At 43.5% G+C, this 144,179-nt stretch overlaps 3 protein-coding genes and 6 pseudogenes across 3 annotated transcripts; 4 read left to right on the top strand and 5 right to left on the bottom strand.

Annotated features, from left to right (window-relative positions):
- Positions 1-5,038: 5,038 nt before the first annotated feature.
- On the bottom strand, positions 5,039-8,660 carry LOC127040932 (olfactory receptor 14C36-like). Its single transcript, XM_050935468.1, has 2 exons — positions 8,646-8,660; positions 5,039-6,001 (listed from the first exon to the last, which is right to left on the bottom strand). The coding sequence occupies exon 2, from the start codon at positions 5,972-5,974 to the stop codon at positions 5,039-5,041; it is 936 nt and encodes a 311-aa protein (XP_050791425.1). The 5' UTR covers positions 5,975-6,001; positions 8,646-8,660.
- Positions 8,661-12,955: 4,295 nt separating this feature from the next.
- On the bottom strand, positions 12,956-14,047 carry LOC127040897 (olfactory receptor 4D5-like; annotated as a pseudogene).
- A 20,640-nt stretch (positions 14,048-34,687) lies between these two features.
- Positions 34,688-41,524, bottom strand: LOC127040905 (olfactory receptor 14A16-like; annotated as a pseudogene).
- A 20,291-nt stretch (positions 41,525-61,815) lies between these two features.
- LOC127040896 (olfactory receptor 11H12-like) lies at positions 61,816-71,762 on the top strand (annotated as a pseudogene).
- On the bottom strand, positions 64,493-65,288 carry LOC127040900 (olfactory receptor 4D5-like; annotated as a pseudogene).
- Positions 71,763-91,410: 19,648 nt separating the features above from the next.
- On the bottom strand, positions 91,411-92,490 carry LOC127040912 (olfactory receptor 10A4-like). Its single transcript, XM_050935454.1, is given in 1 exon segment — positions 91,411-92,490. A coding segment is annotated over 1 exon segment (957 nt). The 3' UTR covers positions 91,411-91,533.
- Positions 92,491-98,084: 5,594 nt separating this feature from the next.
- Positions 98,085-129,494, top strand: LOC127040895 (olfactory receptor 6N2-like; annotated as a pseudogene).
- Positions 129,495-132,189: 2,695 nt separating this feature from the next.
- On the top strand, positions 132,190-134,030 carry LOC127040894 (olfactory receptor 11L1-like; annotated as a pseudogene).
- Positions 134,031-142,016: 7,986 nt separating this feature from the next.
- LOC127040924 (olfactory receptor 13A1-like) lies at positions 142,017-142,949 on the top strand. The gene has a single exon (XM_050935462.1). It carries the CDS (start codon positions 142,017-142,019, stop codon positions 142,947-142,949), a length of 933 nt encoding a protein of 310 aa, XP_050791419.1.
- The last annotated feature ends 1,230 nt before the right edge of the window (positions 142,950-144,179 follow it).

The following is a 144,179-nucleotide window of genomic DNA, read 5'->3' as shown; positions in this document are numbered from 1 at the left end:
CTCATGAACACCAGGGTGATTTCTTATTATGGATGTATCACCCAAGTCTTTCTTCTCTTATTCTTTGCTTCAGCAGATTTAGCCTTACTGACCATCATGGCGTATGACCGATACATCGCTATCTGCCAACCTCTGCACTATAAGACCATGATGAACAGAAGAGCATGAGTCCAAATGGTGGCCATTGCCTGGATTTGCAGTATTCTGTATTCTGCTCTGAACACTGGGAACACGTTTGCGTTAACTTTCTATGGAGGCAACGTGGTGAACCAATTCTTCTGTGAAATTCTCCAGCTACTCAAGCTCACCTGCTCTGATTCGTACCTCAATGAAAATGGAGTTATTGTCTTTAGTGTGTGCTTAGTCTTAAGCTGCTTTTTTTTAATAATTGTGTCTTATGTTCAGATCTTCAAAACTGTGCTGAGAATCCCCTCTGAACAGGGCCGGCTTAAAGCCTTCTCCACCTGCCTCTCTCATCTCATTGTGATCTCCTTGTTCCTTTTCCCTGGCACCTTTGCATACCTAAAACCCATCTCCAGCTCCACATCAGGCATAGATCTTGTGGCACCGATTCTCTATTCTGTGGTGCTTCCCATGATGAATCCAATCATCTACAGTATAAGGAACAAGGAGATTAAAGCTGCCCTGTGGAAAATGATTGGATTGAGGCTATTCACCAAGAATAAAATATCTGTCTTTTCCCCATAACCACAATGTCATTCTGTGTTTCTTTGTAAATATAATCTACTGTTGACATTATTTTATCCATAAGAATGTAGCATGCAATCTATGTATGAACATTGGGGTATTTACTCTGGCAAAATCTAGTCAATGAAGTTAATCTATGTTTACACCAGCGTAAATAGGTTAAAAAAATCTATCTATCTATCTATCTATATATCTAATGATTTTATAAAGCAACCCATCACTACATTTTCTGATCAGTAGCCATAGCAAAGTTTCTAGTGTACACCTTGGAGCCTCTGTCTCTTGATTTTTGGGGATAAAAACTCTATTTGAGGTAACAGTGCAGCTGTTTGTATTTTTCCTTTTCTCTGTTTCTTAGTTTAGATAGTTTTTTGTAATTGATCTGTTATGGGTGGAGTTGTTTCTTTCTTAAAGGTATTTCTGTGCAGGTGATGAGTGTTTGGTTCGATGAGGTTGTCAATGTTTGTCATCTACGATGTGTGCCCATGTGTCATTAACAGCATTTTGGGCTGTATAAGGAGTGGCATTGCCAACAGATCAAGGGATGTGATCACTCCCCTCTATTTGACATTGGTGAGACCTCATCTGGAGTACAGTGTCCTGTTTTGGACCCCAAACCACAAGAAGGATGTAGAAAAATTGGAAAGAGTCCAGTGGAGGGCAACAAAAATCATTAGTTGACTGGGGCACATGACTTAGGATGAGAGGCTAGGGAACTGGGATTGTTTAGTCTGCAGAAGAGAAGAATGAGGGGGGTTTGATAGCTGCTTTCAACTACCTGAAAGGAGATTCCAAAGATAATGAATCTAGACTGTTCTCAGAACAAGGAGTAATGGTCTCAAGTTACAGTGGGGGAGGTTTAGTCTGGATATTAGGAAACACTATTTCACTAGAAGGGTGGTGAAGCACTAGAATGGGTTACCTAGGGAGGTGGTGGAATCTCCTTCCTTAGATGTTTTTAGATCAGGCTTGACAAAGCCCTAGCTGAGATCATTTATATGGGGACTGGTCCTGCTTGGAGCAGGGAGTTGGACTAGATGACCTCCTGAGGTCCCTTCCAACCCTGATATTCTATGATTACTGTGATGAGATTTTCTGAGTGAGCCATAGGCTTGATTTCCACAACGACAAAGGGGAGGAAAAGAGGTTTCTGTGTAGCTGAGTTCTCATTGAAATAATGTCAGAATGCTGGAATATTATAGTATTATTGTTTATATGCTGAAGTGCCTAGAGTCTTAGCTATTATTATTATTATTTAAAAGTTTTAAAAATAACTAAAAGTTGTATCATTCTTGCTAGGTTCGAAGAGGCTATTTTGTTGTTTCCCAAAGAATATCTGACTTGCAATAATGAGGCCAATCTGGATCTCACTGAAGGGTTTAGACTATCATGTCAAAAAGATCATGATTTGGCCAATGGCTTGGAAATAAAAAGACACATTTTTTTCAAATGTCACCCTAGAGAAAGTCAGTGTGACAAAGATGTAAGGGTAAAATTTCCCATGTTAGCTATACTAGCGCCAAAGCAGAGGAGTTCCATTGACATCACCGATTTAATGCCAATGAAGTTGTGGCCAAAGATTCTGGGTTAAACTCAGTATTGCTATACACATTGATGTATGTGACTTTGATAGCTAGGCTTAGAAGGATCAGATTTTTATTGATCAATGTTGATAAGTTAGTAAGAGGACCAAAACAAATTCAGCGTGGCTAAACAGCAAAGTAATATAAGTATGGTAGTTAGAGGCAAAAAGTCACCCTTTAAACACTGGAAGTTAAATCCTACTGTGGAAAATCGTAAGGAGAATAAAGCTCAGCAAGTCAAGTGTAGAAGTCTAATTAGGTAGGCCAAACAAGAGAACAAGAGCACTTCACAGTTTGAACCCATGGCACAGAGACGGGGGCCTATTGAACAGAGGGGTTTTGTTCTGTGCAAGGAGGGGCCAACCGTGGCCAGAAGTAAGAAGGACTTGCTGAGAGTAAGGAGGACTCTGCCCAGCGGGAAACACTGATGGATTTCAGACTCCCATAAGGCGTAAACCAGAGCAAAGGAGGGGACATCTCAGGACACTGTTGTTTTCAAATAATGTCTAAAACACAAGAGCTTTAAAAGTAAAGTTACTGTATTTAAGAAATCTTTTAGGTCATCCTGTTTTGCTGCTACATTGTTCCTGAAAGAGTTATACTAGATGCCCAAAGTCACCACAATCTAGGTGGAGCTTGGAGAGAGGGGAGGATGTGTGTGTAAGCAACTGGGGGGATTGGAAGAACTCAAAAACTTTTTTTGAGGTCCAGGGTAGATGGATGGTGAAAAGTCCACACCCCGAACGAAGCAACTATACCAACCTAACGCCACTTGTGGACAGCGCTATGTTGATGGGAACTGCTTCTTCTGTGAACATAGCTACTGCCATGTGGGAAAGTGGATTAAGTACAGTAATGGAAGAAGTCCTCCTGTCGAAGTAGAAGCATTTTCACTTAAACACTACAGGGGTGCAGCTGCATCTGGGCACCTATGCTGATGAAGAGTTTGAAGCGTTGACTTGTAATTAGGTACCTTTTAGAGGGTTTGGCTTAGCACACACCTGTCTGGTGAGCATCTCCTGTAGTTTAGTTAGGTGCCACCCAACAAAGCATACTGGCTTTGCTGGATCCCATTCTTCAGTGTCTGTCTCTTCCTGTTCATTATACAGGGAACCAGAGCACATAAGTCAGGGTTTGCAAATCCTGATGATTTTTTAGGGGGTTTCTGTGATCCAGCCTGTCACAACTATGATTTAGACCAACTGAGTAGCTTTTTTTTAAAGAAAACTCATTGTATCCAATCAGGCAAAGAAATAGAACACGTTATAATGTATTAATTTAAAATGGCTCAAAATGCACACTGGAAGTGAATGCAATGAAGTTCTTATGAAAGAGTAATGGAGTAAGAAATATTCAAAGAAATAACAACAAATAATGAATAGTCACTGGAAAATCATGAGTTGGACATCAAGAGTCAAAGACAGAGTAAGAGACACGATAAATTGTCACTGATTTTTCATGATCTGTCTAGCTATCTACATGATCTTATTTTATCTATTGTATATGTAGTACACACAACCATGCACAAACCTGATTTAATAAATATGAATTAATAATAATAACAGCAACCAGCTTTGGAGATTTAGAAACATTTGGATACTTGTGTGGATGAGAAAGGAATGGCTCCATACAAAGCTACACGTTGATGTGAATGACTACTTCTCAATTGTTATGATTAAAAGGCTAGCTCAATCTCTTCTCCCCACTTTGGTTTCTTACTTCAAACCCTCTGGTCTAAGCTTTGTGCCTATCCCTGTCTTAGGGTGGAATCATGTGATTCCCCATCTCTCAAACTGGGTCCCAACCGTTATTTCTCCAACTGTGTTTGGTGCCTGCATTTCTTCCCACAGGACTGTGACCAGCACTAAGATAAGTGACTAAATGTCTTCACCATGCAAAGTGTGATTTATTTACCACAATAGGAACAAAGCATAACATAAGAGAAAATATGAGCACTTCCAGAGGGATCACTGCAGTAGTTTGGTGGAATCAAATTTTAGCCTTATTATTCAGACTTCGTTTCTCTTTAGGAACCATTTTAATACATTTCTCTTTCAAATACCTTTGCACCATAGGAAAAACAATACAGTATATATTTATTTTAATAAATTTAAATAAATAACAATAATACATTCAGTTATAGAAGGCTCTACGTGCCCTAACACATCATACATGACATAATAAAATCCCTTCAGCATTAAAATCATTTGAACAGACACCTGCAGAAACTTTTTTTCAATTATTCATCAATGGGGAAAGCAAAACATCATGTCTCTCAGAAAATCTCATCAAGGTGATTCTGACATTGACACCTTGAACAGATGACAAAATAAATGGATACCACCATTTGGTCACACATATTCCACACTCTCAAGCTCCTCCCTCCCCCAAGAAAGCCACCTGAAACAAAGAAACAAGTCAACAAATGAATCAACAAAATCAAACAAAAGAAACAAGCAAACACACAAGCCAAACCTCTCATACCCCAGGCTATAGGTGACGTAACCCAATATATCCCTATGATAGATAGATAGATAGATAGATGCATACGTCGATAGATTCTGATCTTATGTACACTGGTGTAATCTTATTCTAACTCATTTGACTTCAATGAAGCTAGTCCAGATTTCATGATTTCATCAACAGATTACACCCTAAGTTCTGGAAGAGACAATTTTGTCATCAGTTGATTATATCTACAAAGAAACTCAGAATGAAATCACAGTCAAGTTGCAGTGAATGATATTTTAACTCTTGGTGAATAACCTCCACACAACCAGTTTCTGCAATGTAGCTTTGATCTCCTTGTTCCTCATGCTGTAGATGATGGGATTCATCACTGGAGGCACCAGGGAATAGAGAACACCCACAACAAGGTCCAGACCTGATGCTGAGCTAGAGGTGGGTTTCAGGTAGGCAAAGATACCAGTGATAAGCAACAAAGAGACCACAGTGAGGTGAGGCAGGCAGGTGGAGAAGGCTTTATGCCGACCCTGCTCAGAGGGGATTCTCAGCACAGTCTTGAAGATGTGAACATAAGACACAATAATGAAAACAAAGCAGTTTAAACTTAAAAACACACCTAAGGCAATACCCCCAACTTCACTGAGGTACGAATCAGAGCAGGTGAGCTTGAGTAGTTGGGGGATTTCACAGAAGAACTGGTTGATGTCATTGGACTGGCAGAATGGTAACCTGAAGGTGTTCCCAGTGTACAGGGCAGAGAAGACAATACCAGTAATCCAGGCACTGGCTGCCATTTGGCTGCAAGCTCTCCTGTTCATCACTCTCTCATAGTGCAGTGGTTGGCAGATGGCGACATATCGGTCATATGCCATGATGGTGAGTAAGGCAAGATCAGTTGCAGTGAAGAGGAAAAACAGAAAGACTTGGGCGACACATCCAGGATAAGAAATCACCCTGGTGTTCATGAGGGAGTTCACCATGGATTTGGGGATAGTAACGGAGATGGAGCCAAAGTCTAGGATTGACAGATTTACCAGGAAGAAGAACATGGGGGATTGAAGATGGGGGTTGAGGGCTACGGCTGTGATGATGAGAAGATTCCCCATCAGGGCTGCCAGGTAAATCACCAGGAACGTAACAAAGTGCAAAATCTGCAGCTCCCGAATGTCAGAAAATCCCAGGAGAAGGAACTCGGTCAGGGTGGTTTCGTTGGACATTTTCTTTCTCAGTTCATTGTTTGATGGCTGTGGAGGGAAGAGCAAAGACAGTGGGGGAATTACAGTGACAGAGAGAGTGGCCCTGACTTCTCCCAACAATATGACGTGAGTGTCAACAATGCACAGCACTCGTTACTGCTATTAACTTGGATTAGTGAGTTATATCACATGAATGTAAATTGACACAGCTCCCTTAAAGTCAAGGAAGCTGCATCAGTTTGCACCATCTGAAGATCTGGCTCATGATGTGGCTTAATAAAATGCTGTGTGAAGGATGGAACAAAGTACCGTCTCAATGCAACAATTCTAGCCAAGATGGATCCCCTATTGCTACGAAGAGCAGGTTCTGGACTTAGACAAGAAACTAAAGTGCTAAAATTCCAACACTACCTGATATCCTTTTTTCGTGGTAGTAGGAGATGGACTTGGCATTCTGTATGACAGCTGACCTGTAACGATTTCACTGCAACACCACATAGATGGCCAGCTGCCTAAAAACATATTGATTTATGACACCAAATCCTGACTGCATTTCCATCTCTGTGTACTGATGGGCTAGCAGCATTGCTCTGCTACCTCTCTGCTTTGTCATTTGCCTCTGTCACTTTATGGCTGTGCGGGTCAGTGGCCATCAGGAGACTTTGGTTCTGTTCTTGGCTCTGCCACTGACCTGCTATGTAATCTTGAGCCAGTCACTTTGCCTCCTTGTGCCTCTGTTTTCCCTTCATCCATTCTCTGCCTTGTCTTCTTGGACTGTGACTTCTGTGGGGAATGAGCTGTGTCTTATTATATGTATATTCACTGCCTCCATTTACAGCATTTGTGTTTAGCGGGTAGCACTATGGGACAGTGCATATGGCGCTAGAGGAGAATATCTCAGTTCTAATCCCATTGACATCCTCTATGTCCTTGGGCAGTGATAAGAGAAACAGGCTTTGGCTGGGGACGTCAATTCACTGTTCTCTATCTAAGGCACTAGTATGTTTAATACCCATGCTCTTGGCTGCCAACTTCGCTGCTTACTCAGTTTTACCATTCAACAAGTGTCCCTTTGAAACAGAAATAAACACAGTTACAATAGAGTGACTGGATTAAAACTGTACAATTATTGGACTATATCAGTGTTCCTACCCCGGTTGAAATCTACAAGTCCAATCTGGGGTATTCAGACATTTTCAGTTTAAATTATCTCAAAGGAAAACTGGATTTTAACTGAGACATGTTCCAGGGAAGTCTCTGCTATTCTTGAAAAAACAACCTATGTACTGGTAAAGCCTAAATATTTTTTTTCTTAAATTCAGTGACAATGTTTCAGTTTTAAACAGTTTACCAGAAATTGTCCTGTTCTCAATGAACAAAAAGAAAAAAGTTTTGGTTTTCACAATTTCTATGAAAAGTCAACTGTTGTCTGCTAGGTAAACAACAACAACAACAACAACAACTCTGAGGAGCTCTAAATGTTTGCTTAAATTATATTAAAGGTTTTGAAGAGTTCCAATTGTAACTCATAGTTCTATTATGAAATTTGCCTGTTATGTTAATACACAAAGATATTTATTTGCAAATAGCAAACTTACTGTTTTGTCTCTGTGGAATATTTTCCAATTTGTGATGGATTTGTGGGATCTGCGATCGGCCAGACCTGTGGACGAGGCAGGTAAACAAACCATCCCGGCCCACCAGGGGCTTTCCTTACACAAGCAGCAACCCCAGTTTGCGAAACCCTGCATTTGAAATCCACCACAAGGATTCTTCAATTATTGCCTGTTTATTTACCTGTCAATAATGCCCCATTACTGATTTATCCAGCTGCTGTTTCTCTGCCTCTTCACCATGTTTCCTGTGATGCTGGGTCTTTCTGCAGTTACCAGAAGTCAGGGACCCACTCCACAGATAGGAGTTCCCTCCTCTCCTCCTCAGACAGGCTTGGCTGAGGAGTGAAGCCTCTCCAAGCTGTATAACAAATGATAACTTCTGCACTCTTCAAATATGGACACAACTCAATATGTGGTTGTTGGGTGCCGAACTCCCATTGGAAGTCTCTAGGAGTTTTATGTCAAACATGATCACAGCTCAGTATATGCTTGTTCTGCAGTTAAATAACTGAACCCAGAATCCAGGGTTGTGAGCCCAGCTCTGATCTAACCTCAGGAGCAAATGACCCTGACATCCTGCCCTAGTAGACCCTAACCCCACAGAAGGGGATCAGCACCTGCCCTGGATCTCACATGACTGCAGCGTGCCTGGAAGGACCCTGGGCTAAAAAGAAGACAAGGTTGATGCCCCACACTAGTCCCAAGGAGATTGAAGAATAGAATATATATTTGTAACACAGATATGTTACCCACAATAGCTCAGAGCCCAGTGGCATCAGCTCCCCAGCCAATCTGGAAAAGCCTGTTCTTTCATGAACTTCACATAATCAGCTCTGATAGAGAAGAGATGTTTTTCCCCCTATGTTGCATCAGGAGCTCTTGAGATGCAGCTATCAGAGAAACCCGCTGCCCTGGCTGTTTGATGTTGGTCACTAAGAAGCAGCCAGAGGCAAACACGAAGAGTTCAGTGCAAAATCCTCAACCCATGTAAACTGATACAGTTTCAAAAAGTTCTATTATTACATTTCCTCCAGTGTATTATACCCCAAACATATTAACTGAAATAGCAAACTTACAGTGTTGGTCTTTGTGGAATGTTTTCACACCTGAGAAGCATTTGATAGTCCAGTCCCAAGATTCTCAGGCATTATCTGTCTCTATTTCTCTCAATAATGCTCCCACCACAGTATTATCCAGCAGCTGTTTCCCTGCCCCATCACCATATTCCCTCAGTGGCTGGGTCTGTGCGTTTCCCTATAGACAGGAACTCACTCCACAGACGACCACTCCCTACTCCCACTTGGATCATGCTTGGTTGAGAGGTGAAGGACTAAATTAAATGGGGTATTGAAAGCCTCTCCCAACTCTTGAGCTAATCCTGGGTTGTGTGGGATAAATATATGATCACAGCACAAGATGTACCGGACTTGGGGTTAAATAGCTGAATCTGGTCTCCAGGGCTGTTAGCCCAGCTCTGATCTCACCTCGGGAAGAAACCACCCTGATAACCAGCCCTAACCAAACCTAACCCCTCAGAGGACGAAATGAATCTCATTTGATGGCAACATCCCTGGAAGGACTCTTGGCCAGAAACAAGGCAGGGCTGAATGGCAAGTGGCATCCCAAGGAGACTTCAGAATAAAATATGTATTTGAAGCACAGACATGTGACCTACACTAGCTTAGAGCCCACAGCACTGAAGCCCCAGCTGGCCTGGAATAGCCTGTTCCTTCATTAACACCACATAAACAGCTCTTGGAGAGCAGAGATGTTTTTCTCCTGCATTTCATCATCAGCTCTTGGGATGCAGCTACCAGAGGAAGACAGATCATGCTGCATTGTCTGTTTAATGTTGGTCACTAAGAAGCAGCCAGAGGCAAACACTAAAAGCTCCTAGCTACATCCTAAACTGGTGTAAATTGATACAGGTCCATTGAGTTCTGAGTAGTTAGGGCTGTTTATGCCAAGTGGAACTGTGACCCTTTGATTTCCACAGAGTGTCCTTGATTTACACTATTTGGGGATAGGATGCTGATGGATTATATAGTTTTAATGAGGTGGGGAATTAAGCCTCATTAACTACACTGGAGCTACTGAGGATTTACACCACCTGGGGATCTAGCCCATTCTTTGCCTGTGAATCTGAAGAGGAGACAAAAGTTCCTAATCAGTCTTCATGTTCTTAATATTTTGCCCCATGATATTGATTTCAAGAATAGCACTTTTAATTGCTAAGGAGCATTTCTTTCCTACTGAAGAGAGAACTTTGGAGGAATTCAGTTTGCTTTGATTTTCTGTATCTGATTTGCAATTTTTATTTGGATGAATGGACCCACTTTCTTTCTTTCTTTCTTTCTCAGCAATTATATGTTTTCTTCCTGCAGACATCTCCAAAATAACAGACTCATTAGTCTGAAGGTGCAATGCTATATGACATCTTAAAAATGTTTATTTCACACTGATTGTAGGTATGACAGAGAGACTGAACAATGATGAAGGGTCAGATCCTCATCTGGTGTAAATCAATTGTAGCTCCATTGGCGTTAAGGGGTCAAATCCGCCCACCACCCTCACACAAACCTTGCGTAAATCTGCCATAATGCAGGTAGAGTCAATGAGAACAGATCTCCGGATGCTGTAAATTTGCATAGTGATATGTAGCTATTCCAGTTGATGTAACCTCAGTATCTGTACCATGATGCCTGGTTTTATGTTTGTTCCAGTATATGAGATTCTCATTGCTTAGAACCTCTATCCCATTTTAATAAACATAAAATATTCTAAAATCTTGAGATTATAGTTCATAGACAGAAATCTGTGAGATATACTCCTTGCTGGTTAACTGCCTGCTAAATATATAAACATTAGCTCTGGGGTCCCTAGGTAAAATGACAGTGATGGTGAGAGATCAGAGACCGGAAAAATGCCCAGTTTGAGAAACCCAGACAGAGGAAGGGCCTACTCTGGCTGGAGGAGGGCCACCTTAGAGACACCCTCGGAGAGAGTGGGGAGAAGTGATGCCATGTTTGTAAAAAACTGGGCTCTATTTCCCTGAATTGTCCCATCTGTCCACCAATGGCAAGAGCAATCCTGGAACAGCAGCCTGTCCCTCAACCTTATGTAGTTATCTTTGTGACTGGTTCAGCGTCTCTGCACATTCAGGCAGATGTAGCTGCATCAGTCAAACTCAAAGCAGTTTCCCTTCTTAGAGCTATTGTCTGAAGCTCTCTCTAGCTCCTGGGAGGTGGGGTAAACAGAGAGGTCATTGGGTGGTACTTAATGACCTGTGATAAACAGAAGATCTGTTTTTCTAATTGTCTGGTTAGGAACCCTGATATGTAGAATGATGATGCACTGAGGGCGAATTGAAACATTAACAATTTCATTGGAACATTTAGTAAATATACAAAGACTCCAAATTACATAAAAAGACAGCAGTAATGTGATATTAAGATGATTGTTTGCATCATCTCTTACATAGAAACACACCCTTTCTTGGAGTTCTGGTGGTCATAGAGAAAAAGGATGTGAAAGGTGAGAAAGAATCAGTTTAGGGAACTCTTAGAGGACTTATTCCTTAACTCTCCCACTTTCCTGGTCCTTCTTGTGAGAACAGAGAACAACAATACCAAAAGTCTGAATGTGCAAACAATGTGATGTCTATTGGGGTGAACTTCCAGCAAGCTTAAATCCAGGTTCCTTTTTCCTTATTTTATAATCCCAATTTACTTCCTATTTGTGCCTAATTTATATTGTAATATTCTCAGCTACACCTTAACCAATCATTTTACTGAAATCTGTCTAACTAACCGTAACATATTATAACATAACTATCTAACCAATTATATGCCACTACCCAAATTAGAAATGAGGATTTCACAACCACTGAGAAGTATCAGAGGGGTGACTGTGTTATTCTGGATCTAATGAAGTAGGTATTCACCCATGAAAGCTTATGCTCCAATATGTCTGTTAGTCTATAAGGTGCTAGAGGACTCTTTGTAGCTCTTGAGAAGTGAATTCTTCCCAGACATGATGCTATCAAACTAATTGTAAGGATAGAAGGGACCTCAGCAGGTCATCTAGTCCAACCCCCTGCTCAAAGCAGGACCAATCCCTAGACAGATTTTTACCACAGTTCCCGCTCAAGGATTGAACTTGCAATTGTGAGTTTAGCAGGACAATGTTCAAACCACTGAACTATTCCTCCCCCTCATCTTTAGCTCTCTTTATCTGGTGGTGATTATCAGGAAAGGACTGTATTCCTAACAGCCCAATAATACCTTATTTCAATGTGACTAGTTTGGACTGTGAGGATGTGACTGTACCTTTCAAACATAAGGCTGCCTCTGCTGCTTAGACAAAGGCCTTAGTCTAAGAACTGGGCGTCAGACTATCTTAGTGAGAGAAGGCCCATACACAGATGAACTGTGATTTTGATTCATTGTTTTATAGCCCTGTAACTAGCTAAGTGATAAAAATATACCTAAGTTCTTAAAGTATATGCCTTTACCGACAGTCTTGAATATCTATATCCTAACAGGAACTAACTTGGCACTGTCAAGAACTGCGTTGGTTCCCTTCATCCTCCAAGGACTTCTTCTGTAACTATGGGCAAATCATTTAATCTCTTTCTCCCTCAGTTCCCCTTCTGTATAACAGGGACAATGGCATTTGTCTACTACACAAAGGTGTTGTGAGGACTAAGGGTTGTAAAGCCCTCAGATACTCTGTTATGGAGGCCATATAAGTACATACCATTGAATGAATATAAATCTTGGCCAACAATTCTATCTCATAGAGCAGAGGTGGGCAAACTATGGCCTGCGGGCCACATCTGGCACGTGGGACTGTCCTGCCTGGCCCTTGAGCTCCCAGCTGGAGAGGCTAGCCACCAGTCCCTACTCTGCTGTGCCCCTTCCCTGCAGTCAGGGGACAAGGAGCAGGGGGGGTTGGATGGGGAGGTTGCGAGGGGGGCAGTCAGGGGGCGAGAAGTGTGAGGGGGAGGGGGCTAGGCTTCTTGGGGAGGCATAGATTGCCCTGCCCAGCCCTCCATACCTTTTCACAAACCCAATGTCACCCTTGGGCCAAAAAATTTGCCCACCCCTGTCATAAGGGCTATAATCAGGTTCCTTCATGTGGGTCTTCTGAAATTAAAAAAATATATACAATTTCAGATTGCAGATTTAGAATCTCAAAGCTGCCTAAGGGATTAAACATGTCTAAATCCCATGAAAACTGATGAGATTTGAACATCCAGATACCTGGGAAATCTTGGAAGTATTTAGAAAGGCAAAACACGCAACTGTCCTGCACCACAAATCCGGTAGAAGTTCGCTTTCCTCCCTGAGCACAGGAAACTTCCCATTATCCTCTTGATGGCACTTTACATCTCAGTGTTCCTCAGGGTGTAGATCATTGCGTTTAGCATTGGAGTAACCACTGTGTACAGTACAGACACTGTCTTGTCCATGGTGAATTTCTGGAAAGGCCGGTCATAGATGAAAACATAAGGCCCAAAATGCAAATTCACCACTGTGATCTGAGCTGCGCAGGTGGACAGGGCTTTGTGCTTACCTTCCATGACATGTGTCCTTATCTTGACAAGGATGATGGTGTAGGATATGAGCAATTTGATGAAGGCTCCTGTGGTGACCAGCCCATTGTTGGAGACCATCAGAACCTCCATTATATACGTGTCTGTGCAGGCCAGTTTGATGACTTGGGGGACATTGCATTACAAACTGTCTAGTGTGTTGGGTCCATAGAAGGGCAGTTGGATGATCAGTGCAAGCTGGACAATGGAATGAACAAAGCCACCCAGCCATGCCCCTGCCACCCGCCCCTGCACATACTTCTGTTCGTGATACACAGGTAGTGCAATGGCTTATAGATGGCCATATACCCATCAGCTGCTATCACTACTAGGAAGAAGACCACAGTGCCCCCGATGAAGTGGAAGATGAATGTGTGGGTCAGAAACCCACTCACAACCTTAACAAAGTTTTTGTTTTGTGCATTATTTTGCTTAGGTATTCCCTTTCTGATTGGGAAAGCACACAAAAAATAACAGTGTAGTTGCAGGGGAAAAGGGTAGATGGTTAAATAAGTACCTAGGACCCACTATTTGCAGTGGCACACATGCTAGGTGAGTTTATGAACTACTGGGAGGTAACATCCCGGGTCCATTGTCTTTCATAATGGCAATTCATAGCGATTCTTAGTATTTGTGACAGAAAGCTGGTAAGAATGATTCTATAGCCTGGTGGTTAAGGTAGTCATGAGGATACTCAGAATCAAATCCTTGCTCCAGTCATTCTTTAATTATTTACACAAAATAGCAGAGATTCAAGAGTAGAGATTGAGTAAACCCCAGACCCCAATATCCCATAACCCAGGGCATGCTCCTCTCTTACGGAAGACCTAAATTCAAATCCTTTCTCTGTATTAGGCAAAAAGGGAAACCAAACCCTGTCATCCCACTCCGCAGGTACCTCTGCAAACCACTAAGCTACAGTTTATAACAGAGACACCACCTCCCCCGAAATGTTTTGAAATTTTTGATTGTGAAAGTAGAATGAATTATATTGTGAAAATAGAAAGGATTAAAGAAATGCTGTCTGTACCTTTAAGAAAAACTGTTGGAATGCTGCAATCCAGGTGTCAGGAATACAGACATTCACATAGAACAATTGCACCATTTAAGGGCAATTGGTGAAGTATTAGCCTCAGATCCATAAAGAGTTAGTAAGGAAGTAGGATATGCATGCTGTGCCCCAGGTGAATTTTACAGTTTTGCTTTCTTTTTGTTCCTTTGTCTGATTCCCGCTCTTTTATCTGTATAAATAAGACTGTTTTGGCCTTGCATGGCCGCTCACATATTCTGAATGTTATTGGCAGAGCGCTGTGCTAATAAAACAGAGTGGTCTGACAAATTGTGAGTCCTGATTCTAACTTTGACAATTTGGAGGTTCCACCGAGATGGCAAACGTCTTCACTGGGGCTGTGTGATTCCTGACTGTTTTTGTGGGATGACCGTGGCAGCCGGCACCTGGGCATTTGGCCCAAGCGGTCCCCCACTAGAGCGGAAAGGCGCATAGCCACAGTGAGGTCTACGCCATCGAACCTGTTGGTTCCCACTCTGTTCTGGTAGGGATCCCGGGATCTGACATCAGGAATCTGGTCAGGTAATTATTTCTGTGTTTTGTCCGGACTGAGGACTGTCCTGTCTCTGTGTCTATCTGTCCTCTTGTGGAGTGTTTGAGTCTGGGTGCCGTCTCTGTCTGGGGATCGGCCGACCAAGGGGTTCCTGTCCCCGCGGTCTGAGTGAGTGAAATCTGCACAATTGCAGGCGCACCACACCTTGGGTAAAACCCTTAGTGTGAAAGCAAGGGCAATTGAGGCAGTAGCCTGTGGGCTCCTTTTATGTGTTGCAGCAGGCATCGCTCTGACGAACCTGAATTTCCTTCTTGTGTGATTGGTGTGTGAAAGTCCTCCTGTACTGGTAACCAGACGTCTAAGTCGGGACAGTTCCCTAAATGAACGCCGGCTCATTTTATGTATTTAGGATGGGTCCAGACTCCTGTAAAAAGGGTCAAGACTCCTGTAAATTTCTGGGAAAATGGTCTAGGCTAACTCAGGGGGATCCCAAAACTCAGTGGCCACTGTTAAAATCTTGGAACAAAGACTGAGTGGACGTCTTAAAGGACAAACTCGGCCAACCTAAAACTAAATTGGCTAAAGGAGAGGTTAATTGTTTCATGCAGTGGTGGGAAGAGGCAAATCATAGGTGGACAAAATCAAAACTGGCCTCTCTCACTTATTCAAATAATAAGTTAAAAGCTTTATTAAAAGCCTCCTCTCCCACCACTAGACCGAGCGCTCCCCTTTACCCCGTTCTCCAAACCCCGGATCGATCCAAACCCCTTCATACTCCCATCTCATTGTAAAAGGACAAAAAGTCCCTTGTTCTGTTCCTCTTTGTTGTCTGCCTCAGAAACTGATTCTTTATAGTGTCCCACTACCAATTCAGCAAGGCTCGGGGCGGGAGGAGCTCCTCAACTAGCCCCCACCCTTCCTGGTCCCTTTCCTTGAACATTTCTTTCAAAATTGTGAAATGACCACAATATCATTCACAAACGGTTCATTGAAAAAAAAGCAGGATCGGGCCCAGACAAGCAGGCAAGCAACAGAAAAGAAACAGGTTGAAAGCCCTAAGGGAATAGTGTCAGGAGTAAAAAAAAGTAGTAAGTGCAGGCATGAACCCCTGGAACAATACTTAAAAGGGTGAAATCTAAGGTGATAAAGGTGTCATTTTGGAACATAAACAAGTGATTTAAGAAAAGAGAGTGAAAAGTTAACTATAGAGGCTGGAGAGAATTAAGCAGTTAAACTTTGTGGAAAATGTTAAAAAGGACCATGTTAAAGAGAGAGAATTCTTGGTTTCTTTGCAGACATTCTGAAGGGAAAATGGGCCCTTTTCCAGAAGAGTGCCTGTAAATAATCCTTATATATATACAGCTATGCAAAAACAAAGCAGTGTAAAAAAAAAATGTTAAGGAAAAGAAAATGTGTATGTATCTATTTGTCTGTGTATGTAAAGTTCTAAGAATCTAAACCAACACATCTGGTTTGTAAAACTACTGTTTTGTAGGTGTAAGATAAATTGATTTTGTTTTTGTTTTTAATGCCACTAAAAATTCATTTGACTCTTTGATTCAAAGTTGCAAAACTGACAGACCTTTTTGCAAGACACAGGTAATTAGTGTTGTTTGGCTTTGGGATTTAGCATTTAACCCTTAAGGGGTAACTTGATTCTTTACAAAAATTAAAATGTTTTTAAATAAAGACCAAGTCATGGCTGCAATAGGGCAGTCAGAATCAGGAGAATAGGTAGAGATTCTGGAGTCTTTTTGTTTGTTTGGTTTGTTTTTTTTGTAACAATAGCAGATAAGAGCTGTAATGACAGAATAAGAAGTTAACAGTGACCCTCTGAAGCAAACAGCAGAGGTGAGGTGCACAAAACAAAAAGAAGCAATGTTAAAAACACTGAGCCTTAAAATGACTATGTGTAATCAGACTGTCACTTTAATAAAAGTACATGAAAACTCTGTAAAAACAAAACAAAGTTATACCTTATGTAAAAATTAATATGGCTAATGTTTTTGAAAAGTTATAGTATAGAAAGAATGTGCATTTTCCATAGGACATGTGCAGCGTATATTGTAGAAAGGGATGTAAAAAAAAAATGCAAATGAAACATGCTGCTGAATTAAAATCCTATTAGGGCTCCAAAAAGAGCCGCAATAGGCTGTGTTTTCTTTTTCAGATCCCTGTGTGTTAAAACAGAGTCTCTGAGCTCTGCTGATGGCTTTGAATCCAAAAGCCTAGCCTGTGTTGATGCAAATTACCTAACTGATAAAGAAAGGTGAAAACTGCCAGCACAAATGAAGCTGCAAATAAAGAACATACCTGGTCAGCAAACAAACTGCCTACATAAAAGGCATGGTATAACAAGATACCTTTAATTAATTTGATGCTAATGTTACTGTTAATATTAAACATTAAAATAACTTTAATGTTAGTGAGTACCCCTGTAACAACTTGTAGTGTGTATGATTTTTGGAAAAATCCTTTAAAGTAATATGGTAATGATGCTTCTCAGCTATTACCTGTGAATAAACTTAAAGCTTAACACAGCAGGGAAAACATTACAAACTTGGTCTGCTGTATAAGAGGCAAAACTTGAGGTACACCACCTCATGAATTTAATAACTAAACAGTGAAATAATTTTTGCATAACCCTTAAAATGTAGAAGCCATTAAAACCTGGCCTGCCTATTTAAAAAAAAAAAAAAAAACACACACAGGAAAATATGGGGGTAATTCCTCTGTTTTGCCTGCAGTCAGGAAGGGTATTTGTAAAAGAATGAAATCTTTAAGCAATAATCAATGCCACCCCAAAAGGGGTAGAAAACTGTTCTTTTTGTCTTTCAGATAATCCAAAGTACTGTATAATGGACTATGTGTATGTGTTAATTCTTGGGGAAAAGTGTTTAAAAAGTGCTAGCAACCCACCAGAAGACAAATGTAAATGTAATGTAAGTACTGTGTTTACCAATAATCACATTTACTATTTGCCACAACAACAACAACAAAAGAGTCTCCGCTTACTGTAAGCACTGATTTAGCTGAGTTCTCTATCAACCTTGGCATTAAATGGCAAACAGTTACCAATCATCTGTTAAAAGGTAAAAAGGTAACATGGCTCCTAAAAAAAATAAAAACAAAAATGTGGAAAACTGAACTGTTCATATTATACACGCAAATGGGGACATGTTAAAAATTGCCACTGCATAAAAGCATAACAGCTTACCATTGGTATAACATTTTCTGGATAGTCTCCCACAACTACTGGCATACTAATATTACTACCCTAATTGTTTTTGGTTTTACATTGTATGTGTTTAATTGAAATGTTTAAAATGTGCTGGTGGATAAAACAAATGTATGTAAAGCTAAAGCCACAGGCCCAAATCACCTCCCAGTATTTTCTATTACGTGGACTAAATAAGAAGTGACACTGGCGATTAATAATCTTAGTGTCAAAAGGGGGATATGTAGGAGCAGGATTTTATAATATCCCATAAGAATTAAAGTATAATTTGATTTCATCCTGCTAGTCACTATTTTTAAATAGCAGAAAGAAATGACCCCCTGGGACTATAGGATTCTGTTTTCCCATATGCATTACAAATTGGGCCCTCTCTAACTCTTTGTTTTAAGATTTAGGTAGTAAGAGACAGGATTCTCTATTGTGTCTGTGTTAAGTAAATTAGAGAAACATTGAAGGCCTGGGTCTCAATGTAAATTGTCTTAGTTATCAATTGTAAAACTTAGCAAGGTTTAATTTGCAATGCTTTTTTTGTTCTATATAAAATACTACTGTTTGTATTCTCAAATCTATTTGTGTGAATGAGGAATGTATGCATCAGGAAAAGATAAGGTGTGAAGGCCATTGTTACAGCCAGAGTCAAGGAACAGCTGTTAAACTGTCTGGCATCTCAGAGTGGATACATGCTTCGCAGTGTAAGAATGCACAGACCCCAGTGAACCAATCACCACCTCAGGACCACGCAGAGTCAATTTTTTTGACTCCAGAAGAAGACGTAGAGGAACAGCCTGCAATACCTTACAATCTACGCTCTCGTAAGGGTTGCCAGAAGCAGATGACTACATAAAGCAAGGCCCAAGAAGAAGCAGTAGTGAGCCAAGCGCTTGCTGCCTGGTGGACATAAAACTGTGAGTGCAGTTCCCTCAGTTGAGGTTGTCAGAACCAGAAGGGCCTTGCCTCCAACATGCAGCTCTGGTAGCGCCTGTTCCTCGGCTGCTGGTATCTTAAGGTCTGGGGTGCACACAATGACAATTCTTGTATCCAGCAGCAAGTGTGGATAGCTCAGATCCTTATTATTTCTAAATGCTAGGTCTGCAGCCACATCCCAGCCCACTCTCAAACTGGTGTTCCTGTCCTGGCTATCCCACTCAATTCCTCAGACCTCACTGGAGGACCTTGTCTGTTTAACACAATATGGAACAGTAATGACACCTGGGAAGAGGCTATTGGCAGTTCCTTTACCCCACTTGGGGGAGCAATACACCAGGCAAAAAGGCTCCTAAGTAGTTAAATAATGGCAAATAAAACCAGAGAAAGTTTAAGAGCCCTGGCCAAGGAAACAGAGGCGATCGGACAGGTGGCCCTCCAGAACCGTCAGGCATTGGACATAGTGCTCACGGCCAAAGGAGGGACCTGTGCTCTCACTGGAAAACAATGTTGTATGTTTATACAATACCAATAAGGTAATAGATCGCTACAGCCACTTAGAACAAATCGCATATCTTCCTCATGAAGAGCTGAGTTCTTTATGGAAGTGGCTAAGTAACCTGTTCAATTTCTCTGGCATAGGAAACTGGTTGTTTCAGGGAGCCCTAACTATCCTGTTTGAAATCTTAGTGATTTTTGTATGCTTTCCGTTAATCTGTTGTATCCAGAATTGTGTCACCCAGATGGCTGCCCCAAAACAGAGTGCTAATATGATGATTTTGAATATCACTGATGAACAAAAAGATAAGAAACGGTTAATTTGTGGAACCCAGTAATTGTTGGTCATGGCGTGCGCTTGACCAAAAGGAGGGATTGTGAAAGTAGAATGAATTATATTGTGAAAATAGAAAGGATTAAAGAAATGCTGTCTGTACCTTTAAGAAAAACTGTTGGAATGCTGCAATCCAGGTGTCAGGAATACAGACATTCACATAGAACAATTGCACCATTTAAGGGCAATTGGTGAAGTATTAGCCTCAGATCCATAAAGAGTTAGTAAGGAAGTAGGATATGCATGCTGTGCCCCAGGTGAATTTTACAGTTTTGCTTTCTTTTTGTTCCTTTGTCTGATTCCCGCTCTTTTATCTGTATAAATAAGACTGTTTTGGCCTTGCATGGCCGCTCACATATTCTGAATGTTATTGGCAGAGCGCTGTGCTAATAAAACAGAGTGGTCTGACAAATTGTGAGTCCTGATTCTAACTTTGACATGATCCACCACCAACTTCTGTAAAATATGTTCACTTGCTTTTTGGTACTTCTATTCTTAAATTACTGGTAAGAACTGTCAATCTTAACTTCAGTTTGGCAGCATTTGTGTTTCTTGTTGTCTTTTTTCCTTTAGGAATTCCCTTCTTTCCCCCACCACTGTGAAGTCAACTGCTCCTGCAAACTCAGGAAGGAGACATAATCCTGGGCACTTTAAGAAATTACACATTACTGTATTCCTTTCACCTTTCTCTCTGATGTTGGCCATAGACAGGGAACTCTACTCAAAGTAAAATCATCAGATGATTCCTATATTCTAACCGTATGTAAATTCAACCGTGCTAGGAAGTTTGTGTGTGTAGAGATGCAAACAGTGAACCTAGAAGCATTTCTATAACTCATGGCACATGGAAGGGGCAAGGATGTTGTGAATATGGTCTGGACATCTCACTAATCAGAACTTATTGTCTTCATCTGTGCATAGTGTGTTTGCTAGGCAGAGTCAACAAAACCACTGTCCAGTAAAGAGTAAAGCACAGTGTAGTGCATGAAAACTCATAAATAAGTCCCCTATTTATGGATGAGTGAGGATGTGTCTACACTACAAGCTATGCCACTGCAGTGTAAAGGCTTACTACAGTCACAGAACGGGATTTTCCATCACTGTAGTAAATCTACCCTCTTGAGACTCTGTACCGACATTGATGGAAGAATTCTTCCATCAACCACACTGTGGCTACTGTGGGGGTTAGGTCGATCTAACTGTGTCGCACAGGGCATGACATTTTCACAGCTCTGAATGATGAAGCTAGGGTCACTTCCATTTTAGGTGCATATCAGGCCCAAGTCTCTCCCAGAATGCATATTTCATTATTTCACAATGAAGCCAGAGGGGGAGAGTTAATTTGTGTGGCTGCTTTCAACTGAGTATTTCCATTCCTTCAAATATTGGGTTTCTTTTTAAGTTCAAACTTAACATTGAATTTCCCTGAAGCTCTGTGTCCTGTTATCCTCCATAGAATCATAGAATATCAGGGTTGGAAGGGAGCTCAGAAGGTCATCTACTCCAAATCCCTGTTCAAATCTGGAACAATTCCCAACTAAATCATCCCAGCCAGGGCTTTGTCAATCCTGACCTTAAAAAACCTCTAAGGAAGGAGATTCCACCACCTCTCTGGGTAACTCATTTCAGTGTTTCACCACTCTCTGATTGAAAAAGTTTTTCCCAATATCCAACCTAAACCTCCCCCACTGCAACTTGAGACCATACTCCTTGTTCTGTCATCGGGTACCACTGAGAACAGTGTAGATCCATCCTCTTTGGAACCCCCTTTAGGCAGCTGAAAAGCAGCCATCAAATCCCCCCTCATTCTTCTCTTCTACAGACTAAACAATCCCAGTTCCCTCAGCCTCTCCTCATAAGTCATGTGTCCCAGCCCTCAAATCATTTTTGTTACTCTCCGCTGGACTCTTTCAATTGTTCCGCATCCTTCTTGTAGTGTGGGGCCCGAAACTGGACACAGTACTCCAGATGAGGCCTCACCAATGTTGAACAGAGGGGAATGATCACATCCCTCGATCTGCTGCCAAAGCCACTACTTATACAACCCAAAATGCTGTTAGCCTTCTTGGCAACAAGGGTACACTGTTGACTCATATCCAGCTTCTCGTCTACTGTAACCCCTAGGTCCTTTTCTGCAGAACTGCTTCCTAGCCATTCGGTCCCTAATCTGTAACAGTGAAGAGGATTCTTCCGTCGTAAGTGCAGAACTCTGCACTTGTCCTTTTGAACCTCATCAGTTTTCTTTTGTCCCAGCCCTCTAATTTGTCTAAGTCCCTCTGTATACTACCCCTACCCTCCAGGGTATCTACCTCTCCACCAAGGTTAGTGTCATCTGCAAACTTGCTGAGGGTGCAGTCCATGCCATCCTCTAGATTATTAATGAAGATATTGAGCAAAACCGGCCCCAGGACCAACCCTTGGGGCACTCCACTTGAAACCGGCTGCCAACAAGACATGGAACCGTTGATCACAACCCATTGAGACCGATGATCTAGCCAGCTTTCTATCCACCTTATAGTCCAATCATCCAGCCCATACTTCTTTAACTTGCTGGCAAGAATACTGTGGAAGACAGTATCAAAAGCTCTGCTAAAGTCAAGGAATAACACATCTACTGTTTTCACCTCATCCAGAGACCCAGTTATCTCTTCATAGAAGTCAATTAGGTTAGTCAGGCATGACTTGCCCTTGGTGAATCCATGCTGACTGTTCCTGATCACTTTCTTCTCCTTTAAGTGCTTCAGAATTGTTTCCTTCAGGACCTGCTCCATGATTTTTCCAAGGACTGATGTGAGGCTGGCTGGACTGTAGTTCTCCGGATTCTCCTTCTTCCCTTTTTTAAAGATGGGCAGTACATTAGCCTTTTTCCAGTAATCCAGGACCTCCCCCGTTCGCCATGAGTTTTTAAAGATAAAGGCCAATGGCTCTGCAATCAGATCCACCAACTCCTTTAGCACACTCAGATGTAGCGCATCCAGCCACATGGACTTGTGTTCGTACAGTTTTTCTAAATAGCCTCGAACCTTTTCTTTCTCCACAGTGGGCTGGTCATTTTCTCCCTATACTGTGCTGCCCAGTGCAGCAGTCTGGGAGCTGACCTTGTTCGTGAAGACAAAAGCAAAAAAAATCATTGAGTACATTAGCTTTTTCCACATCCTCTCTCACTAGGTTGCCTCCCTCATTCAGTAAGGGGCCCACACTTTCCTTGACTTTCTTCTTGTTGCTAACATACCTGAAAAAACCCTTGTTGTTACTCTTAATATCTCTTGCTAGCTGCAACTCCAAGTGTGATTTGGCCTTCCTGATTTCACTCCTGCATGCCTGAGCAATAGTTTGATATTCCTTCCTGGTCATTTGTCCAATCTTCCACTTCTTGTAAGCTTCTTTTTTGCGTTTAAGATCAGCAAGGATTTCATTGTTAAGCCAAGTTGATTGCCTGCCATATTTACTATTCTTCCGACACATGGGGATGTTTTTTTCCGGCAACCTCAGTAAGGATTCTTTAAAATACAGCCAGCTCTCCTGGACTCCTTTTTCACTCATGTTATTTTCCCAGGGGATCCTGCCCATCAGCTCCCTGAAGGAGTCAAAGTCTGCTTTTCTGAATTCCATGGTCTGTATTCTGCTGCTCTCCCTTCAGGGACGGCTCTAGCCATTTCGCTGCCCCAAGCACTGCGGCACGCCACAGGTGGTGCTCTGCCAGTTGCCGGTCCCACGGCAGCAGTGGACCTCCCACAGATGTCCCTGCAGAAGGTCTGCTGGTCCTGCGGCTCCGGTGGAACTCCCACAGGCATGCCTGCGGATGTTCCACCTCAGCTTTGGGACTAGCAGACCCTCAGCAGGGGCACCTGTGGGAGGTCCATCGGAGCCACGGGACCAGCGGTCCTTCTGCAGGCACGCCTGAGGGAGGTCCACCAGAGCCTCAGGACCAGCAGACCCTCCGCAGGGATGCCTGAGAGAGGTCCACTGGAGCCGTCTGCTGCCCTCCTGGCGATGGACAGTGTGCCTCCAGAGGCATGAAGCACGAAGCACGCTCTTGGCGTGCTGGGGCTTGGAGCCACCCCTACCTCCTTTCTTTCTTGTGTCAGTATCCTGAAGTCGACCATCTCAATGTCACTTCCTCCCGGGTTCCCATCTACTATTGCTTCCCCTACTAACGCTTCTCTGTTTGTAAGCAGCAGGTCAAGAAGAACTCTGCCCCTAGTTGGTTCCTCCACAACTTGCACAAGGAAATTGCCCTCAACATTTTCCAAAAACTTCCTGGATTTTCTGTACACTGCTGTATTGCTCTCCCCACAGATATCAGGGTGATTAAAGTCTCCCATGAGGACGAGGGCCTGCAATCTAGTAACTTCTGCAAGTTGTCTGAAAAAAGCCTCGTCCACCTCATCCCCCTGTTCTAGTGGCTTATAGCAGACTCCCACCATGACATCATCCTTGTTGCTCACACTTCTAAACTTAATCCAGAGACTCTTAAATTTTTCTACAGTTTCATACCAGAGCTCTGAGCAGTCATACTTATCTTTTACAAACAATGCAACTAGCCCATCTTTTGTGCCCTGCCTGTCCTTCCTGAACAGTTTATATCCATCTATTAAAGTGCTCCGGTCATGTCGGTTATCCCACCAAGTCTCATTTATTCCAATCATACCATAATTCCTTGACTGTGCCAGGACTTCCAGTTCTCACTGCTTGTTACCCATGCTTCTTGCATTTGTGTATAGGAACTTAAGATAACCACAACTTTCATCTGTCAATAATTTTCTTCTCCCTTTCCTGAGTAGTTAATGCTGGGACTTACAGAAGAGCCAGAATGCTAAAGGTCTTTAGGTGCCTAGAAGGATTTTCAAAAGAGCCTAGGTGTCTAATATACAATGAAATCATTCCGTTGTACGGACCTAGAGTGGAATTCACAAAGGTATTTATTTGCATTTTCAAAAGTGCCTAATGGCCAAGTTTTAAAAATACTTAGGTATCGAAAAAGGCAGATAGGTGTCTAGTGGAATTTTAAGAAAAACTTGAGCAGGTTAGGAACTTAATTCTTGTTGAAAGCAATGGAAGTTAGGCATATATGAAGTTTAGGCACTTTTGAAAATCCCACTAAGACCCTATCTGCATCTTTAGGTGCATAAATTCTTTTGAAAATCTGGCCCTTTTAAATTTTTGAAAATCCCACTTTGGGTCTGATGGAAGAGTTTGAGAGCCAGGGACTTATCCCAGACCCGACTCTGTGAAATCAGGCTAAGGTTTGGCATCGAATGTCCAGTTTTTCAAAGCAGCCTAAAGGTGTCAGACATCCATTCCTTTAAAGATCCAGGACTAAACCCAGCAGTGCTGAGAAAAAGCCATGTAGACCATGAATTTTCAATGAGAATTAGGCTCCTAAGGGTATATCTACACTGCAGCTTGGAGCAGGCTAGCACATTGACATTATCAGTGTGGATATTGCAATGCGGGGTCTCAAGCCCACCTGATTCTCCTGGGCCTGAGCTCGGGTGGATAATGTTAGAAGGTGGGACCTGGGCTCTTAAATCATGAAGATACCTTGGAACAATGTACCCTTAGGCTGAGGTATTTTGGGCTTCCAGGCTAAGATTTCCAAAGCAGTTTAGAGGAGTCAGGCACCCAATTCCCAGTACAAGCAGCTGAACATTGAACTCTACCAGGGAGCATAAATCTTAGTCAATAGGAGCCAGATTTGTAAAGGTATTTGGGTTCCAAATGATAAAGACCTGCACTTAGAGGGGTTTCAAAAGCACCTCTGCACCCAAACACTGAAACCTATGGGAGTTAGGCACTTATGAAATTTCCACTAGGTTCCTTCGTGCATCTTTGGGTGTCTAAATATTTTTAAAAACCTGGCTCTAATTCAAAAAATGCACAGAACATCTCAGTAACTGAGGATCCAGTTGCCAATTAAAGTCTTGCTGTATTTGCACAATTGTCCCATGTCAAACAAATGCTGGCAAACAAACACAGCCAGGTAGAGGCAACTGGGCTCCACTTCTCCTGCTGCAGAATATAAAGAGGGAAAGGATGTGACTCTCTATGCAGGCCGACTTTACATGGACGATTCTTATTATCAGCTTCTGTCCCCTGACTTCACTGGTCTTGGTGAGTTTATGGTCTGCAGCCATTGCACAGACCTGGGAAGCAAACTCCCATTCCCATCCCCCTGTGGGAACCATCCCTGCCCCAAAGCAGCAGATATTTCATTGCTTCAGTTAAAGTCTTCTACTTAGTGGAGAAGGTTTTCCCAATGGTTAGAGCACTAGGCTGGGACTTGGCAAACCAGCATTCAGTTCCTTGCTTCTCCATTTACATCCTGTGTTTGACTGCTCTGGTACTGAGTCACTATGCCCCACTTCCCTGTTGGACACTGTCTCTCCAAACTGCACCTGCCACTAGCCGGTGGAAGTTGTGCCTGACCCACTGGCTACTGCAAGAAGGGACATTTCCATTAGACACTCCACGCCACTGCATGGAAATTAGCTTGACCCAGAGCACTGGCTGAGACATCAGGAATGTTGCTAAGGGCCCAGCATGTAGTGGATCAATCAGCATCAGTCCTATCCTCTCAGCAGATGAGGAAGGATGATTGAGTCCTTAGGATAGCAGCCTGCCATTGCAGAGATGCAGGTTTCATTCCCTGTTCTGTCACACATGCCCTGTCCGACTTTACACGAGTCACTTACAGCACATATTTAAAGGTGTTTGGGCTTCTTAAGGCAGCTGAGCACTTCTGAAAGTCTCACTGGGCACCTCTCTACATTTTAGGGTTCTGACCACCATTAGATGCCTAGCCCTTAGGCTCTCTGTGCCTCAGTTTCCCATCCCAATGGGGATAATGCTACTTCCTCACGTCCCTGGACTGTATTAAGATAACTACTTGAAATATCTTGAGATACTCATGTATTGCAGCTATGGAACTGCTAGAAATACTTTAAATACATCATTACAAATACAAAGGCTGAAGTTTTCCTGGGTCTCTAGGGGACGGGGATGCCAAATTCCCAGTAAAATGAATGTGGGTGGGGGATTCACTTCCTAGAGCTGCCTTTGAAAATCTCAACTAAAGTGACTGGGAATCACTCTTTTCTGTCCATTTAAAGCCATTCCTGTGGCTATGCAAAGCAAATTGTTATATTCTCAGCCTGGATCCCAGTGTCTGAGAATGTTTTCTTCAATATTTTAAAATGTATGATTAAAAATTGCAAAACATAAAGTTTGAAATTTCAAGAGTTTTAATGAAACTGCTGTTAGGTTCCTCTGCCAGCTTTCTAGCTAACATATCATCTGCTAATGCCAGATCTGAATGGCCAGATTTTTTTTTCTGAACTCTTCAGTCTAAAAGCTAACGGTATATCAGTCCTCTCTCTTGAACATTGGTGAGGCCTCATCTGGGAACAAACTACATGAAGGATGTGGAAAAATTGGAAAGAGTCCAGCAGAGGGTAACAGACATGATTAGAGGGCTGGGGAACATGACTTATGAGGAGAGGCTGAAGGAACTGGGATTGTTTAGCCTGCAGAAGAGAAGAATGAGGAGGGATTTGATAGCTGCTTTCAAATTCCTTAAAGGGTGTTCCAAGGCTGGATCTAGACTGTTCTCAGTGGTAGCAGATGACAGCACAAGGAGTAATGGTCTCAAGTTGCAATGGGAGAAGTTTAGGTTGGATATTAGGAAAAACTTTTTCCCTAGGAGGGTGGTGAAGCACTGGAATGGGTTACCTAGGGAGGTGGTGGAATCTCCTTCCTTAGAAGTTTGTATGGTCAGGCTTGACAAAGCCCTGGCTGGGATGATTTAGTTGGGGATTGGGCCTGCTTTGAGCAGGGGGTTGGAGTAGCTGACCTCCTGTGGTCCCTTCCACCCCTGATATTCCATGATCACTTTGACAGAGTTCTACAAGTGAGCCATACATTTGCTTTCCACCATGGCCAAGGGGTGGAAAAGAGTTTTCTGAGTAGCTGATGTAACAAAGTTCCTCCTGTACCTTGGTGGATCCTGCGCTTATTGGCAGATTTGCTCACCTCAGTGATCTTCCCCACAGTCTGGGTCAACTCCTTCTGTGTCTGATCAGGAGTTGGGAGGTTTGGGGGGAACCCAGACCCGCCCTCTACTCCAGGTTCCAGCCTAGGGCCCAGTGGATTGCAGCTGTCTTTAGTGCCTCCTGTAACGCTGCATGACAGCTACAACTTCCTGAGCTACTTCCCCATGGCCTCCTCCAAACCCCTTTTTTGTCCTCACCACAGGACCATCTTCCTTGGTGTCTGCTTGTATGCTTGTACTCCTTATTCCTCCAGCAGCATACCCTCTCACTCTCAGCTCCTTGCCCCTCTTGCTCCCAGCTCCTCACACACACTTCCTCTCCTCTGGCTCCCCCCTCCCTGACTGGGGTGACCTCCTTTTTTAACCCAGGTGCCCTGATTTGCCTGCCTTGATTCGCTGCAAGTATTCTAATCAGCCTGTCTGCCTTAATTGGTTTTAGCAAGTTTCTGATTACTCTAGTGCAGCCCCTGCTCTTGTCACTCAGGTAACAGAAAACTACTCATCCAGTGACGAGGATATTTGCCTTCTACCAGACTCCTGTACCCCACTGGTCTGGATCTGTCACACTGAGTTCTCTCTGAATTTATTTCGGACTGCTGGGATATTACTATAATATTGATTGTATGCTTAACGACCTAGAGTCTTTTATTATTATTATTATTATTATTATTATTATTATTATTATTAAAAGTTTTTAAAATACCTATAAGTTGTTCATTCTTGCTAGGTTGGAAGAGGTTATTGTGATGAGGAACGTTTCCTGTTGTTTCCTAAAGAATATCTGTCTTGCAATAATGAAGACATTTCTGGATCCAAGTGAAGTCGCTGGGGTTTAGCCTTTCACGTCAAAGAGATCAGGATTTGGCCAATGGCTCAGAAACAAACAGACCCATTTTTTCTAATGTCACCCAAGAGAAAGTCAGTGTGACAGAGATGTAAGGGTAAAATTTCCAGTATTAGCTATACTAGCTCCAAAGCAGAGAAGTTTCATTGACATCACCAACTCAATGACAAAGAAGCTGTGGCCAAAGATTCTGGGCTAAACTCAATATTGCTATAAACATTGATGTATGTGATTTGTGATAGCTAGGCTTAGAAGGATCAGATTTTTATTGATAAATGTTGATAAGTTAGTAAGAGGACCAAAAAAAATACACCATGGCTAAAGAGTAAAGTAATTTAAGTACAGTAGATAGAGGCAAAAAGTCACCCTTTAAACACTGGAAGTTAAATCCTACTGTGGAAAATCATAAGGAGAATAAAGCTCTGCAAGTCATGTATAAAAGTATAATTAGGTAGGCCAAGCCATAGAACAAGAGAACTTCACAATTTGAACCCATGGCACAGAGACGGGGTCCTATTGAACAGCGGGATTCTATTCTGTGCAAGGAGAGGCTGACCAAGGCCAGAAGTAAGAAGTACATGTTCAGAGTAAGCAGGACTCTGCCCAGACAGAAACACTGATGGATCTCAGACTTCCAGAAGAGGTGAGACCAGAACAAGGGAGGGGACATCTCAGGACACTGTTGTTTTCAAATAATGTCTAAAACACAAGAGTTTTAAAAGTAAAGTTACTGTATTTAAGAAATCCTTTAGGTCATCCTACATTCTCTGTTTTGCTACTACATTGTCCCTGAAAGGGTTAAACTAGATGCTCAAAGTCACCACAATCTAGGTGGAGCTTGGGTTGGGGAAGGATGTGTGTGTAAGCTGCTGCGGGGAGTTGGAAGAACTCAGAAACTTTTTTGAGGTCCAGGGCAGATGGATGGTGAAAAATCCACACCCCTGAACGATACAGCTATACCCACCTAACCCCACTTGTGGACAGTGCTATGTTGATGGGAACTGCTTTTTCTGTCAACATAGCTGCTGCCGCTTGGGAAAGTGGATTAACTATGCCAATGGAAGAAGCTCTCCTGTCGGTGTAGAAGCGTCTTCACTTAAACACTACAGGGGTGCAGCTGCATCTGGGCAGCTATGCTGATGCAGAGTTTTAAGTGTAGACTTGCACTTAGGTACCTGTTAGAGGGTGTGGCTTAGCACACACTTTTCTGGTCAGCATCTCCCATAGTTAAGTTAGATGCCTCCCTACAATGCATACTGACTTTGCTGGATTGTATTCTTCAGTGTCTGTCTCTCCCTGTTCGTTGTACAGGGAGCTTGGGCACCTAACTCAGGGTTTGCAAATCCCAGTGATTTTCTAAGTGCCCAAAGGTTAAGTGCTGAGATGTTCAGGGTTGCAACACAAAATGGCCAACTTTCTAAATGTATTTGGGTGCCTTGTGGGATTTTCAAAAGCTGCTAGATGCACAAGACCTATGAAAACCATGAGTTTTAGGTACCTCAGTGCTTTTGAAAATCCTTTTTGTCATCTAAAAACTTCTGTAAACGTGGCACCCAAGTCCTTTTTTGAATCTATCCCCGAGTGTCTGAAATCCCTAAAGAAGCTTTGCACATATAAGCTTGGACAATTAGAGAGAGATCCAAAATGTTTCCAACTTTGAGGGCTTTGGAAACTTCATCTGGTTACCAATGGCTCCTTCCGTTCTTGACCTGCTACTCACAAACAGGGAAGAATTGGTAGGGAAAGCAAGAGTGCATAGGACCCTGGAAGGAAGTTACCATGAGATGGTCAAGTGCAGGATCTTGACACAAGGAAGAAAGGAGAGCAGCAGGGCATGGACCCTGAACTTCAGAAGAACAGACTTTGACTCCGGCAGGGAACTGATGGGCAGGATGCCCTGGGAGAATAACATGAGGGGGAATGGAGTCAAGGAGAGGCGGCTGTATTCTAAAGATTTCTTATTGAGGTTGCAGGAACAAACCATCCAGATGTGTCGGAAGAATAATAAATATGGCAGGCAACCAGCTTGGCTTAACAGTAAAATCCTTGCTGATCTTAAACACAAAAAAAGAATCTTTTCATGTGAATGATACAGACTGTGCAGAGTACTATGGCATGGGATAGTTCAGAAGATAAGAGATGAAAGCCATACTTTCATCTCCAAGTCATCTGTTCAAATCCAGAGGCAGTGGCTCTGTGTCCTTCCCTCTTCTGATATCTGTGAAAAGGGAAGATTTGTGTCTCAACTCCTTGGACATATCATGATAGAACCCACCAACAGCCCATCCATCCAAAATGGGTCCAGTTGACCCTCTGTGAGCAACCTCAGCAGAGACAAAGAGACCATCTCAGAAGTGGGATGGGGTAGTTCAATCTCTCAATCCCAGTAACTTCATGTTCTCTCCATGGAGACTGTGATAGCCATCAAAATGGACAATTGTTGCCAACCAAACATTGCTGGCGCATACAATAAAAGAGTGAGTTGTGTGATAACTTCAAGTCATTTTAGGTCTCCATCAATGTTTGTATGTGACGTCTTTGTTATTATTAAGACAATATTTGAAATAATTATTTGGAGTCACATTTGCAAATGTTACTTTTATTCTTCACCCCCAAATTACACCATATTGGCACATGAAAATGACATATTTAGGCTGGAATTTCTAAGGAGTCTAAGGTAGTGCACTAGAAAGAAATTTAGAAGAACTCGATTCAGTCCAGGTCCTCAAAAGTTTTTAGCATTTATCTCCCATGGGCCTTGGCTTATTGATTTGCCACTGGCATATGTAGTGATTTTGGGCAATAGCCAATAATTAATGGATCATGGGAAGACTAGAAGTCACCTGATCCATTCACAATCTATACAATTTGTGTCCGTAATCCAGCAATCAACTTCTACACTTTTCACTCACCCCAATAAGGTTATTCCTCATCTATTCACCATAACACTCTTGCACCTCAACTAATCAATCCAGTCATGCTACCTCTTCAATCCACCACTTCAAGGAAAATTTGCAAGAATGAGTATGCCTCAGGGCACATCCTGAAGGTCAAGAGATTTGGGCTGTAGCATGAGAAGGCAACTCCAGTGTCAATGAACCACCACCTATTTTCACAAGTGTCTCAGCAAATAATAATGACCTGGTGTTCAATGAGCATCACTATTGAAATATATAGCACAGCATTTCACCAAAGGAAACTTCAAAGGAGTATGAGTTTGAAATTCATAATCATTGAGTGTTTCCACAAGAAGTTACTATTGTGATGGTACCTCCCATAAAGCTTTATGGAAATATGCTTAGAATGTGTTTTATGCTACATATGCCATGTAACATATCTGAAAGGTTATCATCTACTGACCGTATTAATCCTATTTTTATGCATGTATCATTTATGTTTTCAAGTTATGAATGTTATGAATATTGGCTATGTACTGGCTTGATTTCTAAATAACCTTAGTAGAGCATTTGGTCAGTTCCTGGAGAAAGGAATGTTGAAATTAAGTACCTAATCAAGACTCACTTAAAGGACAATGGATCTTGGAATGATCCAATCCACTTAAGAAGTCTACTTGAGGACCTTCAAGGTAGCATGTAAACAATGGATGCTACCTGTAAAAAATGTGAGTCATGCATGGACATGTGACTTGCCCGGGTGACTCCTAAACTCCATCTTGCAGCTGGACTTTGCACAGGGGTGAGGAGGGGGTCTCCACCTACAAGATAAAGTCTATTTCAACCCCTGGGAGACCCCTCTCTATATTGTCTTCAGTTGGCTTAAGACAGAGCCTCCCTCATACACTCCCCCCACCAAGGATACTTGGAAGAAACTGGAACAAAGGGCAGTGACTGCAAGAGGTGTAACTGATTGCTGGAACCAGCCTAAAAGAGTAGTCTGTAAAAGGGAGCATTCTGGAACTGGTGAGGATCTTATCTGTATTCAGTTTGATTAGACATAGATTTGAGCATTTTATTTTATTTTGCTTGGTAACTTACTTTGTTCTGTCTGTTACTACTTGGAACCACTTCAATCCTACTTTCCTTATTTAATAAATTCAGAATATGTATTAATATCTGGGGGAGCAAACAACTGTGCATATCTCTCCATCATGGTTATAGAGGGAGAACAATTTAGAAGTTTACCCCGTATAAGCTTTATACAGAGTATAATGGATTTATGTGGTTTTAGACCCATTTGGGAGATGGGAGTCTGAGTGCTAAAGACAGGAACACTTCTGTTAGCTGCTTTCAGGTAATCCTGCAGCTTTAGGGCAAGTAATTCAGACCCTGGGTCTTTGTTGTAGCAGATGGGAGTGTCTGGGGCCCCGAGCTGGAAAGGAAGGCAGGGGTAGAAGTAGTCTTGGCACATCAGGTGACAGCTCCCAAGGGGGTTTCTGTGATCCATCCCATCACAACTATGATTTAGACCAACTGAGTAGCTTTGTTTTTAAGAAAACTCATTTTATCCAATAAGACAGAGAGCATGTTATAATGTATGAATTTAAAAGACTCAAAGCTGACAGGTACTGAATGTAATGAAGTTCTTGTAAAAGAGTAATGGAGTAAGAAACATTAAGAGCAATAACAACAAATGATAAATAATCACAGGAAAATCATGAGTTGGACATCAACAGTCATAGACATAAAAAGAGGCATGAAAAACTGGCATTGATTTTTCACTATCTATCTATCTATCTATCTATCTATCTATCTATCTATCTATCTATCTATCTATCTATCTAAAGGATCTTATTTTATCTATTGTATATGTAGTACACACAACGATGCACAAACATGGTTTAATAAATATAAGTAACTAGCTTTGGAGAGCTAGACACATTTGGATACTTGTGTGGATGAGAGACGAATGGCTCCATACAAAGCTACATGTTGAAGTGAATGGTTATATCCCAATTGTTATGATTAAAAGTTTAGCTCAACCTCTTCTCCCCACTTTGGTCTCTTACTTCAAACCCTTTGGTCTAAGCTTTGTGCTTATCCCTGTCTTAGGGTGGAATCATGTCATTCTCCATCTCTTAAACTGGGTCCCAACCATGATTTCTCCAACTGTGTTTGGTACCTGCAGTTCTTCCCACAGGAGTTGTGACCAGTAGTATGTTGAGTGACTAGACATCTTCACCATGCAAAGTGTGATTTATTTACCACAAGAGGAAGAAAGCATAGCATAAGAGAAAATATGAGCACTTCCAGATGGATCACTGCAGTAGTTCGATGGAATCAAAATTTGGCCTTATTATTCAGACTTAGTTTCGGAACCATTTTAATATCTTTCTCTTCCAAATACCTTTGTATCATAGGAAGAACAATACAGTATTTATTTATTTTAATAAATTTAAATAAATAGAAGCAATGCATGGAGTTATATAAGGCTATAGGTGCCCTAACACATCATACATGACACAGTAAAATCCCATCAGCATTAAAATCATCACTTGAACAAACACCTGCAGAAACTTTTTTTCAATTCTTCATCAATGGGGGAAGCAAACATCAAATCTCTCAGAAAACCTCATCAACATGATGATGACATTGACATCTTGAATAGATGAGATAATAAATGGATACCACCATTTAGTCATACATACTCCACCCTCCCAAGCTCCTTCCTCTCCAAAAAAAGCCATCTGGAACAAAGAAACAAGTCAACACATTAATCAACAAAATCAAACAAAATGACAAAGAAACTAGCAAACACACAAGCTAAAGCTCTCATACCTCAGGCACAATTTTAATCCCAAAAAAGAAGAAGAGCCACAGACTTCATGAAGTCCCTTAGTGACTTAGATATAGCTGTTGATATTCTGTGCGGTGACAGTAGACCGATAAATCCCTATGACAGATAGATAGGTGCATACGTAAGTAGATTCTGATCTTATGTATACTGGTGTAATCTTATTCTAACTCATATGACTTCATTGAAACTAGTCCAGATTTCATGATTTCATCAACAGATTGCACCTTATGCTCTCAAAGAGACAAATTTGTCATCAGTTCATTATATCTACAAAGAAATTCACAACAAAATCACAGTCAAGTTACAGGGATGGACATTTTAAGTCTTGGTGAATAACTTCCACACAATCAGTTTCTTCAATGCAGCTTTGATCTCCTTGTTCCTCATGCTGTAAATGATCGGATACATCACTGGAGGCACCAGGGAATAGAGAACACCCACCACAACTTCCAGACCTGATGCTGAGCTGGAGGTGGGTTTCAGGTAGGCAAAGATGCCAGTGAAAACCATCAAGGAGACCACAGTGAGGTGAGGCTGGCAGGTGGAGAAGGCTTTATGCCGGCCCTGCTCAGACAGGATTCTCAGCACAGTTCTGAAGATCTGAACATAAGACACAATTATAAAAACAAAGAAGTTTAAACCTATAAACACACCTAAGGCAATACCCCCAACTTCACTGAGGTACGAGTCAGAGCAGGTGAGCTTGAGTAGTTGGGGGATTTCACAGAAGAACTGGTTGATGACATTGGACTGGCAGAAGGGTAATCTGAAGGTGTTCCCAGTGTGAAGGGCAGAGTAGACAATACCAGTAATCCAGGCACTGGCTGCCATTTGGCTGCAAGCTCTCCTGTTCATCACTCTCTCATAGTGCAGTGGTTGGCAGATGGCGACATATCGGTCATATGTCATGATGGTGAGTAAGGCAAGATCAGTTGCAGTGAAGAGGAAAAAGAGAAAGACTTGAGTGACACATCCAGGATAAGAAATTACCCTGGTGTTCACGAGGGAATTGGCCATGGATTTGGGGATGGTGACGGAGATGGAGCTGAGGTATGAGATGGACAGATTCACCAGGAAGAAATACATGGGGGTTTGAAGATGGGAGTTGAAGGCTATTGCTGTGATGATGAGAAGATTCCCCATCAGGGCTGCCAGGTAAATCACCAGGAACACCACGAAGTGCAAAATCTGCAGCTCCCGAAAGTCAGAGAATCCCAGAAGAAGGAACTCGGTCAGGGTGGTTTCGTTGGACATTTTCTTTCTCAGTTCATTGTGTGATGGCTGTAGAGGGAAGAATAAAGACAGTGGGGGAATTACAGTGACAGAGGGAGTGGCCCTGATTTCCTGCAACAATATAATGTGAGTGTCAACAATGCACAGCACTCGTTACTGCAATTAACTAAGATTGGTGAGTTATCATATGAATGTAAATAGGTGCAGCTCCCTTAAAGTCAATGGAGCTTTATCAGTTTGCATCATCTGAAGACCTGGCCCTATGAAATTGCTTAACAAAATGCTGTGTGAAGGATGGAGCAAAGTACAATCTCAGTTGAACATTTCTAACCAAGATGGATCCCCTATTGCTACAAACAGCAGCCCCTGGACTTGGGCAACACTGCCTGATATCCTCTTTTCGTGGAAATAGGAGATGGACTTGGCATTGTGTATGACAGTTCGCCTGTAACCAGGGCTGGTGCAAGGATGTTTCACGCCCAAGGCAAAACTTCTACCTTGCGCCATCCCCCATCCCCGAACCCCGGCCATGAGGCACCCCCCCCAGGGGCATCTCCACCTCTCCTCCCTGAGGCTCCCTCCCTGTGGCAGATCCCCACCCTCTGCCCTGAGATTCCCTCCCCACTCTAACTCACTCCTGTTCCACCTCCACCCCGGGCACACAGTCGCTGCTTCACTTTTCCCGCCTCCCAGGCTTGGGGCGCCTAAGCTGGGAGGTGGGAGGAGTGAACCAGCCACAGCATGGTTGAGGAGGAAGCAAGTCAGGGGTGAGCTGGGATGAGGAGTTCCCCTGTGTGCCACCCCCCACCCCTTACTTGCTGCAGGCGGCCCTCTTCGCGCTTCCCAGCCCCAGCTCCCTCCGGCTGCCGCGGTCGCTGCCAAAGAAAATGCTGCCCCCCAAATTCACCTAGGTTGCCTAAATGGTTGCACCGGCCCTGCCTGTAAAAATTTTACTGCAACACCACGTAGATAGCCAGGTGCATGCAAACGTATTGATTTATGTCTCCGAATACTGACTGCATTTCCATCTCTGTGTACCGATGGGCTAGCAGCAACGCTCTGCTACTTCTCTGCTGTGTCATTTTCCTCTGTTACTTTAAGGGTGTGAGGGTCAGTGGCCATAAGGAGACTTGGGCTTTATTCTTGCTCTGCCACTGACCTGCTCTGTAACTTTGGGCCAGTATCTTCCCCTCCCTGTGCCTCCGTTTCCCCTCCTTCCACTTCTCTGCCTTGTCTTCTTGGACTGTGAATTCTTTGGCGGATGAGCTGTGTCTTATTAAATGTATGTTCACTGCCCCCATTTACAACATTTCTGTTTAGCAGGCAGCACTGTGGGACAGCGCATACAGCGCTAGAGCAGAATATCTCAGTTCTAATCCCATTGACATCTTCTATGTCCTTGGGCAGGGATAAGAGAGACAGGCTTTGGCTGGGGACTTCAATTCACTGTTCTCTATCTGAGGCACTAGTATGTTTAATACCCATGCTCTTGGCTGCCAACTTTGCTGCTTACTCAGTTTTGCCATTCTACAAGTGTCCCTTTGAAACAGAAATAAACCCAGTTACAATAGAGTGACTGGGTTAAAACTGTACAATTATTGGACTATATCAGTGTTCCTACCCCTGTTGAAATCTACAAGTCCAATCTGGGGTATGCAGACACTTTCAGTTTAAATTATTTCAAAGGAAAACTGGATTTTAAACTGAGACATGTTCCAAGGAAGTCTCTGCTATTCTTGAAAAACAACTTATGTACTGGAAAAGTCAAAACATTTCTTTTTTTTTTTAATTCTGTGACAATGTTTCAGTTTTAAGCAGTTTACCTGAAATTGTCCGGTTCTCAATGAACAAAAAGAAAAAAAAGCTTTAGTTTTTACAATTTCTATGAAAAGTCAACTGTTGTCTCCTAGGGGAAAAAAGAAAAGACTCTGAAGAGCTCTAAAAATATTTAAATGTAACCCTTCTGCCTCTCTGAGTTAGCAGCAACAGCGGCTGGGTTCAGTACCCAGGGGTTCCGTTTCAATAACACAATGCATAACTTGCTCGACCCCCCACCCAGTGACCTGGGACACTTACATACCACCCCCCTGGGCGCCTCTAGGAGGCAATAATTCCTCTCTCGCAAACACGGAGTCTGAGTGTAGCAAATTCCTTTTAATAAAGGCGGGAAACAATGCGGCATCACATTGGAGAATCATCACAAACAGGATTATAACACAAACCATAAGCAAAAAACCACCTCCAAGTACGTTTGGCAATGCCCTTTCCCCCTTAGGATCTTAAGTCCAATCACCCCAAAGTCCAACAACCTGAAAGTCTCTGGTCAGTACCACTCCAGAGTTCAAAAGTTTATCTGCAGAGTTTTACCCACCAGGCCTGCGTGGAAATGGGGCTTAGGGCACACAGGGTGTTAAGGGGCACCTTACGTGGGCCAGGGCCAACTGCTCCACTTCTCTGTGGAGTTCTGCTGCAGCCTTTCTCCATGACCAGCTCCACTACACCAGCTGTGCCACTCCTCCAGCCAACCCGTGAGCCACACCAGCCATCCCCACAAACCACTCCACTTCGCTCACTGTTCCATGGGTTGCTCCAACATGCTGCAAACTGCTCCACTCTGCCAGCCTCTTAGCGATAGGTCTTCAGGCTCCTCCACTAGTTAACACAGTACTCAGTGATCTCAGCTCAGCTCTTTTAGTGATTTCAGCTTGCAGTAGGGGAGCCCCAGTGCTGGTGCATCATTGGCCCAACATGAATTCAGCTCAGCCGCCTCTAGATGGACTCCTAATGGAATTAAAATTAGCTCTATTCTTTAAGAGTGGAGAGAGGAAGACGTGCAATTGGTGTTCCAGGCCCTCAAAAGGGGCCCACACCATCAGGTACAGACACCAGTCACCAACTTCTCTCAACTCACTGGGTTTTAGAACCCATGTCCCTTGTCTAGCAAGACCTACTTAATTGAAGTTGAGTCATCTCTGTCATAAAGTAGTCTCAGAGTTCCTCATTCACATAATCAGGGTGACAACACTTTATTCCTCTTGCCCCAATAACAAAGAAATTGGGGATCCCAGAGCTGTCAAAATAACCATCCCAGGCTGCCGTGGACTATGCTAAGTGGGGTGAGTGTGTCAATGCAAATACCTGAAATTCCTTTCCACACTCCCTGAAATTATTTCCACACTCCCCATAATTCACCACCAGATGTCAGGGTAGAGCTCATCCTGACTCTGCTTACATAAATATAATGATATTTAATTGCACATAGCAAACTAACTGTGTTGTCTCTGTGGAATATACTTTAATTTGTGATGCATTTGAGGCTCCACCATGAGGATTCTTCAATCATTCCCTGTTTGTGTACCTGTCAATAATGCCCCATTACTGATTTATCCAGCTGCTGTTTCTCTGCCTCTTCACCATATTTCCTGTGATGCTGGGTCTTTCTGCAGTTCCCAGAAGACAGGGACCCACTCCACAGATGGGAGCTCCCTCCTCTCCTCCTCAGACAGACTTGGTTGTGGGGTGAAGCCTCTCCAAGCTGTACAACAAATCACAGCTTCTGCACTCTTCAAACATGGAAACAACTCAGTATGTGGTTGTTGGATGCTGAACTCCCACTGAATGTCTGTCGGAGTTTCATGTCAAACATGATCACAGCTCAGTATGTGCTTGTTCTGCGGCTAAATAACTGAACCCAGAATTCAGGGCTGTGAGCCCAGCTCTGATCTAATTTCAGGAGCAAACCACCCAGACATTCTGCCCTAGTTGATCCTAACTCCACATAGGGGGCACAGCACCTGTCCTGGATCTCACACGATTGCAGCATGCCTGGAAGGACTCTTGGCTATAGAAAAGGCAGAACTGATGCCCCACATGAGTCTGAAGGAGATTGAAGAATAGAATATATATTTGTAACTCAGACATGCTCACAACAGCTCAGAGCCCAGTGGCCTCAGCTCCCCAGCCAGCCTGGAATAGCCTGGTCCTTCATTAATGCCATATAATTAGCTCTGAGAGAGCAGAAATATTTTCCCCCCTATGTTGTATCACGAGCTCTTGGGATGCAGCCATCAATGGAACCCACAGCTCAGGCTGCTCGGTCTGTTTGATGTTGGTCACAAAGATGCAGGCAGAGGCAAACACTAAAAGCTCAGTGCAACGTCCTCAACTCATGTAAACTGATACAATTTTGAATAATTAGGGCTCTTTAAGCAAAGTGGAGAGGTGGCCTTTTGATTTCAGTGGAGATTCTTAGATTTACATTAGCTGGGGATCTGGCTCTAAGACATCCATGGAAATATGTCCGTTTTCAGCAGCTGGGGAATCTGGCTTCATTAACTCTCCTGGTGCTACTGCAGATCTACACCAGTTGGGGATCGGGCCCATAAACAGTTTCAAATCCATATTCTTTGCCTGCGAATCTGATCTGAGGAGACCAAAGTTCCAAACCCGTCTGCACTTTCTTGGTCTTTGATGCAGGGGATTAATTGCAAGGATGGAACTTTTAATGGTTACAGAGTGGTTAATTCCTACTGGGACAGAACTGGGGAGGAATTCAGTGTTGCAGAGATCTTCTCTACCTGATTTTCAGCTTATCTGAAGATCTGGCTCAGGATGTGGCCTGATAAAATAAAGTATGAAGGATGGACAAAGCATACTCAAACTCACGAATTCTAGCCAAGATGATCCCCCTCTTAGTCAGACAGCAGGCTGCAAACTTGAATGTAGAAGTAAGATACTAAATTGCTAATGGTGCAAGATTTCCACTTTCCAAGGAAATATGATATGGACTCACAAAGCATCCCATATGACAGCTCAGTTGTAAAGATTAAACTGAAACACCACACAAACAGCCTGCTGCCTGCTTCCAAAACTGATTTGTGGCACCAGATCCCAGCTGCATTTCCATCTCTCTGTGATGAGGGGCTAACAGCATTACTCAGCTAATTCTCTCTTGTGTCATTTGCCACTGTGACCTTCTGTCTGTGCTATGTGGGTGGCCATCAGGAGATTGATTTCTATTCCTGGTTCTGCCATTGACCTGCTGTGTGACATTGGGTTGGTCACTTCTCCTGCCTAAGCCTCTGTTTTCCCTCCATCCCTTTCTCTGCTCTGTCTACTTTGGGTTTAAAATCTCTGGGGCATTGGCTGTGACTTACTATGTCGGTGTACTGTCTGTTTAGCAGGCATCAGTGTGGGACAGAGGATATGGTGGTAGAGCAGGAGAGCTGGGGTCTAGTCCTGCTGCCCTCCTCAATGTCCTTGGGTAGAGATAGGCTTTGGCTGGGGGCTCCAGCTGTCTGTGCCTAAGTCTAAAAGTGTCTGCATGTGTAACGCATACTCTGTGGGTATCAGCTTTGCTCTTTACTTTACGATTGCAATAGAGTGAATGGGTTTGCAATTTTGGTGTTATTGGAAAATATTAATGTTAGCATCCTGGTTTAATTATAGATTTACAATCTGGGCTAAATTTTCAATCTGTTTCCAATCTGTTTGTTTTCAATCTAAGTTTCCAATCCATTTAAATTATTCCAAAGGAAAACTGAATTTTCAAATGAAAATATTTTCCTGCAAAGTCTTTGTTATCCATAAAAACAACATATGTATTGGCAATATCAAAGCTTTTAAAAAACAATTGTGATTTTTTTCCAGATTTCAGCACTTTTAAACAGCAGTTGTTTGGTTATTGATGCACAAAACCAAAAAATATTTTGGTTTCCATAAATTCTATAAAAATGATTTTTATGCTAAGAAAAGATGAGCTCTAGATGTTTTATTAAATGACTGTAAAAGTCTTAGAGTTTCAATGTAATTCATAGTTCTATTATTACATTTCCTCCAGTGTATTAAACATCAAATATATTGACTGAAATAGAAAACTTACAGTGTTGGTCTTTGTGGAATGTTTCCCAGCCTGATAAGCATTTGACAGTCCACTGCCAGGATTCTCAGTCATTGTCTGTCTCTATATCTCTCAATAATGCCTCTGCCACTGTGTTATCCAGTAGCTGTTTCCCTGCCCCGTCACCATATTCCCTCAGAGGCTGGGTCTCTGCGGTTCCCGACAGATAGGGACCCACTCCACAGATGACCACTCTCTGCTCTCCTCCTGGGGCAGGCTTGGTTGAGAGGTAAAGGACTAAATAGGATGGGCGATTGAAAGACTCTCTCAACTCTAGAGCTGATCCTGGGATGTGTGGGATTCAGATATGATCTCTTCCCAGGATGTACCTGCCATGGGGTGAAATAGCTGAATCTGGTCTCCAGGGCTAATGCCTAGCTCTGATCTCACCTTGGGAAGAAAACACCCTGATAACCAGCCAAACCAAACCTAACTCCCCTGTCATAAACAGATAGCTAAGGGTTAATGTACTTTTAACTGAAACACCTGACCAGAGGACCAATCAGGAAACAAGACTTTTTCAAATCTGGGTGGAGGGAAGTTTTGGGTGTGAGTTCTTTGTTCTTTGTCTTGTGTCTGACCCTCTCGGCTCTGAGAGTGATTTTTCTACCTCCGGGTTTTCTAATCTTCTGTTTCCAAGTTGTAAGTACAAGGATAGTAAGACAATAGGTTTATATTGGTTTTTTTTGTATTTACATGTGTCTAGTTGCTGGAGTGTATTCTTTTTGGATAAGGCTGTTTATTCATTTTTCTTTTAAGCAATTGACCCTGTACATTGTCACCTGGATACAGAGACTACGTTTAATGTCTTTTTCTTTCTTTTTTATATAAAGCTTTGTTTTTAAGACCTGTTGGAGTTTTTCTTTAGTGGAGACTCCAGGGAATTGAGTCTGCAGCTCGCCAGGGAATTGGTGGGAGGAAGAAGTCAGGGGGAAAATCTCTTTGTGTTAGATTTACTAAGCCTGACTTTGCATACCCTCTGGGTGAGGGGGGGAGAGAGATTAGCTCTCTCGGTACTTGTGTTTCCAGGACTGGAAGCAGGGAATCTCCCAGGGTCGTCCAGGGAGGGGAGCCTGGGAGGAAGTAACCAGGAAACAAGGGGAGAGGGTTATTTCCCTTTGTTGTAGGACTCAAGGCATCTGAGTCTGGGGGTCCCCCAGGGAAGGTTTTGGGGAGACCACAGTGAGCTAGGCACTGTATAATTCCTGGCTGGTGGCAGCTTTACCAGGTCCAAGCTGGTAACTAAGCTTGGAGGTTTTCATGCTAACACCCATATTTTGGAGGCTAAGGTCCAGATCTGGGAAGAAATGTTATGACAAGATGTGCAGCATTGTGGGAAAGATAGAATCCAGAAGCCAGTAGGAATATATATTTTTCTTTTCTCTGCTAGGGGCTTTTAAGCAGAGAGGGTTTGGTTTTAAAAGGAACCAGAGAGAAATTTTTTTTCTGTTCTCTCCTGGCAGTAGCTTGCATATTAAGCAAGGAACCATTAAGGAACTATTAAGGGTCTTTTGTGAGACAATAGCACTCCCATTGGGAGTCAAGTACCCAGCACAATACACATGCAAATAAAGTGGTTTTTTTTCTGGTTTACTTTACATTTAAAAGATTAGCTAGAGGAAGAAAGGGAAAAAGGCACTGTTGCTAGGCAGACCCCAGGAGGCAACAGAGCCAGCAGTTCAGACAATAAACACCGGAGGGCACCCCAACACAAGAAAACAGAAACCATGACTTCTAAGGCAAAAATGGAGGCCGAAGGACAAATCAAAGATGCTGAGCACAGGCGAGATATGGAAAAAAAACTACAAGAGATGGAGCTGAGGGAAAGAGAAAAAGAGGCTACTCACAGGAGAGTGTTGGAACTCCTGAGGGAAACCCACTGGCAGGCCCTGGAATTAGAAAAGGCTAAGCAACAAAACACAGCCAATCCTAACAACCCTTCGCCAATACTTGTTCCACAGCACAGGAAATTTCCCACCTACAAGACAGGTGATGACACCGAGGCCTTCTTGGAAAATTTTGAAAGAGCCTGTCTTGGGTACAGCATCTCTGAAGACCAGTACATGGTAGAATTGAGGCCACACCTCAGTGGACCTTTAGCAGAGGTGGCAGTTGAAATGCCTAAGGAGAAAATGCATGACTATAAACTTTTTCAAAGCAAGGCCAGATACAGAATGGGGATAACCCTGGATCATGCCCGTCGGCATTTCAGAACCCAAAAGTGGAAACCAGATGTGTCATTTCCCAAACACGCCTACGACGTTGGAAAGAATTATGAGGCCTGGATATCAGGAAACAATGTTACATACTTAGACAAACTGCACCTCCTCATACAAATGGAGCAGTTCTTGGTGTTCCTGAGGACATAACACGGTACATACAAGATGGAAAACCCAAAAATCTCACCGAGGCGGGTGAAATTGGAGCCAGATGGATGGAAGTGCCAGAAAGCAAAAAAGCTACTGTCAAGAAGAACGAATACCCCCGATGGCACACTGCCAATAAACCCTACAACCGAGGGCAGCCAAAGACCCCACCTGCAACCCAAGGAAAGCCACAGACACCCTATTCTTCCACCTCAAAAGTCTCCAGTAACCCACCTCGACCCAGTGACCAGTCAGCTGGAAGATGCTTTAAGTGTAATGAACTGGGACATATAAAGGCCAACTGCCCAAAGAACGCCAACCGAGTGCAGTTCATTACACCACCATCACCCAAAAGATCCCCAGGCCCAGATGCCTCTCAAATACCCTTGGAGCGAAAGGAAATTTTGAGAGTGGGCGGAAAGAAGGTTACTGCGTGGAGAGACACGGGGGCACAAGTGTCAGCTATCCACCAATCCTTCGTAGACCCCAAATCTATCAACCCAAAGGCCCAAGTGACAATTTACCCCTTCATGTCACAAGCTGTAGACTTGCCTACAGCTAAACTGCCTGTCCAGTACAAAGGCTGGTCAGGAAGGTGGACTTTTGCAGTCTATGACAATTATTCCATCCCCATGCTACTGGGGGAAGACTTGGCCAACCAGGTGAAGCGGGCCAAGAGAGTGGGAATGGTTACATGCAGCCAAACCAGGCAAGCTTTCGAACCCATTCCTGTTCCTGAGCCGTCCACAGACGCCCCGTCTGTGTTACCAGAGACCCAGACAGAGGTAGTGGATCCGGATTCCATGCCAACTACTGAAACAGCCACAGCACCTCCAGTCCCAGGCCTGGAACTGGAACAGCAACCAGCACCAGCAATTGCAACCACATCTTCAAACTCAATGCCAGAGGGCGCCAGCGAGCCAGAACTGGTAGAATCAACAGACAGCCATACCCAAAAGGCTCAGCCAGAGCCTGAAATACCCTCAGGTGCACCAGCGGAGAGCGGTTCACCAGCAACGGAAACAACCCCATCACCTACATCGCTTCCAGAGGGACCAATCCCAAGTCCACAGTCTGAGGAAGAACTGGTGACCCCAGCCTCAAGGGAACAGTTTCAGACTGAGCAGGAAGTAGATGACAGCCTTCAGAAAGCTTGGGCGGCGGCACGGAGCACCCCACCACCTCTCAGCTCTTCTCACCGATCCCGGTTTGTTATAGACCAAGGACTTTTATACAAGGAGATTCTTTCTGGTGAACACTGGGAAGAATGGCAGCCGCAAAAAACAGTTGGTGGTTCCAACTAAGTACCGGGGGAAGCTTTTAAGCTTAGCCCATGATCATCCCAGTGGCCATGCTGGGGTGAACAGAACCAAAGACAGATTGGGGAAGTCCTTCCACTGGGAGGGGATGGGCAAGGATGTTGCCAAGTATGTCCAGTCTTGTGAGGTATGCCCAAAAGTGGGAAAACCCCAAGACCAGGTCAAGGCCTCTCTCCAGCCACTCCCCATAATTGAGGTCCCATTTCAGTGAGTAGCTGTGGATATTCTGGGTCCTTTCCCAAAAAAGACACCCAGAGGAAAGCAGTACGTACTGACTTTCGTGGACTTTGCTACCCGATGCCGGAAGCAGTAGCTCTAGGCAACACCAGGGCTAACGCTGTGTGTCAGGCCCTAACGGACATTTTTGCCAGGGTAGGTTGGCCCTCCGACATCCTTACAGATTCAGGATCTAATTTCCTGGCAGGGACCATGCAAAAACTGTGGGAAACTCATGGGGTGAACCACTTGGTTGCCACCCCGTACCACCATCAAACCAATGGCCTGGTGGAAAGGTTTAATGGAACTTTGGGGGCCATGATAGGTAAATTCATCAACGAACACTCCAATAATTGGGACCTAGTGTTGCAGCAGTTGCTGTTTGCCTACAGGGCTGTGCCACATCCCAGTTTAGGGTTCTCACCATTTGAACTTGTGTATGGCCACGAGGTTAAGGGGCCATTACAGTTGGTGAAGCAGCAATGGGAGGGGTTTACGTCTTCTCCATGAACTAACATTCTGGACTTTGTAAGCAACCTACAAAACACCCTCCGACACTCTTTAGCCCTTGCTAAAGAAAACCTAAAGGATACTCAGGAAGAGCAAAAGGCCTGGTATGACAAACATACCAGAGAACGTTCCTTCAAGGTAGGAAACCAGGTTATGGTCTTGAAGGCACAACAGGCCCATAAGATGGAAGTATCGTGGGAAGGGCCATTCACGGTCCAAGAGCGCCTGGGAGCTGTTAACTACCTCATAGCATTTCCCAATTCCTCACTGAAGCCCAGAGTGTACCATGTTAATTCTCTCAAGCCTTTCTATTCCAGAGACTTACAGGTTTGTCAGTTTACAGTCCAGGGAGATGATGCTGAGTGGCCTGACGGTGTCTACTACAACGGAAAAAAAGACGGTGGCGTGGAAGAGGTGAACCTCTCAACCACCCTGGAATGTCTGCAGCGGTGACAAATCAAGGAGCTATGCACTAGCTTCGCCCCATTGTTCTCAGCCACCCCAGGATGGACTGAACGGGCATACCACTCCATTGACACAGGTAATGCTCACCCCATTAGAATCCCACCCTACCGGGTGTCTCCTCATGCCCAAGCTGCTATAGAACGGGAGATTCAGAACATGCTACAGATGGGTAGAATCCTCTCATCTACCAGTACATGGGCATCTCCAGTGATTCTGGTACCTAAACCAGATGGGGAAATACGTTTTTGCGTGGACTACCGTAAGCTAAATGCGGTAACTCGTCCGGACAACTATCCAATGCCACGCACCGATGAGCTATTGGAGAAGTTGGGACGTGCCCAGTTCATCTCTACAATAGACTTAACCAAGGGGTACTGGCAAGTACCGCTAGATGAACCTGCCAAGGAAAGGTCAGCATTCATCACCCATGCGGGGGTGTATGAATTCAATGTCCTTCCTTTTGGGCTTCGAAATGCACCCGCCACCTTCCAGAGGCTGGTAGATGGTCTACTAGCAGGACTGGGAGAATATGCAGTTGCCTACCTCGATGATGTGGCCATTTTTTCAGACTCCTGGCCCGAACACCTACTACACCTGGAAAAGGTCTTTGAGCACATCAGGCAGGCCGGACTAACTGTTAAGGCCAAAAAGTGTCAAATAGGCCAAAACAGAGTAACTTACCTGGGACACCAGGTGGGTCGAGGAACCATAAACCACCTACAGACCAAGGTGGATGCTATCCAAAAGTGGCCTGTCCCAAAGTCAAAGAAACAGGTCCAATCCTTCTTAGGCTTGGCCGGGTATTACAGGCGATTTGTACCACACTACAGCCAAATCGCCGCCCCACTGACCGTCCTGACCAAAAAGACCCAGCCAAATGCAGTTAAATGGACTGATGAGTGTCAAAAGGCCTTTACCCAACTTAAGGCGACGCTCATGTCTGACCCTGTGCTCAGGGCCCCGGACTTTGACAAGCCATTCCTAGTAACCACGGATGCATCTGAGCGTGGTATAGGAGCAGTTCTCATGCAGGAAGCAATGGATCACAACTTCCATCCTGTCGTGTTTCTCAGCAAGAAACTGTCTGAGAGGGAAAGTCACTGGTCAGTCAGTGAAAAGGAATGCTACGCCATTTTGTACGCCCTGGAAAAGCTACGCCCATATGTTTTGGGGACGGCGGTTCCAGCTACAAACTGACCATGCTGCACTAAAGTGGCTTCATACTGCCAAGGGGAACAACAAGAAACTTCTTTGTTGGAGTTTAGCTCTCCAAGATTTTGATTTTGAAATTCAGCACATTTCAGGAGCTTCTAACAAAGTAGCTGATGCTCTCTCTCATGAAAGTTTCCCAGAATCCAGTAGTTAAAAAGTGTTCTTAAAATGAAAAATCTGTTAGGCACTGTATAATTCCTGGCTGGTGGCAGCTTTACCAGGTCCAAGCTGGTAACTAAGCTTGGAGGTTTTCATGCTAACACCCATATTTTGGACACTAAGGTCCAGATCTGGGAAGAAATGTTATGACACCCCCAGAGGAAGAAATGGCCCAGCCTGAATCTCGTATGATGTCAGCGTCCTTGGAAGGACTTTTGGCCAAGTACAAGGCAGGGCTGAATAACAGGTGGCATCCCAAGGAGACTACAGAATAAAATACATATTTGAAGCACAGACATATGACCTACAATAGCTCAGAGCCCAGAGGCACCAGAGTCCCAGCTGGCCTGAAGGAGCCTGTTCCTTCATTAACTCCACATAAACAGCTCTTGGAAAGCAAATATGTTTTTCTCCTGCATTTCATCAGAAGCTCTTGGGATGTAGCCACCACAGGAACCCTCAGCTCAGGCTGCCCTGGCTGTTTGATGTTGGTCACTAAGAAGCAGGCAGAGGAAAACACTAAAAGCTCCCAGCTACCTCCTGAACTGGTGTAAATTGACACAGTTCCATTGAGTTCTGAGTAGTTAGGGCTGTTTACGCCAAGTGGAGATGTGACCCTTTGATTTCCACAGAGCTATTTTGATTTACACTAGCTGGGGATGAGATGCGGATGGACTATGTAGTTTTCACAAGCTGGGGAATTAGGCCTCATTAAGTCCAGTGGAGCTACTGGAGATTTACACCAGCTGGTCTTCTGGCCCATTCTTCAGTTTCAAATACATATTCTTTGCCTGTGAATCTGAAGACAAGACAAAAGTTTCCGAACTAGTCTGCATGCTCTTAACTCTTTGCCCCATGGGATTAATTTCAAGAATGGAACTTTTAATGGCTAAGGAGCATTTCTTTCCCACTGAGGAGAGAACATTGGAGGACTTCAGTGTTGCTTTGATTTTCTGTATTTGATTTTCAATTTCTATCTGGATGAATGGACCAACATTCATTCTTTCTTTCTTTCTTTCTTTCTTTCTTTCTTTCTTTCTTTCTTTCTCAGCAATTATATGGTTTCTTTCTGCAGCCATCACTAAAATAAAAGTCTCATTAGGCTGAAGATGCAATGCTATATGACATCTTAAAAATGTGTGTTTCACACTGATTTTAGGGATGACAAAGAGACTGAACTATGACAAAGGGTCAGATCTTCATCTGGTGTAAATCAAGTGTAGCTCCATTGGCGTTAAGGGGTCAAATCCGCCCATCACCCCTACACAAACCTTGCGTAAATCTGCCATAATGCAGTTAGAGTCAATCTCTGGATGCTGTAAATTAACATAGTGGTATGGAGCTATTCCAGTTGACGTGACCTCAGTATCTGTACCATGGTGCCTGGTTTTATGTTTGTTCCAGTATATGAGATTCTCATTGCTTAGATCCTCTATCCCATTTTAATAAACATAAAATATTCTAAAATCTCAAGATTATACTTCACAGACAGAAATCTGTGAGATGTGCTCCCTGCTGGTTAATTGGCTGCTAAATATATAGACAGTAGGTCTGGGGCCCCAAAGTAAAATGACAGTGATGGTGAGAGATCAGAGACCGGGAAAATGCCCAGTTTGAGACACCCAGACAGAGGAAGGAGCTTCTCTGGCAGGAGGAGGGCCACCTTAGAGGCACCCCCGGAGAGAGTGGGGCGAAGTGATGCCGTTTTTGTAAGAAACTGGGCTCTATCTCCCCGAATTGTCCCATCTGTCCACCAGTGGTGAGAGCAATCCTGGAGCAGCAACCTGTCCCTCAACCTTATGTAGTTATCTTTGTGACTGGTTCAGGATCTCTGCACATTCAGGCAGCTGTGGCTGCATCAGTGAAACCCAAAGCAGTTTCCTCTCTCGGAGCTATTGTCTGAAGCTTTCTGTAGATTCTGGGAGGTGGGGTTAACATAGAGGTCATTGGGTGGTACTTAATGATCTGTGATAAACAGAAGGTTTGACTGTCTAATTGTCTGGTTAGGAACCCTCATATGTAAAATGATGATACACTGAGGGCAAATGAAAACATTAAACAATTTTATTAGAACATTTAGTAAAGATACAAAGACTTCAAATTACATAAAAAGACAGCAGTAATGTGAAATTAAGCTGATATTTTGCATCATTTCTTACATAGAATCACACCCTTTCTTGGGGTTCTGGTGGTCAGAGAGAAAAAGGATGTGAAAGGGTGTGAAAGATGTGAAAGAATCAGTTTAGGGAACTTTTAGAGGACTTATTCCTTCACTCTCCCACTTCCCTGGCTGCCTCTGCTGCTTAGCCAAAGGCCTTAGCCTAAGAACCAGGCCTCAGACTATCCTAATGACTGAAGGCCCATACACAGGCAGACTGTGATTTTGATTCTTTGGCCTAATCTACACAACTCGTTTAAACCGATTTTAGCAGTGTTAAAGCGATTTAACACTGCACCTGTCCACACGAGGCCCTTTATATCGATATAAAGGGCTCTTTAAACCGGTTTCTGTACTCCTCCCCTACTAGAGCAGTAGTCTGAAATCGGTATTACCATATCGGATTGAGGTTAGTATGGCCACAAATCGACGGTATTGGTCTCCAGGCGGTATCCCACAGTATACCATTGTGACTGCTCTGAACAGCAATCCGAACTCGGATGCACTGGTCAGGTAAACAAGAAAAGCCCCGCAAACTTTTGAATTTCATTTCCTGTTTGCCCAGCGCAGAGCTTTGATCAGCACGGGTGGCGATACAGTCCAAATCCAAAAAAAAAGCTCCAGCATAGCCCTACAGGACATACTGGATCTGATCACTGTATGGGGAGACAAATCTGTTCTATCACAGCTCCGTTACAGAAGACGAAATGAGAAAGCATTTGAAAAAATCTCCAGGCTATGATAGACAGAGGTCACAGCACAGTGCTGTGTGACAAGCGTAACGGAAAGCCAAAGAAACAAATGGATGCTCATGGAGGGAGGGAGGGGATACTGAGGACCCCAGCTATCCCACAGTCCCCACGGTCTCCAAAAAGCATTTGCATTCTTGGCTGAAATCCAAATGCCTGTAGGGTCAAACACATTGTCCGGGGTGTTTCAGGGTATATGTCGTCAAAGAAAAGGGAATGGCAATTCATAGTGATTCTTAGTATTTGTGGCAGAAAGCTGGTGAGAATGATTCTGTAGCCTGGTGGTTAAGGTAGTCATGAGGATACTCAGAATCAAATCCTTGCTCCAGTCTATCTTTAATTATTTACACAAAATAGCAGAGCTTCAAGAGTAGAGATTGTGTAAATCTCAGACCCTAATATCCCATTACCCAGGGCGTGCTCCTCTCTTATATAAGATCTAAATTCAAATCCATTCTCTGTATTAGGCAAAAAGGGAAACCAAACGCTGTCGTCCCACTCCACAGGTACGTCTGCGAACCACTAAGCTATAGCTTATAACAGAGGCACCACCTCCCCTGAAATGTTTTCAAATTTTTGATCCACCAACAACTTCTGAAAAATATTTTCACTTGCTTTTTCGTATTACTATTCTTAAACTACTGCTAACAACTGTCAATTTTAATTCCAGTTTGGCAATATTTTTGTTTCTTGTTTTCGTTTTCTCCTTTAGGAATTCCCTTCTTTCCCTCACCACTGTGAAGTCAACTGCTCCTGCAAACTCAGGAAGGAGACATAATCCTGGACACTTTAAGAAATTACATATTACTGCATTCCTTTCACCTTTCTCTCTGGTGTTGATCATAGATAGGGAACTCTACTCAAAGTAAAATCATCAGATGATTCCTACATTCTAACCGTATGTATATTCAACAGTGCTAGGAGGTTTGTGTGTGTAAAGATGCTAGAACTGAATCTACAAGCATTTGTATAATTCGTGGCACATGGAAGGAGTGAGGATCTTGTGAATACCCTCCATACATCTCACTTATCAGAAATTATTGATGCATGTCTTCATCTGTGCATAGTGTCTCTCCTAGGCAGAGTCAACAAAACCACTGTCCAATAAAGAGTAAAGCACAGTGGAGTGCAGGAACACTGATAAATACGTACCCTATTTATGGATAAGTGAGGATGTGTCTACAGTACAAGATATGACACTGCAGTGCAAATGCTTGCTACAGTCACAGAAGGGGATTTTCCATAACTGTAGTAAAACTACCCTCTTGAGACTCGGTACCGACATTGATAGAAGAATTCTTCCATCAACCACGCTGTGGCTACAGTGGCGGTTAGGTCAATCTAACTATGTCGCACAGGGCATGACATTTTCACAGCTCTGAATGATGTAGCTAGACTGACCACCATTTAAGTGAAGCCAGAGGGGGAGAGTTAAGGTTATGTGGCTGCTTACTGAGCATTTCCATTCTTTCAAATATTGGGTTTCTTCTTAAGTTCTAACATAACACTGAATTTCCGTGAAGCTCTATGTCCCGTTATCCACCATAGAATCATGGGACATCAGGGTTGGAAGGGACCTCAGGAGGCCATCTATTCCAACCACCTGCTCAAAGCAGGACCAATTATAAACTAAATCATCCCAGCCAGGGTTTTTCAAGCCTGACCTTATAAACCTCTAAGGAAGGAGATTCCACCACCTCCCTGGGTAACACATTCCAGTGCTTCACCACCCTCCTAGTGAAAAAGTTTTTTCCTAATATTCTATCTAAACCTCCCCCTCTGCAACTTGAGACCATTACTCCTTGTTCTGTCATTGGGTACCACTGAGAACAGTCTAGATCCATCCTCTTTGAAACCCCCTTTCAGGTAGTTGAAAGCAGCTATCAAATCCCTCCTCATTCTTTTCTTCTGCAGACTAAACAATCCCAGTTCCCTCAGCCTCTCCTCATAAGTCATGTGTTCCAGCCTTCTGACCACTTTTGTTGCCCTCCACAGGACTCTTTCCAATTTATCCACATACTTCTTGTAGTGTGGGGTCCAAAACTGGACACAGTACTCCAGATGAGGCCTCACCAGTGTCAAATAGAGGAGAATGGTCCCTCGATCTGCTGGCAATATCCCTAATTATACAGCCCAATATGCCGTTAGCCTTCTTGGCAACAAGGGCACACTGTAGACTCATATACAGCTTCTTGTCCACTGTAACCCTAGATCCTTTTCTGCAGAACTGCTTCCTAGCCATTCAGTCCCTAGTCTGTAACAGTGAATGGATTTTTCCATCCTAAGTGCAGGACTCTGCACTTGTCCTTGTTGAACCTCATCGGGTTTCTTTTGGCCCAATCCTCTAATTTGTCTCTGTCCCTCTCTATCCTATCCCTACCCTCCCACGTATCTACCACTCCTTCCAGTTTAGTGTCATCTGCAAACTTGCTGAGAGTGCAATGCATCCCATCAACCAGATCATTAATGAAGATATTGAACAAAACCAGGCCCAGGAACAACCCTTGGGGCTCTCTGCTTGAAACCGGCTGTCAACTAGACATGGAGCTGTTGGTCACTATCTGTTGAGCCCAACGATCTAGCCAGCTTTCTATCCACCTTGTAGTCCATTCATCCAGTCCATACTTCTTTAACTTGTTGGCAAGAATACTGTGGCAGATCGTATCAAAAGCTTTGCTTTCCCCTCATCCACAGACCCAATTATCTCCTTATAGAAGGCAATTAGGTTAGTCAGGCATGACTTGCCCTTGGTGAATCCATGCTGACTGTTCCTGATCACTTTCCTCTCCTCTAAGTGCTTCAGAATTGATTCCTTGAGGACCTGCTCCATGATTTTTCCAGGGACTGAGGTGAGGCTGACTGGTTTGTATTTCCCTGGATCCTCCTACTTCCCTTTTTTAAAGATGGGTACTACATTAGCCTCATCAAAGTCATCTGGGACATCCCCCGATTGCCAGGAGTTTTCAAAGATAATGGCCAATGGCTCTGCAATCACATCCGCCAACTCCTTTAGCACCCTCGGATGCAGCGCATCCGGCCCCATGGACTTGTGCTCATACAGTTTTTCTAAATAATCCTGAACCACTTCTTTCTCCAAAGAGGGCTGGTCACCTTCTCCCCATACTGTGCTGCCCAGTGCAGTAGTCTGGGAGCTGACCTTGTTTGTGAAGATAGAGGCAAAAAAATAATTGAGTACATTAGCTTTTTCCACATCCTCTCTCACTAGGTTGCCTCCCTCATTCAGTAAGGGGCCCACACTTTCCTTGACTTTCTTCTTGTTGCTAACATACCTGAAGAAACTCAACTTGTTACTCTTAACATCTCTTGCTAGCTGCAACTCCAAGTGTGATTTGGCCTTCCTGATTTCACTCCTGCATGCCTGAGCAATATTTTTATACTCCTCCCTGGTCATTTATCCAATCATCCACTTCTTTTTTAAGTGGTAACAGCTAATTTAGTCCCCATCATTTTGTATGTATAGTTGGGATTGTGTTTTTCCAATGTGCATTACTTTGCACATATCAACACTGAATTTTATCTACAATTTGGTTGCCCAGTCACCCAGTTTGTGAGATCCCTTTGTAACTCTTCACAGTCAGCTTCAAACTGAAGTATCTTCAGTAATTTGGTAACTTTCACAAATTTTGCCACCTGACTGTTTACAGATCATTTAAGAATATGTTGAACAATACTGGTCCTAGTGTAGTTTCTTGTGGGACCCTGCTATTTACCTCTCTCCACTGTGAAAACTAACCATTTACTCCTATATTTTGTGTCTTATCGTTTAGTCAGTTACTGACCCATGATAGCACCTTCCCATGCATCCTGTGACTGCTGAGTTTGCTGAAAAGCATTTGAGGCAGGACTAGGGTGGTCACACATGCATTCATGGAATACCAGAGATTCCTGCACTTCCAGGAACAGAGTGGGGCCCCCTGCTACCAGTGTGACCTTGTCATGCTGCATGGCGGATGCCATGTTAAAGGAAGTGCTGCCCTGCTCCCGCAGGTTGGGCAACAAACCAGCCAAAAAAGAAGACTGTCTGGTATAAAACTGGTCAAGTGGGCGCCCACTCCATCTTCCCTTGTCCGAAGCTTGGCCCCTCACTCCCATTCAGATCGGAACCCTTATTACTCCCACTCCATCGAGACCCCCCTCACTCCGAGGTCCCTCTCAACCACTTCAGCCAGTCCCACTGAGATTACTCTGTTTAGTTTGGTGAAAATTGGAAAGGCCTGATTTTAGTGGTCAGCTTTTACAGTTTTCCAATCTTCACGATCATCCATTGAGTTCTGACCAGAGTGGGCCAGGGGCTGGCCATAGAGGGGACCTGGCCCAGCTGAGTGAACAGCTTGGCCTAGAGAAGCAAAGGAGTATGTGACATTCTACATAATTAATGATAATTATTAATCAGGTACTGGCAGAGTGTGAGGCCCACACAATGTGGACCAGACAGGATTTTGCTCTTCCCTTGGCTTGGTAAAAGAGAAACACATCATCCCCCAGCAGCATGAGGTCTAAACTTGGCCCATGGAATCCATGTGCACAGCACATTTGAAATGCAGTCAGCTCTGGGGTGGAGCAGCTGGGCAATGATGCCACAGTGGCACCACATGAGGAAAGCTCACCCAGCACTGAGATTAAGCCAGCTCTGAGGCAGGAGAGCAGCCACAAAGTGACACAGCATGAGGATGGCTAACCCAGCACTGTGGTGTGGGGGGTGAGTGTCCTAGTTTCAGGGAATGGGCCCTGCTCAATGAGTGGACAAAGAAAGAGATCTCAGCACCTCTTAGAGAACGCAGCACTGCCTTAGTATTGCCAACCACTGGCTGGGATTTACCATATGCCCAAGGGGTTGCTGTGGTGGCTTTCAATGTGGCCTGATCTTGACACCTTACCTGTTGTGTTTGAGGGGGTGAGCTCTGTGTGTGTGTTTGTTGGGCGGGATAGAAGACTGGAGGGCACTGAGGGGAAGAAAGAGAGGTCTCCCTGGCCCTGTTGTGGGTGTCCACAGATCATTCAGGGATCAAATCCAGATCTCGTTACTCCCACCCGCTCCAGAGACCAAGTCCCAGAGAGCCAGTGGCTCACAGAGCAGATATCAGCCACTCTCTTGCTCACAAAGCCACAAAACAATGCCACACTGGGATGGCTAACCCGGTGCTGAGGTGTGTGTGTATGTGTGTCCCTGCTTCAGGGAATGGAGCCCAAGCAGTGGGTGGAGAGAGCAAGACAACCCAGCACCTCCTGGAAGACAAAGGACTGCCTGAGTACTGCCAACCCCTGGCTGGGATTAGCCACGTGCCTAGGGGGCTGGCACTGCAGGCTTTCAATGTGGCCTTATCTTGACACCCATCATGTTTTGTCTGAGAGGGTGAGCTGTGTGTGTGGGGTGAGAGGGCAGAAGGCTGGGGGATGGGAGGCAGGGGCATCTCCCTGGCACTGTTCTGGGTGTTCACGGATCGTTCAGGGATCAAATCCAGATCTGGCAGTTCCTACATACCCCAGAGACCAAGTCCAAGGGACCCAGTGGCTCAGAGAGCAGATATCAGGCCTCTCTCACTCAGCTCCCTTCACAGAGGAGGTGGAGAGAGGAGGATGCTGAGATCTCACATCCAGCTTCCCTCTTGCTTTGATTCTTCCCAGGCTGCTGCATTGTTCTGTCACCTGCCCCTCCCTGCTCCAACAACTAACCCAGCCAGGCACAAATTCAGCCTGGCAATTAGTAGAAGGTTTCTAACCATCAGAAGGAGGAGGTTCGGCAGCAGCCCCACAAGAGGAGTTTTGGGGGCACACAACTTTGTTCATTTTAACGGAGAGGTAGAGAAACGTATGAGTGTGATTGTATGATGGAGCTGCTTGTGATGGTGGAGACAGGGCTGAGCAACCCATGGGCTCACTTCTAGTTAATGTCCTGTGTTCCAAAAGCTCATGCTTAAGGTTTCATCCGGCCACCAGCAGGGGTCAGGAAGGGATCCCCCCCACCAATATATTCTGAGAGGGTTTATTTTGTTTTGTTTTACTCTCCTTCCTCTGTAGCTCCTGGCAATGACCGCAGTTGGAGATAAGGGCCTGGGGGGTGGGGGAGCCAGGCTTTGAATTGGCACAGATTATTGTCTGTGTCTCTCGAGTGGTTGGCTGGCTGATTCTTGCTCACATGCCCGGGGTCTCACTGATAACCATATGTGGGGTGGGGAAGGATTTTTCCCTCAGTTCAGATGAGCAGTTACCTTGTCATGGAAGTGGGGGGGTCGCCTTCCTTTGCAGCGTGTGGGTGCAAGTCACTCACCAGGACTATCTGGATGAGTCTCATTTAACCATTTCCCTGCCACAGCTGAGGCACTGTTGCACCTTAGTCCCACCTGCTCTGCCAGTGGCAAATAATATTCTAGTCTCCTGCAGGTGCTAATTCTGTGTTCTCATTCCAGATGCTCTCAGTGGCCTGTGCTATACAGGGGGAAGGAATAGGTGACTAGGTGGTCCCTTCTGGCTGCCCCCAAGGCCCAGAACTTCCTGACTTCCTGCCCTAATGTTCAGTGGCAGAGCCAGGTGGAGGGAAGAGGAGGAGCGGAAAAAAAAGGCGCCACCTGCTTCAGTGCTTTTTCTGATGGGGCAGCGCTCTGGGTCTTCAGTGGCATCTCAATAGTGTGACCTTCACTCGCTCCACGGGTCTTCGGCAGCATTTCGGCGATGAAGCTTCAGTGCCACCTCCTGCATAGCACAGACTCCGAGCACCGCCCCATCAGTAAAAGCGCCGCAGTGGGTGGCGCCTTTTTTTTTTCACTCCTAGGTGAGTAAAATTAAAAAGGTGCCACTTGTGCTTGGTGGGGGAACAGCTGCTGCCCCGTTTCCCCCCTAGCTACGCTACTGCCAATGTTTTATCCCTCTGGCCCCACTTCCGTACCAGAGCTGGGGACAGAACGCATGAGTCCTGACTCTCAGCCTCACTCACACTGACCACTACACCTGACTATCCTTCTTCCATAGAGCTCTGATGATTTACACTAGCTGGGGATCTGGGACATTGTTTTTCCACTGACACCCATTCAATTCCAATGACTAATTGACATGGTGGAGAAAGGTACTCGAATTTCAGTTCTAATCTCTTCCCCTCTTCAATGCAGGTGTTAGTGCTCCCAGGAAACATCTCAGTCCTCCCTGTAATATCCTAATAAAACCAGAGAAGACCACATCAATTTCAGCCTCACCTAGTGTAATTTACACTGTTAATATAAACTGATATAGTTAAATGAATGCCAAAAGGGATGTGGATGTTCTTAATTCCGTTAAAACCTAATTATTCTGGTTTAGTTTAAATTAATTGAGAATAGATTTAAACTACACTGAAATCAGTTTCTTTGTGACCAAAGTGTGTCTGCACAGTGGTGTAACTACACCAGTTTGAAAGCCAATTCAAGTTATACGAATTGCTAAGGCTTAAATTATTGATAGCGTCCAGTAAACATTATTGTACTGGCCAATAGTTCTTCAGCAAAGAGCAGCTTTTCATTTTAGACTAACAGGCAGGCAGCCAGATAAACAAAAAAGTAAGTGTTAGAATAGATAGGCAGTTAGATAGACTGATATGTTTCAGTTTAAAAGAAATAGAAAAGTGCTTTAAAACATTTTGGATGGATTTTTTTCCCTCTCTTTCCTAAAGTAGTAAGAAAAAAACAAAATACAATTCCTTTTTGTAAACCCCCTTTCAGTGATATTCTGATCTGTTGTATATTCTCTGTTCTGAGATAATCAGAGCAGATACTTCTCTGGGTTTGTCCGGATCCCAGAATTGACACAGGATTTTTTATATCAAATTTGGAAATACATAAAAATATATTTACTGATTTAATATTTCCAGGCTTTAATTTTACCAATCTAATCTATGAATTAATAAAATACATATTTACCACTTTAATATTTGACTTTAACCTGGGAATTAGCATAATATAGTGTTCATAACCCAATATTTCAACCAATTCTGGAAATTTGTCCTATACAGAATTATCAACTCAATATTTTAATCGGCTCTGGAGGTTAAAAAAATCAGAACTATAAATGTAATATTTTAATCAAATCTAAGAACATATGTAGTTTTCAGTTTTTGGGTTTTTTTTCATAAAAACTAGACATTTATATACATATTAGCTTAAAATTATAACCATGTCTGGGAAGTACCATTTATCATTAATACTATTTTTATAACATCTGGAAAATAGTACAAATATACTTACTAATGTAATATTTAATCTAATCTAGACAAAAGTAATGCATAATTCTTAATTTACTATTTTAATGAAAATAAGAATATATCATTATTAAATATGTTAATGATAATAGGAATTCTTATCCAATATAATTATTAATGCAACATGTTTAACAAATGTGGAAATCAACACAATATATACTTATTACTGTAAGATTTTAATCAAAAATCTAGAAATTAACATAGTATGTAAATATTAATTTAACATGTGAAATGAATCTGGAAAACAATAATATATGGACTTACTATTAATGAGTAATCATTTGTTATTTAAATAGAAAGTAGAAATTGATAACAATCTTCATCCAAGAATATTAAAGGAACTGGCGCATGAAATTGAAAGCCCGTTAGCAAGAATTTTTAATGAATCGGTAAACTCAGGGGTTGTACCGTATGATTGGAGAATTGCTAACATAGTTCCTATCTTTAAGAAAGGGAAAAAAGGTGATCCGAGTAACTATAGGCCTGTTAGTTTGACATCTGTAACATGTAAGGTCTTGGAAAAAATTTTGAAGGAGAAAGTAGTTAAGGACATTGAGGTCAGTGGTAATTGGGACAAATTACAACATGGTTTTACTAAAGGTAGATCATGCCAAACCAACCTGATCTCCTTCTTTAAGAAGGTGACAGATTATTTAGACAAAGGAAATGCAGTAGATCTAATTTACCTCGATTTCAGTAAGGCATTTCACACGGTTCCACATGGGGAAATATTAGTTAAATTGGAAAAGATGGGTATCAATATGAAAACTGAAAGGTGGATAAGGAACTGGTTAAAGGGGAGACTCCAACAGGTCGTACTGAAGGGTGAACTGTCAGCCTGGAAGGAGGTTATTAGTGGAGTTCCTCAAGGATCGGTTTTGGGACCAATCTTATTTAACCTTTTTATTACTGACCTTGACACAAAAAGCAGGAATGTGCTAATAAAGTTTGTGGATGACACAAAGCTGGGGGGTATTGCTAATAGAGAAGGACCAGGATATTATACAGGAAGATCTGGATGACCTTGTAAACTGGAGTAATAGTAATAGGATGAAATTTAATAGTGAAAAGTGCAAGGTCATGCACTTAGGGATTAATAATAAGAATTTTAGATATACATTGGGGACACATCAGTTGGAAGCAACAGAGGAGGAGAAGGACCTTGGAGTATTGGTTGATCACAGGATGACTATGAGCCGCCAATGTGATATGGCCGTTAAAAAAGCTAATGCGGTTTTAGGATGCATCAGGCGAGGTATTTCCAGCAAAGATAAAGAGGTGTTAGTACCGTTATATAAGGCACTGGTGAGACCTCATCTGGAATACTGTGTGCAGTTCTGGTCTCCCATGTTTAAGAAGGATGAATTCAAACTGGAACAGGTTCAGAGAAGGGCTACTAGGATGATCCGAGGAATGGAAAACCTGCCTTATGAAAGGAGACTCAAAGAGCTTGGCTTGTTTAGCCTAACCAAAAGAAGGCTGAGGGGCAATATGCTTGCTCTTTATAAATATATCAGAGGGATTAATATTAGGGAGGGAGAGGAATTATTTAAACCTAGTACCAATGTAGACACAAGAACAAATGGGTATAAACTGGACACTAGGAAGTTTAGACTTGAAATTAGATGAAGGTTTCTTACCATTAGAGGAGTGAAGTTCTGGAACAGTCTCCCAAGGGGAGTAGTGGGGGCAAAAGACATATCCGGCTTTAAGACTAAGCTTGGTAAGTTTATGGAAGGGATGGTATTATGGGATAGCTTAATTTTGGCAATTGATCTTTGATTATCAGCAGATAAGTATGCCCAGTGGTCTGTGATGGGAAGTTGGATGGGATGAGATCTGAGTTACTGCACAGAATTTTTTCTTGAGTGCTGGCTGGTGAGTCTTGCCCACATGCTCAGGGTTTAGCTGATCACCATATTTGGGGTCGGGAAGGAATTTTCCTCCGGGGCAGATTGGCAGAGGCCCTGGAGGTTTTTCGCCTTCTCTGCAGTGTGGGGCATGGGTCACTTGCTGGTGGATTCTCTGCAGCTTGAGGTCTTCAAACCACAATTTGAAGACTTCAATAACTCGGACATAGGTCAGGGGTTTGTTATAGAAGTGGATGGGTAGAGTTCTGTGGCTTGCTTTGTGCAGGAGGTCAGACTAGATGATCATATTGGTCCCTTCTGACCCTAAAGTCTATGAGTCTATGAGTAACATATATTTGTATAAAATTAATATAGGAATTGAAATCTTAGGTAGTTATTTATTTTAATCAAAATTCTGAATACTTTTCATTTTAATCAAATTTTTTAATTAATATAGCATGCTGTTTTTTATTTGACAGTCTAAGTCACAAAATTAATATAAACTGTAACTCTTAATTTACCAGTTTAATTTATTTTGGAAAATATAATGTGTAAAATGCTTGGGGCAGGGACTTTCTTTTAAATAAACACTAATATAAACCATAAATAATATAATTCTCATTTGGCTCTATACATTCATTTCAAGCGCAACAATAATTTGTAGAGTTTAATCATATGGATACATTCATACAGATTTTTATATATTTGATCTAGATTTTCCTTCAGCAGAGCCTTTTGGGCCAATCCATGATTAATGTCATCCTTGGAGCTGTCCAAACTCAAGGTAAGGAATTTTTAAATGTCCTCTCTCTTCAGTTCTGTGCCACTCATTAGCTTGACAGGGGGAAGGTTTGAGGTACATTTGCCCAAGGTGCTTTACTGGTTTAGGATTCCAGTCCCATTTACCAAAGAGATTTAGGGCCAGACACTCAAGTGGATTTAGGTGCCCAAATGTGCAGCCCCAGCCCAGTCAATTCCATGTTAGTCTTGAAGAATAGGGAGGAGGGGACATTAAATCAGCTCATTCTGCTTCTGTGACATCATCCACTGGTTTGACCAGCACAGATGGGGTTTGTGATCCTAGCCAGGTCCATAGGAGCAGATCAAGCTACGGAAGCAGGAGCAAGAGTTCATTGGCCAGGTAGGACAGCTGGCTCAATACCTCAGTGCAGGATCTTTATCTAGTGCGTAGGGTTTCCAAAGGCAGAAAAACCCAGCATCAGTGTCAGATCCCAGGCAAAATCTGAAATATGATATGCAGGAGAGAGAGAGAGACAGAGAAAGTGATTGTGATTGTGTGTGTGCTAGTTCCTACTACTGTAACCACTAGACCCCTCTCCCCTCCCAGCGCTCTGGGTAGAACCTGTGAATCCTCTTGATTGTGTCCTTTCATCTCCAGGGCCCCCGATACATCCGGCTAACGACACCATCCCAGTGACCAAGTTCATCGTGCTGGGTTTCACCTCCATGGACTGGGAGATCTGCACTTTCCTCTGTCCCCTTCTCTCCTCCGCCTACACTGGGGCATTGGCAGGCAACCTGTGCATTGTGTGGACCGTGCTGCGGGACTCCCACCTCCAATGCTTGCCCATGTACATCCTGCTAGGGAACTTCTCCTGGCTGGAGATCTCCTAAGTCACAACCACGGTGCCAAAGATGCTCTCTGACCTGGTGTCCCTCGGCCTCCCCATCTCCTTTTCTGCCTGCTTTATGCAGTGCTATTTCTTCTTGGCCATGGGGGCTACCAAGTGCCTCTTCCTCGCTGCCATGGCCTTGGATAGATACCTGGCCATCTGCCACCCACTGTGCTACCCCGTCCTCATGTCCCCACACAGCTGCTGGGTGCTGGCCTCCTCCTGCTGGCTTATTGGCTTCCTGTGGTTCATAGTGCCTGTCACCCTAATCTCCCAACTCTCCTTCTGTTGCACCAACACCCTGGATCATTTTGTCTGTGACCCAGCCCCATTGCTGACTGCCTCCTGCACCCCAGCTCCCCAGGCTGAACATTCCTGCTATGCCCTGAGCTCCCTTGTAATCTTCGCCACCATCCTCTTCATCCTGGCATCCTATGGGCTAGTCATCAGGGCTGTGCTGAGGCTGCCAGCTAGGGCTGGGCGGCACAAGGCCTTCTCCACCTGCTTCTCACACCTGGCTGTCGTGGGCCTGTTCTACGGCTCTGGCATGGTCAACTATGTCAACCCGGCAGTCTCGGGGGCCAGTGGGAAGGTGGTGACTCTCTTCTACACAGTGGGGACCCCCCTGCTCAACCCGCTGATCTACAGCCTGAGGAACAAGGAGATGAAGCAGGCTCTGAAGAGGACCTTGCTGAGGGAGCAGTAGGGGGTTCTGCTCTATCCGCACTCTGCAGGGACTGGCTGGTCAGGGGGATGGGCAATGGGATATGAGGACTTTTCCTTCTGGGGGCTCAGACTCCAATGAAGCAGGGGGAGCACACACAGCATTTTGCATTACCTCTAGGTCATACTATAAAAATTCCCATTTGACAATGTACTCAGAACACAATTGAGAACTGGAGGAGAGGGCGGAATGTCTGTCTGTGTGTGTGTGTGTGTGTGTGTGTGTGTGTGTGTGTGTGTGTGTGTGTGTGTGTGTGTGTGTGCGTGTGTGTGTGTGTCTTTGCTGGAGGAAATATGCCCTCCTCAGTGTGTGTGCGTAGAAGATAGGAAACTGAAATGAGTGTGTGTGCAGGGATGCTGGCTTGTATATCTGCCCTTTTTGTCTGGTGATATTTGAATACAGTTATCTGGATAAATGTGTCACCACACTTAGATCCCAAATGTTTTTAATATTATTTCCAACTTTTGGTAAAAAGCTACTGTTAAATAAGTTTCTATTAAAAAAAAAAGATTGACCAGTTCTGTTTATAAATATATTTTTATGTTTTTGATGTCAGGATTAATGGAAAAGATAACCAAAGAGAATTCTAGTTTAAACTTTATGTACAAAAATAGAACTAGAAATGTTGTATAAAAGAATTAACTCTAATTATCTGTGAAAGTAAAGAATGGATTTTATTCAATCACACTGCTTACTAATCAGATGAGAAACTAATATTCAACAACTGTGTATAAGGAGAAAAGAATAACCATATAATATAATATCCATATTGCTAATTTGGAACATTCTATAATAATATTATGGTATTTAGAAAATTACTTATGATACATAAAATATTCTTCCTTTAAAAGATTTTCCTGAAAAAACTTTTGTTTCTCTGATTTTTTTTTCCTATTTCTAAAATTATTCATAGAATTTTAGCAAAAATTATCAGACTCAGATCCTCAGCTGATGGAAGACTTTCAGGGAGTGATGTCAAATTTCATTAGCTATGGATCTGGCCTACATAGCCTATGGTACTTTGCTGATTTACACCACCTGGGATTCTGGTCCATTGACTCCAATGGAGTTGCATTTATTTAAAACAGCTGGGGATTTTGCTTATTGACTGCAATAGACCTATGAATATTTACACTGGCTAGGGATCTTGCTTTCTAAGCTCAGGCAGCTAGGCTGATTTACACCAGCTGGCCCCAGCGACCTCATTGATGATTCAGGCCCTTGGCTCTGACATAATTGTTCATGACTGAGCAGCATTTGATCTCTTTTCACATGACAGGTATATATATCCCCTGCATGACATATTGAGATCTGGTTTCTAGCAGCAATGACCCTTCAAAAATAAATCAAGTCTTTTTTTTTTCTGGCATTAGCATTCTATTCATCAGTCTCCGATAATGGTCTTTTTTATCTCAGTGTTTCTCAGCATGTAGATCATCAGGTTTAGCATGGGGATGACTAGAGTGTACAGGACTGAGACCATCTTGCCTATGGGGAGTTTCTTGAAGGGCTGAGCATAGACAACGATGCCTGGAATGAAAATTAAGCTCACAACGATGATCTGGGCTCCACAGGTGGTCAAAGCCTTAGGATTTCCTTCTGTGATATGTGTCTTTATCTTGACTAAGATGACAGTGTACGAAGTGAGTAGAATGATGAAGACTATGATGGGGAGCAGCCCACCATTGGAGACCATCAGTATTTCGATCAAGTAAGTATTGGTGCAGGCCAGTTTGATGACTTGAGGGACATCACAATAGAAATTGTCTAGGAGATTAGGACCACAGAATGGTAACTGGAGTATCAGTTCAATCTATACAATAGAGTGAGCAAATCTACCTAGCCATGCCCTTGTCACCAGCCCACCCCCCACACACCCTGGTTCATGATAGCCAAGTAGCGCAGTGGTTTATAGATGGCCACATACCTATCCACTGCCATAATCACAAGACAAAACATTGTTGCAGCACCGATTAAGTGAAAGAAGAACATCTGGAGCAGGCACTCATTGAATGAGATGATATTGCATTGAGAGAGGAGACCTGACAGCAGTTTTGGGGAATTAACTGAGGAGTCATTGACATCTAGATAATACTTAGTCCTGCCATGAGTGAAGGGGACTAGATTAGGTGACCTCTCAAGATGCCTTCTAATCCTATGATTCTATGATTTTACCCCATTTTTTCAACTGTAGAATTGGGCGTTGAGAATGTGAAAAAGTGTGAAAAAAATACAGCACTGTCAAGGTTTTTTCCCCACTTTGAACTTTAGGGTTCAAGAAGTGGGGACCTGCATGATCACTTTTAAGCTTAATTACTAGCTTAAATCTGGTATGCTGCCATCAGCCAGAAGTCTGTGTCTGGCACACCCTCTGTTCCCCCAAAACCTTCCCTGGGGAACCCAAGACCCAAACCCCTTGGGTCTTAAAACAAGGAGAAATAAACCATCCCCCCTCCTTTCCCCCGCAGACTTTCCCCTCCCTGAGTTGCCTTGGGAAGCTTCACACTGATCCAAACTCCTTGGATCTTAAAACAAAGAGGAATTAACCTTCCCCTCTCCTTTTTCCCCCACCAATCCCTGGTGATTTTAGACTCAATGCCTTGGATTCTAAAACAAGGAAAAATCATTCAGGTTCTTAAAAAGAAAGCTTTTAATTAAAGAAAGAAAAGGTGAAAATTATCTCTGTAAAATCAGGATGGAAAATGCTTTACAGGGTACTCAGATTCATATAGACTAGAGGGACTTCCCCCCTGCCCCAGCCTGAGATTCAAAGTTACAGCAAACAGAGGTAAAAATCCTTCCAGCAAAAAGACACATTTACAAGTTAAGAAAACAAACATAAGACTAATCCACATTTCCTGGCTAGTACTTACTATTTTGAAACATGAGAGACTGATTTAGAAAGATTGGAGAAAACCTGGGTCTACGTCTGGTCCCTCTTAGCCCCAAGAGCGAACAACAAACAAAACAAAAAGCACAAACAAAGACTTCCCTCCACCAAGATTTGAAAGTATCTTGTCTCCCCATTGGTCCTCTGGTCAGGTGTCAGCCACGTTCACTGAGCTTCCTAACCCTTTACAGGTAAAAGAGACAGCAACCCTTAACCATCTGTTTATGACACACTCTCTCACATTTGAAATGGAAGAAATAAAAATACTGAATCCAAATGAAATTAAAACTTTAGTTTATTTTGACATTTTCTAAGGAAAAATTAAGATTGTCCATCCAGAAAAAGTGATTTTTCCAATCAAAAATGTTGATTCCAACAAAACCCCTTTTATGAGACAGATTTTTTTTTTTTTGCAGATGAATGTCAACCACTGCTAATAATCTCTTGTACAGAGGACAGTAGCATGTCACTGCAAGTGTGTGCAGTGGTGCAGGAATGGTTTGGGGAAATCAGGGAGGGAGAGCATAGCTGTGTCACTATTCAGGTTATTCAAGGCATCCAGATTTAATCACTACTACCTTCTTACAACATGGGACAGGCTTGTACCCAGCAGGGTAAACCCTCCCCAAACACCAGCTTTAGACAACACAAGCTCTCCACTTTGAGTTCCACACGTGCCACTCTGTCCCAGTGCAAACTAGCAATTTATACATCCCACTTTGTCACACTTGAGTGTCCAGTCCCCTCTCTTCTGGACACCTGCATTGCAAACCAATTCCCTGCCTCTGCAGAAGTCATGCACGCCAGCTCAACGGTTTCATTGCAATTCCATGCTCTTCTTGCCACAAAGCACTTAGCCCTGTCTGTGATGAAGTGAAAATTTTCTTAATTTTTTTTATGAACTCAATGTGTGCCTCAGTTTCCTCTGTGCATTGTACAAATATCTAGGTGGTAGGACAAGATTGTGTGATGGTTGCAGAGATCTTTAGAGAGTAGGTGTGACTGTCATCTATTTCCCTGGACCCAGGCAATGGCCGGAAACTCTGTATCCTGGCAACTGATGGCCTGGGCCCACCCTGCAAGAGCCAGCCAGAGGAGTTGGAGAACGAAGAGAGATGTGGAAGTCAGGTGACCGTTTTGCCCAGGAAACAGCACAAAGGATGCAGGAGGGGCAACTAGGAGTAACTGAAGGGGGCTTCCGTGACCTCATTATGTTTGTATTTGGGCATGGTAGGCTGTCCTCTTCACATCCTGCTCTCAGTGACCTCTGTGCAGACCAATCTGTCACATCCTGGAGTGCAATCCGGACTAGTGAGAAGCTGTTTCACTACCTGCCCTGTTAACATGGGTGCCTTAATTGCTCTGCTGCTGTGATTCTCTTCTCTGGGCACCAGCAGCCAGTTTAGAACTTACTGGAGGTCAAGGCATGGCTATTATATGAAACGAAGTAGGTGGTGAACCAGAGAATGCCTTGCTAGAAAAGGAACCACTAACATTCCTAGAAGGATTGTACAGGAAAACACAGACCTCCTGTAAGATAAGGAGGAATGACAAGATAATGGAAGAGGATATTTTGTTCACCTATCGGGTACAAGGTACAAGTATGGTAACTAATAACGTCTGGAGTGTAATACTTAACTTGTTTGTCTCAATGCATAAAAGGAAAGTTCTAAATGAATTGACAATAGCTTATCAATATTACTTAACTTCAGGGTACATGACCTTACTGTATCAGACACAAAGTGTGCACAGAGGTGATAGAACACAGTTTCCATCCTGCATCCCTTGTGTATGCAGAAAAACCGCATGGTCCCCAGATTGCATCCTTTCCTCAGTGCAAGTAGAGTTATAGGAAGGGCAACTTTGTGTTGATCATGGGGAGAACACTATGTGATGGGCAAACATGTGCTAGTGAACCTGTAGCTTGGTATGCAGGTTACTGATATTGTGCTTTGTTGACAATAAACCTGGTTGACCTTTCATCACCAAATTGAGCCTGTGGTCTTTATGATTAATGTTGAGGTCTGCTGAATCAGCCAGCTACACTGGTGCAGTTAACACTGGCTCTTGGGAACAACAGAAGAATAACCCAGGGAAAGCAGTGCACAGAACAGCAGGCTGCAGACAAGTATTCAGGTCACACCCCTCATATCTGTGCATCCCAGCAACTGTGACTCCAGAAGCCTGCTAGCAACACCCTAGTCACATTCTCTAGTCTCCACCAGCCTTGGTGGCTACTCACAAGGTGACCCCAACACACTCTGAGTCCTGACTTTTCCCCAAACTATGTTCCCTGAAGTATCCAGCCCTCTCCTGCAACATTCAAAGAAATAATAAAGTTTGTTTCCTCCTTTAAAGAGAAAACGAACACTATGGGGGGAGGAATAGCTCAGTGGTTTGAGCAGTGGCCTGCAAAACCCAGGGTTGTGAGTTCAATCCTTGAGTGAGCCACTTAAGGATCTGGAACACAAATCAGTACTTGGTCCTGCTAGTGAAGGCAGGGGGCTGGACTCAATGACCTTTCAAAGTCACTTCCAGTTCTACAAGATAAAATAATAAAAATAAATTAACTTAGCTGGGGTAAATACATGCTTTCCTGCAAACATAGCACTGAAACTAACACAGCCGCTACTCTGAAACCTGAACACTAAGACAGTTTATTGTAAAAATAAAACAAATTTATTAACAAAAGGACATAGGTTAAGTGATGCCCAGTAAAGCCTATTAAAAGTAGAGATGATTCAAAGCAAATAAAAGTGAAAACACACACCGAAAAGCCTAAAACTTAATCTAGCAAGGTACAAGCTTTGTTCAAGAAGCTGTTTTCCTCATTTGGTTATTTCTCTGGCTGTCCAACACACAAACACCCCTCTTTCCCCCTCTATTGTTAAGATCATCAAAATTACAAGGAGGGAAAATTTAACAAAATAAACTAAAGTACCATTTGTGGGATAAAAATATGTAATGTGTATGAACATATCTGTGTGTAGGGCTTAAAAGTGTGGGAGAGAGAGGGTTAGTTTTTTGGGATAGATGTTCATTTGTCAGTGAGGATGTGTGTGCAAAGTTTGTTTGGAGGTGTTATGGAGAATGAGATGTGGGGTATGTACAATGGATATCTGTGGAGAAGGTTCAGTGTGTTGAGAAGTGTAAGATGGAGTATTGCTGAAGAGTGTGTGTGTATGCGTGGACGTGTTTGTGTGTGTGTGAGAGAGAAAGAGAATGCGGTGAGATATATGTGGGGTTGGAATATGTTGGGAGATGAACTTCTTAGTGTGGGGTGTGAATTTCAAAGTGGAGTGGGACATCTTTGTGTGTGAGGTTAGGGTCTTTGTTGGGCTAGTGTGTAGCATCTGAAGATGTGAGTGTCCAGTGTGTGGGTGTAGCTGCAAGGGATGGGGTTACAAATGGGGTATGGGGTGCTTTTGATAGGGGATGGCGTGATTATATATATGAGGTGACTATATGTGTGTGCATATGGGGTACAGGTATGTATTGGCTCAAGTTATCTCGGGGTGCTGGGGCTGTGAGGGGAGAGTTGAGGTGGGTGGAAGCTTCTCAATGTTAATATGTGGGAATGTAGCTGTCAGGTATGTGTTTACTCATATTCAGGTTTGGATGTGTGTAGGGGTGTTGGCTGGAGGTGTGTGTTGGGTATCTGTGGAGTGTTAGGGATGCTGGGATATCTGACACAGAGTTATGTGGGTGTTTAGGTACTTGAGATGTGTGTGGATGTATGTGTGTTTGTTTGTATGCTTGGGTGTGGAGTACAGAGAGGGAGTTGGTGTGATCTGAATGAGAGTTAGGAACCTCACCCGCTTAGGAATGTTTGAAAATCCGACTAGGCACCTATCTGCATCTGTAGGAATTTAAATAGCTGTGAAAATTTGGCCCTGTTAACCAAATGTCAGGGAAACTCTGTATCCCCAATTCCCTCCTCTGGTTTCCCCAAAATCACTAGGGTTCTGCCCACTGGTGCCTAGAACAATCCATGAAAATGCTGATCTGGGCATTCAAACATTACCATTTTGCAGAAAAACAGAGGAATACCATCAGGTTGAGTTTAGGGCCTCACTTTGCTCAGCCAATAAACCACTTAACAGACTTATTTTCTTCCAAAAAAGTGTGTTTCACAATGGTGAGTAAGGCCTGTTACCTTGCTTCATATCACACAGGGGGTCAGGAGCACAGCAAGTAATAGACTCCATGAATCCTGAATCTGAGACTCTGCTAATATGACACACTCCTCTCCCATAGTCAGCCCAGGAGTCCTAAATCCTATCCCTCACCTGCTTTAACCCACTAGATCACTAGACCACACTCCTCTGAAAGAGCCAAGAATAAAACCCAGAGTCCTGACTCCCCGCCCCCCCGCCTTCCAGTCTAACCATTAAACCTCACAATTCTCCAAGATCTGAGAATAGAACTGTCATAAACAGATGGTTAAAGGCTAATGCCTCTTTTACCTGTAAAGGGTTAAAAAGTTCACCTAGCCTAGCTAACACCTGACCAGAGGAACCAACAGGGGAACAAGATGTTTCAAAAGGAAGGAGGGAAGTCTTTCCTTTGTTTAGAGTTCAGTTTTCAGCCAGAGTGAAAAAGATCAAGGAACCAGACTCTTTTATCAGAGTAGTAAGTTTTAGAAAGGGATAAAAAGGTTTATGTTTATTTTCTTTGTAACTTGTCTTGGTACCATTAAGGAAATTATCAAAAATTAGGTATTTGGGTATTTTTTCTTTGTGTAACTAAATTTGTGCTCAGGGGAACATCCTCTGTGTTTTGAATCTGTTGTCTGTGAGAGTAACTGGTATGCTAATCTCTCCCAGAGGGTTTTCTTTTACCTTTCTTTTCTTTAATTAAAAGCCTTTTTCTTAATACCTGATTGATTTTTCCTTGTTTTTAGATCCAAGGGGGTTGGATCTGGATCCACCAGGAGTTGGTGGGAGAAAGGAGGGGGGATGGTCAATTTCTTCTTGTTTTAAGATCCAAGGGATTGGATCTGGACTCACCAGGGAATTGGTGAAGGAGTCTCTCAAGGCTACCCAGGGAGGGGAAGGTTTTGAGGGGAAAGGGGGTGATCCAGACACTGAAAATTCTGGATGGTGGCCGAGATACCAGATCTAAGCTAGTAATTAAGCTTAGAAGTGTCCATGCAGGTCTCCACATCTGTATCCTAAAGTTCAGAGTGGGGAAGGAACCTTGATAAGAACACAGAAGTCCTGACCTCCCCCACACAAGTATTTCTTTCTCTAACTGCAGTGCAGAAATGGGAATAGCACCCTAGTATCAATTGCTGACCAATAGCTTTCATCATCATTTATACCATTGGCCTTGGTGGATAGGAGAGGCTAACATTGAAGTCTTCCACAATCCCCCTCCTTTTCACTTAACTATCCCAGTCAATGAGTCCAATGTTCTTCCAATTCAGCCTTCTTCTGCTGCACAGCACTCTCCTCAGCGCCTCCTTCACTTTCTTGTTCCTCAGGTTGTAGATTACAAGGTTGAGGAGCGAGGTGACTACACAGTAGAAGACAGAGACTACCTTGTCTACCTGGAAAGTGTAGCGCATCGTGGGCCAGACATACATGAAGGTGACAGTACTGTAGAAAATGGTGATCACGATGAGGTGGGAGGCGCAGGTGGAAAAGGCCCGCTGTCTGCCAATGGTCTAGGGCATCCTGCAGATGGTGGAGATGATGTAGCAATAGGACACCATAGTGAGCAGGAAGGAGCAGAGGATGATGACCCAAGCGAAGGTGAATAATATCATCTCGCTGACTGAGGTGTCTGTGCATGAGAGGTTCAGCACTGGTGCCAGGTAGCAGAAGAAGTGGTTGATCTTGTTGGGGCCTCAGAAGAAGAACTGAGTGGTAGAGATGGTGAGGGGCAAATGGCCAATGAAACCACTCACCCAAGAGCCAACAGCCAGCTGGGTGCAGACCTCTTTGTTCATCAGAGTCCTTTAGTGCAGCAGGTAGCAGATGGCAATGTAGCGATCATAAGTCATCACACCCAGGAACAAGCACTCGGTAGTTCCCAAGCAGAAGAAGACATAGAATTGGAAGATGCAGCACGACACAGATATGATGCTCCTCTCCACTATGAAGCTGGACAGCATCTTGGGCACAATGACTGTGGTGTACCAGATCTCCATGAATGAGAAGTTGCTCAGGAAGAAGTACATGGGTGTGTGAAGGCGGTTATCCTTCCACACTGTGGCGACGATGGTGGCATTGGCCGTTATAGTCAAAGCATAAGCAAGGAGGAAGAAGGTAAAGAAAAGAAAGTCCTGCCATCTTCATAGGCTATTGAACCCTAAGAGGATGAATTCAGCAACAGCACTCTGGTTTCTGGCATCCATCCTTCACTGTGTTTAGAAGTGGAGAAGGAGTAAGGAGAATAATAAATAATAAATAATAATAATAATGGTGAAATATAATGTAAATGTTACTGATCTGAAAGATTTTAAATGAAGTTACCGTTGTGGAAAGAGGACAAACTGAGGTTCTCTTGGTCGCTCTCTCTTTTTGTATTATGCCCATCATAGATTCCAAGACTCTAAGGCCACAAATAATTATTCTGATCTTTTAGTTTGACCTCTTTTACAGCACAGGACATAGAACTTCCCCAAAATCATTCCTAGAACATATTTTTTTTAGAAAAAAAATCTAATCTTAATTTTAAAATTGTCAGTAGCGGAGAATCCACCCCAGCACTTAGAAAATTGTTCCAATGATTGATTACTCTCATTGTTAAAAAACATATATATCCCTTATTTACAGTCTGAATTTCTCTAGCTTCAACTTCTGGCCATTGAATCATGCTATACTTTTCCCTCCTAGATTGAATAGCCCGTTAAATATCTTTTTCTGTGTACATGCTTATAGACTGTATTCAAGTCACCCCTTAACCTTCTCTTTCTTAAGCTAAACAGATTGAGTTCCTTGAGTCTATCACTATAAGGCAGGTTTTCTTACCATTTAATTGTTGTGTCTCTTCTCTGAAACCTCTCCAATTTATCATCATCCTTCTTAAACTGTGAGCATCAGAAATTAACACAGCAATGTTTGCATCAGTGCCAAATACAGAAGGAAAATTGTTTCTCTATTCCTACTCAATATTCCCATTTATGCAGGGAATAATTCTCAGAATCCCATTAGCTCGTTTTCAGAGGATTATTCACCCTGATCCCCAAATCTTTTTCACAGTCACTGCTTCCCATGATAGAGTCTCTCATCTTGTAACTATGGCTGACATTCTTTGTTCCTAGATGTATATGTTAATATTTAGCCATATTGTTTGATTGTCCCCAGTTTACCAAGTTATCCAGATCATTCTGTATCAGTGACCTGTCCTCTTCATTATTAACCACTCCCCCAACTTTTGTGTCATCTGCAAACTTGATCAGTGATAATTTATGTTTTATTCACAAGATTATTGATAAAGATGTTAAAGAGTGTAGGGCCAAGAACTAATCCCTGCGAGAACCCACAAGAAACACACTATCACTGGAGAATGAAATTCTCCATGTGTCATTTCAACATGGTCCAAAATGGTTTGAGTTTCCATACATATAGGCATATATAAACAAATAAAGTATGCATCACCCTCTAACGAGTCCCGCCTCTGGGTGCCACCTGGAATTGGGGTTCCACTGAGCCCTCTGACCCACCAGTCTGGGCTCCCTCTCACACTGAGCTGCTGTAACAAGCTGAAAAGCCCTCCAAGCTTGTACTTTCACCAGCATTCACACAGGTAGGGATACACCCAGCTGCAGTTACACACAGCCTCTCTAACTACCAGCCTAGGACACCAGAGCAGTACTGTCCTGCCTTGGTCAAAATCTGGCCAGTATATGGTTTTAACACCCGATCCGCCTCTCCCTCAATAAGTACCATACACACTTGTGGCAACCAAGTTGAGATTTTTCCCAGACACCTTAGACAAACTCACACCTCATACAGTCTTCCAGGTGCTATAACCAAGAGTGGGAGCACGTAGGGGTCACCAGCGTCATCAGATGTTTGGCTCTGCATGTGTGTTCTTTTTGTGCTGTCCCAGCTCTACACAGATAGCTGGCACAGCAGACCTCAATCAAACTCCCCAATGACCACAAGACTTGGGTAAGTAGAGAAGGCACCTGGCCAGGTTTATTGTTGACAAAGCAGAGTAATAGTACCTGGCAGACTCTACGAGGATACTAAGACATGTATGCATGTAACAATGGATGCAGCTCAGTCAGTGGCAGGACTTTCCACAGCCCCCTAGGATGGACAAAGGGTTAAGGAGAGGTATTCCAATATCTATAGACTGAAGCAAACAACCTAGGATAAACTTCTTACATACTGTGAAAGTAGAATAAATTATATCGTGAAAATAGAAAGGATTAAAGAAATGCTGTCTGTACCTTTAAGCAAAACTGTTGGAATGCTGCAATCCAGGTGTCAGGAATACAGACGTTAACATAGAACAATTGCACCGTTTAAGGGCAATTGGTGAAGTATTAGCCTTAGATGGATAAGAGTTAGTCAAAAAGTAGGATATGCATGCTGTGCCCCAGGGAAATTTTACTGTTTTGCTTTCTTTGTCCCTTTGTCTAATTCCCGCTCTTTTATCTGTATAAATAAAACTGTTTGGGTCTTGCATGGCCACTCACATTATCTGGGTGTTATTGGCAGAGTGCTGCGCTTATAAAACAGAGTGGTCTGACAAATTGTGAGTCCTGATTCTAACTTCGACAGTACCACTGTACACGTTTCATGACATGTTTGTTACCTCCCCTTGTACTTTCCTCCTGATGTTTCAGACAAAATATCACTATTCATTACTTTTGTCAAACCATTTTATTATGTGCTACATTGGGATGTTCTTCTGTTGGCTTGCTGGAATGTGTTTGCATATTCATTGTTTTAGCAATGCTAGCAGCACTGGTGCCGAATTTGTGTACTGGATACTGGCTTTCAGGTAAGCATCTGCTTTTAACAGGGCCTTACTGTTGCTCATACTGTTGGGAGGTCTGCTGCCACCACTGATAATAAGAAACGTAGGGTAGTGGTGATTGGAGACTCTCTGCTGAGGGGGACGGAGACACCCATCTGTCGTCCTGACTGTTCATCCCGGGAGGTATGCTGCCTGCCAGGGGCCCGTATCTGAGATGTTACAGAGGCATTGTCGAGAATTATCTGGCCTTCTGACTACTACCCCATGCTACTCATCCATGTGGGCACAAATGATACTGTGAGGTGTGACACTGAGCAGATCAAGAGTGACTACAGGGCTCTGGGAGTACGGGTTAAGGAGTTTGGAGCGCAGGTGGTATTCTCTTCGATTCTTCCTGTTGAAGGTAGGGGTCCAGGCAGAGACAGATGCATCGTGGAGGTGAATGCCTGGCTGCGAAGATGGTGTCGCCAGGAGGGCTTTGGCTTCCTCAACCACGGGATGCTATTTGAGGAAGGACTGCTAGGAACAGATGGCATTCACCTTTCGAAGAGGGGAAAGGCCTTATTTGCGCACAGACTGGCTAACCTAGTAAGGAGGGCTTTAAACTAGGTTCGACGGGGACAGGTGAGCAAACCCCACAGGTAAGTGGGGAAGAAGATCTGGCAGATGAGTTGGAAACAGGAGGGAACATGGGCTATAATGGCAGAGAGAAAGGAGGGTCAGGGCAAAGCTGGGAAGCAAGATCAAACCAGTATCTTAGATGCCTATATACAAGTGCAAGAAGTATGGGTAATAAGCAGGAAGAACTGGAAGTGCTAATAAATAAATACAACTATGACATTGTTGGTATTACTGAAACTTGGTGGGATAATACACACGACTGGAATGTTGGTGTGGATGGGTATAGTTTGCTCAGGAAGGATAGACAGGGGAAAAAGGGAGGAGGTGTTGCCTTATATATTAAAAATGTACACACTTGGACTGAGGTGGAGATGGACATAGGAGATGGAAGTGTTGAGAGTCTCTGGGTTAGGCTAAAAGGGGTAAAAAACACAGGTGATGTCTTGCTGGGAGTCTACTACAGGCCACCTAATCAGATGGAAGAGGTGGATGAGGCTTTTTTCAAACAACTAACAAAATCATCCAAAGCCTAAGATTTGGTGGTGATGGGGGACTTCAACTATCCAGATATATGTTGGGAAAATAACACCGCGGGGCACAGACTATCCAATAAGTTCCTGGACTGCATTGCAGACAACTTTTTATTTCAGAAAGTTGAAAAAGCTACTAGGGAGGAAACTGTTCTAGATTTGTTTTTAACAAATAGGGAGGAACTCATTGAGAATTTGAAAGTAGAAGGAAACTTGGGTGAAAGTGATCATGAAATCATAGAGTTTGCAATTCTAAGGAAGGGTAGAAGGGAGTACAGCAAAATAGAGACAGTGGATTTCAGGAAGGCGGATTTTGGTAAGCTCAGAGAGCTGATAGGTAAGGTCCCATGGGAATCAAGACTGAGGGGAAAAACAACTGAGGAGAGTTGGCAGTTTTTCAAAGGGACTCTATTAAGGGCCCAAAAGCAAGCTATTCCGATGGTTAGGAAAGATAGAAAATGTGGCAAAAGACCACCTTGGCTTAACCACGAGATCTTGCGTGACCTACAAAATAAAAAGGCATCATATAAAAAATTGAAACTAGGTCAGATTACAAAGGACGAATATAGGCAAATAACACAGGAATGCAGAGGCAAGATTAAAAAGGCAAAGGCACAAAATGAGCTCAAACTAGCTATGGGAATAAAGGGAAACAAGAAGACTTTTTATCAATACATTAGAAGCAAGAGGAAGACCAAGGACAGGGTAGGCCCACTGCTCAGAGAGGAGGGGGAAACAGTAACGGGAGACTTGGAAATGGCAGAGATGCTTAATGACGTCTTTGTTTCGGTCTTCACTGAGAAGTCTGAAGGAATGTCTAATATAGTGAATGCTTACGGGAAGAGGGTAGGGTTAGAAGATAAAATAAAAAAGAGCAAGTAAAAAATCACTTAGAAAAGTTAGATGCCTGCAAGTCACCAGGGCCTGATGAAATGCATCCTAGAATACTCAAGGAGTTAATAGAGGAGGTATCTGAGCCTCTAGCTATTATCTTTGGGAAATCATGGGAGATGGGGGAGATTCCAGAAGACTGGAAGGAGGCAAATATAGTCCCCATCTATAAAAAGGGAAATAAAAACAACCCAGGAAACTACAGACCAGTTAGTTTAACTTCTGTGCCAGGGAAGATAATGGAGCAGATAATTAAAGAAATCATCTGCAAACACTTGGAAGGTGGTACGGTGATAGGGAATAGCCAGCATGGATTTGTAAAGAACAAATCGTGTCAAACTAATCTGATAGCATTCTTTGATAGGATAACGAGCCTTGTGGATAAGGGAGAAGCCGTGGATGTGATATACCTAGACTTTAGTAAGGCATTTGATACGGTCTTGCATGACATTCTTATAGATAAACTAGGAAAGTACAATTTAGATGAGGCTACTATAAGGTGGGTGCATAACTGGCTGGATTACCGTACTCAGAGAGTAGTTATTAATGGCTCCCAATCCTGCTGGAAAGGTATAACAAGTGGGGTTCCGCAGGGGTCTGTTTTGGGACCGGCTCTGTTCAATATCTTCATCAACGATTTACATGTTGGCATAGAAAGTACGCTTATTAAGTTTGCGGACGATACCAAACTGGGAGGGATTGCAACTGCTTTGGAGGACAGGGTCAAAATTCAAAATGATCTGGACAAATTGGAGAAATGGTCTGAGGTAAACAGGATGAAGTTCAATACAGATAAATGCAAAGTGCTCCACGTAGGAAGGAACAATCAGTTTCACACATACAGAATGGGAAGAGACTGTCTAGGAAGGAGTATGGTAGAAAGAGATCTAGGGGTCATAGTGGACCACAAGCTTAATATGAGTCAACAGTGTGATAATGTTGCAAAAAAAGCAAACGTGATTCTGGGATGCATTAACAGGTGTGTTGTAAACAAGACATGAGAAGTCATTCTTCCGCTTTACTCTGCGCTGCTTAGGCCTCAACTGGAGTATTGTGTCCAGTTCTGGGCACCACATTTCAAGAAAGATGTGGAGAAATTGGAGAGGGTCCAGAGAAGAGCAACAAGAATGATTAAAGGTCTTGAGAACATGACCTATGAAGGAAGGCTGAAGGAATTGGGTTTGTTTAGTTTGGAAAAGAGAAGGCTGAGAGGGGACATGATAGCAGTTTTCAGGTATCTAAAAGGATGTCATCAGGAGGAGGGAGAAAACTTGTTCACCTTAGCCTCCAATGATAGAACAAGAAGCAATGGGCTTAAACTGCAGCAAGGGAGATTTAGGTTGGACATTAGGAAAAAGTTCCTAACTGTCAGGGTAGTTAAACACTGGAATAGATTGCCTAGGGAAGTTGTGGAATCTCCATCTCTGGAGATATTTAAGAGTAGGTTAGATAAATGTCTATTAGGGATGGTCTAGACAATATTTGGTCCTGCTATGAGGGCAGGGGACTGGACTCGATGACCTCTCGAGGTCCCTTCCAGTCCTAGAGTCTATGAGTCTATAAAGTAACTTGCATTGACTTTGGTTCAAGCCTTAAGCCTTGCCCCAGACCCCCATGCTTCAGGCTCTTTCTTTCTACTACACGCATTTTCTGGAGTAATCGTTGTGCTTGTGTGCATTTTCTCAATAAGCCATTAACATTGTTTGGTCTTTTTACTGTTGTCCCTGAAAGGCTGCTTGGGTGTTTTCAACCTCACATTTCAGTAACACATACATAGCCAAAATTCATATCTTCACATGTGATGATAGCACATACAATCCAATGAGATATTAATGTCTAGCAGATCAAGACTTTTAGAATGATTCATCACAAGGCACACTTTGTACAAAATATATCCTAATTATATGACAGCGGCAAAGAAGGGTGTCACACACCCCACTTCCTCTGGGACACAGGTTTTATTTAATTAACATTACACAACATAATTTAGGGTGAAAGAAAAGCCATTATATACATTTGTAATTCCAACTACAATTTATTTTGTCCATAATTTAAAATAAGATAGGGAAAGGGAATTAATATTTTTGACCCTAGTGATAATAATAACAATGCTTCTCATTTGCACAGCACATTTCTTCTAAAGATCTCAAAGTACTTCTGGTCTGTAGAACTGATTCCAGGTCACCTAACTACTCATTCACTGCTCTTCCCATTATTCCACATTGTCTGCACAAAAAGATATCCTTACTACAGTGTGCGATATTATTAGCCCTAGAGTTCTGAAGAAATACTCCCAACTCTGATAAAAATTCCCCTTTTTTGATTACACTCAAAATTTTCAGAACATCTCATGCAATTTTATGGCAAAACCTGTCTCCCTTATTAGGTGTGGTCCACAGAAGAATAAAATATTTAAGACTGGCTACTCTACTGTGAAGTATTATCAATGGGTCAGTTGCAGCTACTTTTAGAGAATGTATCTCACTCTATGAACAAAGAAGGCATTTGTGGTCCTCTGAGCCAAGGCAGGTCAGATATCCTAGAGAGAAACTCATTAAGATTATGGTTCATCTCTTCAGCTGATGGAGGTATTCAGAGCTACACTAGCCTAAGATCTGGGTCAAGCTTCCTCAGTTCAGTATATCTGATTGTAGAATCAGTTTCCAAAGGAGATTAGGCTAATCAGGTCACGTTATAAGGTACTTCTTCAGAAAGGCTTCTCGCCATAACCAGAATGTCATTTACCACCTTTGACCTAAAAAATGAACTTTTCCCAAAGAGACTTTTAACTGAAGAAGGGACAAGAGCCCAGGATTATAGAAGAGCTTGGTGGTTGAATCCGTTTAGCCAGGGAGGTGGTCTGATACAACATGAATGAAAAAACAGCAGGCAGAGAGAACATAGAAAAATACCTCATATATATTAGATCAATTCCAGTGGTTCAGGATCTTTGGTCCTTTCAGAAGATTCAGTGTTACCCTGATCTGCAACTTTTCTTTTTACGGTAAGTTCTCTAATGCTTTCCAGGAAGAACTAACATTTTAATTGATGGGTTTGGGGTAATTATGGGAGCACCTGTGTGCGTCTATTGGGATCTGTCCCAGCTCAGGGACGAGAAGAGCTTGTTATGGAGGCTCAAAAGTGTTGCATTAATTAGGTACCAAATTGTAATTTTAACCAATTTTGAGCAGACATCTGAAGGCAATGATGTCTTCTGGCTAGTGAAGAAGTATGGCAGTCAATGGATGATTTCATCTGGAGACTATTCCATAGCCTACCAAAGGAAGCATTTGATGGATTAAAATTCCTTGATTCTACCCTGGTCAAATATTAAGAACATAAGTACAGTCATATTGGGTCAAAACAAATATCCATTTAGCTCAGTATCCTATCTTCTTACAGTGGCAAATGCCAGGTGCTTCAGAGGGAATGAACAGAACAGGTAATCATCATGTGATCCATTCCTTGTTGCCTATTCTCAGCTCCTGGCGAAGAGAGGCCAGGAACACCCTCCTTGCCCATCCTGGCTAATAACCATTGATGGACCTATCCTCCAAGGAACTTATCCATTTCTTCTTTTGAACTCTGTTACAGTCTTGGCCTTCAAAACATCCTTTGGAAAAGAGTTCCACAGTTTGACCGTGTGTTGTATGAAGAAATACTTCCTTTTGTTTGTTTTCAACCTGTTGCTTATTAATTTCATTTAGTGATCCCTAGTTCTTGTGTTATAAGAAGGAGTAAATAACACTTCCTTATTTAATTTCTTCACATCAGTCATGATTTTATAGATGTGGATCATATCCCTCTGTAGACGAGCAGACACACCCCTGCGGCACCTCCTGTTGGTGACTTCCGGGAATTAGCTCATTCCAGCTCCGGAGCATCCTCTGCAGGCCAGTGATCCACTGCCTCTTGGCCTCCAAGTCCCTCCCAGGACCCGGTGCCCCTTTATCTGTGGTGTTGTCCCCTGACAGTAACTCCTTTCTCTCAGGGTCTCCCCTCCCCAGGGAACCCCCACCCACTATCCCCACCTAGCCTCAGTACCAGGCTACTGCCAGTCATCATCTAATCTCTGTGCCCTAGGGCAGACTGCAGTATCAGTCTACTCATCACTGGCAAGGTTGGGTTTGGGCCTGCTGCCTTTGCCTACCCCTGGGCTGCCCTCTGCAACCCCCAGTACCTGTTGGCCTTATGCTAGGCCACAGCCTGGGCTTTCCAGGCTGGAGCTCCCCAGCTCCTCTGCCTTTCCCCAGCCCTGCTTCACTCAGGTACCCTGTCTCTACCTCCTTGCAGCCAGGCCCTTCTCCCTCTACAAACCGAGAGAGACTCCTGAGCTCCTGGCTCACAGCCTCTTTATACAGGCCAGCTATGGCCTGATTGGGGTATGGCCCAGTTGCAGTCACTTCCCAATCAGCCTAGTTTAGCAGCTTCCAGCCAGAACCTTCCCCTAGGGCTGTTTTTAACCCTTCAGGGCAGGACCTACAGGTAGTGCTCTGTGTCTTTGAGCTGCCCTGCTGGCTGGAGCTCCTTCTCCCTTCCTGAGCTGCTGCTGCTGGCTGGAGTGCTCCCTCTTCTCTGGCTGCCCTGCTGGCTGGAGCTCCTTGTCCCTTCCTGTGCTGCTGCTGGTGGCTGGAGTGCACCTTCCCTGGACTGCTGCTGCTGCTGAATGAGGGGTAGGGGAGGCCTTGCTGGCCAGCCCCCAATCCCCCTGCTCTGGAGGGAGAAGCCAGGACCACACCACCACCACTACAGGTGTCCTTCCTGCCTGGCCACCAGGATTGCAGGAGGAGGAGCTGCTACTGCTGCTGGAGCTGACTTTGTCCTGGAGAGCTTCTGGAGCCTGGAGGACGAAGAGGACTGAGAAGACCACCGGCTGCTGAGGTAGCGCACAGGATTTTGGAGACCACTGTGGAGGGGGCCATCAAGGACTGAGTAACTCTTTAACTGTGCTCTAGTGGTGAGAGTTTAGCCTGTATTTGGGGGGACACAGGGGGTGTGGTGTGGAGCCTGCCCCCTGGTCCATCTGTGTCCCCCCCCAACCCCCACCACCACCGCTGCCCCCACCACCACCCCCACAGGCCACTTACCATCTCGCCTGGCCTGCCACGCCCTATTGCCACCGTTTGGGCCTGTAGCAGCAGCAAGCCTAAGACTGACTTTGCTCAAGTGCTCGTGGGTGCATGCACCACCCCTCCCCTGGACTGAGCCCTCCCTCTCTGCAACAGGCTCCCTAGCTTTGTCCCTTCTTTCCTGCCCCATTTGCCCTCGTAGCCTTCTGCCCCCTGCTCCAGCTTCAGTTTGTTTGCCCACCCTGCGGGTTTCCCCTTGCAGCTTTGTTTGTCCTGCCCCAGCCCTGAAGCTAGCCCCTTGGTCCCTCTGTCCCACTCCCAGCCTGGTTGCTCTCCTCCCTCTGCAGCCCCCTCACCTTGATTAGCCCCTCCCCTCGTGCGCCCATGCCCCTTTAGTGAGCTTGTGCTTCTCCCCTGTTTGAGTTTGCCCCTATTGCATTGCAACCCCCATTGCTGTTGTACCCCTCCTCTCCACTAGTGCAGCTAGAGGAGCAGAGTTCGATCCTGTGTTGGTGACTGACCCTCCCCCCCAAGTCCTCGATAGTCCCCTTATCAGCCCCCGCATCTTGGCACCCTCCTCCCCTGCCCACAGCCTAGCAGGGAGGAGTGGTTGACCTGCTTTCCTCCCACTTCCCTTCCTCCGATGTTTCCCCTCCCTCCCCTGGGGAAAACACCGTCCCTGCTCCCGCAACAACCTCTCTAGTCTCCACCTCAACTGCTGCTTCCGGACCACCTGCCACCGCTCCTGCTGAGGCTTCGGCAGAGGCAGGCGACAGGGTGCCCTCTGCTGCTGCCACGTCCCTCGCCCCTCTGATTCTGGGGAAGCCCCCCAGCTGGCAAAAAGGGCCAGGGTAAGAAGAAAGGAAAGGGCCCCACTGACAAGACTAGGCCCTCCCTGGCAGAGACTGCCACCACTGCCGTGGCCCTGCCACCGGCCGTGGCATCCCTCCCTGCTGTTCCCTCCACAGCTCTGTGGGTGCCCCTCCCCCAGCCCCCAGGGCGTATGCCCAGGTGGCAGCGGCCTCCCCCCCTGCCGCTACATCATCTCCCCCCACCGCCGCCTCCGCTACCATCTACAGCAGCCGGGGCCCCTTCCCCACCTTTACCAGGAAGCACGGCGTCTGTTGCCTCCTGGTGCCCGCCTTGCCCCATGTGAAGACCTACGTGCGGGCATTGGCGAGGGTGGTGGGGCCCATGGCCATCGTGGTGGCCTCCAAAATGTATGGCAAGGTGGTCTTCTTCCTTGCCTTGGAGGCCACCGCCCAGGAGGCAGTGGAGAACGGCCTGGCGGTGGGGGGCATGTTTGTCCCCCTGGAGCTGCTGGAGGACCTGGTTGTCCGCATGGTCCTGACCTCTGTCCGTCCCTTCCTTCCCAATGCTGCCCTGTTACCCACCCTCTCTACCCTAGAGAAGCCCATTTCCATTGTGAGCCCTCTCCCGTTGGGCTGCAAAGACCCCGCCCTCTGTCACGTCCTGTCATTCCAACGGCAGGTGCAGCTTCAACTGCCGCTGGCGGCGCGTGGCGGAGAGGCGCTCGAGAGGTCTTTCCTGGTCCCTTATTGGGGGCCCATTACCAGGTGCACTACTCCACGGGGGAGACCCGGTGTTACCTCTGCCAGGCGACGGGGCACGTTCGGAGGGACTGCCCCTTGGCCCAGCGCGGAGGAGCGCCAAGCATCCCCGAGCCCTGGCAGGGTGCCGGCCTCGTCATCGCCGGCGCCCCTGGCTGTCCGGTGCCCAGAGCCTCCCCTCCTCCCTCCCAGCCCATCACTGCTCCCTCTCGGGCCTCAGGGGTATCTCCTCCAGTGCTCCCAGACGAGCAGGAGAGCCCCGCCTCCACTGCCTGCAGTCTGGCGGGGCCTGTGGAGGAGAGTGTGGCAGGGGTACTGCAGAGCATTGGAGAGGGCTCTCCCCAAGGAGAATCTTCTCTCCCTCTTGTTGTTCCACCAGTACCTCCCGAGTTCCTGAGCTGTCATTGCTGCCCCCTGACCCAACCCCTGTTGACCAGCCCGCAGGCGACGCCATGGAGGGCTGGACTCGAGTACAGGGTAAGCGGGGCAAGCAGAAGGCTTGACCGGAAAGGGGGCCACAGACACCGAGCCTTCCACCATGCCCACAGGGTTGGTCCATCTGCCAGTGCCACCTAGGGAAGACGTGGCAGCACTGGAGAAGTCCCTCCCTGCGGAGGCCCGAATGAGGCCCCTCCTGTTCCCTTGCCACCTGCGCCCCCTACGACACCCGAGGTGAGTGTCACCTCAGGCACTAGTGGGGAGGACCCCGGGGTGGTGGGAGGTGAGCTTCCTTTGATCTTTGCAGAGATCTAGGCCCTGGGTCTGACCCCGGTCACCCAGGGGGAGGACTACCCTCTGCCAGCGGGCCTCGACCTCACCCCATCTCCCCCTTTCCCGTGTTCCATTGTCCCAACTGCTGCATCTGCTTCCACCTCCGAGGGTCCCCCGGACTCTTCCACCTGCCCAGCTGCAGGTGGCACCCCACTGATGGCCGCTGAGCCTGTTGAGGTGATGGCTGGTGCCTTGTAGCCAGGAGACTAGCTACTAGGGGTATCTCTCGGTGGTGCGGGGCAACCGAGTTCCTTCCCGGGCGGGGGCCCCACTGAATCTTCTGCATCTCTCAATGCCACGGCTATCATACCTGCCGTTGAACCTGGGCCCAGCATCAATGGGGACCCCCTCCCTAGCCCTCAAACCCCTGCGCCTGGCCTCGAGAAGCCACCTCCAGACAGTCCAGCTCCTGTGGCCCAGGAACCCATCTCTGTCCCTCCCCCCTACCCTGCTCCTGACCCCAGCCCTGCCCTTACTCCTAGCCCGTCCTTATCCCCTCCACCTCCCACGATGTTGTTCCCGCCCCTGGGGTCATCTCCTTAACTTTCCCAGAGGATGATCCCCAGGGAGTGGCCTTTGTGTTTCACAGTCCAGACCCACTAGGGGCTGCACTTTTCCCTCCGCCGCCCCCCATTGAGCCAGGATCTGAGGTGGCCCATGTGGCTCTGGCCCATCGGGCGCCACACCGCGGGTCCGCCCCTTGCTTGTCCATTTCAGTAGGCCACGGGGCTGTGTCAGAGGCCCCACCGGTGGATCACCAGAGGCCAGTGACCCCACCCCCCATAAGCTGCGAGAGGAGCTGCAGGAGTTTCTAGAAGAAGTCCGGGGCTCCCGCAACATGGTACTGCTCGCTCTCCAGCGATGGGGGAATTTTCACCAGATCCTCCGGGACACGAGGATCCTCATGGGGGAGGGCAAAAGGACCAGGAAGCAGGGTGCCGTGGCTTGCAAGTGGGTCTGCAGCTTCCGTGACTCCTTTCTCACCTTTGGGGTGGGTGACGGTTTGCTGCGTGGCCCAAGGGGGGCCCTGAGCATCCCTGCCTGCGAGGATCCCCCCCAGCCCTCATGGCACTCGTCACCTTTGCCACATTGAACACCCGGGGCTGTAGGGTGGGTCTCCGCAGGAGCCAGGTGCTCTCCTTCCTTCGGGAGGGGGGGTACTCTGTGGTTTTCCAGCAGGAGACCCATACAGATCCGGCCACCGAAGCCAGCTGGTGGCTAGAGTCGGGGGACAGGGTCTACTTAAGCCATCTCACAGCCCGTACGGCTGGAATGGCTACCCTGTTCTCCCCCGACTTACAGCCTGAGGTGCTGGGGTTCGCTGAGGCTTTGCTGGGCCACCTGCTGCACCTCTTGGTCTGCATGGAGGGACACGTGGTCAACCTCATGAACGTCTATGCCCCAACATAGGGCCTGGAGTGGCTGCGGTTCTATGAGTAGGCGTCTGCCTTCCTCAGCTACTTGGATCCTCGTGAATGCCTGGTCCTGGGCAGGGACTTTAACACCACCCTCGAGGAGCGGGACCTCTCGGGACGTCCTCCGGGAGATTGTCAACCATCACTTCCTGGTGGCCGTCTGGCGCGACCACCACCTGGACGATGTCTCCACGTTTACCTATGTCTGGGTGGAAGCCCATCGGTCGTGCCATTCCTGGTTGGACCGCATCTATTTGTCACGATTCCATCTTTCACGAGCCCAGTCCTCCAGCATCCGGCCGGCCCCTTTTTCGGATCACCACCTTGTCACTATGACGGCCTCTCTGTGTGCGGAGAGGCCAGGGCCGGCTTATTGGCATTTTAACAGCTTGCTGGAGGATGTGGGCTTCATGGTGTCCTTCCGGGAGTTCTGGCTGGCCTGATGAGGGCAGTGGCCTGCCTTTCCCTTGGCACGGCGGTGGTGGGATGTGGGAAAGGTGCGCACCCGGCTCTTCTGCCGCGACTACAACTGGGGCACCAGCCAACGGAGGGATGCAGCAATAGGGCAGTTGGAACGGGAGGTCTTAGAGCTGGAGAGGCGTCTGGCTGCCAGCCCCAAGGATCCATCCCTTTGTGGAGCATGCCGGGAGAAGCGGGAGGAGCTCCGGGTCCTTGAAGTCCTCGTGGAGCGGGGTCCTCCCTCTCTGATGCAGGCGAGCTGTGCTCACCTTGTTGCCGAAGAAGGGGGACCTCCACAACTTACGGAATTGGCGTCCCGTCTCGCTCCTCAGCACGGACTACAAAATCGTAGCCAAAGCCATCTCGCTGTGACTGGGGTCCGTGCTGGAGAACGTGATCCACCCAGACCAGACCTACACCATCCTGAACCGTAGCATCTTTGATAACCTGTATCTGGTCTGGGATCTCTTGGAGCTTAAGTGCAGGGATAGTCTGTTGTTCGCCCTCCTGTCCCTGGATCAGGAAAAGGCGTTCAACAGGGTGGACGATGGGTATCTCCTGGGCATCCTCTGAGCATTAGGCTTTGGATCCCAGTTTGTGGGTTTTCTGCAGGTGCTGTACGCTTCCGCAGAGTGTCTGGTCAGGCTCAACTGGACCCTGACCGAGCCGGTGAGCTTCGGGCGGGGAGTACGGCAGGGGTGCCCCCTCTCAGACCAGCTGTACGCTCTGGCGGTTGACGGGGTTGGTGCTTCGGGAGCCGGAGCTGCGGCTCATCCTGTTGGTGTACACCGGCGATGTGCTCCTCGTGGTTCAGGACCCAGGCTACCTGGCACGGGTGGAGGCCTGCCAGGCTGTGTACTCGGTGGCCTCCTCCGCCCGGGTCAACTGGGTCAAGAGCTCTGATCTAGTGGTTGGGGACGGGTGGCAGGCGAGCTCCCTCCCACCCACGCTTCAGGCCATCCGGTGGAGCGCGGGTCTGCTGCTCTATCTCGGTGTTTACCTTTCTGTCACGCATCCATCTCCACCAGAAAACCGGCAAGGTTTACAGGGCAGGATGATTGAGTGGCTCCGGAAATGGACAGGACTCCTCTGGTGCCTTTCCCTTCAAGGGAGGGCACTGGTGCTCAATCAACTAGTCCTGTCCATGCTCTGGTACCGGCTCAACACCCTGGTCCTAGCCCCAGTTTTCCTGGCCGACCTCCAGAAAGTGGTTCTGGAGTTCTTCTGGCCAGGACTGCACTGGGTCCTTGCAGGGGTCCTCCACCTGCCGCTGGAGGAGGGAGGGCAGAGCCTGAAGTGCCTACGCACTCAGGTCCATGTCTTCTTCCTCCAGGCCCTACAGATGCTTCTTTATGATGCAGGTAGTCTGGTGTGGAGAGTACTGGCACACGCCTTCCTGCGCCGCTTCCAAGGGCTCCGATATGAGCAGCAGCTCCTTTATCTCTATCTGAGGGGTCTTCCGCGAGACCTCTCCGGGCTGCCGGTCTTGTACCAGCACCTCCTTCAGACCTGGAAGCTGTTCTCAACGACCAGATCCGTGGCGGCCACCGAAGGGGCAGATCTCCTCGCGGAGCCCCTGCTACCCAATCCCCAGTTTCGTGTGCAGGTGGCGAAGTCCCCCGTGGTGCGCCAGAGGCTGGTCTTGGCGGGAATCACCAGGATCAGAGACCTCCTGGACTACAACCGGGGAGACTGGCTGAATCCCCTGACGCCTGCTCAACGTATGGGACTCTCCAGACCTTGTACTCCCCGGCGCGTACTACAGGAGGTGGAGGCCGCTTTGCCGCCTGCTGCTCGGGCCTACCTTGACCAGGTCCTACGAGAGGGCACGCCCCTCCAACCCTCCACCCCAGCCCCTCCGGATCTTTTCATCGGGCCTCTGCCCCGTAGACCCGACCGGCCCCCTTGCCCCTTCTCCGCAAGCTGGCTGCATGATCTGCAGCCGGTCCACTTCCAAACCGCGCCAAGAAAACTTCTCTACATGCTCGTGCTCCACACCCTTCACTTCCTCACCCTCGTGGTCCTGCCCCTACACAAAGTGACAGGACCTCCTGCCACCTCTGGAGGGAGAGGAGCCCCGGTGGGCCAGCCTATACTCTACCCTGGTCCCGAGGTCTGCCAGGGATATCAGTTGGTGGCTCCTTCATGGGGCCATGAGCACGGGCGTGTATTTGGCATGGTTTATCCCGTCCCAGACACCTACCCCTTCTGCGGCGTGAGGGAGGCTCTGGCGCACATTTACTTAGAGTGTGCCAGGTTGCAGCCCCTATACCGGCTCCTCACCAATATCCTGTTACATTTCTGGCTGCACTTTTCCCCTCACCTCCTTCTTTATGCACTCCTTATCCATAACCCCACAAAGTCGTGGGACCTCCTGGTCAGCCTCCTCCTTGCCCTGGCTAAAATGGCCATCTACGCAACCAGGGAGAGGAGATTGGCCAATGGACCCTCTTGTGAGTGTGGGGCTTGTTTCTGATCCTTAGTCCGTTCACGTATCCGGACAGAGTTCCTCTGGGTGGGGTCCACTGGCTCCCTTGACGCCTTCGAGGAGCAGTGGGTGCTGTCCGGGGTTCTCTGCTTGGTGTCCCCGTTAGGTTCCCTTCTTATGACCCTTTGACCACACTCCTGTCCCTGTTCTTTTATTAGTTGTCCCCCGAAATCAATTGGGTTCTGAGGTCCTGTAGATCCTCCCCTTCTGCCCACCCACTTCCCAAGAACCCAATAGGTACATCCCCTTACTCATCTCTTTTCCAAGCTGAAAAGAACTACTCTTATTATCTCTCCTCATATAGAAGCTTCTCCATACCCCTAATATTTTTTGTTCCTCTTTTCCAATCTGTCTTTTTTGAGATGGTGCAATCAGGTCTGCACACAGTATTCAAGATGTGGGCATACCCTAGAATTATATAGAAGTAATTTGATATTTTTTGTCTTACGACCTTTCCATTTCCTAATGTTTCCCAGCGATCTGTTAGCTTTTTTGATTGCCTCTGCACATTGAATGGATATTTTCAGAGAACTTATCCACAATGACTCCAATATCACTTTCCTCAGTGGTAACAGCTAATTTAAATCTAAAAAATTTGTATGTATAATTGGGATTATTTTTTCCAATGTGCATTACTTTGCATATATCAATACCGAATTTCATCTGCCATTTTGTTGCCCAGTCACTCAGTTTTGTGAGATCCTTTGTAACTCTTCTCAGTCTGCTTTGGAGATAACTGTCTTGAGTAGTTTTGTATCTGCAAATTTTGCCATTTCACTGTTTACTCATTTTCCCAGATATTTTATGAATATGTTGAATGTTACTGGTCCCAGTACAAACTCCTGGAGGACACCATTATTTACCTTTCTCCATTCTCAGAACTGACCATTTGTTCCTACACTTTGTTTCCTCTCTTATAACCAGTTACTGATGAGAGGACCTTCCCTCTTATCCCATGACAACTTCTTTTGCTTATGAGCTATTGGTGAGGATTTTGTCAAAGGCTTTATGAAAATCTAAGTACACTATATCCACAGGATCACCCTTGTCCACATGTTGGTTGACATCCTCAAAGCAGGACTGGCCTTTGGGATGGGTTGTATGCCCCCTCCCCCTCCCTCTAAGGCAGCCTTCCCAAGGGGGCTCTGTGTGCAGGATTTGGATTCCCACCTGACCAGCTGCTGAGAGCCATCTGGCCTGATGGAGGAAGCATGGCAGTCAGACATTAGAGCAGTAGCCTGGGGGCGAGGGAGAAACCCAAGCTGCAAGAGGCAGTTGGACAACCAGCCCTCAGAGCCAGGTAACTCCTCCAGAGCCCCTCCTTTGCCCTGCACCATGTGTGCAGCTGCTTCTGTTCCTGTCCCCCAATCCCACCATCTCTGTTGGTTCATCCCTGGAGTTACTCTTGACCACTCCAGACTGGGAGTGTCCTCCTGTCTGCTCTGCAGGGGGACAGGGGGTGATGGTGGCGTGTCCTCCTCCCCCAGACCTATGTACCCTATTTCCACTGAGCTGGAGTGACAGGATGGGGGCGGGGGGATCTGTGTGTGCTGCTACCTTCTATGTCTGGAGCTGCTGGCAGCTGCTTGTGTCTGAACATGCCTAGTTCAGGCTCCTGACCCTGAGTGCTTTCTTAAAGAAAGAGCACACTCACTCATTCAGGCACACGCACACTCCCCCCAACACACACACACACACACACACACACACACACACACACACACACACACACACACACACTCCTTCACACAGTCCCCCGAACTCACACAGCAGGGCTTACTGCATCCAGGTTGATTCTCCACTTGGGCTGTTGTTGGGGCTGACTGCAAGTTACCTTGGCCTGTTATTACAGGATGGCCCGAGTGGAGCTAATAGTGCACTGGCTTTGACTGACCAGGCTGGCTTGCAGCCACTGCGACTGGATAAAGTGAAGAGATAAGGTGGGCCTGCGAGTGTTACGTGTGGGAATAGAAAGCAGTAGTGTTTCCTGCCAGAGCCGATTTGTTGATGTATACGCCCCCTGAGAAAGAGATGATGATAAAAATGAGTATGAGAATTTCTTTAGATGAGCAGTCTAACCTGCAGTCCTTTGCCTTGTAGGTGCCCAGGAACTCTCCACGCTGGAGCAGTGCCTGCTATGAACACTCATGGACAAGGTTGGAGGCTCTGGGACTGTTTGTAGGAGAAGGGACCTAAGCATTGATTCTTGCTTGCCTGCTTGGTTGCTGCAAATCATGTATTTAATAACGCGTGAAGGCTGGGAAGCTTATTATGCTTTGGCAATAAAACCAGTTATATTTATACGCCTGGTGTGGCTTTACTGAGTGCACTCGAGCTCCCTCTTTGGCACAACAGATGTGCTTAGGCATCAGGAGCTGCTGCTTTCCTGCCCACCCCTTACACAGCCCACAGGGAAAGTGACCTGGATGTAGGAAGCCCTGACATTGCTCCTTGATCCCCTCCTCACAGCCCCCTAGAGCTGTGGAGTGCAGAGGAGCAGCAGTCCAGCAGGGGAGCTAACAGCAATGCCAGCTGCTTTGTGCATCCAGGTCAATTTCCTCACATGGATGCAGGAGGGGGATGCAGGGGTTAGGGGCAAAGGAGGCACTGTGCAGGGGTTGGGGCATAGGAGGGTGCAAGGGTTGGGGTGTGGAAGGGGGGCAGGGATTGGTAGTGAAGGGGGTGTAGAGATTAGGAATGCAGGAGGCGGAGCAGGCATTAGAGATGAAGGGGGCACAGTGCAGAGGTTAGGGGAGATAAATAACTTTATTTTGTGAGAACTAAGAAGTCCTACTGCTGCCCAAGAGTTTCCTCAGAGCCTCCTTGACTTCTTTGTTCCTCAGACTGTATATGATTGGGTTGAACATTGGAGTAATGACCGTGTAGAGCAAGGAGATTGCTCGGTTGGTGTCCACAGAACCACTGGAACCGGGCCTCATGTAGGTGATAAAGCAGCTGCCAAAGAACATGGTGATTGTGATGAGATGCGAGGAGCAGGTGGAGAAAGCTTTGTGTCTCCCCTCAGCTGAGCGCATTTTCAGGATGTTGGAGAGGATGCAGATGTAGGAGGTGATGATCAGGACAAAGGGGAATATTATGAACACTACAGTGAGCACGGTGTTGATAACATCATTCAGGGACGTGTCTGTACTTGCCAGCTTAAGCACTGGAATAACATCGCAAAAAAAGTGCTCGATTTTATTTGACCCATGGAAAGATAACATGAATATAGTGACCGTTTGCTCAAATGCCACCACATTGCCTGCAATCCACACCACAGATGCCAATCTAACGGTGACTTTTCTGCTCATGATGAGGGAGTAACGCATGGGGTTGCATATGGCGACATATCGGTCGTAGGACATTACAGCCAGCAGGCAGCACTCCGAGATGCCAAAGAGGAGGAAGAAATACATCTGGGTTGCACAGCCAAGGAAGGAGATGGTCTGACGCTCTGACAGGAGGTTGGACAAGGACTTGGGGATGATGACCGAGGTGTAGCAGATCTCCAGGACTGACAAGTTCCTGAGGAAGAAATACATGGGGCTTTGGAGCATCAGGTCAGTCACTGTGACAGCAACAATGAGGCTATTTGCTATCAGGATGATGAGGTAGATGAGTAAGACCAGGATAAAGAGAACGAGCTGCAGATGCTGGAGGTCCGAGAAGCCCAGAAAGATAAACTCAGTCACTGTACTTAAGTTTCCCTCCATATCTCTGTCCTGATGAGATCACATATGGATTCCAATACCTTAGGGTCTAGGATGGCATAAGTAGATAGAGTCACTGTTACAGGATCAGTGACATCCCTCTTCCCTTTCTCATCTCTCTGAGTGCACCCAACTCAAGTGTTTGGCATCTGCACCTTACTCGGCTCTGGGTGGAATCTTGTCACCCTTCCATTCTTAGAGAAGAACCTGGACACACAGCTCCATGTACCGACCCCTTATCACTTTGCAGGATTTGGTTTTGACCACCTGTGTCTCCTCTCTTTGGGAAGCTTGGAACAAAGCATTGGAGAAAAAAAAGGATTTTAAAACAGCAAGCAGCCTGCACACAGATTTAGTCTCATCCATTCCTTTGCATCTCTACAAGGAAAGATAGAGCAGGGTTACCTTATCCTAGCTAGCCCAGATCCTCCTGTACGTCTGTGCAACTCTGAACCTGGTTCTCAGACAGACTCACTCTGTTTAAACTGGACTGGGTGCTCGCCACAAGTGTGAGTTATAACCATTATAGCTACTCGCTCTGACATTGTCTCCGAATGAAACTTAAGTGTAAGCCCCTAAGCAATTGTTAGCCAGTCTCTTCTCTCTGCCTATAGATGGGCAAGCTGGATCTGCTACCAGTTTCCTACCTAAGGCCTTGTCTACAGCTAAAATGTAGGTCAACTTAGGTACACATAAAACTTAACTATATTGCTCAGGGGTGTGAACAATTCACACCACTAGGAGACTAGTTAAGCCATCTTCAACCCCAGTATAGACACTGCTGGGCCAGTGGAGGAATTCTTCTGTCATCCTAGCGACTATCTCTCAAGAGGGTGGTTTTACTACAACAAAAGAAAACTCCCTTCTGTCGCTGTGGCCAGTATCAGCACTACAGCAGTGTAGCTGCAGCACTGTAGCTGTGCTCTTGTAGTCTGAGACTGGCTGATCCAGGTACAATATTAATAATTATTACAGAGCACCCAAATATTTGTCACAGCTTCCCTACCTCCCTCAGTCTTATTCCATTAATGATGATAAGATATGACACTTTTGAGGTACAAAACAATGGTGAGAAATGGAATTTAAAACAACAAACAGTTTAGAGGCACACTTTGTCTTGTCTACTATTATATTTCACCATGAGCTAATTTAGATTGGCTTTCCTCTTAAATTACCAGAACACAACTGGACCAAGTTTATTTTCTCCTAAACTCTGAAGTCTGGGTTAGATGAGAGACAATCCTGTAGATTCAAGCATTACAGGTGTCTTTGAAAGTCACAGCCCTAATAGCCAGAGTCGATAGAGTGATAAGAGTCATTCCTTCAGATTAGTTAGCTTGGTAGAGATACATGATGCACAATACCTTTGAGAAAACAGAGAGATGAGGGACTGTTCTGCAGATTAGATAGATAAGAGTAAATTAGAGGGAATGATTAGATGAGAAGGAAAAAGAGACAGAAAGGCAGAGAGATTGCTCATTTTTTCCTTTCAATTCTGGAGATCGTTTAACTGAGAACTGCTCGGGATGATGCACATGTGGATGCAACAATAAAGAAGGAAAACACCACAATCTGTCTCATAAACCTTCCCAGCTGTGGCAAAGCCACTGTTTCTGAAAGTCACTTACCTCTGGAAGAGAAGCTTGTCTGCTACTGACCCTCAGAGGCAGGTCCTTTTTGTACTGTGCAGTGACCATTGGGATTAAATCTGCAGGGTTCTGTCTGACTCTGAGCACCCTGGACAATTAACAATTACATTTCTGTTTTTTAAGCACACTGTCTCAGCAATACAGAACTGTCTTTAAACTTCAGAGATGGGCTGACCCAGATTACAATTTCACTTGCACTTGGTGATTAAGATCAAGAATATGGGTTTACTGTGCATTGTGCAAACACTGACAGAAGACATCAACTTTATTAAGATGTGCATGTTGCAATAATGTCCTGATCCCTCAGACTGTACAATTTATCTCAGCTTCTCAATAATAAGTTCCTCTAGGACGTGGAATAAGGATATAATAATTTCATCTTGAAATTTCCAAAGGAATACAATTGGTCTCTAGGCAAAAAGGTTATAGAAATAGCTACTAGTGATGACAAGAGGTTAGATCATGGTGGAGCTGGGAGTCGTGTCATGCTACTCTGCGTTGGGACATGGTCTCCACTTCACCACAATTGCACCATCTCTCTGGGCACTAATTGCCCCATCATTCTGGCACTCTCAGAATAAATCTTAAAATGCCCGGGACCCCTTTCATCCCTAGAGGACAGAGTTCAGGCATATTGGCAAGGTGTGCATGTAAGGAAAATTCACAGCCATTTTCAGGTTGTAGCTGACCTGTTGAAAGCCAAGGACAGCATTCTTCAGGGATGTCAGCTCTTCACACCATGAATTTCTAGGTCTCCAGTTCAGATCTATCCCATTGTAGGAGTGACTCCAGTTCATTACACCTACATGGTTGCTTCTGGGTCTTATATGTAATGAGTTTAGTGGGTCTCAGTCCGGCTCCCAGTGGACAAGTGTCCACAGGAGTGGTCCTAGACTAGCTACCAGCAACTGACACCCTAGGCGAACAATGCAATGAGAGCCTCCAAACCCCAAGGGCAGATCTAGGCTCAGGTTTTTGGTAAAATGAGAAACATTTTGCCCCTTTTTTCCTTTTAATGTTTTTAAAATATTTTTATTTATTTATTTATTTTTTAAACAGAGGCTTAATTATTTAGTTTGTCTGTTCCTCTGTCCAACTAATGTTTTTGAGATCAGATAAAATAAAGACACAAAATTTTCAGATTTGTACACGACACTTTGATGATATTTCAGTCCAATTTCTAATAAAAATGCATTAAAAATGTTAATTATTTTTTACTGTTACAAATCCAAAACCATCCATTACGCTATCCTGCTTAAACTACCACTACCACCACTTCCAATATAGAAAGAAATAAGAAAACTGTTCAATGAACTTTAACGTGTATTTACAAAACACTGAATAAAAAACACTGTGCTCTTAAAACATGACTTTTCTTGCTTTAAGTTTTGCAAATTCAGTCACTAGTTCTTTGAGATCCAGTTTTCCAGCTATTTCATGCTCTATTGACATTGTGGCAAGTCCAACAAGTCTCTCTTGCACCATTGTTGAACTCAGATATGTTTTTTATTTTAACTTTAACTTTGAGAAGCTACATTCCCCACTAGCTAAGGAAACAGGCAAAGTTAAAAGAATACAGATGTAACCAAGATGTATTTCTTCCTCCTCTTTGGCATCTTGGAGTGCTGCCTGCTGGCTGTAATAGTGTTTGGAAAACTGTCTGTGAGTTTATTTTCACAAACAAACTTCAGTACTTTTTCAGGAGTGGAATGTCTGACAGCATCAATGTCTTTTGAATTTTCATGAGTTAATGCCAAATCCAGTTTTATACAAAATTTTCTTATCTGTTTTGCTGTTTTCTTTTGCAAGCTGTGGATATCATACAGAAAGCCAAATACTGACTCTAGCTGCTGAATCTGTTGAAATCTTTTGCAACCAAGTGAATAGCATTATCAAGGACTGTGAAGCAGAAATTCACTTTGAACCTTTGTTTTGGGTTCTGAATGGGTGTGTCTCATCCTTCATATGAAAACTGGTGTTTCTTTTGCCGAATGCAAACTGGTTCTGGTTCAAATTCTGCCAGAAAGTCTATTTCTTCAGCAAGCTTTAGAGAATATCCCAGTGTTCTTTCGAACCCTTCATCACTTCTGAATTCCTCCAGAATAGTTTTAGTTTGCTTCAGTTTTTGAATAGCAAAATGTATGTTTAAGTTCTTTTTTTGAAGCTGCTTACTAGTGAGGTTAATCTCGAAAAGGATATTATACCACAAAATGAGTGAAGTCACAAATTAGAAATTGGAAAGGCCATTTGCAAGAGCTTCTGCATCTGAATGTGCCACATTGCCAGATGATCCAGTAAAGATAGTATCATCAGAAATTTCAGTTATGGCATCATAAATTTTCCAAGTTCATAGCGAAGAGGCTTCAAAGCATCAGTGTGACTCTCCCATCTTGTCTGACTAAGTGGTTTTATAGTTAGAGAACTCACATGGTGAGTCAGAATTTTCCAGTGGTGTTTTGAGTCTGAGAAAAACACATAAACACCTTGCACCATGTCAAAGAAACTGCTTGCTTCCAAACATGATCTAGCAGCAGCAGCAGAGGAAGTGCAGGGAACGAAAAAGGCCCTAGGATTCATTTCCATCATTCTCCTTCACACACCATTGTCTTCACCCTTCATATTACTCCCATTATCATAGCCTTGGCCACTTAAGTTTTCAACAGATAATGACATTGTTTCAAGCTCTTGTAGAATAGTTTCAGTTGTAAATGCTCCAGTCCTCTCCTTCAATGGTATGAAACCCCCCAAAATGTTCCTTTATGAGCACTTAAACATTATCTTTATCTGCAGACTTTTCCGTATTCACAAAATGAATGATCATCATTTGTTCAACATGACTCACATCTGGTGTACAGGCGAATATTATTGAAAAGTATTTTGCAGAATGGGCAGCTTCTACAATTTCTTTTTAATGGCATTTGCTAGGATTTGAATCAGTTCATTCTGCATATTGTTTCCTAAGTAATGAACCTGTGTTTCATGATCAGTTGATAACATTTATGTAGATGCTCCTTCATGTCTGGACCAAACAAAGGTAGATATTTAACAAATTTTAAAAATTTTCCATTACCTGGAGTGTATAATTTTTCATTTCTACCACAGCTGCTTAATGCTAACTTTTGCCCACTGAGAACTCTCACTGAAGCAATCAGAGGTACTAATGTTTGTTGCCAATATTCTTCTTTTTCCTTGATCACACGTAAATTTTCTTCATTGATAGTTTTTCTTTTTTTTAATCATAATTCAAGTTCTTTTCAATTTTGAAAGCATTTCAAATGTTCTGTACCTTTCGTGTGAAGAGAGAATTGAAGATATGTTTTTCCAGTGCTTTGAACCATTTTCAGTCAGTGATGTACCAATTGCTTGATTTTTAAAATTTGTAGCAAAAGCAAAACACACAGTCCTTTGATACTGAATATTGTAACCAGTTTTGATGAATTTCTTCACCATTAGTGAGTTTCCTCTTGTAATGCTGAGCAGATAATTTTCTTTCATTTGAAATTCAATAATGGCAAGTGCAAAGTACAACACTTAGGAAAATTCAAATGCACAACCACAAAATTGGGAAAACTAGCTAAGTGATGGTACTGCTGAAAAGAATCTTGGGGTTATAGTGGATCATAAATTGAATATGAGTCAGCAATGTGATGCATTTATTAAAAAATGGCTAATATCATTCTGGGGTTTATTAACATGAGAGGCAATTATTAGACATGAGAGGTAATTGTTCTACTCCACTCAGCACTGGTGAGACCCCAGCTGGAGTACTGTGTCCAGTTCTGCGTACCACATTTCAGAAAAGATGTGGATAAACTGGAGAGTTCAGAGGAAAGCAGTAAAATATGAAGAAAAAAAAAAGGTTTAGAAAACCTGTCTCATGAGGAAAGGTTTAAAAATCTGGTCATGTTTAGCCTTGAGAAGAGAAAGACTGGGGGTAGGGGGAAGAGGTGTGTTTGAAAACAATCTTTAAATATGTTGAGGGCTGTTATTGAAGAAGACCGTGAACAAGTGGTCTTCATAGCCATTGAAGGTAGGACAAGAAGAAGCAGGCTTAATCTGCAGCAAAGGGGATTTAGGTTAGAAGTTAGGAAAAGCTTTCTAACTCTCAAGGTATTTAAGCTCTGGAAGAGGCTTCCAAGAGAGGTTGTGGGATTCCCATCACTGGAGGATTCTAAGAACAGGCTGGACAAAGGGATGGCCTGAATATTCCTTCCGGACCTACATTTCTAATACTCTTATCCTCCTTTTAAAAGCCTGATGTTACCTGTGCTGTTCCAGAAGCAGATCAGGGACCTACTGCGACCTAGAGAGTCCCATTCTGGCATCTAGTTCCCTCCATGCTTCCTAAAAGGACTAATTAGCACCCACTCTGTGGCTGTCCCAGATTACTTAACCCTCCAAACCAGTTTATCTCTGCTGTTTAGCATTTTGGTGTCTCTATTGTGCTCGCCACAAAATTGGCCAGAATTTCTATGTCTCCTGCTTCAGCAGGACCTCCCTGAACACAAATGATGATTCAGGGCCCTTTTTGGAACCCCCTCCAGTTTGTCTATGTCATTCTGGTAAGACAGTATGCAGCCTTGTTACAGACAAGAAATGGAGGCAGATAAAATATGAATTTACTTGCCCCAAGACACCCCAGTGATGGAGCAGGGAATTGATCTTTTCTGAAAGCAAACCTAATGCATTACCCACAAGCCTATTTTAAGTTTTTCCACAGTGAAGGAAGGAATGATGTAACATTTTAGGTTTCCTGCATAATTGATATCTTGCCCGCATTTTGGGGCTTTATCACACATTGCATCCTTTGTTTAGACTTGGAGAAACAGAAGATATGCTATTGGATTAAGCAATTGATGGCTCTATGCCATATACCAGTACAAGCTTTGGGGGAAGAGTAGCTCAGTGGTTTAAGCATTGGCTTGCTAAACCAAGAACTGTAAGCTCAACCCTTGAGGGGCCACTTAGGGATTTGGGGCTGAATCAGTACTTGGTCCTGCTAGTGAGAGATAGGTATATATCCATTTATTATTAAGTTGCATGTGTGTGAGTGTTTAAATTGCTCCATGACCTAGCAGAATTTCCTGACCAGGACTGTTTTGCACTCCATTGCTTTCAACAATACAGAACTCTTTAATGTAACAGTGTAATTATCACACCATTTCTTTCAAATGCATCTGATAGCTGTATTTACCATAGAATATCAGGGTTAGAAGGAACCTCAGGAAGTCATCTAGTCCAACCCCCTGCTCAAAGCAGGACCCAACCCCAGACAGATTTTTGCCCCAGATCCCTTAATGCCCCTGTCAAGGTTCCTTCCCCACTCTGAACTCTAGGGTACAGATGTGGGGACCTTCATGAGAGCCGCTAAGCTTAATTGCCATCTTAGATTTGGTTTTGCTGCCACCACCCAAATTATTTATGAGTCATAACTCTGTCTATCTTCCTCCCCTAGAATATCTGCCTCCCAAATACTATAACCCTTCCCTGAGTAGCCCTAAGAGACATCTCCACCAATTTCCTGATGAACACCGATCCAAACTCTTGGATTTTAAAACAAGGAGAAATTTTGAATCTGCTGGATATTAAATTCATTGGCTGACCCCTGGTTCTTCTGTTTTGTGAAGGGGTAAAGAACATTTTCTTATTCACTTTCTCCACACCAGTCTTGCTTTTATAAACTTCTATCATATGCCCCCTTAGTCGTATATTTGCTAAATTGAACAGTCCTAGACTTTTTAGTCTCTCCTCATATGGAATGTGTTCCATATCTTAATAGCTTTTGTTGCCCTTATCTGTACTTTTCCCAATTCTGATATATATTTTCTAAGATAGGGTGACCAGAACTGCATGAACTATTCAAGGTATGGGTATACCATGCCTTTATATAATAGGATTATGATATTTTCTGTCTTATTTCTATCTCTTTCTTAATGGTCCCAATATAGTGTTAACTCTTTTTGACTGCCAGGGCACACTGATTGGATGTTCTCAGAGAACTATCTACAATGATTCCTAGATCTCTTTCTTGAGTAGTAAGAGTTAATTTAGACCCTATCATTTTGTATGTACAGTTGGGATTATGTTTTCCAATGTGCATTACTTTGCACTTACCAACACTGAATTTCATCTGTCATTTTGTTGCCCAGCCGTCCAGTTTTGTGAGACTCCTTTGAAACTCTTCTCAGTTGGCTTTGGGCTTACCTATCCTGAATAATTTTATATCATCTGAAAACTTGGCCACCTCACTGTTTATCCCTTTTTTTCCATATCATTCATGAATATGTTGAAAAGCTATGATCCTAGTGCAGCTCCTTGGAAGACTCCACAATTTACCTCTCTTCACTGTGAAAAATAACCATTTATTCATAAGAATATACGAACATAAGAACAGACGAAAGGTCCATCTAGCCCAGTATCTTGTCTTCCGACAGTGGCGAATGCCAAGTGTTCCCGAGAGAATAAACAGAACAGGTTATCATCAAGTGATCCATCCCCTGTTGCTCATTCCCAGGTTCTGGGAAACAGAGACTAGGGACACCATCTCTGCCCATCCAGGCTAATAGTCATTGATGGACCTATTCTCCATGAACTTATGTAGTTCTTCTTTGAACCTTTTCCAATTCCAATATATCTGTTTTGAGATGGGGCAACCAGATCTGCACACATTATTCAAGATGTGGACGTACCATGGATTTATATAGAGGCAATATGATATGTTTTGTCTTATTACCTTTCCCTTTCCTAACAATTCTCGACATTCTGTTAGCTTTTTTGATTGCCTCTGCACATAGATTGGCTGTTTTCAGGTAACTTATCCATAACTCCAATATCACTTTCTTGAGTGGTAACAGCTAATTTAAATCTAATCAATTTTTATATATAGTAGGGATTATTTTTTCCAATGTGCCTTACTTTGCATTTTTCAATATTGAATTTCATCTGCCATTTTGATGCCCAGTCACTACGTTTTGTGAGGTTCTTTGTAACTCTTCTCAGTCTGCTTTGGATTTAACTATCTTGAGTGGTTTTGTATCATCTGCAATTTTTTCCACCCCACTGTTTACCCCTTTTTCCAGATCATTTATGAATATGTTGAATAGGACTGGTCCCACTACAGACCCCTGAGGGCACCACTATTTACCTTTCTCCATCCTGAAAACTGACCATTTATTCTTATCTTTTTTTTCTATCTTTTAACCAGTTACCAACTGATGACAGAACCTTCCTTTTTATCCCATGACAGATTACTTTGCTTAAGAGCCTTTAGTGAGGGACTTTGTCAAAGGCTTTCTGAAATTCTAAGTACACTATATCTACTGGATCCCTTTGGCCCACATACTTGTTGACCAACTGAAAGAATTCAACTAGTTTGGTGAGGTATGATTTCTCTTTACAAAAAAAAATGTTGACTTTCCCCTAACAAATAGTGTTCAACCTATGTGTCTGACAATTTTGTTCTTTACTATAGTTTCAACCAGTGTGCTCAGTACTGAAGTCAGGCTTACCAGCCTATAATTGCCAGGATCACCTCTAAAGATGGTTTTAAAAATTAATGTCAAGTATCAGAGGGGTAGTCATGTTAGTCTGGATCTGTAAAAGAAGCAAAGAATCCTGTGCCACCTTATAGACTAACAGACGTTTTGGAGCATGAGCTTTCGTGGGTGAATACCCACTTCGTCAGATGGATGTAGTGGAAATTTCCAGGGGCAGGTATATATATGCAGGCAAGCTAGAGATAATGAGGTTAGTTCAATCAGGAAGGATGAGGCCCTGAAGTTTTTTGTTGATCTGGGTACACGTCTGGCTTTGTTGATCTGAGGTACAACCTCATCTGCTCTAACCCCTCAGACAGAGACCAACATCTACAAAATCTCCACCAAGCATTCTCAAAACTACAATACCCGCACGAGGATATAAGGAAACAGATCAACGGAGCCAGACGTGTACCAGAAGCCTCCTACTGCAAGACAAACCCAAGAAAGAAACCAACAGGACTCCACTGGCCATCACATACAGTCCCCAGCTAAAACCTCTCCAACGCATCATCAGGGATCTACAACCCATCCTGGACAATGATCCCACACTTTCACAGGCCTTGGACACCCATAGATCCTCTGGCATGGGAGGACAATAAGAGACAATGTTATGGGAACAGAAGAGAATGAGGGGGTCAAGGGGAGAAAGAAGGTCACACAGGAACCTCTAGCTTGGGGGTAAAAACTGGGGACCCTGGATTGTGGGGAGGAAGAACAAACAGAATTGTTGACAAAAGTCCATGGTTGTTGCAGGCAATCCTTGAAATAGAGGGGGATGGGAGAGTGACACACAGGGAGCTCCTGAGAGTGCAGGTAAGTTGCAAAGGAGGGCTACTAGGGTGATCCAAGGAATGGAAAACCTACTTTATGAGAGAACACTCAAAGAGTTTGGTTTGTTTAGCCGAACCAAACGAAGGCTGAGGGGAGATATGATTGTTCTGTATAAATACATCACAGGGATAAATATCAGAGAGGGAGAGGAATTATTTAAATTAAGCACCAATGTGGACACAAGAACAAATGGATATAAACAGTCCATCAACAAGCCTAGGCTTGACATTAGACAAAGGTTTCTAACCATCAGAGGAGTGAAGTTCTGGGAGAGCCTTCCACAGGGAGCAGTGGGGGCAAAAAACAACTTGTTTCAAGATTGAGCTTGATAAATTAATGGAGGGGATGGTAAGATAGGACTGTCTTTAATCATTCTTGTGGCTCTTCTTGATAACCTCTCCAGTTTATCAAACATCCTTCTTTAATTGTGGACAGCAGAACTGATTGGACATAAGAACATAAAAACTGCCATAAGGATCAGACCAATGATCCATGTAACCTAGGATTCTGTCTCCAACAGTGGCCAGTTCCACAGCTTCAGGAAAAGTGTACAGAAGAAGACTACTGTGGAGAGACTCCCCCTATCTTTTCTTCCTGGCTTCTGTCAGTGAGAGGTTAAGGTTGCCACAAGCATGAGTTTACATCCCTTGTCCATCTTGTGTAATAACCATTGATGGACCAACAGTACAACCCTCCATTATCCAGCTCTCCATATTAACTGAACATCCAGTGCACACAGGTCCAGAAGTGGGCAATATCGCCTGTGTCTGCTGGATGGTGCTGCAGCCTAGGGGTTCTGGAACAATTTTTATAGTAGGGGTGCTGAGAGCCATTGAACCAAACTGTAAACCCTGTATAGGATGGAAACCACTTCAAGCCAGGAGGTGCAGCAGCACCCCCATCACCCCTACTTCCAGCATCTATTTTTTATTATCCAATCTGGCCCAGTCCCATTAGATCAGAAAAACAGAGTGATGTTATATTTTCTATAAACTTAACTTGTTCTTTTTTTTGTCCACGGTTACACTTTTGACCATCACAAAATCCTCTGACAATGAAATCCATGGGTTGATTATACGCTGTATCAAAAATATTTTCTCTTGTTTGTATTAAATGTGTTGCATATTAATTTCATTGGGTGACTTGTGCTTTTTGTATTGCCGGAAATAGTAAACAACATTTCACTATCCACTTTTTCCACGTCATTCATAACTTTATAGATCTCTATCATCTCGCCTTTAATTGTCTTTTCCTAAAATAAGCTGCCCTAATCTTTTCAGTTTCTCTTGATATGGAAGCCATTCCACACCATTGATTATCTTTATTTCCCTTTTCCAAACCTTCTCCAGTTCCACTATGTCTTTTCTGACATGAGATGACCAGAACTGGACAAAATATTCTGGCAACAGTTGCACCAATGCCAAATACAGAAGTAAAATAATCTTTATACTCCTTCTCAAAATTCCCCTGATTATGCTGGCCACAAACAAATTAGATATTTGGCCACAGTGCCACACTCGGACTTCATGTTCAGATAATTATCCACCATGATCCCCAAATCTTTTGGGGTGGTCTAATAGAATAGAATTAGAATCTGGTCCCCAATTTTACATATAATACAGATAAGATTTTCACAACCACCTACAAAATGAAGAAGTCTGTCTCTCCTTAATTACCCCACCTTTTCTGAATGTGAACACTGAAGACTCAGTTATTGACATTTCACTGCTCCTTCAATAAATATTTTTATGCTACATGAGAAACATATGCTTTTTTCAACATATTCACCATGGCTCTTTTCACCTCCTTGTTTTTCAGGCTGTAGATGATGGGGTTTAACATGGGGGTTAAGATGCTGTACTGGATGGACACCAGCATATCCAGACCCTTGGAGGAGACTGAGCTGGGTCTCACATATCGAAAGGAACCTGTCCCAAAGTATAAAATGACGATGAGAAGGTGGGAGCTGCAGGTGGAGAAGGCTTTACGCCTGCCCTCCATGGAGTGTATTCTCAAGATGGTGGCAATTATGTGAATATAGGAGACCAGTGTGAGCAGGAAGGAGCTGGATCCAAATATTGCAATGGAGGAAAGGAGCACCAGTTCATTGCTGAAGGTCTCAGTGCAGGACAATACCAAGAGTGAAGGGAGCTCACAGGTGAAATGGTTGATTTCACTGAGACCACAGAAGTGCAATTTTAGCAGAGGAATAATATTTACCAGAGCATCTATAAATCAAATGATCCATGCACCCATCACTAGCTGTTGGCAGAGTCATTTCTTCATTGTTTCTGTATAATGCAGTGGGTCGCATATGGCAGCATATTGGTCATAAGCCATAGCTGCAAGAGTGAAAATTTCAGCACCAGATGACAAAATAATAAAGAACATTTGGGTAATGCAGCCATTGGCAGAAATGGTTTTCTTCTGTGTTAGGAAGTTTTCCAGCATCTTGGGGACAATGGTAGAGGAATAGCAGATATCAACAAAGGATAAATGGGACAGAAAGAAACGCATGGGTGATTGAAGATGGGGATTGACCTTTATCACCAACATGATAAGCATTTTCCCCGGTAAGATTATTACATAAATAATGAAAAATACGAAAAACAGGAAAACCTGGAGCTGTGGGTCACTGGAAATTCCAAAGAGAATAAATTTGGCCACAGTGGTTTGATTGTCCATTATTCTTCAGCAAAACAGTGACCTGTGAGAACAGAAAAAAAAGAAAAGAAAAAAACTAATACAAACCTAATTTATATACACAGAAATGCACTGAGTGGATAAACTCTAATAAATAGGTAATCGAGACACAGAGACAGACGGATTCGAGAAAGGCAGAATGTATTTTTGACTGCTTTATTTATCTGACATGTGTCCAATTTCCAAAGTAAAGTTCTCAACATATCGATAGGGAAAAAATAGGGGAATAATGAACTTCTTAAGCAGAGAGTTGAAAGTTGATAGATTGAGCTTTTCATTTGCCCTGTAGTGTAAGATAGATAGATAGATAGACAGATAGACAGATAGATAGATAATGTATGGATGTATATGAACAGATAGATAAATCTTTATTACAGCTGTTTAATTAACTGGGAAGAGATCACAAATCTGTGAACATTTTCAAATGATTTTCAGTACATTAATTTTCAAAAGCCTGGGAGTCTGAGTCTATAAGAATATATTTAAAAATTTTCCCATAGAAATTCTGTATCAGATTTTTCATTTGTCATCTTCTCTTCGAAACAAAAAAAGTATTTTTTTTTAATTTCAACAGATCCCATATATCTAGGATGATCAATGAAAATTGACACTGCAAAAGAAAGCATAAACTAACAAAACTACCAAACAAAGAGAATTGCAAAATCCTAAAGAGAGAAGAAGAAGAAGAAGAAGAAGAAATGTAAAAGAGAAATTCAATAAATAATCACAAAATCCAGAACTGTAAAAATGGAATTTAAAAAAAAAACAAAAAAAAAACCCCCAAATTTCTCAATTTTGTGGAAGCTTACATTTTCAAATTAAAGAATATTTTCAATGGAAGTTTGTGCAGATAATTTGGCTTTCAAAAATGTAAAGAATATATAGGCTAACAGGAACAAAATAAAAAAAATGAACAAACAAACAAAACCTCACCCAATTTCTATACACCGATCCGACGAAGTGGGTATTCACCCACAAAAGCTCATGCTCCAAAACGTCTGCTAGTCTATAAGGTGCCACAGGATTCTTTGCTTCTTTTACAGATCCAGACTGACATGGCTACCCCTCTGATACTATACAGAGATCCAAGGTTATGTGAAATTTTAACTCTTCTCCTCCAGCATACCTATTTATGTGGGTGTAGGTAATACAAATAATTTGTTTAAGACTTGAAACTGTTTAAATATGTTCTTGTTGCCTCTGGGTCAAGGTCCCTGGAGTTTCTCATGCTGGCACTTTTCTCATTCAGTAGTCAATCAAAGCTTTATGGCCCGTAAGTTAGGAAGCATTAAATGAAGTTATATGACTTGCCTTATATTTGATATATTTGTTTAGAAAATGGGTCCTATTCCCAGTGTAGCTCCACTGAAGGGAATAGACGAGAATACCAGTAGTGTAAACAGATGCAACTCTACTGAAATCAACTAAGGCTAAATCCTCAGTTGGTGTAAATCATTGTAACTCCATTGAAGTCAGTGCTTATCATGGCTCTAATGAATTAAACAGATCATCCTCACAACAGCTGAAGACCTCACCCTATAGTTGCAATTTTTATTAAATATAGAGGTTGTGATTTTTAAAGTGACCAAAGGGATTTAGACACACAACTCTCATTAAAAGTCATTGGAATTTTAGTCTCTAACTCCTATAGGGTTCCTATAACAACTCCTAGCCAAAGAGCCAGATTTTTAAAGGTATTTTGGCCCCTAATGGATTATCAGAAGCATGTAGGTTCTTAACTTCTATTGCAATCAATGCATTTTAGATACTTAGGTGCTTTTGTACTTCTCTCTAGGTGCCTAAATATCTCTGAAAATCTGGCTTTAAGCATCCAATGAAAATGAAATCTCTCTTGAATGCTGAAATTTGAACATCATAATGGGCTACAGACCAAGTATTAGTCACTAAAATTATTCATGTGTCTTTAGCACTTTGTTTGTTTGTTTGTTTGTTTGTTTGTTTGATAATAATTTGGTGCTAATATTTGTGGCTTCATTTATCTAGAGCCCACATTCCAAGGGTAAAAGTTAGACACAGCTTGATACCCTGTTGTACAGTTCTGCACTGATCTGAATTATGGGTCACCGCCCTGAAGTTATGAAGGCTCATCAATGTGAATAAGAGGTTTTCAACCATCATTAAGAAAATGCATACACATACGAGGGAAAATGAAAGTGTGCATGTTAATTCATAATATTTGAGTGCTCTCCAATACTCTAACATTTTTCCCCACGGAATTTCCAAACAGGGAGTGTGGATATAGACAGACAGATGGATGGACAGACAGACACACACACACAAACATATGAGAAGAGTACATGTTTTCAATATTGGTATAGAAGGGAACAACTTGCTCAGGAAGGACAGGAAGGGAAAAAGGGGAGGAGGTGTTGCATTGTATATCAATGATATATACATTTGCACTGAGGTTGAGATGGAATAGGACACAGACTGGTTGAAAGTCTCTGGGTGAGGATAAAAGCCCTAAAAACAAAGGTGCTGTTATGGTAAGTGCTTATTTTAGATCAACTGAAGAGGAAGAAGAAATGGTTGAAGCCTTTTCTAAACATCTAACAAAATCATCCAAAGCACAGGACTTGGTGGTGATGGGGACTTCAACTACCCAGACATCTGTTGGGAAAATAATACAGCAGGACACAGATTGGAGGCAATTTTCTTTATTTCAGAAGATGGAAAAAGCCGCTAGGGGAGAAGCTGTTCTAGATTTGATGTTGACAATTAGGGAGGAACTGGCTGAGAATTTGGAAGTGGAAGGCAGCTTGGGCGAAAGTGGTAATGAAATGATAGAGTTCAGGATTCCAAGGAATGTAGGCAGGAAAACAGCAGAATACAGTTAATGGATTTCAAGAAGGTAGACTTTAGCAAACTCAGGGAGTTTGTAGGTAATATCCTATGGGAAGCAAATCTAAAGGGGAAACAGTTCAAAAGAATTGGTAGTTTTTTAAAGAGACATTATTAAGGGCACACAAGCAAACTATCGCACTGCATAGGAAATATAGGAATAATGGCAAGAGACCACGCTAGCTTAACCAGGAGATGTTCAGTGATCTGAAACTCAGAAAAGAGTCCTACAAAAAGTGAAAACTAGGTCAAATTACAAAAGATTAATATAAAAAAACAACACAAGCATGTAGGGACAACATTAGAAAGGCCAAGGCACAAACCTCACCATCTTCCACTCAGGGGGCAAATCATATTTCTTTTTTTTTTTTACTTAAGTAATATAAACACATGACATAGAATGTGTGTGTGTATGTATACATCACAACACAATTTCTTCCTGGAGAAAGGAAAGAAGAAACATATGACATATGCTAGTCATGTCACTTAGCATCTTTCTACATGCTACTGTGATGAGGGCTGCATGAGAACTTGAATAGAATAGAATAGAATAGAATAGAATAGAATAGAAAAGAATTCAGGTGTATATGAGCACAAATCACAAGGCCATGGAGAATCAGATTCTCTGTGTTTATATCACCAAGTGATTCAGTTTGGGTCATATCACAAGAACGTTTGGATTGGAAGGGTCATTAAAATGGGATAGTCAAAGAAAACTAAGATAGCTAGGAGCTCAGTTCCCATTGACTTGGAAAATTCCAATCTCATCCATCTTTTGTCAAAGGGAACGTACAATAGTTGATAAAGGCCTTACCTAAAGCCCAATGAAGTCTTTACATTTTCTTTTAGGGATTCAGGATCAGGCCATAAACAAAGGAGCCAGAAATACTTGCTGAATTGGTAATTTGGAACTAGTGGCTGATGTGACAAATTTCACCTGCTTGTCCATAACTTTCAAATAAAAATGTGTATTGTGACAGTGTCAGGCCAGATGGTTACAAGAGAGTGGTCGAAGTTAGATACATTAGCTCCAGGTTAAGCAGGTCCCTTTTCCTTGAGTAAGATAACAGGGACTATTCCAGAACACTTAGGAACTTTCTAGAACTAATTAAGGCAGGCAGGCTAATTAGGAAGCCTGTAGCCAATTGGGACGTTACTAGAATTAATTAAGGCTAATCAGGACACCTGGTTTAAAAAAGCTCTCACTCCAGTTAGTGAGTTGTGCTTAAGGAACTGGGAGTGAGAGGACATGCTGCTGGAGGACTGACGAATACAGGCATTAATAGACATCAGGAGAAAGATCCTGTGGTGAGGACAAAGAAGGTGATGGGAGGAGGCCACGAGGAAGTAGCCCAAGGGATTGGAGCTGTCTTATAGCTGTTCCAGAAGGCACTCCAGACAGCTGCAGTCCACAGAGCCCTGGGCTGGAACCCACGGTAGAGAGTGGGCCTAGGTTCCCCACTAACACCTCCCAACTCCTGGTCCAACACAGGAAGATCTCTGAGGCTAGCAAAATCTGCCAATAAGCGCAGGACCTACCAAGGTAGAGGAGGCACTTTATCACAGTATTCATTGTTCAAAGATAATTCATGAGAAATCTGATTGGACTGCACACTGTACACTTTGTTGCGTATGTCTGCTGAACTGTACACACAATGAGAGAATAGAAGAATAAGCTTCTGCCTATGTTATGCATTGGCAACAGGAGGGGGCACCAGAAAGCTACTGCTGCTGGCAGCACCAAATGAACACATTGTGGGCCTGATTTTCCTTCTGCTTACACCAGTGGAAATCAGGCTTTGACAGTTTTCAGTTTTCAACAAAATCCATAGGCTTCTGCCCACTGATGCTGAGAACATGCCTGGAAATTTTGGAATTGATCATATATGATTTTCAAAAGCTATCACATTACAGACAGACTGACAGATGAGAAATGCCATGGAGTTAACTATAAGGCCTTGCTTCAATCATTCTGTAAGATGCATGTTACCTAACACCTAGAATGAGTTTTTTCCCCAGTATAAATACTCTATATTTCACGTTCAAAATTCCTCTGCCATGAACTTTCTCCAATACTTGTTTCAAATTTACTTTTTGGTAGAAAATATCTGCTAGTGAGAGATCTAATTCAGTTATTTCTCTTGTTCTTATTGGCTAGCATTTTCAAATAAATCTAAGGGTATGTCTACACTACAAAATTAGGTCGAATTTATAGAAGTTGTTTTTTTAGAAATCATTTTTATACAGTCTATTATGTGTGTCCCCACACAAAGTGCTCTAAGTCGGCGGACTGCATCCACAGTACCGAGGCTAGCGTCAACTTCTGGAGCGTTGCACTATGGGTAGCTTTGTGTAGCTATCACACAGTTCCCGCAGTCTCCGCTGCCCATTGGAACTCTGGGTTGAGATACCAGTACCTGATGGGGCAAAAACAGTGTCAAAGGTAGTTCTGGGTACATGTTGTCAGGCCCTCCTCTCTCTCCCTCTTTGAAAGCAACGGCAGACAATGGTTTTGCTCCTTTTTTCATGGATTACCTGAGCAGATGCCATACCACGTCAAGCATGGAGCCCTGTCAGCTCACCATCACTGTATGTCTCCTGAGTGCTGGCAGACATGGGACTGCATTGCTGCACAGCAGCAGCTCATTGCCTTTTGGCAGGAGACAGTGCATTACGATTGGTAGCAATTGTCATCGTATATCTGGGTGCTCTTTTAGCAGACCCTGGTGAGGTCGGTCAGGGGCACCTGGGCAGACATGGGAGTGACTCAGCCAGGTCATTCCCATCTTTTACTGAGCACCCAGGAAATGACGATGGCTAACACTCGTACTGCACCATCTTCTGATGAGCAGCCAGCAGATGACGATGGCTAGCAGTCATACTGCACTGTCTGCTGCCAGCCTAAGACGTAAAAGATAGATGGAGCAAAACAAGAAATTGACCAGATTTGTTTTGTGAAATCAAAGTCCAGCTAAACCCAGGGTTTTGAGTTCAGTCCTTGAGGGGGCCTTTCTGTATAACAATTGTTTGTGTTTCTCCTTGATGTAAAGCCATCCCTTTTATTGATTTTAATTCCCTGTAAGCCATATCATCAGTTGCCCCTCTCTACATCAGAGCAATGGCAGACAATTGTTTAGCGCAAAACCGGGCAAGGAGCCAACAGTAGCGTGGTGACGAGAGGGACATGGTCACAGACATCTCAGAAAGTACGGGCCAGGCAATGTGCCTCGGCAATGTGCACATCATGCTGATGAGCTAGGCATGAGCTCTTCAAACACACTGGCCAAACAGAAAATGAAATTCAAAAGTTCATAGACTTTTTCCTGTCTACCTGGCCAGTGCATCTGAGTTGAGGGTGCTGTCCAGAGCAATCACAATGGAGCACTCTGGGATAGCTTCCAGAGGTCAATACCGTCAAATTGCGTCCATGTTATCCCAAATTTGAGCCAGCAAGGCTGATTTCAGCGCTAATCCCTTTGTCTGAGATGGACTAAACAAATTGATTTAAAAAGCCCTTTAAGTGAAAAAAAAGGGCTTTGTTGTGTGGACGGGTCCAGGCTTAAATCAAGGTAATGCTGCTAAATTAGAGCTAAAGTCATAGTGTAGACCAGGCCCAAGACACCTATGGACCCAAAATCCTAACACCTAATACCTTTGTAAATTCCAACCATTAGCCTTACTATAATTCATGCACGGTTGCCCTTGTATTTATTGTTATTATTTGGATTGTTGATTTGGTTTTTCAGATGAGGCTAGGGGAAATAAGTGCTCAACTTCAATTGAATTTCACTGGGATCTGGGCACCAAGTGACAGATTTTTAAAGGCGCTTTGCTGCCTACATGGAAACTAGGAACATAGATACTTTTGAAAACCTACTAAGAAATATTAGCTCCAAGTCCTTTATTGTCCTTTGAAAAGCCCTGTCAGTATCATTCTCTTTTAATATTTGTAGGCCTGATAGCATCCAGAGTCCCGATCATATTTGGGGTCAGTTTGTTCTAGATGTTGAACATCTATGAAGATAGACATGGTCATGGCAATTGAACATAAACAGATTGGAAGTAAATTTATCACAAATATCTTGTAGGAAATTTTTTTTTTTAGTTCAAACTGCAAAATTCACGAAAAGTCTCATACTCTAGCTGTTCTATCACCCATTTTTCCTCTACAAGTTTTACATAAAACTGGAGGCAATGATCTATTCTGATTAGAGCAGAAAACAATCTACTTGTTCACTTTTATGTAATTTCTCTCCAATTAAACTAATAGGATGGAAAGATGAGTTTCGGAGAACATATCCCAAAAGAAAAAAACATACTCCAAATAATTGGTTGGGAGCATTTGTCTCAGAAGATCTGCCCCCTTGTTCAGATGTGCGCTATATATACAAATTAGATCCATTTCCACTAAAATACCATAATGTCTTTTCAAGGAAACGAGTTTCTCAGATAGATAGATAGATCGATAGATAGAATGTATATTTGTGATAGAATTTGTTTCTTCATCTCTCATTCAACACTTCGGAATACTGAAGGACAAGAATTAACATTTCACTTCCTGTTGTTAACAGGTGAGTTTCTTTTATGTTTTGGATCTATTTATTATTTTACATTTCTTTTGCCTGGCAGTGAGCATAATCGTGAGAGGTCTTGAATCCATAATTGTTCCACTCATGACCTGGCAGATCTTCAGTGCAGTCATTAAGAACAAAGAAGCCCATTTGTGTTGATAAAGTGTATTCAACAAAAGGTTAAACGTTTTGCCACCTTGTAAAGGACTATCTATCTATCTATCTACTTCTTTCTTGCTCACCTCCTCAGCCAGGATGAGATTTCACAAAGTGCTCAAAGGCCAGATTGGTAAAGGTATGTAGGTTCCTAGTGGAATTTTCAAAAGTTACCTAGGCACCCAAAGTTGTAGGTACCTAGGTGCTTTCAAAAATCTCACTTGGCATCTATATACCTTTAAAAATCTGGCCCTAAGTTATTTAGGAGTACAAGTCCCATCAAAATTTCAAAATTCCACCCCAGATGAATTAGTGATCTAATCTGCAGTCACTCATCCATAGTCACATATCCCAGATTCTTTTAAAACCTCATTTAAGGTACAATGGTTTATTTCCATTCACCTGATCCCCAGCATAGCTCCTTCACATATTCCATCAGTGTAACCTTTCTTGTGGGACTCTACCTTTATATATCATGAGGTTTTATTTTAAAGCTTGCTTGTCTGAAAGGCATAGTGGTCTTGTGAATCAGGCGTTAGACTGTGAGTCAGAAGACCTGATTCTCATTCCCTGCACTGTGCTTTGTGGCAGTGATTTACCCTTAAACTCTGCCTCTCCCTTTGTCGTCAGTATAGACTGTAAGGAATTCAGGGCATGGATTGTCTCTCACTCAGTGTATGTATAGTGCCTGAAACCACGGGACCCTGAGCTCATTTGTGGCCATTAGATGTTAGGGAAAAAATAATGGCAAATGTCACTTGCTCCTTCATTTCCAGGCAGAATGGTGGAGCAGTATTGGCTCAGAGACTTGAAGCTATAGCTGGCAACAGAATTATGGGGGGTTCCAGTTCTATCAGTGGATAAAGAGAGTGAAATTCATATTCTGATGTGTCCAAGTGAATCAACAAAGTCTTTGATTCAAGTTCTAAAACATAAAATAAATATCTCTATGTTTTTCAACTTGTACATTTTCAGGTTTGAAAATAAATACCGTTATTTATTTAGACTCTACCTGATAAACCAGGCACATTCCCCATAATAATAATAATAATAAGAACAATAATAAGAAAAACAACAAGGAGTCCAGTCACACCTTAAAGACTAACAGATTTATTTGGGCATAAGCTTTCCTGGGTAAAAATCCCACTTCTTCAGATACATGGAGTGAAAATTACAGATGCAGGCATTATTATACTGACACATGAAGAGATGGGAGATACCTAACAAGTGGAGAACCAGTGTTGACGGGGCCAATTCAATCAGTGTGGATGTAGTCCACTCCCAATAATTGATGAGGAGTGGACTACATCCACTACATCCACATCAATGCCAAGAGAGAGAAAGCAGCAAAGAGTCCTGTGGCACCTTATAGACTAACAGACGTATTGGAGCATGAGCTTTCATGGATGAATACCCACTTCATCGGATACATGTAATGGAAATTTCCAGAGGCAGGTATAGGCAGGAGAGGGAAAGTTGCTTTTGTAGCGAGCCATCCACTCCCAGTCCTTATTCAAGCCCAAAATAATGGTGTTAAATTTGCAAATGAATTTTAGTTCTGCAGTTTCTCTTTGAAGTCTGATTTTAAAGGTTTTTTTTTTTGTTCAAGTATGGGTACTTTTAAATCTGTCGTAGAATGTCCAGGGACATTGAAATGTCCTTCTTCTGGCTTTTGTATGTTACCATTCCTGATGTCAGATTTGTGTCCATTTATCCTTTTATGTAGAGACTGTCCAGTTTGACCAATGCATATGGCAGAGGGGCATTGCTGACACATGATGGCATATATCATGTTAGTAGATGTGCAGGTGAATGAGCCCCTGATGGTGAGGCTGATGTGGTTGGTTCCTATGATGGTGTCGCTAGAGTAGATATTGGGACAACATAGGCAATGAGGTTTGTTACAAGAATTGGTTCCTGGGTTAGTGTTTCTGTGGTGTGGTGTGCAGTTCTTAGTGAGTATCTGCTTCAGGTCCGAGAGCTAACTGTAAGTGAGGACTGGTCTGCCTCCCAGGGTCTGTGAGAGTGAGGGATTATTTTCCAGGATAGGTTGTAAATCATTGATGATGTGCTGGAGAGGTTTTACCTGGTGGCTGTATGTGATGTCCAGTGGTGATCTGTTATTTTTCTTGTTGGGCCTGTCCTGTAGTAGGTGACTTCTGGGTACCCATCTGGCTCTGTCAACCTGTTTCCTCACTTCCCCAGGCGGGTACTGTAGTTTTAAGAATACTTCATAAAGATCTTGTAGTGTTTGTCTCTGTCTGAGGGATTGGAGCAAATTCAGTTGTATCTTAGGGGTTTGGCTGTAGACAATGGATCATGTGATGTGTCCTGGATGGAAGATGGAGGCATGTAGGTAAGGATAGTGGTCAGTAGGTTTCTGGTATAGGGTGGTATTTATGTGACCATCACTTATCTGCACTGTAGTGTCCAGGAAGTTGATCTTTTGTGTGGACTGGTCCAGGCTGAGGTTGATGGTGGGGTGCAAAATGTTGAAATCCAGGTGGAATTCTTCAAGGGCCTTCTTCCCGTGGCTCCATATGATGAAGATGTCATCAATGTAGTGCAAATAGAGGAGGGGCGCTAGGGGATGAGAGCTGAGAAAGAATTGTTCTAAGTCAGCCATAAAAATGTTGGCATACTGTGGGGTCATATGGGTACTCATAGCAGTGCCACTGACGTGAAGGTATAAGTTGTCCCTAACTCTGAAATGTTTGTGGGTGAGGACAAAGTCACAAAGCTCAGCCACTAGGTGTGCTGTGGCCTCATCAGGGATACTGTTCTTGACAGCTTTTAGTGCATACTCATGTGGAATATTAGTGTAAAGAGCTTCTACATCCATGGTGGCTAGGATGGAGTTTTCAGGAAGATCACCAATGCATTGTAGTTTCCTCAGGAAGTCGGTGGTGTCTCTAAGTTAGCTAGGATTGCTGGTAGCATAGGGCCTGAGGAGAGAGTCCAAATAGCCAGATAATCCTGCTGTAAGAGTGCCAATGCCTGAAATAATGGGATGTCCAGGGTTTCCAGGTTTATGGATCTTGGGTAGCAGAATACCCCTGGTCGGAGCTCTAGGGGTGTGTCCATATAGATTTGTTACTGAGCAGATAGTGTAGGTTTTTTTGGTACTCCTCAGTGGAATCAGAGGATAGTGGCCTGTAGAATGTGGTATTGGAGAGTTGCCTGGCACCCTCCTGTTCATAATCCCACCAGTTCATTATGACTACAGCACCTCCTTTGTCAGCCCCTTTGATTATAATGCCAGAGTTGTTTCTGAGGCTGTGGATAGCATGGCTTTCTGTACAGCTGAGATTATGAAGCAAGTGATGCTGTTTGTTCACAATTTCAGCCTGTGCATGTCTGCGGAAGCACTCTATGTAGAAGTCCAGTCTGTCATTTCGAACATCAGGAGGAGTCCATGCAGAATTCTCCTTCTTGTGGTGTTGGTAGGAGGGTTCCTGTGGGTCAGTGCACTGTTCGGTGGAGTGTTGAAAATATTCCTTGAGTCAGAGACGATGAAAATAGGCTTCCAAATCACTGCAGACCTGTATCATGTTCGTAGGGGTGGTGGAGCAGAAAGAGAGTCCCCAAGATAGGACAGATTCTTCCGCTGGGGTAAGTGTGTGGTTGGATAGATTAACAATATTGTTGGGTGAGGTAAGGGTACCACTACTGTAGCCCCCGTAGCATGTAGGAGTTTAGATAGTTTACTGTGCTTTTTCCTCTGTAGAGAAGTAAAGTGTGTATTGTAAATGCCTTGTCTTGTTCTTCTAAAGTCCAGCCACATGGAAGTTTATGTGGAAGGTTCGTTTTGTATGAGAGTCTCCAGTTTTGAGAGCTCATTCTTGATCTTCTCCTGTCTGCTATACAGGATGCTGTTCAGGTTGTTCCTCAGTTTCTTTGAAAGTGCATGGCACAGTCTCTCACCATAGTCAGTGTAGTGTGTCGATTGCAATGGATTTTTTACCGTCAGTCCATTTGGTATGATGTCCATCTGTTTGCACTTGGAGAGGAAGATGATGTCTGTCTGTATCTGTGTGAGTTTTTTGATGAGGTTGATGGATTTCTGTTTCATATGGCTAAATTCAGTGCCTTGCAGAAATAAAATCCATTTGCAAATGTAACACCATTAATTTGGGCTTGAATAGGGACTGGGAGTTGTTGACTCACTACAAAAGCAACTTTCCCTCTCCTGGCATTGACACCTCCTCATCTATTGTTTGGAGTGGACTACATCCATCCTGAATAAATTGGTCCTGTCAACACTGGTTCTCCACTTGTTAGATATCTCCCTTCTCTTCACGTTTCAGTAGAATAATGCCTGCATCTATAATTTTCACTCCATGCATCTGAAGAAGTGGTTTTTTTACCCAGAAAAGCTCATGCCCGAATAAATCTATTAGTCTTTAAGGTGCCATCTGACTCCTTGTTGTTTTTGTGGATACAGACTAACATGGCTACCCCCGATACTTGACACGATGCAAGGCATTGAATTTAGCTATATGATAGATAAAAAAAACAGTACAGTATCTTGAATTGCACCTCAAAGTGTAGATTGTACACAGTATGTGCAAGGACAGATCTTCAGTTGGTCTAAAGCAGTATGGCTCCATTTATTTCAGTAGAGTTATGATGATTTACGTCAGGCGAGGAACTGGCCCAGTGACATAAGTAGGCTTTTACTGCTTTACACCAGATGTTCATCTGCCCATGAGTGATTTACACTGGCAGAACTACCAAGGAGAGAATAAATTCTTCGCTAGCATTGATTTCCAATAGTAATTTCTGGAAAACACCTTGTGCCAATCCAGAGATAGATAGATAGATAGATAGATAGATGTGTAGTCCATTGCCTTCTTCATTGCCAAGAGCTTATGCCCCTATAGCACTCCCATTTAATCATATTACATTTGTTAATCTCTGTTTCTATTTTTACAGCTCACATGTTTGAGGAATAAGTGTCAATGGAAAATCAAACTGCTCTGAACTACTTTATTCTCTCGGGACTCTCCAGTGATCCACAATTCCAAATTTTCCTCTTCCTAGTGTTTTTAGCTATTTATTTTATCACCTTAGTGGGGAACATGGTGATCATGCTGGTAATAAGGGCTGATCCTTGCCTCAACACACCCATGTACTTTTTTTTGTTCCATTTATCCCTCTCAGATATCTCTTATTCCTCAGCCACAGTCCCTATGATGCTTGTGAATTTCCTAGCAGAGGTGAAAAGAATTTCTGTCAATGGTTGCAATGCCCAGATCTTCTTCAGTCTCATGGCTGGTTGTAGTGAAATATTCATTCTGGCAGCAATGGCTCATGACCGATATGAGGCTATATGTAATCCACTGCATTATATGAGGATTATGAACAAATACGTCTGCAGTCAGCTAGCGATTGGTGCATGGATTGTGGGGTTTATATGTGCATTGATAAACACTCTTCCCTTATTAAAACCACAGTTCTGTGGGCCCAACAAAATCAACCATTTCAGCTGTGAGCCTCCTCCAGTATTAGATCTATCGTGCACTGACACCTTCACCAATAAACTGTTGCTTCATACCTCTGCACTGTTGGTAGGACTCATCACCTTCTCTGTTAAGCTAGTCTCTTACATTCACATCATCTCCACCATCGTGAGGATACGCTTTGCGGAGGGCAGGCATAAAGCCTTTTCCACCTGCAGCTCCCACCTGATTGTTGTTGTTTTATTCAACAACACTGGCTTGTTCCGATATCTGAGACCCAAGTCAGTATCCTCAGAGGTTTTGGACAGACTGTTTTCCATCCAGTACAGCATCTTAAGGCCCATGTTAAACCCCATCATGCCTGAAAAACAGGGAAGTGAAGGCAGATCTGGGGAAAATATTAGAGAAATTCAGATTCCTCAAGTAACATTAGTCTTGATAATTGAATCTATGATAAAGATCAATGGAAGAAATGTCAGCCTGTGGTTGGCAATGTTCTGACTTCTTGCAATATATAATGATGTAGCAGCAGTGAGGCTTATCTGTAATGATTTCTGAATAGTGTATGTTGACCTGGTTATTGGAATGGCTGCTATGTGACTTTTCTGGGTTTATCCAAGAGTGTTCCTGGGAAAGAAGCAGAAAGGCAAAACAATGACCAATTATAAGACTACTTTCAGCAAACACTTAGGGGTTATTGCAGAACAATGGGAGAGCCATTGAACCTCAGGATACAGGTTCAATATTCTGTTGAGCCCACCAAACTGGGTTTGGACTAGCAGGGCCCCCAAACCCCAGGAACTGATAAGACAAAGGAATGCTGCTGCATATAAAGGCACTTTTTCTGTCTTTAAAGAAGTAGATATCAAGTTTCTACTAGTGTGTGTGAAGAAAGTGGACCTTACTAAGCTTCCTTTGGGGGTTGGTGAGGTTGTTTGTTGTTTTACAATCCCTTTTTGTTTCTCTTATGTTATGTTTATTCCTAATGTTAAAATAAAACACTGCTTTGTTTTAATAAGGTTGTCTGGTCCCTGGATTCTCTCTGTTCACAAGATCCCAAAAGGAAGAACACAAGCATTGAACCCTGTTGGACCTGTTGGGTAAAGACTGCTAATGCACAGAGTGCTGTAGCCCAGGGATTGGTCTAAGAGTCAGCGAGCTGAATGATTCCATCCCAGCAGATGTAAATGCACAAGGCCTGGCTCCTGAAGTAGTGTACACAAAGAAACCAGAAAGGGGACAGAGCTGAAGCTAGTCATGTAATCATGTAATCATGACACTTGGAATTTGTGCTTATATGATTTTGTCAAGAATTGTGTTTTCTTTCTTTCTTTCTTTCTTTCTTTCTTTCTTATTTGAACTGGAAGAAAAATGCCATCCTACCCAAAATCTTGTTTCTGGCTCTCAGTCATGTATGGATGTGACAGTCTGTATCCCTATATTCACTCTTTTTATAGATTTTGTAGAAAGTATGCCTTATGAGATATCATTTCAAAATTCATAATTTGCAGATCATTATTGTCCTGGTAAAATATGTGTGAAAACATTTTATGTAAAGTTATAATATTCTAATGTATAACATTACTGAGACATGTTCCAAGTTTAGAAAAGCAGGCACAAACCAGTTCCTCAAAGGCAAAAGACAAACTGATGCCTCAGTCTAGGGTCAACAACATTAAATAGACTATCACCTGGTTAAGTGGCCATTCTTTAGCAGGAAAAAAGATCTGAGGAGAAATCCACATTTTGATAAAGAGACATCTGGAGGTTCCCATCCTCACAGACCTTCTGTTCGCTGAAGCTCAGCTGGAGATGATTTTCAAAGAAAAAGAGAACTGTAAGAAAGGGGAATAGATGCCCCCAAATGCCCTTTCTCTCTGCCCACAGTATCAACAACACCTGAAGGACAAGAAAATTAATATTGAACTGGAATTCCAGCCAGTAAGACCGCTGAAGCATGTGGTGAGAGAGACCTTTTCTTTGAATTCATTTAGCTTGTTAGGTTAGGTGTTAATTGTGTTTTAACTCTTATTTTCATGTAACCGATTCTGACTTTTATGCCTCATTACTTGTAATCACTAAAAATCTATCTGTAGTTAATAAACTTGTTCTATTTTTTTATCAAATCAGTGTGTGTTTGGATTGAAGTATTTGGGGAACTCTATTTGAGATAAGAAGGTTTGCGCAGATCATTTTCTATTAATGAAATGACAGATTTTATATGTGCTTGTATTATCCAGGAGGGTGCTAGGCAGTACAAGATGCACATTTCTGGGGAAAGTCTGGGATTGGGAGTTTGCTTGTTTTGCCCTCCAATGTAATTCATGAGTGGCTGGGTATAGCACTCATGCAGGATAGCTGGGATGCTTGACGTGTTGGAGGCTGTGTGTGAGCAGACCAGGAGTAGTTGCTTTCAGAGCAAAGCTGTGTAAAAGGCACCCTAGGTTGGAAATTTGAGAGGACACAGCTGTCTCTCAGTCCAGATCACATTCTGGGTAATGTCACAATGGGATTTACCTAGTATATCATTTTTGCAGTGAGCATAAAGTAAATAAATCACCTACATAATATCACATGGACCTCAAATACCTATAAAGGACATAGTTTTTGAAATGTGCTCTCAAGGCCAACAGATATTTTTGTTAAAAGGGAAGGATTAAGATTAAGAGTTCAGTTACGGGAGAAGAAGCAGTGAGACTTTCTTTTCTATCAAAGAGGCTGCAACTTGGATGCTCCTGATGACAAAAGCAACGCAGAAATAAAAATAGAGCTGATCAGACTGCTCCTTTTTTCCCATGGAAAATTTCAATTAAAAAATGTTTTATTGAAATTTTCCATAAAAAGATTAAACTTTTTTTACTGAAAAGGCAAAATAAATAAATAAACAAATAAATAAAAACCTTCCTGCAAAATATCTGGGCTGAAAAAGGAAATATTTCAGTTAAAATACAAAATTATCCAACCAAAAATTAAAATATTTTGGCTGAAAGTCCACATGGAATTTTTCATTCTGGTGCCTCATGCTTCAATTATTCTCCAGGGAATTCTTGTCAAACTTCATCTCCCATGACACACCACATTCTTCCCTCATGGAGACTGGAGGAGTTTGCATCATGGGGGTCCCTTGGGGTCCCATATCATGTTGCCTCATTGGAGATGTTGTCCAGATGGGGTACCCAGCCTGTAAAGAATAATGGTGCCATGAGGAAATGTAACTACAACTACCATGAGGTATTATGGTAGGATATCCAAATTGAAAGATTTGCATTTTTTTGTTTGTAGGCCTTTGGTTTTTCAACAAAAAGCGAAAATTTCCATGGACAGGAGACATTTTTCATGAACAATTTGTTTTAATTGAAAACTCAATTTTCGACTGAATACAAATGTTATTTAAAAATGTTTAACCAACCCTAGAAGTCTTTAGGAATCTTGGTAGACTCCAAGCCATATGGGGATTTGTATGGGTAAACAAACACCAAAAATTTTACCTGGGATACAATAGGCAGCTGGAGCAATTTGTGGAGCACTGGTATCATCTAACTGCAGTGAGATGTCCTACTAAAGGGATATCATATGGTGCCAGATAAAGAACACACTACTCACAAGATGCACCGTTTTCAATCTCTCTTCTTGGAAATTGAACTGTGGGGTCAGGTAGGGCAGGAATTAGGATACACTGACTTACATTTTTGTAAGGAGAGTTGAATTTCACTACCATGAAAGAATGTAGGTTGTGATTCCAGCACCCTTAGTCATGTTTAGTAGAACTCTATTCCACAAACAGTCCCACTGATTCCACAGACCTACTTACGGAGTAAGTAGTTATTCAATATGAGTAAGGATACCATAATTGGGCTTATCCCACCCACACACTGGATGAAATGAGTTTGAATACTGACTTCAGCAGATAGCGGGACAGAGAGCTGGCTAAGTGGGGAGCGTGTCCCTGCCACTCCCCAGTGGGCAGCAGCCACCCCAAACCCCTCAGGCAGGAGCCAGTAGCGGGGCCCTGCCTCGGCTGCGGAGGACGGGCCGCTCCTCCTCAGCTTGTCCCCACCGCTGCAAGCAGAGAAGTGGCTCATCCTCTGCAGCCGGGGCAGGGCTGTGCTACCGGCTCCTGCCTGAGGGGAGTGGTGATGGGAGATCGTGGCCCTGCCCCGGCTGCAGAGGATGGGACACTCCTCCTCAGCTTGTTCCCGCTGCTCTCCTGTGGTCAGCGGCCATCCCCCTCATGTGGGGGCCGGAAGTGTGGCCCTGCCCCGGCTGCAGAGGGTGGGCAGAACATGGCGCCTGGACGGGCCACTTCTCCTCGGCTTGTCCCTGTCTCTGCCTCCTCCCCCTCCTCCCCTCTGTGCCACGTCCTGCTGGGGGAGGGGATAAGCGAGTGGAGAGGCAGCCTGGGCTGAGCCGAACTCGTGCCAGGCCCAAGGCGAAGACCGAGGATGAGTAGGGCTGGGATCCAGCAGCAAACCCAACCCCAAGCCGCTGGAGCGGCAGCGATGGGAGATGAAGCCACCTCAGGCCAGATCCGGAGTAAGGTATGAGTCAGGCTGGGCAGGAGGTTCCCTGGGACCTCTGGGGAGCTTCCTCCTGCTGGAGACACAGAGGCTGATGCCTCCCTTCCCAGCCCCACACAGTGCATCGATGCCTGGCCTCTCCTTCTGCCTTCTGCTCTGCCGGGGGCAAGCAACCTGGCAGAGAGGGGTAGCATCTGTCCGGAAAGCCCAGCACCTCTTCTTTGGCTCCTCCAGCCCCAGAGCTCTCGCCATTGCATGCTTTTCGGGTTCCCAGCTTGGCAGCCTCAGCGCTGGGAAAACACCAGCAGGGCTGGGTCCAGTGTGGGTCCAATCAATGCGGTACAGCAACATCAGCTAAATTCAGAAATTCTACGTTGGCAAGTGGTGTTGGAACATTTACTGGCAATCATTAATTTCCTGACCGAACAGCGCCTCGCATTCCGTGGATCGTCTAATATTTTATATGAGAATAACAATGAAAATTTCTTAAAATTGGTTGAGTTATTGGCAAAATTTGATAATGTTATGGCTGAGCATATATGAAGAGTGAAAGATGGAGAGATTCACACCCATTATTTGGGTAAAAATACAAAAAATGAGTTAATAGAATTAATTTCTAATGGAGTGCATAACTAAATTTTATCAGATTTGAAACATGCCAAATATTACTCAATTATAGTTGATTGTACTCAAGATCTGAGCAAAACTGAGTCAATGTCAATAGTTTTATGATTTCTGAAAATTGATGAAAATGCAGAAGGGAGAATTTGTGAACACTTTCTAGAATTTATACCAGTGAACGAAACTACTGGGAAAGCCCTCACAGATGTAATTCTACAGAGATTGGAACACTGTGGAATACCTTTAGAAAATATGTACGTCCAGGGTATGAGGACGACATGAAGGTGTACAGCAAAGAACATTGAATTTAAACTATCAAGCTTTTTTTCATTCCTTGACATGCACATTGGCTCAATCTGGTTGTCAGTGATGCTGCCAAATCATCAAAAGATGCTGTTTCATATTTTAACACAGTGCAAACAATTTACAACTTTTTAGTGCTCCCACACACTGTTGGGCACTCTTGAAGAAGCATCTTGAACAAAAACTCACACTTAAACGTCTAAGTCAAACTAGATGGGAAAGCAGGATAGACGCTATTAGACCATTCTGATATTCATCAGGAAAGATTTACGATGCACTAATAGAAATAAGCCAGGACTTGTCATATGTTCCTTCATTTCAACATGAAGCTGAAACATTGGCTCAGAAAATGACACAGTTTTAATTTTTATGTTGCATGGTTGTTTGGCATAATATTCTGAATCAAATTAATTTGACCGGCAAAGTTATGCAGAACATAACCATAAACATATCCAAGGCAAAGACGATTTTGAATAAAGTGCTGAAATATTTTAAAAAATACCATTCAGATGAAGGATTTGAAGAAACTTTTAACATTACCAGTATCAGTGGCTTCTGGTGAGTGCAGTTTCTCAAAACTGAAATTATGAAAAAATTATTTGAGGTCCACCATGTCTCAAAATCGTTTGTCAGGACTTGCATTAATTTCAATAGAAAGTGCTATTGCAAAAAAAATTAGATTTCACTGACTTATTTAAAGACTATGCAAGTGTAAAAAACAGAAAAAATCAGTTCATATACATTCTTTTAATGTATAAAAAACTGGAAGACATTAACATTTTTCAATACAGTGTACAGTTGAACTCAAATTGTTTGAATTGTGCTTTTGTTAAAATTAAATGACTACACAAGTAAAAAAACCAGAAAATTTCAGTTCATGTAAATTCTTTTAATTCTTGAGAAACTGGAAGACACTAATGTTTTTCATTACAGTGTACAATTGAACTCAAATTGTTTGTGTTTTTGTTAAAATTAAATGTTAAAATTACAATAGTAGGAAATTGTTTTATTTCACTAACTAAAAATTCTCTGCTTTGATTTTTTAAAACTGTAAACAGTCAAAACAAAACTGCAAAGTGCAAACATATGAAAAAGCCAAAGAAAAAAAGAAAAAAAAAGTGTGTGTGTGTTGGGGGGAGCCATAATTTTTTTTTGCTTGGGGGAGCAAAAAAACTAGAGCTGGCCCTGACTGTGTTGCACAGGAGTTACATTTTTTTCACAGCTCTGAGCAATGTAGATAGTTCAACCTAACCCTTTAGTGTAAACTAGCTCAAAGAATCCACCATTTCCTTTGATATTTTTTTTTCCCCCAGTGGTTAATCAGCCTCTCTGGCCGACACTCTGCTTATACATCCAAAACTGACATTTATCCTGTTTTTTTTTTACCACAGAGTCACACTGGCAGCTCATGTTTGATAGTTTGTCCACTATGACCACTATATCCTTTTCAGAATCATTGCTTTCCATAAAAGCAGCAAAGAATCCTGTGGAACCTTATAGACTAACAGACGTTTTGGAGCATGAGCTTTCTGGGTGAATACCCACTTCCTCAGATGCATGTATTCACCCACGAAAGCTCATGCTCCAAAACGTCTGTTAGTCTATAAGGTGCCACAGGATTCTTTGCTGCTTTTACAGATCCAGACTAAGGGCTTGTCTACATCACAAAGTTGCAGCGCTGGTAAGGGGGTTACAGCGCTGCAACTTAGGGGGTGTACACATCTGCAGGGCATCACCAGCGCTGCAACTCCCTGTTTGCAGCGCTGGCCGTACTCCCGTTTTGTCTCGGGTGTAGAGGATCCAGCGCTGGTGATCCAGCTCTGGTAATCAAGTGTAGACACTTACCAGCGCTTTTCTTGACCTCCGTGGAATAAGCAGGTATCGCAGCATACCTGAGGAAGCCTCTCTGGTAATCAAGCAGGTCTCCTTCCCTGCGGTTTGCAGGGGGGTTCGGGGAACGCGAGAGCAAACCGCGGGGAAGCAGGTCTCCTTCCCCGGTTTGCTCTCGCGTTCCCCGAACCCCCGTGCAAGCAGGTCTCCTTCCCTGTGGTTTGCAGGGGGGTTCGGGGAACGCGAGAGCAAACCGCGGGGAAGCAGGTCTCATTCCCCGGTTTGCTCTCGCGTTCCCCGAACCCCCGTGCAAGCAGGTCTCCTTCCCTGGTTTGCTCTCGCGTTCCCCGAACCCCCCTTGAAGCCGCCCAACAGCGCTGCAGTGTGGCCACATCTAACACCACTTGCAGCGCTGGTTGCTGTAAGTGTGGCCACTCTGCAGCGCTGGCCCTATACAGCTGTACTAATACAGCTGTAACAACCAGCGCTGCAAAATTGTAGATGTAGACATACCCTAACACGGCTACCCCTCTGATAATTGCTTTCCATGATATAGTCCTCAGATCTGTAGGTCCAGCCTGAAATCCTTGTTCCTAGATGTATAGCATTACCTTGCCTGTATTAAAACACACTTTGTTTGAATTATGTCTATTTTAATTATATTCCTATCCTCTAATTCTTTATCAGTTTAAATCTTTACTGGCCTTTCATTTATTTTGCCCAGGATTTATGTTAGACTAACCAACTTATGGTTGCATGGCTCAACATAGCCTTTTATTCATAATATGTATGCACAGTATTTGATCATTTTCATTTACCACAGCCATTTTACAGTAAACAAAAAATTCAGTTACAACTCTGATACTGTTTTTAATCATGTTATCCATAAAAATATTGAAACCAGAATGATGGCATCTCTCTCTACTCCTCCTCCTCCTTCTCTCCCTACATTTCCTATAACTTATAGCTGAGATAGTGTTTGAACCACCAAATTTCTAACTTCTGTGATTCTATGCATCTCTCAGGTTTCAGGAATAATAGAGACACGGAACAGAACAACCAGACTGTGGGGAGAGAATTCATGTTACTGGGATTCACTAGTCAATGGGTGGTGAAGATGTCCCTATTCCTGGTCTTTCTAATCATCTACACCACATCCCTCGTTGTGAATTCCGTCATTGTTGCATTGACACTGCTGGATCCTCAACTCCACACACCTATGTACTTTTTCCTCTGCAGCTTGTCCTGCCTGGAGGTCTTCTACACTTCGGTCACTATTCCAAAGATGCTTTCCAATTTCCTGTCCAGGAAACCCAGCATCACTGTGGGTGGCTGCATTGCTCAGTATTACTTCTTCTTCTCTCTAGGGGCCACCGAATGCTTCCTTTTGGCCACCATGGCCTATGACTGATATTTGGCCATATGTAATCCATTGCAGTACAGTGGTCTGATGAACCACAGGCTCTCTCTCAAACTGGCCATTGCCTGTTGGGTCTGTGGCTTCCTCTCCCCCTTGCTGCCTACACTCATGATTTCCAAGCTCCCCTTCTGTGGCCCTGACCAGATAGACCATTTCTTTTGTGATGCAGACCCACTCTTCCAACTCTCTTCCACCGACACTTATGTCCAGCAAGTGGCCGGATACACGCTTACCTCTGTTATGATCCTGTGCTCCTTCACATTCACCATAGCTTCTTATGTGCACATTGTGGGTGCGCTCCTCAAGAAGTCTTCAGGCAAGGAGTGGAAGAAGCCCTTCTCTACCTGTGCATCCCACCTCACTGTGGTTTCCATCTATTATGGGACCATTATTTTCATGTATGTCCGGCCAGGGGTCAATCAGTCATTCAACCTAGGCAAAGTAATGTCAGTGTTTTACACAGTGGTAACCCCCTTGATAAATCCCATGATTTACAGTCTCAGGAACAGGGAGATGAAAAAGGCTCTGAGAAAAGCCCTAATTACCATAGGGAAGCGCTAGGGGGCACTGTGCTGCAGTGAGCAGAGTGGGTGGCTCAGTAGACTGCGCTTTCCGCTATCCAACAGGTTTGACTCCAATGCCCAGAATAGTATTAGGGGACATTGTACTGCAGTGAGTGGTATGGATGGCTCAGTAGGGAGGGTCCTTCCCCTGGAATAAGTACAGATCTAAATGGCTGTTAGGAGGTGCCATTTTTTTTCAGGTAAACATGTGGTCCTGCCTCCGTTGTCTATTCAAGTTTCCATTATAATTTTTTGCAAGATGTGAAGCTTTACTCTGGGCATCCTAACCAAATTATTGTATCTGCAATTACATTTCACTGAGAATTTCATTTGCACAAAGTTCATCATGGATTCACATTTGACCCTTCTCTGGTCTCTCAGGCTGCACCTCTCTAGTTTACGGCCCTCTTGCCATCACTTGTCCTGCGGTGGGATCCTGTGTGTTAGTATATAGGCCTGTTTCTGAGCCTGGGATAGAATTTTGGATTGACCTTTTGATACTCTTATATCTTATACTATCATGTGTGAATAAAAGACAAAGATACTGTGTGTGTTGCTTCTGCCCAGCTAGATGGGTTTGTTAGTATAAGGAAAGCAGATAATAACAGTTAAAAGTATTATAGGGTATGGTGGGAGTGTAATTATGAGAATACACTGGAAGGCTGCCTGCCTTCACTCTCAAGCCAAGATCAAACAACCAGTTAGGAGGGGCAAGAGGGTTGGAATGGGGGAGGCATAAGACACATTAAAAGCCAAAGAAAGGCCTGGCCTTAACCAGAACACAACATCACTCCTTACCCCTCCTACTGTTTACAAAAAGGTGGGACGAAGACCCCAGACTCACAGCCTTCCAAAATGGAAATGACCAAACATCGTAAGGGGTGGGACCAAGGGTGTGCATTGCAGGTATAATTATGTCAGCTAAGGTGCGGGGCAGATGAAACACTGGGAAACAGCCTTTTTCAAACACAGTATTGTTGAAGATTTGCTCTAGTTGAGAAATAATTATTCTGGGGAAGTTCTCTATACTGCATTGATAATGGGGTCAGACTAGAAGGCCACAATGGTCCCTTCTGGGCCATGGAATCTATCTATCTATGAATCTTAGGCCTGGTCTACACTAAAAAGTTAGGTCAGCTTAACTACAGCTTTCAGGGATGTGAAAAATTTTACTTCCTATGCCATGTCGTTAAGCCAACCTAAGCCCTAGTGTGGACACTGCTAGGTCGAAAGAAGAATCCTTCCGTCAACCTGGCTACTGCCTCTTGGAGAGGTGGATTTTCTACAGCAATGGAAGATCCCTTCCATAACTATAATAAGTTTCTACATGACACAGCTGCAATACTATAGCATTTCTAATGTAGACATACCCAGAATCTCTACAGTAGGAACACAACATAACAAGAGAAAATGATGGAAGCACAATAAAAGGCCTGTACACATCTCTAATGGCTAAGGTAGGTCTAACTCAGGGTTTCTCAAACAGGGATCACCGCTTGTGTAGGGAAAGCCCCTGGTGGGTCCGGCCGGTGTGTTTACCTGCCCTGTCTGCAGGTCTGGCTGATCACGCCTCCCACTGGCCACGGATCGCTGCTGCAGGCCAATGGTAGCGGCTGAAAGTGGTGGTCAGCACATCCCTCAGCCTGTGCCACTTCCAGCAGCCCCCATTGGCCCTGAGTAGCAATCCAGGGCCAGTAGGAGCCACAATTGGCGGGACCTGCTGATGGGGCAGGTAAACACACCAGCCTGGCCCGCCAGGGGCTTTCCCTACAGAAGCGGCAACCTCTGTTTGAGAAACCCTGGTCTAACTTATGTCAGAGCCCTTTTCCCATGAGGACTGGGGTTCAGTTTGCTTTCAGTTGTTCCTCATTCACACTCTCTTGGCCTTCAGAGGCTGTTCCTTTATTCACCCAAAAGATTTTTGCTCCAATTTTTTCATCTTGAATACCTCATGTGTTTAGTCTCCCATCTCCTCTGCCAAAACAAGCAAGATCAACCGAAGTAAAACTTCAAAGTGAATTATACCTGTATTGTTTTATAAGTATGGGTAAATGGGAGAGGGTATCTAAAACTTTGCCCCCTTTCTTGCATATATGCAACTAACCCCTGCTTGAATTAACTCCTTGTAATCATATTGTCTGTTGGGTTACTGTGTGGGTGGATGGTTGGAATTGATGACCTTTGCTATTCAGGAGGTCAGGCCAGATGATGTGGTGGTCCCTTCTGGCTCTAAACTCTATGACAATGACACTCAGAGAAACTGACGGAACAAATAATATTAATAACATATTACAAGTAGCACCACTTCCTTCACAAACTGCATATTACTTCCTTCCCTGGACTCTTGTGTAGTATTGTTCTGTTCCTGTAGAAATGGTAAAGCAACCTGGGGAGAAATGTATTAGCATATAAATATTCATTTAGCAATACCAGCTATAGCTGAAAATTATCTGGGCAATTGTGGTTTTTTCCTCAGAATTGGCTACATTTCAGTGGAGGGTAAAACAAGTCTCATATATAGCTCTTTGTATGAATTGAATTATACAAGCATAACTCGGTGTGAAAATGTAAGAAATTAAATAAAAAGCAAACATAAGCACTGTCAGTTATTATGATTTTCCATTATTCTATCATGAATAAGATAATTAATGGTCATAGTTAAAGACTAACCCTGAATAGGACAATTATTTGTCCTGGTTCAGATGCTCAACTGGTGTAACTCAGTGTAGCACCATTGAAATCAGTGGGACAGATTCTGTTGGAGTCAATGGGAACAGCTGACAGAATGTATTCAAAAGTTTGGCCTCTGTGACTGGCACAAGATCACATAAGGATTCTGCAGCAGAGCCAGAAATTTACATGAGACTCCCCAAGTTCCAACTCAGCATTTTAAGATAACACCATTCTTCCTGTCTAGTGCGACTTCTCTCAAAGCAAACATATCTGTTGCTTGACATTTAAACTGATACATTAATGTAAGTATCAGTCACACTAGTGTTTGCCTAATGAAACTATGTATATAATTTGTATCTATGTCTTTTACAAATTCTGTATTCAGATAGAGCTCAGATTCCCAAGGGTTTCCTCTAATAAACTGAAATGAATGCCAGATCTCCGCTTGTATAGTTAGATCTCAGAAAACAAGAGCTGCCTGTTGAAGATGCATGCAAAACCAAAATCTAAGGTGCAGAAAGGTAGGATATTACGCACACACACACGCAAAATCACAAAAAGCAAGAAGGATGTTCAACTGTCATATCATGGATATGGATGTGGTAGAAGGCCTAGAATAGAAAAGAACAGAAGACACCTTTTGAGTCAACCCTCAGCAGATGTAAATGGATTCATTTCCTTTTACTGCAATGAAGTTATGCTCTTTCAGTTTACCATACATATGAGGGAAAGGGATTGAAATGTAGGATGGAGACCAATTACACCACAAAATTGACAGATTCTATCTATCTATCTATCTATCTAGTTTCTGTTAGTTTCAAAGTTGCCTATCATTCAATCAAACCTAGGCTGACAGTCATTGACCTCCACGGCAGTCTGAAGGCTTTAGGGTGTGTGTTTGTGTGTGCTTGTGTTCTATAGTCTCCTTCCATTTCTTCCTAGACCGTTATCCTGTCATCAAAATCGATATCTTTGGATCTCAGTTGGCAAACTGATTTAGTTAAATACTTTATACTCCTATAAATATCATTGAGAAAAACAAAGGTCCTCAGAGGTTGTAGAGTTCAGATTTCAGTGGTTATTTGGAGCCTAAATACTTTGAGGCTGTGGGCCAAATTACTCATTTCAGGTTTGGGTTGTGAGGGCTGGCTGGAAAACAATAATTCAGTTTTGTGAGGAAAAAAGCACACTGAGATGAAACCAAGACCTTTCAAAGAGTGTTATCAAAGGGGGGGGGGTGCACTGATTCTATAGCCCAATGGTTTGTTTTTATCTGTGTATCTGGGTTTGTTTCTCAGTTTGCAAATGTCTATTTGTGTATATGCCAATTTATGTATTTCTGTGTATGTATGTTTCTGAGATATTTATGCACTGAATGTTATGGATAAGTGCCAAGTGAGATTTTCACAAGTGCCTAAATGAGTTAAGTCATCTAACTCCCAGAATGTTAATTGGAGTTAGGTGCCTAAATCATTTAGGCACTTTTGCAAATTCCACTCGGCATTGATCTGCAGCTTTTGGCACCTAAATACCATTGTCAGCAAAGTTTTGAATAAGGTCTGAGTGATGACCACGAATCAGATCCAAAACATGTTTATTGAATTGTGGTACCTCACACTGATGCTTATATTAGAAATTGACCTAAAATGCCGAAAGGCTGAACTGTGAATCTCCTCATCACAGGAGTGAGCAGTATCTACATGAGGTCAGTGGATACATTCAGATAAGCCAATGCTTCCCAATTTAAATAAAGAGTCCTGCAACCTGGCATGGTGTTCCGATCTACAATGGATTCAGAGTTTGAAAGTAACCCTATCTGGGATCTTCATCATATAGACTGAAGAGCAAAACACAATATTCAAATCAGGATATCAATTTCTGATTAGTCTGACAGTGTTTGGACCTGGGGCTCTGGTCCATCTCTATTTTATATTCATGGGAATATTCTATTTACTACCTAGTGTTTGCTAGTGTTAAATCACTCCATTGATCTCATCCCCTCTACCCAGATTAACCACTATGCAGCCATGGAAAAAGCAAACCAAACCACAGTGAAGGAATTCACCTTCCTGGGATTTAGCAGCCTTCAGAATCTCCAGGTTCTCCTCTTTGTACTTCTTCCTGGGGAATCTCTCCTTCCTAGAGATCTGGTACACATCTGTCATAAACAGATAAGTCAGAGTTAATAGAACAGAAGTACTTCATATCTCTTTTGCCTGTTAAGGGTTAACAAAATCAGTGAGCCTGGCTGTCACCTGACCAGAGGACCAATCAGGGGATAGGATACTTTCAGATCTTGAGGGAGGGAAGTTTTGTGTGTGCTGTTAGTTTTTGGTTCTTGTTCTCTCTGGGTTCTGAGAGTGATCAGACGTGCAACCAGGTTTCTCTCCAGTCTCCCTGATACAGGGTCTTATAAATTCAAAATAGTAAGTACTAGGTGATAAGGCGAGTTAGGCTTATGTTTGTTTTCTTTATTTGCAAATGTGTATTTGGCTGGAAGGAGTTCAAATTTGTATTTTGCTGAAAGGATTTTAATTTATACTTAGGCTGGGAGGGTATTCCCAGGGTCTATAGCTGAAAGACCCTGTAACATAATCCATTTTAAATTTACAAAAATAATTTTTGCTGTTTTTTCTTTCTTTAATTAAAAGCTTTTCTTGTTTAAGAACCTGATTGTTTTTTATTCTAGTGAGACCCTAGGGGACTGGGTCTGGATTCACCAGGGAATTGGTGGGGAGAAAGGAGGGAAGGGGGAGAGAGAGGTTAATTTTCTCTCTGTGTTAGGATTACTTTCTCTCTCAGGGAGAGTCTGGGAGGGGGAGAGAGAAGGAGGGGAAAAGGTGAATTTTCCTCTCTGTTTTAAGATTCAAGGAGTTTGAATCACAGTGATCTTCCAGGGTAACCCAGGGAGGGGAAGCCTGGGAGAGGCAATGGTGGGGGAAAGAGTTTACTTTCCTTGTATTAAGATCCAGAGGGACTGGGTCTTGGGGGTCCCCGGGCAAGGTTTTGTGGGGACCAGAGTGTACCAGGCACTGGAATTCCTGGTTGGTGGCAGCGCTACAAGTACTAAGCTGGTAATTGAGCTTAGAGGAATTCATGCTGGTACCCCATCTTTTGGACGCTAAGGTTCAGAGTGGGGAATTATAACATGATAACATCGATCACTGTGCCTAAACTGCTGGCCAACTTCTTGTCCAGGAGCATCACCATCACAGTAAATGGATGCGTGACTCAGTTTTACTTCTTCTTCTCTCTAGGAGCCACTGACTACTTCCTCCTGGCCGTCATGGTCTTCGACCGCTACTTAGCAATCTGCAGCCCGCTGCGTTATACTACCATCATGAACCACAGGTTATGCTTCCACCTCTCTGCCAGTTCCTGGATTGATGGCTTCCTCTCCCCACTCTTGTCCACAATTCTAATCTCCCAGCGCTCATTCTGTGGCCCTCAGAAAATCAACCACTTCTTCTGTGACTCAGACCCAATCTTCAAATTGTCTTGATCTGACACTTACATTCAAGAGGCTATTGGATACACCTGCAGTTCTGTGGTCATTCTGAGCTCCTTCTTACTCACCATATCTTCCTACGTTAACATCATAGCCAACATCATGAAGCTGACATCTGCCAAAGCTCGGAAAAAGACCTTCTCCACTTGTGCCTCTCACCTTACCGTGGTGACCATCTACTATGGGACCATTATCTTCACCTATGTCAGACCTCCGAGCATATATTCCTTTGGTTTAGGCAAAGTGGTGTCTGTATTCTATTGTGTCATTACCCCACTGCTAAACCCTCTGATCTATACTCTAAGGAATAAAGATGTGAAAAAAGCCGTATGGAAATCTTTTACTAGAATGAGACCATAATATGGAAGAACCACAGTGCTATCTATGAGGGTGTTAAGTAGAATAGGAAATTGGGGTAGATTTTCAAAATTGCCAGAGTGACTTTTAAGATCCTATGGCCAATGTTCACTGATTTTCAGTTGGACTCGTTCTCCTAATTTATTTAAGCATTCCTGAGGATTTACCAATATATTTTCAATTGGATTTGTGTTCCTAAATCACTGATGTTCTTTTGAAAATCCCAACATTTTATCTTTCAGTGGGATAGAAACCATAGTTAGGATTTTGAATGGATCTTAAGAGAACTAATACCATTAGGCTCCTTTGAAAATTCCAGGCAGAACTTGACTACTATTTGAGAAATATTTGCTGTTTACTTTGTCAGCTATCTCTCACTCTTATTCATGTTGGGTGGGAACTTACTCCAGGAATGGCTCATTGTAACTGAAGGGACTTAAAGAGAAAGTTGCTAGTCATTGTGAGTATGTCAGTATATTAATACATAGGGATTACCTAGAGACATTCCCCACATCCTTACTCGAGTAAATGTATGGTTGTAGTCATGTCAAAATCTTTTCTTTCTTCTTTTCTTGCTCTCTCAATCAAAATATAGACACATCTATCTATCTGTCTATCAATCTCTTCAGAAAGTGTAATTGCTCATTGTTCAGAAGCGAATCAATATTTTGATGGAGAAATAAAATGTCATTATTTTTAATCATCATCATCATCACCATCATCATCATCATCATCAACAGCAGCAGCAGCAGCAGTGGTATTGACTGCATAGAGAAGCCGGTTTCATTTCTCTCAAAGCAAATTGTTGATGGCAGTTTTGCCAGGCCAATTTGATAAACAAGTTGGGTGAAAAGTATTTTCCTTCACATACAGCTCAGAATGTGTTCTAAATAGCAAAATACCATAATAAGAAACAAATGCATGAGATCCTGGGACTGCTGCCACATGTCAATTCTGCAATGGGTTTAAAATTTGGTCAAGATCATTATGGTCAGGCATCTATCGCTAGCAGTGACAAAACTAGCAAGCAAGCAAGGTTCTACCTACTAGACAACAATGAACTCTACAGCTGAGCCTGCTAAATAACTCATGATCCAGCTCTCACTGAAGTCACTTAGAGTAAATTGAACCTGGATCAGAGTCTTTGTGGGAGTATACAAAAGGACATAAATGATTTAGGAGGACAAATGCCATTAGAAGTAGGAGAGATTGTGCCTATAAATGGCATACAGGCTTAAGAAAAATCTCACTCCATCTCAATTCCCCCATCTGTAAAATAGAGATAATAGCACTTCCCAACCTTACAGGTGGGTTTGGAGAATAAATAGGTTACAGATTGTGAGATACTCACATACTACAATAATACCATAAATAGAAAAGACAGACTTATGTGGTCCATAGACTTTGTGCTGATCCTTTGCAATGTGCTGAAAGTCATGCACAGACCTTGTGCTCCAGTGCTACAAAGTACAATGATTCACACATTGTTATAGTTAATAATGCGATGCTGTTACAAAAAAAAATTAAATTCAATTGCATTAACCAAGGCATAGCATGCAAGTCATGGGAAGTCATAGTACTGCTCTACTCAGCACTGGTTAAGCCTCACCTGGAGTACTGCGTCCAATTCTGATCACTACTGTATAGATGTAGATAAACTGGAAAGGATCCAGAGGCAAGCAACAAAAATGATCAAAGTGATGAAAAGCAAGCTATATGAGCAAAGGCTGAAGGAACTGGGTATGCTTAGTTTGGAAAAGAGGAGGTTAAGGGGGACATGATAGCAGTCTTCAAATACTTGAAAAGTTGCCATAAAAAAAAGATTGAGAAAAATTGTTCTTTCTTGCCACAGAGGGCAGGACAAGAGGCAATGAGTTCAAATTATAGCATAGCAGGTTTAGCTTAAATCTCAGGAAAAAATTCCTAACTGTAAGAACAGGAGGACAATGGAACAACTGCCTATGGAGGTTGTGGAAATGCCTTCACTGGAGGTTTTCAAAAGGAATCTGGATAGCCATCTGTCTTGGATGGTTAAGACACAACCAATCCTGAATCTTGGCAAGGGGTTATATGAGATGACCTTTGTGGTTCCTTCTAACCCTATTGTTCTATGATTCTATTATTCTATGTCAAGAACAAAGATATGCTTCAACTGAAATGCTGTACAAAATATATCATCATCATATACCCTCGTGAGATTGAGGCCATCAGCCTTTACTTCTGCTGTGTAGTTGTATGATGTCAGCAGGGACTGAACCCTGGATTTATGAATCTAAAAACATTATACTCTCTTGACTGAGCTGAAGAATGATCATGTGAGTTGAGAAGTAGACTCATACATGTCATTCTGCCACAAAAGGAGGACAAAGAGCTGCATCAAGCTGATGTGATCTACAGTACACTTTTCGTAGCCCTAGTTTTAATTGGGGTGTTTGCCGCTTCTCTGTCGACTCCGCTTCCACCTCTTGTGCACAGTTGAATTCTGGAGTCAACTGCAGAGTAATCGGGAATCAATTTTATTGCGTCTACACTAGACATGATAAATAGAACCCCAATAGATCAATCACTACCCGCCGATCCGGCGGGTAGTGTTGATATTCCCTGTATTATGCACAGAAAGTCCTAAAAGGCTTGTGTCTGCACTCAGCTCTCTCTCCAGAGGCTATAAATAGTGTAATTGCCCATAGTTATGTTACCACACAGCCATTTCACATTTATAGTTCAGGTGAAAGCATTATAGAGGAAACGTCTTAAAACAATAAAAGAACCTACACATATATTAATGAGCTTACCAGAGATCATCTCAACTAAACCTCAGGGTGAGGTAGGAGTCAGCCCTTGAAAGACCACCCAGGGTTTTTTTCTATGGTTACAATTTCATAACAGCTTTAGCAAGGGGTGAAAATAATATTAAACTCTTACCGCTACAGGGGCCTAGCTCCGGGCCCCCAGAAGGGGTGGGTCTGGGGGTCAGCCTTCCCCAGCCAGGCCATCCGTGCTCCCTGGCCTGCACTGCTCGGGGCTCCCGTAGAGATTTAAAAGGGCCTGGGGCTCTAGCCGCTGCAGTGGTAGTGGGAGAGGTGGCCATGAGCCTGGGGCCCTTTTAAATTGCTAGTCCCAGTGCAGCTGCCCCTTTTGCCTACCCTGTCAATGGCCTGCGGGGAGAGAGGGAAGGGACAATGATGTACAGGCTGGTACTGGCTTCTTACAGGCTTACTTTCACCCCTGGCTTTTGCTCAGAACAAGAACCTGCATGCATAAGTCAGTCTTTCCTTTATACAACATAGGCCTTTGATCTTCAGATTCTGGGAAGAAGTAAACAGCAGACAATGCTCCCTTCTTCAGGAAGTAGCTTCAAAAGGCTGGGGGGTTGCACAACTAGAGAAGGAAATTTGCAATCACCTCCCCCTAGAGCAGTAGTTCTCAGACTTTTGTACTGGTGACACCTTTCACACAGCAAGCCTCTGAGTGCGACCCCCCCTTATACGTTATACGTTTTTTTTATACAGTCAAACCTCACAATAAAGTGCTCTGCCATAAGGAGAAATCACATATAACGCGATCAGAACTTAGCTCCCCTTTAAGGCTTAATACCAGTGGTCCCTGTGGAAGTAGAGAAAGAACTGACAGGGATTTGTAGGGGATCTTAATGCAAGACAGTCTCTATTAGCAAGAGCGACGCTCGTTGTAACCCTAATAATGCAAGATTTGTAGAAATGAGGATTGTGTGAGGCTAGTGGAAAAGAACTGTGTGAGAAGTTGTTTCGACCTTGTGTAGATAATGTGTAGATAATACGAAATGTAGATTGGAGTCTCTTAAGTGAGAAAAACAAGATATCAGGATGACCTATGTATAAACAAAATGTAGCTGTTGCTTATTATTGTCTGTAACAAAAGTATAAATGCTGCTGTAATTGTTTACCTGTTGAGCGACTTGTCTAGGAAGGGGAGACCCTATGTCCTAGTGCACACTCTCCCTGCTGTAGTTGCTAAACAGAATAAAGTATCTGACTTTGCTGTACCCAACCAAAAAGTAAGAACTAAGTCTTTCTCCGACATCTCCAATACTATGGTGCCCGTCGGGACATTGATATGCCCCCGCCTAGTGTCCTGCAGGGGAGAGAAGCCATGGCCCCGCGCCTCCTGGGGGCAGAGAACTCCGAGGCTGCGGGTGCCAGTGCTCTCTGTCCTTGGCAGGCGCGGGGCTGTGGCTTCTCTCCAGCTTCAAGAGGAGCTGCAGCCCCGAGCCTGCAGGGGACTCCGTGGTTGCGGGTGCTGGTTCTCACTGTCCTTGGCAGGCGCAGGGTCACGGCTTCTCTACAAGCCGGAGAGAAGCCGTGGCCCCGTGCCTGCCAGGGACAGAAAGCACCAGCACCCACAGCCTCGGAGTTCTCTGTTCCCGGCAGGTGCGGGGCCACGGTTCCTCTTGAAGCTGGAGAGAAACCATGGCCCCAAGCCTGCTGGGAACAGAGAGCACTGGCATCCGCAGCTTCAGAGTTCTCTGCCCCCGGCAGGCACAGGGCCGCAGCTTCTCTTCCTTGCTGGGCACTAGGCAGCGCGCATCAATGCACTGCGTTGGGGACCACTGACTTAAACTGACTGGCTTGAAACTCCGCTACACTGTGACCCTGCATTTATTGCAATGGAATTTTTTGTACTCCAAACATCACGTTATAGCAGGGTTTCAATGTATTTAACTTCATTATAAATCCTGGAGGCAAAGTCGGGTTTGGGGTGGAGGCTGACAGCTCATGACCCCCATGTAATAACCTCGCAACCCCCTTAGGGGTCCCAACTCCCAGTTTGAGAACCACTTGACACTGTTTGTTCAAAAGTCCATTCTTGCCTGCCCCATTGTTCAGTATTGTCCTTTGAAGTTCATAATACTTCCCAAGGTTCACAATACTCCATCAGCTTTGCATCTAATGCAATGGATGCCAAAGAGACTTAAACATAATTTAATCAGGTTTTTCAAGGGTAATGCAAGAAATTGCCATATCTATAACACCCACATAGGAACTACACACTATTCTGAATGAGGATCTGACCACGACCACAACTAAGAAGGAAGAGAAGAAGAGAGAGGGCAAGACAGACTGTACCTAGGCTCAGTTACTCACAAACCTCAGATTCCCAGAAGCAGGGATACCAGACTAGGGTCTTTTTTATTAGAAATATTAAGGGATTTTTAAGAGTAAAATGAGTCTGGTTAGGGAAATCCCGCTGCTAGGCCTTGCTTTCCTACAATCTGTAACCAACACGTTTAAACTAGAAGCTCAGAGAGACCATGAAACACATGGGATCCACTGGTTGTGTCTACTTGTAGCAGATCGGTTGCTAGGCAGGGTGATGTGCCACCAAGTTGTAACAGAAGGCTATCATTAAAACCTTGACTTCACTGCTTTCAGAGATTGCATGCAGTGACCCCTGTGTAGCTCCATTTAGTCCTCAACTGTTGTAAAAGAGAACAAAATTAATGGAGCTGTGCTGGTTTACATCATTGACTCTGAAGGGGTTATGCTGATTTACAACAGTTGGGAATCTGGAGCAAAGCTGATTCAAGCCAGCTGGAGATCTGTCCCAGTGACTTGACAGGAGCAATGGAGACATAAGATGCTACTCAGTGATACCAGAAACTGGTCTATTAATTGTATTACCAAAGACACTGGAGGCATTTTAACGTGAAAAGCCAGCTCATATAATTTGTTGTGCATTAAGGATCATTGATAGTAGAAGAAGCCTGTGAGTAAGGCCCAGGCCCTACTGAAGCCAAGATCAACATTCCTATTGACATCCATGGGCCAGGATTTCACCCTGAGAGTTTATCCACTGATTAACATGGAATCTATGTCTCTTGGTAGCACTATGTTCAGAACTATGTGTGTGTGTGTGTGTGTGTGTGTGTGTGTGTGTGTGTGTGTGTGTGTGTGTGTGTGTGTGTGTGTGTGTGTTTCTAGGAAAATGCATACAAATCTGCATTTGGACCTAATATCAAGAGGAATTTTGTCAGCTTAATGTAGAAAGTTATTTGTACTATTTTAAGTGATTCCAATTTACCTTCTCCTTTGGGACCTTGTTTGAGAGTTAAATGTTCACCAGATTCACAAGGGATCCAAGATCTCCCTACAGAAGGTTACTATATATCAAAGACAATTACTTTCAACATGTTACTTCTCACTAGAAGTCTGTTTTTAAAATACTGTTTGTTTTATTGCATTTGAGGTTTGAATGAGAGGTAAGAATATTCCTCTTGCTTACTTGATTGATTTCCCTGTTCCTTTCTTTATTTCTTGCTTGCTTTCTCACACAGGCACCAGCTCCCTATGAAATTAAATGAGAGTTAAAGGATTAATTCTTTTATGCTCTTTGGAAAGTCAAACAACATTTAATTTATGTATTGTGTTATACTTTTTGTCATTTAGCTAAATGTGCTTTGCAGGAATACACATTACCACAACTATGTTTATGAATTTTGGATTTAATTGTAACATACATTAATGCAGTTCTTTTGGATTTAATTGTAGTCAAGTCTAAAGTCAAGGAATAAAAATGTAACATTGATAGGAAGGGAAGAAAATTCATAACTTATTTTCTGTCCCCTCAAAAGTTTGCAATCAAATTTGAAATGTAATGCAAAGGTGTATTTTTTTTTCAAAATACTATTCTATGAAATATGCTAAAGTTATCTAATATGATCTCATGATTAGTTAGATTTCTTGGCCCCGATAGTCTTCTCTGTTTCATCATTTTTACAATTGCGTAACCTTATTGATTTCAAAGGAGATAATCCTGATTTACTCTTGCAGGAATGAGAGTAAAATCAGAAGCAGCAGCATTAAGACTGGAGATGTTTAAAGACAATGGAGGGAAACTTTTCTGCTTGTCATATCAGGCTAATACTATTCCAAATAATGAAGAAATGTACACCTCTACCTTGATATAATGCTGTCCTCGGGAGCAAAAAAATCTTACCACATTATAGGTGAAACCAAGTTACATCAAACTTCTTTTGATCCACTGGAGTGTGCAGCCGTGCCTCCCCGGAATACTGCTTTACTGCATTATATCCTAATTTGTGTTATATCGGGTCATGTTATATCGGGGTAGAGGTATAGCTTATCATAAAAATGAAATTTGGGAAGCTCAAATCCCCTTTCATTTTCACTAATTGTGTACCAGTATCAGAGGAGTAGCTGTGTTAGTCTGGATCTGTAAAAGCAGCAAAGAGTCCTATGGCACCTTATAGACTAACAGATGTATTGGAGCATGAGCTTTAGTGGGTGAATGCCCACTTCTTCAGATGCTCCCATGAAAGCTCATGCTCCAATATGTTTGTTAATCTATAAGGTGCCACAGAACTCTTTGCTGTATATAAGTGCATCTCCAGTGAATGGAGAATTAGCGCCCTTGATTGCAATGGGGTTAAGCCTGATTTAAGCCTGTGTGAGTTAAAGGGTTATCAAGTCCTTTATTTTTTGCATCTTGATTCCACCTAAATATACATATTATTATGTCATGTTTTGGATTATATATTCTATATATTCTATATACTGTAAATGTCCTATACTGCAATAGATACATTTTGCAAAATTAGTGCAGAGAGTAGAATCTTGGTTACTAATAAGACTTTTGGTGTATGAAAGAAGTTTGAGATCATACTGTGAACTCCTAATTCATGTAGTTTATAAAAATATTCTAACAGACTTCATGTGCCTCTATTTGAGAACATCCAGGATGTTATTTTTTCCCTTCTACAATCAAATATCGGGAAAATATAGACTGATTATCTCAGGCGGTTTATTGTGCTAATATATTTTAATGTAGCTCAGTTTGTATATATGCTGTGTGAAAGGTCTAGAATATCACAAAGAACTCTCTCCCTCTCTCTCTCTGTCAGTCAGTCTAGATTCTTCAGTTGCCATGTTGCTAGTTTTTGCAATATCTGACAAAAAATTAAATTTTTATTCTTACAGAAGGAACACTCAAGCAATGGAACCCAGTAACCACACCAGGGTGACTGATTTCATCATGCAGGGTCTCTTTGACCACCCTCAACACCAACGGCTGATCTTTGGCCTATTCCTTTGCTTTTATATGACTGCCATCATGGGTAATTCATTGATCATTGCGGCTATTGCCATCCACCCACCTCTCCACACTCCCATGTACTTCTTCATTGCCAATTTAGCCCTGGTTGACATTTTGTGCTCTTCCTCAGTCCTACCAAAAATGCTGAAAAACCTGTTTCAGGAGAAGAAAACCATCTCCTTTGATGGCTGCATTGCCCAGCTTTTTGCCTTTACTTTGTCATCAGGGACAGAGCTTGTGCTTCTCACTGCTATGTCATATGACAGGTATGTTGCCATCTGCCACCCCTTACGCTATGTCAATCTCATGAGTAAGGACATTTGCATCAGTTTAGCAGCTGGTGTCTGGGCTGTTGGTACCATCAATTCATTGGTGCACACATTACTCATGCTGCGCCTGGATTTCTGCGGACCCAACCTAATCCGGCATTTCTTCTGTGAGATCCCACCAGTGTTGGCACTGTCTTGCAGCTCCACTTATCTCAATGAAATAATGATCTTCATGGCTGACATCTTCTTGGCAATGGTGAACTTCCTGCTGACCACCGTGTCATATAGCTTCATCATCATCGCCATCTTTAAAATCCAGAGCTCCAAAGGGAAGCAAAGAGCCTTCTCCACCTGCTCCTCCCACCTGCTCGTGGTCTCCTTGTACTACTCCACTATCATCTACACCTACATCCGTCCCACTTCAAGTTATTCGTTGGATAAAGACAAGATGGTGGCCATAATGTACACTCTAGTCACTCCCACTCTGAACCCTGTGATCTACAGTCTGCGCAATAACGAGATCAAAGTGGCCATAAGGAAAATTCTTCCCTTCAACACAAAATAGCAATTTTTCCAAGAGTGAATCTGACTCTCACCTGCCTTGTCCCTTGTAGGCCAGGTCCAAATGTGATGTAAATTTTCATAGAACTAAGGATTTCAATACACATACATTTGCGCTCTGGTACATTCACTATAATGGAAATACAAAAATTTATACCAGCTGAGGATGTGTTTCACTGACTGCAGTATGGCTAGGCTGAGGATCAGAGCCCACTGACATTGGTGGAACTATGTTGAGTCACACTAGCTGGACTGTGGCACATGGGACACTAGCTGAACTATGGCACACGGGGTACCTACTGGGATTTTCAAAAGCACCTGGACACCTAAAATTCATTAATTTTAAAGCAATTAAGGTACCTAGAGGTGCTGAGAAAACACTTTAGGTGCCTAAATACCTATAAAAATCTGTCCCATTGTGTAGCACATTATTTTGTATGCAGTCTTGCTGAATCAGAATATTCTATTCTATTCTATTCTATTCTATTCTATTCCTGAGTCAGTAAGTATGATAACAAAATAAAACTATCTCTCTGTTCAAGAATTTCTTTTGAGACATTAAAAACCCAGAATTTTTCAATCACATTTCTATTGAGATCTGGAGGTTAAGCTAGAGTCAAACTGAATTACTGATTGAAGAGTTCTCCCAGAACTACATGAGGTGTTCTGGATAAAGGGAATGGGAAGGGCCTTGGAGGGAATCCCCACACAATGCGAGGAAGAAAAATGGCACATGGGGAGGGAATGACAGCAGGAATTGAGAGTTCAATTCCAGTATTATGTGGGATTTAAGGAGCATCACTGGAGAAGTCAGAGGATGTAATTTCTTTTCTCTCTCTATGGTCAGTTTTGGTCAGGACATCTTTCAGAATCTCAACAAACAAGGCCTAATGTGGTCATGGTGGATCGATGGCCTCAGGAATTGGTGGGGGTGTCCACCCACCTGCTTCTGATCCCATGGAATGATTGTAGATAAGTAATATTTCAAATGGCCTCATCTCATCAACATTCACCAATCAGTCTGGTGATTTCAACTGTAAACATTTTCACCCATTTCTAGAATCTTGCTGCTCATTTCCATGGCAATCCCGGAAGTTACCAGGAACCTTAGAGATCACTTATCACAGTTCTGTTCACTTAAACAAGCCAGATTGTACCAGTCTATTTGTGTTCCACTTTTTCTGACTTAAAAATAAAATAAAATAAAAGAAGAAGTTCAACTTTTGTTCATTGC

The sequence above is a fragment of the Gopherus flavomarginatus genome (genome assembly GCF_025201925.1).
Source record: "Gopherus flavomarginatus isolate rGopFla2 chromosome 11 unlocalized genomic scaffold, rGopFla2.mat.asm SUPER_11_unloc_1, whole genome shotgun sequence".
Classification (NCBI taxonomy): domain Eukaryota; kingdom Metazoa; phylum Chordata; order Testudines; family Testudinidae; genus Gopherus; species Gopherus flavomarginatus.
Note: the sequence above shows the minus strand (reverse complement) of the source record. Positions and strands in the feature narration are given on the sequence as shown.

Excerpts from the sequence above, each read along its gene's own strand:
- LOC127040932 (XM_050935468.1), bottom strand. The coding sequence starts at position 5,974 with ATGTCCAACGAAACCACCCTGACCGAGTTCCTTCTCCTGGGATTTTCT.
- LOC127040924 (XM_050935462.1), top strand. The coding sequence starts at position 142,017 with ATGGAACCCAGTAACCACACCAGGGTGACTGATTTCATCATGCAGGGT.